Source organism: Sceloporus undulatus, chromosome 5 (assembly GCF_019175285.1).
Source record: "Sceloporus undulatus isolate JIND9_A2432 ecotype Alabama chromosome 5, SceUnd_v1.1, whole genome shotgun sequence".
NCBI lineage: Eukaryota > Metazoa > Chordata > Lepidosauria > Squamata > Phrynosomatidae > Sceloporus > Sceloporus undulatus.
Genome location: NC_056526.1, coordinates 50,421,580 through 50,565,758, shown reverse-complemented (window position 1 = coordinate 50,565,758; position 144,179 = coordinate 50,421,580). Strand labels below are relative to the sequence as shown.

The window sequence follows — 144,179 nt, the reverse complement described above, 5'->3', positions numbered from 1 at the left end:
AGCATCTTGTCTGTTGTTGACTTTAAATTCTTCTGTACCAGCTATCATGCAAACCATATACAGGCAATGAAAAGCAAACCTCAATGCAAGTATAGAAATATCTAATACAATATACTGTTAAAGGGTTAAAGTCAGCACACTGGGAAATGCTTAGATGTGTGTGACCATGAGCATCTAGCACTGAGAAGGACAAGGCTGATCAAGCACAGCTGATGCTCATAGGCTCAAGGACAGCCTGGTGCCTGTTTGCACCCATGCCTGGATGATGAAACATCTGTCTGGATTGCACAGGAGGACACTTTACAGTGTGACACAGGAAGTCACTGGGTCTGGGAGACTGCATGGTCTGAAGGGTATATAAACCTAGGAGCTTCCAGTAATTACTTGTGGGTTGTAGTAGGACAGTTGGTATTCGTTTGTGATCTGTATTATAGCACTGTAAATAAAACACTTCGGGACACTTGGCTTGTCTGGTTGTTTATCAGCTGAAGCCTGGCATCAGTTGCTGAGAGTCCCCGGAGGTTCCTGCATTTCTTAAGTTCCTGAAAGACATCCAGCTGCTGTTATCTCAACTGAGGACTGAGAACCACGTTTCTGAATTTGCCAGTTTACTCTGCCGTATGCCAGCATTGGCTACAGGGCTCAGACGAGTTGCTGACATATGCAATATAACTAAAACATAGAACAATGTTTAACATAATGTCAGGTAACCAGGAAAATGCAAAGTGAGATGATGTAATTTGAACTATGGAAAGGGAGAAAGAGAAAATAAGTGTCACTTGATTTTTTTTTTTTATCTTTCATTTCATATAAACATGTTCAAACAAATTCAGGTTTCCTCTTACCTTGCTTCCTTGTGTATTCCTGTGAGGCTCTGAACAATAATTCCATGAGGTTGCTCAAAAGCTTTCTACTTCATACTTCTACTTCATAACAGTCTTTCTTAATGGACTACAAAAACAGATTGGAACAATAAATTAATGATGAGAAGCATACTTCTGGGATTAGGACCTAAAATTTCCTTAACAGCTCTAGCCTGTGGAGATGTCAAGAAGTCAATTGAATCATATTTCCTTGTATAGTTTAGCAACTATGGAAGGATTAGAGAGGGATTCCCAAAGCCCAGTTAAGCCCCAAGGCACAGTTTACCCTGTGTTCCATTGATGTCTTCATCCTCCCCTCAGCCAATGGAGAGGGTATGCCAAATTTTAGATACTCCAAATGCTAATACCAGCAAGACTGCTTAGTAGCTGAGCTAGGTCAGAGGTAGATTCAGTGGGTGCATTTGAGACTTCTGAGTTTATGGTATAGCCTCTTGCCTCTTGAATCCCAGCAGTATGTAATCCCACCACTGAAGAAAGATAGTGTCATGGTGAGTCTCTATTAGTATTGTTGTTGTTGTGTGCCTTCAAGTCATATCTGACTTACGGTGACCCTAAAGCAAACCTATCACTATGCTTTCTTGGCAAGATTTGTGCAGAGGAGGTTTGCCATTGCCTTCCTCTGAGGCTGAGAGCATGTAACTTGCCCAAAGTCACCCAGTGGGTTTCATGGAAAAGCAGGGATTTGAACCTTGATTCTCCAGAATTATATTAAAGTACTCAAACCAGTACAACACACTGACTACTCTGTTAGTAAACAAGATGATCAATAACCCATAAATAAATCCCTTGGACTTAATTGTGTTCTCTTTCCAATCATAGCCTAACATACAGATCATGGCCTAGTCTACAGATTCTCATTACCTCATGTTTGATTTCATTTCTATATTTTTAATGCTATCACTAGACCTAATTAGTAACAACAATGAAGCCAATTGACACATAGTTTTATATTTTGGCTAGAAAATACTCTTCTTGTCAGATAATTAAAATGGGAGGATGTGTTTATCTGATTCTAATGTTCATGGGTATATGCTTTATTGCTTAATTAATGGTGTTAAGTGTCTGAACAGATGAAATTGTCCCCGTAGTACAAAGTAAACAGAATTTTAGTGTGTCATAAATTAGGAAATTAAAAACATTCAGGCAGAATGAGAGAAGAATTGTAGGGGCTGCTGTGAAACAAATCCATCCATGAAATACATTCATATTTACTGGAAATGGGGATGGGGGAAAGTGCTTTATTATTCTCTTGCCTGTTTCAGAATGCGCTCACTTTTTTACCATGCAACCAGAAAATAATAATAATCTTCTTTTGGTAGTGTTGCAGTTATCTGACAAGCTCCTCTATGAATAAGATTCATTTCTCCAGGACATTAACAAACACCTAAAGACAATTCAGACATTCACTCCGAGAATATTTGTTGTTGCCGAGATGCATCAATTAGAAAACAGCAGGTGTTCGTCCCATTGGATGTTAACAGATGCAAAGATATGAGCATTTCACTGTGGCCATAAAATAAAACAAGCTCCATGGAATGGAAAAGAACTCTCTCGAAAATCAGCCCATTAAGCCTGACTTCACTTATTAAGGATGATTTCTGAGGACAGCCTGGGAATATCTCCTTTAACCTAGATCAAATAGGCAATTTGCTCTTTTAACTTCCCCCCTCTCTCTTTAACACAAGCTCTTTCTGCCCAGTGAGCATACATGTAACACAGCAAACATGTATTTCTGTTGCTTTAGAATTGTAAAATGTGACAGGTAATAGCCTAGCCCTTAGGCAAAAAGAAAAAGAAAACCTTTCTGCTTCTTGAAATCCTTTTCTCTCTACAAGACTGTATGAAGAGTCTTGGTGAATTAGCCAAAAGAATTGGGGCAGCTGATGTCCCAGATGTCAGTGGGCCAGTGAATTCACTGCAGTAGGCCAGTGAGTTCATTTCACTTTAGGAGGAGGATTTCTTTTACTTCTGTGCTCAATGTATATTTCAGCCTAACCTTCCAATTTCTCTAAAGATAGCCTGGGAATATCTGAGTATGCTGAAACATTCTAATTTTGGGAAGGACAGCATGTAAAATGTTTTAAATGGAACCCCCCTAATGCACCCTCCTTTTCCTCCTCCATCATTTTATCACCATGAATGCTGTCCATTCTCTTGCAACTCATATCCATCTAATCCAACATCTTGTCCAAAAGGAATCTTCTGGATGGCCAAAAAGCATGTTCTGAAGACAATAGCCGTCTCCTGTTATTTCTCCCTGTAAGTGGTATTCAGTGGTATACTGCCAATAAAAATGGAGGATCATCCAGAGTCTGGAAAATGCCTTTTTGGACTAGAACTCCCAGATCCAAGATTTCTGGTAATATGAAAAAACAATTGCTGCAGATCCCTCAACCTGCTTGTCCATGGGTCATGCTGGACAGGATATTCTGGGAGCTGCAGTCAAAAACAGTAAGATGTTCAAGATCTGCAATGAACATAGAGACTCCATCATAAGTGACAGCCTGTTTTCCAAAATTTTGCCAAATGCCCTGTTTAAAAATCAGCCAAGGCTGGAGTTTTAGTCAAGGTACCTTGAGACATGGTTTTGGGGGAAAGGTGGGATAGAAATAAAAATAATTCATATGCCATCCCTGTGTTGCAGTTGAATCTATTATTGTCCTCTCTTCTTGTTCTGGTGCTTCTTTCATGTTGTGATCAAATTATATAATATTTTCCTAGTTTTCTATCCAGCTATTCATGGTCAGCCCTACTAAGTGGTATAATACACAAGCTCATCATCATACCTTCCTTAGTCTTGTTTCTGAGGAGAACCTAACAATGCATACAACAATATTGATCCATATGCACATATGTGAGCATACATGCATTATATTTGTTTTTCCCAAATTTTCAGTAAAGCTAATAAATTGAAATTCAGTGCCAAACCATCCTCAAAATACTTCTTCATTACAGCAGAAAGAGCTCAAAATTACATCTTATTGTTGGGGAAATCTATTCGGTTCCCTTACCTGCTACATTGAGAATATCAGATAACCTACAAAGTAAGGATGTTCCATTTTCACCACTTCAGAGATACCAGAGGTCCAAAATGTACTGCTGCCATTTTGGGTAACTGGAAGTGACATTTCATCATTAGAAATGGCTCTAGGGATGGCCCTTGGTGATGCCAAGGAGGAATGGCCTGGTGATATCATGAAGCACTAAGCAACAAATATAGTTGCTCTCAAGTCACCATTCAAACACACATGCACATAGAAAGACCAATATTTTCTGGGTTTGAAACTTTGGCCCGGTACACATGGGCAAAATGTGGCATGGTGGCGGCGGTACTAGGGTTAGGGAGCATGCACCATGCAGACTCTCCCTAACCCTGGTACGTACTGGCAGCGTCAAAATGGTGGCATCCTGTCTACACGGGCACCGCCATTTTGACATGATGAATGCTCAGCATCCGCACATCGCAGCACACTTGTAACATCACGAGTGCACCATTGGTGCACTCAGTATCACAAGTGTGCCAGAAAAAGAACCCGTTTTTTGCGGGTTCTTTTTTTGCCGGCAAGAAACTGCACGGTTAATCTGCTGTGGCTTCCCGCCAGCAGAAAAGGAGGAGCTGGCAGACCGCCCTTTTTGGGTGGTCTGTATCCTGCCTAAGTGTATTTGCAAATTTCAACATTTGATTTATATCTAATAACTTTTACAAAGCGCAGCAAACTGCACAATTAGAAAGCTCTCTAGTTGACTAGAATTCTGCATGTAGGCTTGATTCTTGCCTGAAGCTAACCCTATAAAAACAAGAGAATTTGAACTCCCTAAAGGTGATCTATGAAAATCGGGACTCAAGGCAATGCCCTGAAAAGGACACTCAAAGCAGTGGCCTGATACCTGACAAATGTAGTGCTGTGGGAGGTAGAAAATATTGACAAAGTGTTACAGAACTGTCTGGCTTTCCCTACATTTGCGTACTTCCTTCAAATTTGATGTGGGACACTATCTGTTCCATTGTCATCACAGTTTCCACTTCTCTGTCAGTTTACTATTGCTGTTCCAACCTCACCACTCCTTTTTCAAGCTCTGCTTTGCCCTACCAATTTTAATTCAGATGTGCTCCTTGAAATAAGAATGTTATCACATTTATACTCTAAATGTAACCATTATAACCTAAATGGAAATTAGCTTCAGTTGTTAAACTCCAGATGATTCACAACAAAGCCAGAATCTACCTGAGCACAAACACTAAACCAAATTCCACAAAACAGTGATATGTTTATGGGACCAACCAAAATGCATAAAATACTAAATGTTAAACACTATACAGCCATATATCTTGAAAATGCAGGAGCCCTCAGAATGTCTGGGTCTACATGCTGTACAAGTTGTAACACAAAGTGCATTGTGACAGAAATGTTCATGTAGGACTAATGCAGTCACGGCTATGAATGCCAACAGAAAAAACACATCAATCATTCCATTCAGGTTAAGCCAGGCCTGCAAGCCTGCATTTTGTGACAGTTATGTATTTATTGTAAAGCAATAATTTTCTCACCGAGAACACAGCATGATTTAGATCTGTAGCTCTCTGGGTGTTTTCTTGGTATTTCATAAAGCACCACCTAAATACACATGCAATTTTCTGCAGCTCCCTCTGTGGGATCAAGTCTATCACTTAGCAACGTTTGCTAAGGAATGCATTGCAAAGGTAGCTGTGGTTTACCCTTCTTCTCTTGCTGTGAATGACGTCATTCACTTGTGGGAAATATAGCCAGCTAGACTATCATCACACGGCTGCAAAACAGTGCAAGAAATCAGTGAGGAAATGGCTTGTTACCACCAAGCTGCTACTGAGAATAATGATTCTGACAGAAAACCTGCTGAATCACATAAAGCAGGTATATGCACTGCCCATGTGATTGGGTTCTGATCCCAAACTTGGAAAATAGTCCAATTCCAGTTATATCCATCTCAAGGTCACTTGATTCAACTATGATCTGAATCCAAATCTCTGTGCCCCACAGTGACTATTATTGACTATTATTTTGCTTACTATCTTTGATTTCTGGTGTTATTTTTTTAAGGAATCTGAGGCCTGTTACAGACTGCCAAAATAAAGCTACTTCGGGTCTCTTTGGAGGTATGCTATTTAAATGATGCATGCATCCTAAGAATCTGGAAGCTGCACCAAAGCTGCACTCCAGTGCTTAGGAATGGAGTGTGGCCTTGGCGCGACCTCCAGACTCTTAGCACCCGTGCATCATTTAAATAGCATGCCTCCAAAGAGACCCAAAGCAGTCTGTATTTTGGCAGTCTGTAACAAAAAAAATTTCTTGGCAGAATTGGATGAGGTGCATAGTTGCCCTGTTTGAGTGGACCAGGAAGAGGTTTGCAAAATCTGTGAAAAAACTGCATTTATAGTTGAGTGTTTTCTTTAAAAGGGACACAATAATGCTATCATCTCAGGGATTTTGTGGGTGGTTGTTAGGAAAATGACATTCACAATAAAGATGGCCCCAGTTAGGTAACCTGAAAATGTTAGAAGCATTAAAACACAGCTTTGAGTGGAAGGGGAATATACAAATTTGGGGATAGTGAAAGTGATTTGCTCTCCTTTATTCTGCACCTCTATTGGTCTGGATACAACCTGTATGAAAACATATAACACAAATGTTACCCTAGCAAAAAACATAAACATGTCAGTGGTATAGAAGGAAGTGCTGAGGAATGATGATAAATGAAAAACAGTTTCATATCATTTTGTCATCTGATTAACATCAGTCACAAAACACAGAAAGATGATGGATGTAAACCTTATGGAAGCTGAAAAAGTTGAACATGCAAGATTTCCCAGGTTCCTAATGTGACATCTACCTAGATCTCATAGATTCCACCAAAACAGTTTTAACATTTCTGAATTGGGGAGAGAAACCTAGCAACAATAACTGTAGATTGAGTCAGTCCTATGATATGTCACTACACCATACCACCCTCAAAGCACTGGAACTGGAAAGTGCTGGTGAAACTCCTCATTCCTTTTTGCACTCTGGAGTTCTCATATGGAACTCTTGTTAAGGATTTCTTTCTTTCTTTCTTTCTTTCGACACCCACTAAATCCAGATGATGCAATGGTTTGAGTGTTAGACTACAACTCATACAGCTACGAAAACCCACTGGGTGATTCTTGGCCAGTCACAGACTCTCAGCCTTCAGAAAATCCTGTGGTAGGGTCATCTTTGGGTCACCATAAGTCAGAAACAACTTAAAAGGACACTATCACCACCACAAAACAAACATTCAGAGAGGGCTAGCTTTGGGTTGCTTTAGGAGAGTTCAACTCATACATCTCCCAGAGCAAGGATGTAGCTGGAAGAGGGGAATGAAGGTATTGCCCCAATAGGAATTCTGCACCCAGTGAAATTTTCAGTCACCAAATTTCAGGTATTGCAGTAACTTAAAACTTAAGTTATACATTTAGAAATACAATGTTGGGATTCTTAGAAAAGGGCCATGCAAAGTTACCAAAGGGAAAGCAAAAGATATCTGGGTGTGAGTAATTTTCTCACTTTTTCTCTTCAAAAACTAGAAATTTGGAGACTGAAATAAATTCATTAGGGGGAGGTCAGAATTCTTATTTCGGAGGTCTATCCTTTCTCTTTAGTCTCATAGCTAAACCCTTGGCCAGAAGTCTGTTCTAATCAGCTCAGTTCAGTTCTGGCTTTGGATTCATGTCAGTGCTGAGTATATTCTTAATAAAAGTCTCCTGCTGCATAGTTCTGGCAGGAAAGAGATTGCAGCATGCAGAGCACTAAGAAAGTAAAGAGGCTTTGCATGGAAGAGCAGCTTCTGCATGTGCATATAATGCACCTTGTTGTTTGGACATGGAAGGGAGGCAGAACCTTCTTTTGTATTTCACCACCCTCATTTATTTAGTGGGATTATATGCATGCTGTTTGAGAGAAATGAAAGAAAGTCCTGGAGAACATGCATAGTTCAAAAACTTTGATTTTTTGAAAAGTTTATAATTCAATGGTTCTGGTACACTAATACACACATTTTAAATGCATTATGTGGAGGCAAAGTCTACTGAAATCAGTGCAATTTCATACCCTCCAGCAGACCTGATTTGACAAGTAATCCTTTGTCATCCAACTTTTTCAACTGCTTTCAAAATGTCCCAATTTCTCTCTCCTCTTCCCACTTTCCCTTTTTGACCTCAGTTTACTTCTGCAATGTGAGTTAAAAGTGCAAAAAGTAGTTTGCACTCATTTATCTCACCAGGAAGGAGAGGGAAGAATCTTCCCTGTAAGCTCAAGCTAAAGCAAACTCCTGGAGCCTCTATTGGTTTGTGTGCCCTTCCTTCATGGGTGTCACTAGTGGTTGTGTGTGTGTGTGTGTGTGTGTGTGTGTGTGTGGACAATGTCAGGTGACAACTCAGAGGGAGGGTGTCCATCTCAGCCCCCACCATCACTATCACCCCCTGCCTCCAGCCAGGTTTCCTCTGCAATGGTTTCCTCTACCATTGGAGAGTATTGCCCAACTCTACCTTCCCTCCAATTGCCTCATATTTCTGCAGCTGGCTAGGGGATCACTGCCTGTCCAGCCACCCAGATCTTTCCAGGTTTGGCAGGGCAGGTAGGTGATGCAGTGGGAGGGAAGGGAGGGTAGGGGCTGTCCACTGCCTTGGGACCATTGGATCTTCTTTATTTGGGACTGATGTATACATCAGCTCTCACCTTGTATCCATTCAGTGGCGACAACAGTGCACTATCCCCTGCCACCATTGCCCCACACCAGGTGATACCAACCCTAGTGACACCACTGCCTTCCTTATTAATAACATTTGCCATCTTGACCATACTCTGATGTTAGTTGACCACACGTATCGTAGTTTTCATCTGTGACATGTTGAAGGATAGGCACTATGTTTCCATGGGCTACCCAGAGTGCAAACATCCTGAATGGATACAAGGTGAAAACTACACATTACACATCAGTCACAAGTGGTCTCTTATTCCTAGCAAAGCAGCCTCGTGATGAGACATCTTACATTTGAAAAAGGACAGGCCAGACTCCTTCTGACAATCTCCTTTTCTCCCAAAACATTCCCTCTTGCACCATGTAAGCTATTCATTCACTTCTGTTCTGCCTTTATTTCAAAGTGTCACCTCCAATGGACATTTTGCACTGGAAAAGTAACTACTGAGTAGGACTGTGTGCAGAAAAATAATAGTTCAAAAATAATCTCTTCAGTCTGGTAGCAGGGCAGCTCAGGTCACAATATTGGGTCTCTGTATCTTTTCCCTTGGGGGAGAGGGAAGAAGCTGGAAGGGGAGGGAATGTTGAATGGAAAGATGCTAGCTTGAAAAGGCTTAAACAACCAATCCTCTATTTGTCCTCCACTCATTCTGAAGCCACTTGTAAATGCCAGTTGGTCATGTTGATTGGGAGTTGTAGGCCAACATTTTCCAGACTCTGGACTTCTAGCTGCTGTTTTGCACTGAACAAAACTAGTTTGGCCCCAGGCATTATTGTGAATAACACAGAGGGAGGAAATAATCTTGATTTTTCTCCTATTGGTGTTTGCACACAAATGAGTCGGGAAAAATGAAATGGAGAAAGGAGTTTTCAAAATGTTTAGTATCTGTCAAGTTTCTTAGCTCCATATTGCTCAGCTTACATGTTTTATTGATGTTGCTTTGAAGTTTCAGATGAGTATCATTTCCATTGCCTTGACTCCTCTCCGTGTTTCTATGAGCTGCTTACCTGCTACTACCATTTATGCTAGAATCCAGCAATCAGTGGTGCCACCTTGATGGGAGATACCTATGTTTTATGATACATCTCATCTTTATGATAAACAGCCAGTTGTATATTTTCCTTTCCACATAGGAGAGGAGTGACAGAAAACTACTCCCACTTTGGAACAGCCACTACACTGAATTAAAATCTGTATTTCCCCAGCTGCAGTTCCATTACATTAAAAGAGATTTTGTAAAGGCTCACTACTTGATATTGTAAAGTGATTTAAAAGAATTCTAGGGTCAAAGAGCCAAGCAGCTAGTCTCCTATACCTGTAGGCATGTTGGACTTCTGTTTTCTAAAATAATAATAATAATAATAATAATAATAATAATAATAATAATAATGAAATTACAATGATCTGTGTTTATAGCAGCTCTTCTCAAAGGGGTGGTCTGTGAACCAATGCCAGTCTGGATGCTATTGGCTGCCAGTCCATAGCAAGTTTCCAGGAAAGAAAGAAACAGTTGTGGTCGATGGGCACAAATATATTGCCAGTTCTTGGAACATTCATAGAAATACCCTGATGGTCTCCTGTATCTTAAGAACCACTGTTTTAAAGAATGGTTATTTGGAGGCTCCACCATGTCTTGTGGGACTCACTCCTGGATAAGTTTGATTGCAGCCCCAGCATTGTTACAAAAGCAAAAATGGTTGAATAACAGGATCAATAGAAGAGCAGTTGCACATTGGTACAAATGCCTAAGATCCTGCCAGATGCATAAATCATATTGACAGAGAAACAGACATATAGGAAGGAAGAAACCTTTTAGGAAGTGATACACATCTTTGTCATAGGCCCTTATCACATGGAGGGTTTTGCAGCTCTGTTCCGACACGACTGTGGGTCCAGTGATACGAATTCCCATGGAGGGAATGAAAAGGAGGGTAGTTTTAGATGTATATGACAGGGGTGAAGGGAATGAAACAGAGGGTAGATTTAGATCTCGATGACAGGGGTGGAGGGAGTGAAAAGGAGGGTAGATTTAGATCTAGATGACAGGGCTGGAGGGAGTGAAAAGGAGGGTAGGTTTAGATCTAGATGACAGGGGTGGAGGGAATGAAAAGGAGGGTAGGTTTAGAGCTAGATGACAGGGGTGGAGGGAGTGAAAAGGAGGGTAGGTTTAGATCTAGATGACAGGGGTGGAGAGAATGAAAAGGAGGGTAGGTTTAGAGCTAGATGACAGGGTGAAGGGAATGAAAAGGAGGGTAGGGTTAGATGTAGATGACAGGGGTGGAGGGAATGAAAAGTGATGGTGGGAATTAGAGCTGAATACACCTACATCTGGAGCGGCAAATTTGGACGAAGATTGGTCTAGTTACTTGTAACGCTCCCACTCATTTTAAGGATGAAAAAAGAAGGAAGGAAAAAGAAGGTGAATATTATTTCAGTGCCTCTCTGAATTAAAAAGAAACTTACTCAAGGGTGGGAATAAAAGCATGTCAGTACCTTACTTCCAGACAGACAAATCTATCCTACTGCAGGTGACTATTAGTACTAATTTCCTAGATTTAATGCACCCCAGAGCTCATATTTCTGTATTCATTTTACAAAAAGAATTTCAGAAAATATTTATTTTCTCTAGTGCAGCACGGAGATGGTTTTAGATATACCTATTCCATTAAAAGTTGTCTTATCCTGTGTTGAATCCATTAATCTTATGTAACCATAAACTGTTGGGGTACTAGGCTTATCAATCAATCAAGCGTGGCATGTAAAAGTTATGACAACAATCTGGGATTCAGAACAAAAATAGACATGCTGTAGATCACTGAATGAGATACGCTATGTGTTGAATGGATATTTCATATGGAAGATTACTGTTTTTGCAAGTAGAATGACATCTCTCCTGAAGGTACCATTTGCACTGCAGGCCAAAATATAAAAGTTACATTCTATGATACCTACAGAAGTGGAAATCACCCAGTGGCTGCACTTCTAATTCCTCCTAGATTTTCTTCCTTTCCACAATCATATCAGAAATGATCAGATTTCCATTTTTATTTTTATTGTATTTATGGTATAGGCCACTGGTTATGGAACAAAACACACCTGTAACTAGAAAAGTAATTAAAACAGTTAATGTTACATCACAAAGGAATAATCTGCTTTTATTTATACTGATGTACACTAAATTGACATAATTTTACATAATTTTAGCTATGTTACAAGAGGAATTTAGCTTAATTAAATTAGTTTAAATTACTTAAACCATCAGTTAAATTAATTAGTTAAACTTAGTTAAATAAGTGTCTTTAGTTATGTAAAAAAGCATTAATTACTCATAATTCTGTTTTTGCACCCAACTGTCATGCCAGCATCTATTCTAAAATCCAGTTTGTTTCAGGGAAGCTGCTGCTCTCTATGCAAGGATGAAAAGACTTTAGCATTTGTATTATATATATCCTGCCTTTCATTTATTACAATGTACATATCAAATCCCAAGGTTGGCTTATGTGTTTTTTTCTTTGCTTTTTCTAGTCTTTTTCTTACTGCAGCAGAGGCTGAGTGGTGGTATTGCTGCTGTTGTGGATGGAATGGTTTCAGCTCTGACCTTGAGATTCATGTTTGCATGGCTTTTATCTATTTATCCTGCAAAAGTATTCACTGTTGTTTTTGGGGAAAGAGGTCCTTCCTCATATCTTTGCTCATTTTTAATCTGTTTATTGTTTAAACAAGGAATTTAGTAGTTCTTAAGCTTTGCAGAATGCAAGAATGAATGAATAAATCATATTCCAAGATGATGTCAGCATAAGAGATGTTCATATTAATTTGTCCTTTGCTTCTTTCCTGATGTTGCCAGGCCTGATGTACTAGGAACATCCTTGGATCTTCCTGCTTTATTTTTTATGAGGACCGCTGAGAAATTTCATTGGTTCAGCTTTCAAAACAAAGGCAGCTCCATTGTTATGATGAGCAGCAGCCTACTGCTTCTATTGCGATGTCTAAAACCTGCAATATACAGTATACGTTTAATGTTCTTTCATTAATAAATGAAGGCTGATGAACATACTTAGAAACATGTAGGCATTTCTGCAATAAGAGCATCAAGCAGGGGAATAATTGCTTACTAATTGTCTCTCTTTGATATTTCCCCTATTATTTATATATTTACACATTCTCTTGGGCCTAATTATGAAGAGTTTATTTATACATGCTTGCATGCATACAGAGACAAGCTTGCACTATGCATTTTGCCTGCCTGGCATGTGCGCACACACATGTACACTCGTCCCTCCACATTTGAGGCTCTGACTTCTGCAGATTTGAGTATTCATGGATTTTATTAATATGTTCTCTCTAGGAATCTCTAGGTCCTTAGTGCAACTCTATGGTCACCTTTAACCAAAGGCCACATTGAAGGACCTAGAAATTCCTAGAGAGAACACTCCAATAGGCATTTGTAGCTCCTTCAGTGAAATTCTATGGTCACTGTCTGGCAGATGTTGACCACAGAGTTTCACTGGAGGATCTAGAGATTCCTAGAGAGGTGTTCTCTCGGGTAAAAACATAGTGTTTTTATTATTTGTAGTTTTCCCACATTCACGGGGGTCCTGTGCCCTTAACCCCTGCAAATGTGGAGAGACAAGTGTATACATATACACACATACGATACAAGCAATCTCCTTGTACTCCCAAGACTCAATCTATGCTGCATCAGAATTTACTTTGCAAACTCCATTTTCAAAAGCAAGTCACAGTCGAATACTGGGTATGGCTACCATTCAGGAAAGAAAAGTCATTTACTATGGGGATCCTTATACATTTGTCACAAATGTATAAAAGCTATTTCAAATTGCTCCAGCTCTTCTCTCTATTCAAAGCTTTGAAAAGTTATTATTTGGATCATTCACAGAATCCCCAGGACAGGAGCATGCCCATCTGCTTAGGCCCCTAGAATTCTACCTCTGACCACGTTTTACATGATGCTAAAGAGGAATAGAAGAGGCATCCATCCACATCTGATATTTCACTAAAAACTTTATTTAAATTAAAAAGTACCAAAGAGGGCAACAAGTTCCATGGTGATTAACTGAAATGTATGACCAGTAATCCATCAGACTACACATTGCACAAACAGTTTCATGTACACTCATAAAAATGTGGGGCATTGCAATTTAAAAGGCCACCTAAGCAGGCAGTGCCATAGTAGCTGATTTCATGCGTTGTTTGTGCAAAAGACACTCAGGGATATGAGTCTGGCCCCACCCCTGAGGTTGTGAAGCACCTCTTAGCCCTTTATGTGTTATGAGATAATCGCTGTCATGGGAAACCATTTCTGACTGGGAGCCTGTTTCTTCCTGCTTCATTGAGCCCCCCCCCCCCCGCAACCAAGACTCTTTGTGAGCAGAGAAGGCTCCTCGTTGCAGATGCTGTTCCTCCAAGTATCAGGCTCTGTGAAGGGTTCCATCACATCAGGCTAAAAGCACAGTCCCTTTCTGACAGTCTAGCTCAGGGATAGCAAGGATGTATCAGCAGCAGAAGGGAGGGGAAACAAGGGCATCACTCCCAAATAAGTATGTTGCCCCCTCAATAAAATTATCCTGCAGTCCTCAAATTTCTAGCATTGCAAAGAGTGGGATGTTGAAAACAGCTCACAGCTATAACTCTTAAATCTGATATGTTGTCATTCCCTTGGACACTTGCCTGTTCCTTTTGTGTGTGGGGTGTGTGTGCGGATGCCTAAATTACTGTTAAATGCTCAACAAAATTTTGAGTTACTTCAATGCTAGAAATTTGGGGATGATGGAAAATGTAATGGGGGAGGGGGCATACAGGGGATATTAGAGAGTCACTTCTTTGCACCAAAGATGTCCAAAGGCTGCATGGACTATAAAAAAAATGCCATACCAAAGCCAAGATTTGGAAATGGTGGACAGTTCATCTAGCTTTCAGGGTGAAAGTTGAACATTTTAATGCAAGAAAACTTCTTTAATAGGTAAACTGCCATTGCAGGGACTTCTACGAGAAAGAATACATTCTTCTTTTTGTTTTGAATGTGTGTGTGTGTGGGGGGGGGCAGTCCTGGGCACCATATTTTGCCTACTCTGGTATAGCCCCTTCACAAACACAATCAAATTAATGCACAAACGCAGATTATGAGACTCTAAATATCATCCTCTTTTAGAATCTATATAAATAAAAATATAAATGTTCGTTTGTTCAAAATCTTAAATCTCCAAAAGTTCTTCACCGATTGTTTTGAAATTCTGGCACAATGTTCCATTCCAATGCATGCATGTTTTTATATACATATACCTACTATTATATAGATTTCACACCTGTGACAGGTAAAATATGTTTTTGGGAAAAACAGCGCCATCTGTTGGACGTAACAGCAACACACTCTATACTAAATATTTAATTGGTGTTTGCAATCACCATCAATAAAGCCCAGGGCAAATCTTTAGAATTGTGCAGTTTAGATCTCGACATGGATTACTTTGCACATGGACAATTATAGATTGCATGTTCTAGAGTCGGCAAACCAGACAATCTCTATATCTACACTGACAATGGAACAACAAAAAATATTGTATACCCACAAGCATTGTGAAATTAAATATTTCAGAAACGTGCATTTCCTCTTTTCTTTCTTTTCCATTTCACCAGACTGAGCCACAGCAATGCATGGTCAGATACAGCTATTAAATATTTTCAGTAATGCTGGTACTGAAAACTTAATTCCCTTTTGTCTACCCCTTCATGCAGCCGTCCAAGACTATTTTAACAGACCTCCCCCAATATTTGCTTCCACAAATTTCCACCCAAAGCTCTTCCAAGTACCTCAAACCAAAACTAGGGCGGGGTACATACCTCTGCTTTGCGGCGCTCTGCCGCTGCCGCCAGTAGGTCCGCAGGGGAGCCGGAGCCTTCACATGGCGCAGCTCCCCTGCGGACCGAAAAAAGAAGCTCCAAAATGGAGCTTCTTTTTCCGTCGCGTTTGCGACGTAGCGAGGCACCAGGGGCGCACTCGCTACGTCACAAGCGACGCGACGTGTACGGACGTTCAGCGTCCGATACGCAAAGATGGCGCCGGCCATGTAGAAGGGCCGGCGCCATCTTGTACGGACGGAGTCCGTACTAGGCCCAGGGGCGTCTATAAGAGACGCCCCTTTTTTAAAATGGGACGTCCTCCGGACGTCCCAAATGGTGGTGCAGAAAACACCTAGATGTGGTCTTCCAGTCCCTTCCCACTGCCATTGTTTGAGGAGTAATTCCACATGCTTTGAGGAGAGGAGCAGCCCATGCAACTATGGAAGTTCCTCACATCTAAGATAAGGCCTTTTATCTGTCTTCATCCTGCCATGTTCACCCTAGTAACATTTGATCAAGTATATGGAAGACAGATACTTTAAAATTAGTTGTTTGTCAGTTGGAAGCTGTTTGCCTTTCATTCCCACTGAAGTTTCCATGGAGCAGGTTCTCCATTTTCCTGGCTTTGCAGTTCATTCCTTGACAGCTTGTAATATGCCCTCATGAGTCATTTTCCTTGGTTGGGGAATAGTTCAGAATAGTGGAGTAGAGTGGCTTTCATGCCATGCCATTCTTATTTTTAATCCATCCATACATGCTACAAATGCTTAACTGGAGAGGACAAATGCTGTTGCTCAGCAACAAAGCATTGGCAAGAGCTCAGAAAGTGTTTCACAATTGCTAACAGACAATGGCTCATATGGCTCAGCCATCAATAGCATTTGATTTAAAGGCACTACCCAGTTTATCACACTTCCTATCTTATAACACCAGATGTATTAGAAGCCAGCTTACATGCTGAAAGCACAGTGCTGTTGAATAATCTAGTGCAATTTTTGCCTTCAATTCAGTCTGAGCCAATCGTGTTATCATGTTGATATGCTATTTTGTATGTATTTATATAAAACACCATAGAGCACTGTGGCACCTTAGAGACTACTAGTGTAGTAGAAGATAGGATGGGACACAGCAAGCTACTCCATGAAGCACATGAAGCACTACTGTGTCATGAATCTCACCAGGTGACCTTAATTCAGAATATCCTGTCAATATCCCATGGATTTGTTGCAGGGATAACATAGGGAATAGTAGAAGTAGTTGTGTACTCATCCTTGAGCTCATTGGAAGAAAAATGAGTCAGAAGTGTAATTAATAAATAACTAAGAGCTAATGCTATGCACCACACGTTAGGCATCACAGATAATAAGCAAAGGAGTGACCTAGCCCATTGCTGGCAAATATCATGCACACACACACACACACACACACACACACACACATCTGAATGGATACTTTTGTAACCAATTACCCCAGGTTTTGTGAAAGCTAAGTTCCACATGGTTAAGTCTGACTATAAAACTGTCAGAGGATCGTGATTTTTCAATCTCTTGGAATAGTGGTATATGACTGTATCGTTCCCTGAATACTGTTGGCATTCTAAACTTAAATTTGGGCATGAGGAGGGGGAAAATGCTAGCCTTACTCCTCTTCTCTCCATACCTGTCTCTTACTCTTCACATGTCTATGGCAATTTTCTGAAGAGGGGATGCTTCTTGTTCAGTAAAAGTACTCTGTGCTATTTTATGCTCTTCTCTGATCATATATAAGGGGTTTTTCCCCCTCAGAGGGAAAATAACAAGTAGGGCAACAAGTAAGCTAACATGTTACTTTTTCCAGAATTGTGACAAATAACAGTGTGTGGATGCTTCTTGGCTTTGTAAACAGTGCAACAAATAACAGGAACAAATTCCTTAATAGCACACATGCACACATTTCCAGTTTCTGCAACTGAGTGAGTATTATGCATACCTGGGTCATATTTTTAAGTAACTTTCAGTTAATACTGCATAATCTATTAACTATGACCAATATATTTATGAGTTTATTTATTATCCAGCCTTTCTCCTGACACAGGACTCGTGTCTACCAAAACTTAGAATACAATAATTTTGCTTATTATAGGATAGACCCAGCAGAAAAGTAAGATAAGCATCACTAATCATCAACTATACCCACACCTAAAACCATTCCAGCGGGTCAGGAAGGATCCATGTTTCATTGTGGAAGATAAACATTACCCTACTCAGGGGCTCTCATCAAGTCCAGGAATTGTGGGGTTCCTTGCCTAACCTCTCACAGTAATGAAGGCCCCAACAATAACTTCCAGACTTGACCAGGCTTATTGGTGCATCTATCTGTTGTGGACATGTTTACCTGTCCCCTGAGATCAGACCATGAAAGCAGTCACAAGAATGAGAAAGAACAGGAGCAACCCACCTGGAGCCTTTCACACTACAGAATGATACCAGAGATATAGCATTATAATTGCGTAGATGGAATGGGCTGGTTTTGTGTGCTCCCTCTTCTTCTTCCCTTGGATGCTAGTGTAGACTGGATCCAGAAGGACAGAGCAACCAATGGCTAGTCATAGCAGTTTGCAGGGAGAAAGTGGACCTCTTTGTGCCCAAGGCTACCTACAATTTAGAATACAGTAGTACATGGTGTAGTGGTTTGAGAGTTGGACTACGACTGGAGACCAGGGTTCAAATTTCCACTTCAGCATAAAAACCCACTAGGTGACCCGGGGCAAGTCAAAGCAGTTCACAATTTAAAAGAACAATGTAATTAAAAACATGCAAAAAGTGAACATTACAATAAATTTAAACTATTTACAGTATTAAAACAGCTCACACCTCAAGTTAAAAGAATAAAATACAATTAAAAATATGCAAAGCTCTTAAAACAGTTCATTTAAAACAATACAGCACCATGTAGTTCTTTCTTTTAAAAAATCTGTTTTAAAAACTTGTCTGAATAAAAAGATTTTAGCCTGCAGATGAAAAACAAGAAGGGGGCCATTCTGGCTTCTCTGAGAAGGGAGTTCTAGAGTCTAGGGGAAACCAAAACTAGAGGATCTTTGATGTGTAGACAATCAGTGCAGGTTAAACATTCGGCAGATATGTGGGTGAGTGAATTCAAATCACACTGGATATAATTGACAACACCCTATGAAATCAATTGCACTAAACTGAACACTATTGTGAGCTGCACATGTTCATGGGATTTCCTGTCCACAGGCAATAGGGAAGCCCCATATGAATCCATTCTGTTGAGCCACAGGCCATTATTCTGACATGTTCCCTGTAATTTTCGTATAAAACTCCTTAAAAAACAAACAAACCTTATTCCAATATCACAGCTGACAGAACTTTAAGAGAAGGAGAGAAATTATCTTCCTCTTTAGCAATAGGGAAAACAATAGTGGAACCACAACACCTCATTCTCTTACCCCCCAAGTTAATCTGTCATTTTCTCTTGATTAGACTATTCTCTCAGAGCCAATTCAATATGCACTAGGTAGTTTGAATCACAAATTATGCACTTATGATTCTTCCTCCCAGATCCTTTGTACTAGTAATTCTTGTTAGGAAAGACATTAGCTGTTTTTTTGTTGTTGTTTTTTAAAAAAGAAGATTAAATAACATTCTACCAGTGTTGCTGACTGGAGTTCTGAACCGTCAATGATTTGGATTCTACCCAATATCTCACATGCCCCTAGTGACACCACTGGTGGCAATCCATGTCACTTTCCTTTTGGGAAAAGAAAACAACTGTTTCCAGCAGCGATAGGTGCTCTGAGAACAATTACAAATGAATTGGTAAATCATATCATCATCATTGTCATCATCATTATTGTAGTCTTCATTATTCCCATTACCACCCCCACCCCCACTCCCACCTCAAACACATAGGTTGAAGTCTTTGGTCATAATTACACCCCAATTTAGATTGTAGTGACCCAGGCCTCCAGAGCAGTTTTAAAAAATCCCTTTGTGAGGGTGTGTAAACTCACTGGAGGTCTTGCAGAATACTGCAGTGAAGGAGGTGCAGCAAATGCTTATAGGGCAAGAAAAGCCCTCCCTGGGACCAAAGCCAGATCCTTTCAGTCCTTAGCAGGGTTCCCAAATTATAAGATCTGGTCCATCTTCGATGGGCCACAAGGTGAGGGAAGGAATACCAGGGCAAGAGTATTATCCTGGAAAGGATCCCCTCCCCAAAATCTTTATTTCAGGACTATCATCTTTACAGCTCTGGATTGGTTCAGATTCTCCTTTCCTTTTGCAGGCATTTTTCATCCATTAATGGAAGGGAACCTTTGGACCTAACCAATTGCTTTCTGCTCTTAGAACTATGTGCTCTTACACAATGAAACAAGGCTCACAGTGCTGAAGCTTTGGGATATTTTGATTAGCTGGGACTATGACAACTTTTGCCATTTTTTGCATTTATTTATATTTATTTATTTCAATTATATGCCCCCTTTCTCCCAGAAAGGGACTCAAGGTGGGTCACAGATAAAATCAGTTTAAAATGTTATAATAAAAAATTGAAAACAGTTAAAATCATCTTGCTGCTAGGCAACTGATACTCTTTTTCATTTGGAATCACCATTCCAGGTTCCCTTGAAGTAGAATTGGTTTATGTCTCTACTCTCCATCTCCTTTCCAAACCAGAGGGAAGGTGATTGCTGAATGTTCTAATGCTTTTTGTCTAACACTAATTTATGACACTCTGAGTGGAACAGCATTGTGCCTGAAGTCAGTTGAAGATGGAAATACTGCATAGGAAAAATCACTTCAACCCCTTTAGGAAGAATCACTTCAACTCCTCTTTTGTTCTGTTAAGCAATTCTATTTTCTTCAGTCTAAGAATTTAGTCTTTGAGGTCTCACTTCACTGCTACCTTTATTTTATTCTGTTACATTTCCATGGCTCTTACAATTTAAATAACACAATCCCAGGAAATAGCTTAATGCACTGTTTGACCAGACATTAAAGAGAAGTAAGAAATAAATATAATTATGTTGGGCAGCACCAGAGCAAGAAAGAAACTAGTTTCTTGTAATTAATTCATTTTTCCAATAAGCAAGGCATAATTAGATTGTTTAAAATGCTTTTAAAGAATATTTTAATGTGTTTTAAAATGTTTTTTTAAAATCTTTGTACTGTTTTGTTTTTATTTGTTCATTGTCTCAGGAGCTCTTGTGGGCTCAAACATTAACAGATTTTCATTTTGAATAAACTGAAAATAATTAAGCAACTTTTCTACTGCTGATAGTTTCTGGTTGGAAAAGCAGATTACTTTTTTAAAGTTAAGGGGTCAGGGTGGGGTGGGGTTTAGTCATTTGCATTTGGGCTGTGGTTTCTTTTGTCCCTGTCCCTCCCATGCTACACAAAAGCTTGGTGCATTTTTGGATAAGATAGGACTATGGTATGGTCCCTGAAAACCTCCAAAATCAAATAGAACACTGGCGTGCTCCCCATTCATCTGAATAGGATGCGCTGCCCCGGGCGCTCCCACGTGGCTTGAGCACATACACTCAAAAGCCACATATAATGTGGGCACACTGTATGTGTCTCTTTAGAACAAAGGAAAAACAGACTCAAAGATAAAGTATAAATACACCATTTTCTGGGATACAGTGGCTTAGTGGTTAAAACGCCAGTTCTAACGATCGGAAGGTTGGCAGTTCAAGACCCAAGTGCTGCATGATGGGGTGAGCTCCCATCACTAGTCTCAGCTGCTGCCAATCTTGCAGTTCGAAAGCATGCAAATACAAGTAGATAAATAGATACCACTTCTCAGTGGGAAGGTAACAGCGTTCGGTGCAGTCATGCTGGCCACAATACCACCGGAGTAGTCCTTGGACAATGCTGGTTCTTCGGCTTAGAAACAGAGATGAGCACTGCTCCCTAGAGTAGGTTACGACTAGATATTCATGGCAAGGGATTACCTTTATCTTTACCTTTACACCATTTTATGCAGCTTTTCTATAAAACAAAACCCCAGATATTTAATATGTTATTTTCCCGCATATAGTGCAAATGTTTAATCGTAAAACATTTAAGAATCAAATGTGGAAAGAAAAGGTAGATTTAGGACAATTTTTATAACTAAATATTGGTGATATAGTGTAACATCTTTGATAGACTGATATCAGAAATAGCTGCTGTTATTTCTCAATATGCTGATAAGTAAAGTTCAACATGTATTACAATTTTTCATAAGCAATGCTTTGAGATGAACAGTTCATCTGGACATTCTGAATCCGTGTGTGTGACACTTTAGAAACAGAAAGGTGTTTTTTAAGATACAATGAAGAGTGAAATGCTTTCAAGATTGTTGCAGCAACCACAGAAATTTGGTAGGTTCCAAGCATTATTATTCGATTTACACTACCATTTCAGCCACAATAGTGGCTTTTCACTGCTTGCTTTAAAAAGAGAACAAAACCAAAAACCCTGCTCGTCACTTTCTAATGTCTGATATGGAAGACCTCAGTGCTTCCCCATTTCACCCATGGAAAGTATCTCGTATGGCAAAAAGATGCTATGCAGAGCTTTGAACTGAACAAAGTACCACTTCCAGTAAGACTGATCACATTGCTAGAGTGAATTGCTCACATAAATGGCATGATGGCCTCAGCAAGTTCCTATTGCACTGCACAAGCTATTTATTTTTAAAGAACATAAAGGGCCTAAAACTGAAATTATTAGCCAGGATCCAGTGGAGCTGTTCTATTGGAGGGAAGGAATAACTTCTCCTCCTCTTTAGTTACCTGCTCATCCTTAAACCTTCACTGGACAGATCAGAAACCTTCTATGTTAAGGCTTTTTGGAGCATGGAGGGCTGTAGAGGGAAGGGAGGAGCAAAAAGCTCTGTTACACTAAGATAATTCTTGATTTTGACCGGTGACTGAGCTTTTTCTAGGTAATTTTGTTAAATTACAAACCTTTAATCCCACATTGTGCCTTATAATAGCATTGGATCTTGTGAAGTCCGATGGTACCTATTCTTTGAACGATTGTGGGTATGTACATTATATTTTGCTGCTCAAATTCAGCTCCATGCCTCCACCCAGTGGGGTTTTGTCAACAAAGAATAAAAAACCAGAAGTCTCTTAAAGCAATTAGACCACATGCAACATTTAAAGCATGAATAAAGTGAAATCTGTGTCTTCCCTGCTTTTCTGCAACTGCAATTATATCTGGAGGTGTACTGCATACCATTTTTACAGGGAACTATAGGAGTGTGAATGGCTACTTCTCAAAATTAGTTAACGGTGGTTTTAATAGCTCTACAGTATTGGCAATGGTTGCTGCACACAAGCCAAGTACTTGAATGAAGAGCTTAGAGAAGGTATTTTTTCAGAGAGCAGTTAGCAGAATTCTATGCTGGGGGAATTTTAGGAGTTACTGTTCAAAAATTATAAAGTGAAGTTGAAGGCTTTTACAGCCAGTGTCCGTAGTTTTGTGGGTTTTACAGGCTATGTGGCTGCGCTCTGGAAGAATTTATGCCTGACCTTTCGCATCTGTGGCTGGCATCTTCAGAGGGTGGTGGCATGGAAGTGTGTAGGGTGTGTGTGTGTATACACACACACACTTGTGTGACCCTTGGGAGGAAGTGATTTACATGTTAATCTGTATATTGGTCTGTTGTTGAATGTAAAGGCCTCTAGATGGGAGGATACGAGAGGTGGATCTGTGTCTATTTAATTCACAATCCATTGTCCCTGGGAAATCCCCCTGACCCTGGGTGGTGTTCATTTGCATGAACTGAGTCTTGATTTCGATGTTCTTCAGGACTGGTAGCCAAACTTTACTTTCAGTGTTTCTTCTATCATATTGAAGTTGTCCAGATGTTTGTGGATTCCAATGGGCTGCCTGTGCATTCTGACCTGATAGTTGCTGGCATAGTGCAGAATTGGACACTCCGTTTAGTGGTCCCTACGTAGACCTGCTCACAGCTGCATGGTATGCAGTAAACTCCTGCAGCAGTGAGAGGGTCTACATAGGGTGCAGCATTTGATAGAAACACAAATCAAAGAACACGAGAGACACTGCAGACTGAACCAGTCAGAAAAATCGGCAGTTGCAAAAATCATTATAAACCAACTTGGGCATAGAATGCTATTTGAAAACACTGAAATTCTGGACCTTGCCAGCAACTACCAAGTCAGAATGCACAGGGAAGCTCAATACCAGGGAATTCTGGAACTGCAGTTTTGTCAGAGAGCTTCTGGTGCCACAATAAACTATGATTCCCAGGATTCCCTAGTACTGACCCAGGGCAGTTAAAGCAGTCTCAAACTGGATTATTTCTGCAGTGTGTTTTGGACCTCAATTGAATAAGACTTACCACTTAGAAAAGTGTGAGTGTGATTACATTACTAAGTAATAAGAACCTGGACATTTTAGCTGATTCTTAAAAGTAATATTCAAAGAAAGATGCTTTAATTTTAAAGCGTCAGATAGCAATATGAGATCCAAATGAACAAATTAAAATAGAAAATGAGTTTGGCAGTAAGTTTTATTCTTCACCTTTCAAGTCCTCTCATCATAATTTAACAAACTTTCAACAAAAACTCATATTCCAAAAATGAAGGGAAAAGGTCTTATGGGGGGGGGGGGGGGGGAAGAGATTAAAAGCATATTTGACTAAACCAGTAAAAAAGATAATAAAAGTTCATGGATTTTGCTGTATTTTCTGAAGGAGATACTCCATTTGTAAGTTTAGATTTGGCTGTCCTTTCTTGGTTCTTTTACTTAATATTTTATAAGCTTCCATTTTCTTCTGTTTGTATAGTTTCTGTGCTTTCTCTCTTTCTTCCCTCCTTTGTTTGGCTGCCTGAAACACAATTTGAAAGTATTAAGTGAGTCACTGTGAATGCTCATTTATGGGGTTGTAGAGAAGCAACTCATCAGCCAAATAGTAAATTTCTAAGCCTAAAATGAGTAATTTTAATTATACACACTCTGTTTGTAGTTTACAGTAGCACATGTCCCTTACCACCACATGTCTACTATTCAATGTAGTAGTTCATATTTTTTTAAAAAGGACGAAAAGTCCAGTGTTAATGAAATCACAACAACTGCTGGACCCCTAAAAAAATGTCTGCTTGCCCTTCAAAATATTCCATGGAATAAGCAAGCGATGTTAAGAAGTGGTTTCTCTGGAGACTGGAAGATCATGTGCTTCCTCTATACATACGTGTATAGGCCAGCCAAATCTGGATTTGAAGCATCTGGACTGGAAGCAAGGTCTTAGGTACAGACGTATTCAAGAATCAACATCAGGGTGCGGTGATTCTTTTCCAAGTTTCACATTGAATTTCAAAGAAATTATCCAAGATACTGCTCCTATTATGGGGGTATGGTTGTTCACCCTTGATCACTCCTTTGAAGTTTGGAGTGGATGGAATCGATTCATCATCCCTGAGAAGGAAGCCATCAGCTGCTGGTGACCTGGATATTTCTCTCCCCCTCCCCTGCCCCCAATCTTCCAGGCCTCTTGTGTAGCTTTACTTGGCTTTTGGGGACAATCCATTTCCTCCTAGTAGTGGTGGCTCTTCATTCTAGTTGCCAGCCTTGTACCCAATCTATCAGGTCTTACCCACCACATTCAAGTAAAAGTATATCTGATCACATCACCACTTGTTTCAATGTATCTCTGCTTTGAAATGGTAGACAACATATTAAGAGTTCTGTAATCCAGTAACAAAGTCAACTTTCAACTGGCCTTCTCACTCAAAAATAAAATAGGTATATCCGTTTTCATTCTTGCACCCATTTCCTGCATTTAAATAATAATAATAATAAAGTTTTTATTTATATCCCGCACCTTCCTTCAATCAGGGTGGCTTACAGTATAAAATTTAGAACAACAATACATACAATAAAATCCAAAATACATCACATATAAACAATAATAAAAAACACAGGCTAAAAGCCCCAAAGCCCTTCCTCTTGGCCACGAAAGAGGAGGGAGGCCCACAGGATTTTTAATCAGGGAATGCCTGTTGGAACAGGAAGGTCTTCAAATCCTTCCTGAATTGGGCCAGGGTGGTAGTCAAGCGGAGCTCAGTGGGCAGCGTATTCCAAAGGGCTGGGGCAGCAGTGGAAAATGTCCTCCTTGTGGTGGAGGACAATCTAGCCCCAGGCACCTTCAGTAGCTGCTGCCCAGATGTCCTGAGGGTGCGAGGCGGAATGTACGGGGAGAGGCGATCCTTTAGGTAACCTGGACCCAAGCCATTTAGGGCTTTATAGGTAATAACCAACGCCATTTCAGAATAGAGCATGGCTTTTTAAAGTAGGCAACATGCTGCTGAAAGCTTCTCCTCGATATGTGATTTTATCTTCTTCAGAACAGTACTCTGAGATACATGCACAGTAATTCTCGAGCTCATACCAGGACCAGAAAATAGAAAAGGATTGTAAATAGCATCCTCCATTCCCCAGGCCCATTTGAAAATGTTTGCTGGCAAGATCTGGTGGGGTGGGGTGAGGGGGCAGGCAATGGTGACCTTTGCTGTGTCCTCTCAGTACTCCAAAGTCCAATTTCTGTGCAATTTAAGACTGTATCAAAATATATAGCCCAAGATTCAGCATAAAGTTTACATACCTCTTTTTTCTGATCTCGCTCAGCCTTTATTCTTTCATAATCTTCCTTTGCTTTCTGGTTTGCTGTTTTTGTTTTAAACTGTCTCCGAACTGTATTGGATCTGGATTAGACAAACACACTGGAGATTAAAATGAGTGCATTAACACTGTCTGGTAGATAAGTGGCCAGTATTTATGAAATGTCAGTGAACTAAGGAAGAAATAGATCTCCTTTAACCAATTAGACAATAGTAGAGGCTGTAGGAGTGTGTGTTATTTATGGAAAAGGACAATTAATGTTTAATTATTTGGCCTCCCAATACAGCTTAACTGAAGACTGAATATCAAAGTGTATTCCAAACACTAAAAATAGCCCTCTAAAACAACAGAAAGGTTTTGCTTAGTTGGGACAAACATAAACATGAATCCTAAACAGACTGATTTGAGTTATTATTTTTGAAAAACCATTGTTTAGGGCCAGACTGTTAAGAAAAATGAGCAACTTTTATTTTATTCTCCTTCATTATGAGTTTCAATTTGAAATATACTACCTCAGACACATGGGATCACTTTGGAACCTGATGACTGGTCGACTTTGAAAATGTCTGAGGTAGCGTATTTCCTTTTCAAAATACAGTGGTTGTATTTGTACATCAAACAATCCATGGTGTGCTTTGTTAAAGTCTTGTGATGTGCAAGTTTCCTCTGCCAATAAGCCATGGTTTGTTAATCAGGAAAAAAAACAACACCACAAACTGACCCTATGGTTTGCTACTGGTTTTGAGGTCTAAACACACAACCATGGCCTTTTCCTCTAAAACTGCAAGTGATTAAAATGGATGTATGTGTGTGAAGGATACAAATAAGAAATAACAAAGACAACTTGTGGTTTCTTTGGTTATTTGTTGTGCAATCCATGGCATAAGCAACCAGTTATGGTTAATTCAAACCACAGCTTATTGTGAACATGCTCAATATATACAGTACATAGTAAGGAGAAGTCCACTTTATAATATACCCTCAAAACACCAGAGAGCAGAGCTAGGCTCACAAAATAAGTATTTTGACAGGAATATATATATATATATATATATATATATATAAAACGAAACAAAACTTGTTTTATTTCTACATTCAAGAAGTGTGACAAGTGTCTAAATGACAGTTGATACACATTTACAAAAGCTCATTTCTAAAAGGCTTAAACAAAATTGTACACAATAGCCATGGTAGCTAAAATATGACCAAAAATTACCAACTGAACTATTAGTTTGCTGGTGAATGTCATTCTATTTTTTGATCCACGCTTGGAAAATGATGGATTCCACTTAATGAATAAAATAATTTCACCTGCTATAAAAAATAAACTAGACTTACATGTAAAAGGAAATAATAGTAAAATAGAAGCTGTAAGACATTTCTTACTTTGGTGTTGGAGACTCCTTTACTTCCTTTACACCTTGATTGTTATTTCTAGGTCTCTGTTGTTTCTTAAGTATTTCTTCTTCAGCTAAATAAAGATGCTTCAAGTGCTCTGGATAATCTTCTGTGTATTCAATCTTTTTGGAATTTGCATTGCTTTCTTTTTTCAGTAATTTCTTATAATCACGTTGAATCTTTTTTTTCCGCCAAAAAGCAAAGCCTTTACCTAAAGACATCAGAATATTTGATTTAAAGAAATATGTTTCATAAAAAAGACACAACTTTTGATGAATATTGTCCCCCCCCCATACTGCTTGAAATAATACTACTTTGCAGCAGTCCATCTAAAAAAGGATAGCAACACTACTAGTAGTACTGCAGCCAGATAGAGAAATTAAAGAAGAACCCTTACTCTACAATTTTCTGTGAGGTAAATCCCATGTACTCACAGGCAAAAGAGTTTCAGGCACATTCAGTGTTATCCATAACATGTTTTTTTATTAATCTTGAGCAGTCATTGACAAGGATATTTGTCAATATCATGATGGGAACAAATCCTTTGTTACATCAAGGAAGCTGGGGTATAATAAGTAAATCAAACGTAGATTTGCAGACTATTCTGGAGTGATAATTCTCCATATACTACTTGCTCTAAAGGAGAAACAGTGCTGAACTAACCTTTATTTTCTGACTGAAATCTGTATGTAGTGTTCATGCCACCTCAAATACATAAGGTACCTTTTGCTTATTATTCTGTCAGTACAGAAGACAGCCTTGAGTGGGAAAGCAGTTCAGGCTACTAATAGTGAAAGGGCATCTGAGGGCCATGTGTTCATGCATTAAGAATTACTTCATTCCAGTTCAACCATGGCTCAGTGCATGGGAGATAACTGCCACTGCAAGTTCCAGCTAAATAAACCTTCCCTGTAATCAACAACATGTGACAGTTTATGCAGCCTTCTCTTTTTGCAGAGACATATGCCAACCACAAAACAATAGGAGATTCTGAACTGCTTTAGAAGATGAGAGCTATGCCCCCTCCGAAAATTAAAAAGTCCAACTGTAAAGACATGAATTTACAGTGCAATCCTATGTATCTCATGAGTAAACTCCAGCTGCATGAGCCGGACTTATTTCAATCATATGCAAGTGACTGGATGAGAGCAAACCGACTGAAACTTAATCCAGATTCCAGCCAAGACAGAGGTGTTCCTGGTCAGCCGGAAGGCAGATCAGGGAATAGGGACTCAGCCTGTGTTAGATGGAGTTATACTCCTCCTAAAGACTCCCTGCCCAGAGAGACCTAAATGGCCCTTCCTTGATGGCCTTCTGCTGACAGTTCAGGACCTTCCTCTTCTGACATTCTTTTAAAACAGAAAGCTTTCAAAGAACTTCCTTTTAAAGAAATTTTTTAAAGAATGTGCTTTTATCTTTTTAACTGTATTCTATTTTTTAAAAAAAATGATCTGTTTTAATTTTGCAACAGTTTAATTCTATTTTAATTGTCCCCTTTGGATATTTTTAATTGTAAGTTTTTAGACTGAGGGCCCAAACAGACAGGTCACAATAAGGCTGCTTTGGGTCACTGTGGAGGTATGCTGTTTAAATGACACACACATCTTAAGAGGCCAGAAACTACACCAAAGCTTTGGTGCGGCTTCCGGACTTTTAGGACGCATGCATCATTTAAACAGCATACCTCCAAAGCGACCCAAAGCAGCATTATTTTGGCCTGTCTGTTTGGGACCTAAGTTGCTTTGGATCCCAATTTTGGGATGAAAGCAGGATACAAATTAACATAATAAATAAATGAATGTGTATATGAGTGTAGCTTAACTATCAAGGAAGGAAGTAGGACTATTCTAACCTTTGGCGGAAATCAGGATTTCATTCTCTCTGGTCCCAAATGCAGAGCAGAAACAATCCACTTTGAGAGCACTTTGACTGCTCTGGGTCAGTGCTAGGGAATCCTGGGAATTGTAGTTTATTCTGGCACCAGAGCACTCTCTGACAGAGAAGGCTAACATGTCTCACAAAACTACAATTCCCAGGATCCGCCAGCACAGCTAAGGTTGGTCTCAAACTGGGATTGTTCCTGCAGTGTGTTTGGGACCTTGGTTCAACAGAAGGATTTGTATCTGACCGGCATTTTCTTGTACCATAAAACAATGCGTCTTAAAAAGTAGGAACTGGCAGTGGATACTGGCCTCAATAACTGGAAGACAATAATAACAGACAGTCATTTAATAATGATTAACAATAATAAGTATATTTAATTATATATAATATTATATATATTATATCAGCATTATTATTAAATTATATACTTATTAAATAATAATAATTAATATAATAATATAGTTATATGTATTATGTATATTATATATTACATATAATTATATTATTAGTATATTATATAAATATTAAATAATAATTATATATTATATATAAATATATATAATGATATTATTGTTAAACACGAATAATCATTTAGAAACCGGGGGCCCCCTTTTCCTCTCTCACCCTCCTGGACGCTTCCCCTCGTCAGTCGGGGGTCCCTCCTCCACTGACGTTTCTGGCCCAAGCCAGCCTTCGACTTTCTCGAGCCGCCATTCCCTTTCATTCCCGAAGGAACGCTCCTCTTCCCCACCGGCGCCATTAGCCAGCCAGCTTGCCCTCTTCTTTCCCCGGCTTCGTCGCGATCATTCTACGTCATCAAAGAAGGGCTTCCCCGGCTTCGTCGCGTTCAATGTGCGTCACGGAAAAAGCTCCTCCTCCTCCTTTTCGCCTCCTAGCGAACCGGCACGGATTAGTTTCGGCGCTCGATTCACCCTGCCTAGGCGCCTTGACAACGGGCAGCCTCAGCCGATTGCCGAGCCATCGTCCCCTCTAAGCGTGCGCTGCCATGGCGCGACCGAGAGCCGAGGCTCTTCCAGAGGAGCGGCGCCCGTTGCCTCCGGAGCCGCCTGCCGAAGTCGTGGCCGCCCGGTTGCGTGCCGTGGCGAGGTTCCTGCGCCGGGTGCTGCCGCTGTGCCGGGCCCACACGGTGGAGTTTTACACGCGGGGCCTGTGGGAGAAGATGGTGGCGCTGCCTCCGGAGACGGTGCTGGAGGCGCTGAGCGGAGAGAGGCTCCGGAGGCTCCTGGAAGCGCCGCCGGCAGAGAGGCCTTTGGAGGAGGACGCCGGTAAGACGGCGAAAGTGCTGCTGCTGCTGGTTGTCGCTGTACATCAGTGATGCCCAGACTTTGCTCCTCCAGCTCTATGGACTCCAACTCCCAGCAGCCCCCGCCGCCAAGGCCAATAGCTAGGAATTCTGGGAGATGAAGTCCTTATTATCTGGATGTTCAGGAGCTGGAAATTAAACTACTGTAATACATTAAGAGCAAGGGTCTCCTGCTGGGTGGCAGATATCAGGTCAGGCCAAATCCTCTGCTCTGGAATCTGAAAACCCTGAAGTGGCCTCTGGTTCAAGTTGTTAGCCCAAATAAAAAGGGAACAATGCAGAGGCAATTGGAGACAGTAACAGAAAACATCGGCCCCATACAGAAAGGCCAAAATAAAGCTGCTTCGGGTCACTTTGGAGGGGTGCTGTTTAAATGACACTAAGGAGAGGAGCATGGCTTTGGCGTGGCTTCCGGACTCTTAGGATGCATGCCTCATTTAAACAGCATCCCTCCAAAGTGCCCTCAGCCGTCTTTGTTCTCTGTTTCAGGGTCATACTGAAGATGGAGCAAGCATAATTTCTTCTCCAGAGACTAGAACATGGAGCAATGGATTCAAAGCACAGGAAAAGAGATTCCACCTAAACATTAGGAAGAGCTGTTCAACAAGGAGTCTCCTTCTTTAGAGGTTCTTAAACAGAGGCCAGATGGCCATCTGTGGGAGTGCTTTGATTGTGAGTTCCTGCATGGCAGGGGATTGGACTGGATGCCCTTGTGGCCTCTTCCAACTCTGGTTCTAAGGTTCAGGCAGCCTGACAGCCCTTTCTTGTCCCAAGGCCCTTTCCTCTCTGCTGCAGCTGCACCCATCAAGGACACCCCTGTTTCTGGAGTGCATCAAGAAAAGTGCTTATGTTTTCTGAGTGGGACTCGCAGCACCATCATCATCTTGGATTGGGAAAAGTTTGTGAAAAGCCCACACTTTTGCCACTGGGTCAGCAGATTCTAGCTACGTTTTTCAGCTTAATCAGCTCTTCAGCGCCAGATCTTAGATGACCTGGAAAGGTTACTGAAAATTGCTACTGCAGATTAAAGTAGTTTTCTTTTCTTTTAAAACAGAGCTGGCCAACTTTTGTATTCTTTTCTCCACTCTTTTCTTGCCAACTTTTTTCCATGCATGCTTTTCTGTCGGGAACATTGTGCCTCATCTCTCAGGATACACAGGGCAACCTCACACAGATCTATTCAGAACTAAGTTCCATTGAATTCAGTGGCATTTGTTTCTGAGTAAATATGCAGAGTCTATAAACATCACTGCTGGTAAAGACCTCTTTTTCAATTTTTCTGTTGTTTCTCTAGCAAGGAAATGGGCCCAAAGTAAATTTAGACACTGAACTTTTTATTTTCTAGCTTTATGGACAGTATTATAGATCTGAAGTCTTCAGTGCTCTCTTATGTTTATGCCATATTTTGGCTTCCTTTTGATAGAATGGTTTAACAGTAACCTTACTGTCGTGATTTCTAGTCCTCTAGATGCCAGCATCCTCTCTCCTTTCTTTTGGTGAAAAACAATAATCTCTGTATGTGTAATAATTTGTTTTTGCTCTTGTTCGTAGCTTAAATTTCCATTTCATTCCAGCAGGCATTGTATGTGCCTCTGTTGTAACTGTAAATTAAACTGTAATTTGACCCAAGCTGGACATAGTTGAATGCAAGTCTTTTATTAAAGCAAAACTAAATTTTCTGTTTAATCAGGGAAAAAAAGATATTAAATAATTCCTGTCATAAGTTTACCTTTGTATAATAGCTAGTTATTTTTTGGTTTAGTTCACTTATATCCTGCCTTTCTCCCAAAGTGGGATCCAAGGCAGCTTACAATAGTTTAAAAAACAAAAACAGTTAAAACATGTTGGGGCATAGAGAGATGTGCTGTGTCCACTATGACCATGTGCAGAGTTGATCCATGCAGGCAAGAGGCCAGGAGAAGAAGGCTCTTGGAGAGACGTCTGCAAAGGATTCAGGCTGAGAAGGAAAAATTCCTCCCACGCAGGATGACCAGCCTTGAGCTCCCAGCTTGAAGAAATAAACACTGCTGGACAGCAAGGCTCTCACTCGAACAACTTGTTGCAAGCTATTTACAAGATCACACAAAGTACCAGAGAGCTGTCTTGGATACTCACAGCTATATATACAAACAGACAAAGTGTTTTGCTATTCACCGACCACAACAACCCAACAACGGAGATAGTTACCTTCTCCCTTATATAGACGGTCTTCTGTCAAATCATGTGGTGTCTTTGTCACCAATGAAACCTTGCTGGTTTCATACCCAGTGCCTGTTGCATCATACTGTATCCCATGATGCACCCCTTCACTGACTTCACCTACTGTGTATGTTGCATCAGATGTTCCATGATGCACAGCTTCCAAATGCTGACTCATGCACACCTGCCACTTGAGCTGTAGTAATCTCTGCTCCAGTTCCACCTAGTGGCCACATCCATGTCATTTCCAGGCCAAGTGTGCCACATGGCCCTGACAAAATATTGATTATAAAAGTTAAAAAGAAAATGCTGATGGGAAGAGAGGAGGGAGGGGACCAAGTGGGCCTCCCATGGGAGGGAGTTCCACAGCATGGGAGCAGCCATGGAGAAGGCTCTCAGGAATCCACATCAACCCTCCCTGTGAGTGTGATGCGACTGTGAGAAAGCACTCAACCTGCAGATCTTAATGCACGCCCTGGTTTATATAAGAAGATACGGTCTTTCAGATAGTCTGGACCCAAGCTGTGCCACATATTTGCATTTCATAAGTAAATACATTCTAGCAGTCATGCTGTGACTCTTTCTCTTATTGTCAAAACTCACAGCATGATAAGTCAAATGTGATGAAATCTGTCTATGTGTATCCAGTTTCTGTTGGTTTACCATGGAGAGATCATTATATTTGATGGCAGTCACAGTAGACAAGAGTTTAAGTTTCATTATCTAAAGATGACTGGTTTCATTCTTGACATTCATATGCCAAGTTCATACAACAAGAACATATCAAGAAGTGTTCTATATATCTGCCTCTTAGTAAACACCAATATTGGTACTTTTTCTTGCATGAAGTAAGTTTCTGTAGAATTAATAATTTTGTAATTACGTTTCAAATAGTTCCATGGCAAGAGCAAGCTATATACCTTCTATTACACCCAGGCCAAGTGGAGAATGGGGGAAGGCAGATTTAATGCACTCACATCTCGTTTAGATAGGAGTAATCACATCATTCCGTTTGCACTCATCTTAGAATCATACAGTTGAAAGAGACCACAAGGGCCATCTAGTCCAACACCTGCCATGCAGGAACTCTCAATCAAACCATCCCCAACAAATGGCCTTCAAGCCTCTGTTTAAAATCTTCCAAAGAAGGAGACTCTATCACTCTCTGAGGGAATGTCAAACAGCCCTTACTGTCAGGAAGTTCCTCCTAATGTTGAGGTGGAATCTCTTTTCCTGCAGCTTGCATCCATTGCTCCGGGTCCTAGTCTCTGGAGCAGCAGAAAACAAGCTTGCTCAAGCCTCCTCAATATGACATCCCTTCAAATACTTAAACATGGCTATCATATCACCTCTTAACCTTCTGCCTTGGTGGTGCAATGGTTAAATGCCTGTACTGCAGCCACTCACTCAAAACCATAACGTTGCGAGTTCAATACCAGCGAAAGGGCTCAAGTTTGACTCAGCCTTGCATCCTTCTGAGGTTGTTAAAATAAGTACCCAGATTGTTGGGGGCAATTAGCTTACAGTTATAGACCGCTTAGACACGGTTAGTTCAGTATGAAGCAGTATATAAATGAAGCTGTTTGTTTGTTTTGTTTTTCTCATTTCCAGGCTAAACATCCCCAGCTCCCTAAGTCGTTCTTCATAGGGCATGGTTTCCAGACCTTCACCATTTTGGTGGCCCTCCTTTGTATCTTTAAAGTAGGGAGTGTGTTAAGATGTTCATGTTAGAGAGGTTGATTTAATAGTATCCTGAGTGATAGCATACATGGGAATGATTGGTTTAGTTATCTCTGTGGACTCTAAAATTAAAATTTGAAGCTCTCCGACATTAGTTAAGGCAAGCAAAGTCTTACACCTTTATATCTGTTTCAAATTTTTGATGCCTCATTTTGTGACAGAGGACACTCTTTTACTAATATAATTTGTTTTCGTTCTTTTTACTACACAGGTGAGTTTTACAATATTTTTTGTGAAAATTCTCAGAGGCTGGTCAATGTGCAAGCTTTTGCTTTAGCTGCGAAATATTACTCTGTGCCAAACCTTGGAGTGTGCATCCCATTGGAACAGATGCTTGAAATTCTGAACAGGAAACAGCAGTCAAAATCTAGTAAGTTATAACCTTGGAACATCTTTTTATTTCTCCTTAAAGCCTTCCCTTTACTAGGCAATCTTGCTTTGCATATGATATTTCTTAGTTCTATTTTCATTTTTTCCTCTTTATTGTTAATGTATTTACCCTTTTGTTCAAAAAATGAAAGTAGTGAAAGCTACACTTTGACAGCAGAATTTGTTGTATGGGTCCAAAACACACTTCAGAAATAATCCAGTTTGAGACTACTTTAACTGCCTTGGCTCAGTCCTAGGGAATCCTGGGAATTGTAGTTTATTTTGGCACCAGAGGTCTTTGACCGAGAAGGCTAAATATCTCACAAAACTACAGTTTCCAGAATTCCCTAGCATTGAGCCAGGACAGTCAAAATCCACTCAAACTGGATTATTTCTGCAGTGTGTTTTGGACCATGGTTCTAGATTTTGGCCACAATATAGTGGTATGTAATGTGGCATAATGTTTTGAGCATTGAACTACAATCTGTAGATCCTTTCTATTGTGGCAGGTGCTTGGGACTTTTGTTATCCTACCGCTGCCACCAAAATAGGCCCACCAAAGATTTTAAACTATAGGTAGCGTTGCTGTTTTTAACATCACCATGAGCCAAGTGATATTTGAAATAGAAATAAAGGTTTATTGAACTACAGAATGGAATAAATGTAACTTATTGTAAAAGCTTGCAATAATATAAATAAATAACTGGTGTTGTCAAATCCCCTTTTTGTATAAAAGCCCACAGGCTATTAACAACAAATAAGGTACGCAATACAGCCCTATTTTCTCTAAAGTCTGTTTGCAACTCAAGCCCTTTCCTTCAGACTCAAGAGAATCCCAATGTCAAGTCCCCTCAGGACTGCTTACAACCCAAGCCCTCACTCTGGCTTGGCTAGAACCTTTCCCCAAGAGTCTAAAGTCCCAACTGAACTGTACTCCAACTGTCAGCCACCAGTTGGTTTTTCCTCTTCTCAGCCAGCACCTGATTGGCTGAGCTCTAGCTGCCTTCTCATTGGTCAGCTGGAGGTTCTATTCATCACACCCTCTAGGTGACCTTGAGAAAGTCACACTCTCTCAGCCTCAGGAGAAGGCAGTGGCAAGCCTCCTCTGAACAAATCTTGCCAACAAAACCCCATGATAGGCTCACTTTAGGGTCTCCGTAGCACACAACACACATGCAAAGTTTTGTTTATTTGTGTCCTCCACTTGCAACTTACAGTCACTTTTTAACTGCCTTTTAGCCTAGCTTACCTTTCTACAGCTGCTTACTTTCCCCGTATCTTAGTAGGTCCAAGCATTCCTGGAAGATGTAGCTATCAAAATGAGACAAATAATTTCAATATAATTAGAAATTACACATAAAAAGAACAGAACTGTTTCAAAATACATTTCTTACCATTTAATATCAAAAAAAGACTCATTAGGTAGGTTGAAATTACTAACACTTTCTGGAGAGGCAAATAGCAAACTTCAGAGCTGTAATGTTTTTTTCATATGATCACCGGGACTTTTAAAATTTGAATGTTTTCCAGACTTTCCTATGTACTTTTCTCTACTCCAGAAAAGAGACACATCTGTTAACAGTTGAGGAATGCTCTCCAGCAAATTTGATTTTTTAACAGTAACTTGCATATGGAGAGGAATGTTACAACATCCAAATGTACTGTTCTGAAAAATTCTCTTTCATATGTTTTTCATGATTTTACTTATCATAAGGAGAAAAATATGCCTGAGAGATTACTTTGAAGAACTACACTGCCTGCTTTAGAAGTAACCCAAATAGCTTGGAAACATGTTACCCACTTCTAGTGTTCCATTAAAAGAAATGTATTTCTTGTCTTAAAAACCAAGTTACAGCTATTTCAATATACCCTAGGCTTTGTGAAGCATCAGTGGCAATATAGAATCCTTAACTGTTGGTGAAGTTTCTTCAGTTAAAGCATCTTTAGAACCGCCTCCTTCAAGAATAAATTCATATTGTTTAAAATAATTTTTGAGATAAAAAGTTGATCCAAATTAGCTGAACTTAGGTCCTTTTAAAATCAGCGTGAAATGTTAGTTGTTACTTAACTGAAGTTTCATTGAGTTGACTAGGAATAAAATACAGTTCTCTTAGTCTGGTCCGAACCTAAGATTTCTCTACAGAAACAGATGGCTATATCTGAACTGTATTGCTAATTGTTTACTTTATTATGGCCATAGTATCACAGGGACTGTTCAGATCAAGATTTCAGTGTGCATTCAGACTTCATGAAAACACATAGGTTAAAATAATAACATTTCATAAGTATCTTTATCCTAATAACACTGACCTTGAAGTAGCCTTACAGTGTGTAAATCCACGCAATAAACAGCAATAAACAACAAACTGCAACATCACCTTTCAAACAAGACAAGCATAAAGAAAACAACCAAAAAACCAAAAATATTGTGATGTTACTTGTCTATATCCAATATGCAGTTCACACCCCTCCATTATCGCGGAGATCCATTCCAGACGCACCCACCCACTCCCTGGTGAAAACAGAAATACTCCAATAAAAAAAAAAAATCAAGGTCTCTACCCAGATCCCCCCCGGGGGTGGTGGACCTGTTAGGATGGTCCACCCTCCAAGGCTGATGGAACCCAAAAGGTTCCAGGAAGCTTTAGAGGGGTACATGGTTGGAAGTGACGGCGACTCTGTTGATGCCCTGACTGGTATCTGGAATACCGGTCTCTCTAGGGCTATACACAGTATCGCTCCTAAGCGCCCTCTCAGGCCCACTTCCAAGCGTAAGCCCTGGTATACGGAAGATCTCCGGGCAAGGAAGCGGGAACTGCGACGGCTAGAGTGCCGTTGGCGGAAACACCTTCGCTTAGACGACAAGGCTCTCCTAGACCAACTGTTAGAGGACTACGGAGAGGCGATACGAGCAGCAAAGAACTCGTTCTATGGTGCTCGTGTCGCGTCCGCGGAGTCGCGTCCAGCAGAGTTGTTCAGGGTGGTCAGGGAGCTAACTCAGCTCCCTCCCGCCCCGAACCAGATCCTTAAACCTTCTAAGGTCTGCTGCGACCAATTTAATAACTTCTTCGCGGATAAAACCTCTCGCATAAGCGAAGGTCTTAACGCCGACATTCAAGCAGAACCTAGGGTAGAGGCATCCAGAGCCTCCGTGGACTCCATTAAACTGGATCGGTTTGAGTTGGTAAGTACCGATGATGTGGACAAGATCCTCGGAAGTGTTCGGAAGACAACTTGCTCTCTCGATCCCTGCCCCTCATGGCTAGCGGCCCAGGGGGGACCGGCGGTAACTTTATTGTTACGCCGGATTATTAATACATCCTTGAGGGAAGGGCAATTTCCATCTGAACTAAAATTGGCCATTGTAAAACCTCTACTAAAAAAGCCCTCCCTCGACCCCCTGGTATATAACAATTATCGGCCAGTCTCGCTGCTGCCATTTTTGGGGAAGGTGATTGAGAGGGCGGTTGCAATCCAGCTTCAGGCAGTCTTGGATGAAACAGATTATCTGGACCCATTTCAAACTGGCTTCCGGGCGGGTTACGGGGTTGAGACGGTCATGGTCGCCTTGGTCGATGATCTCCGTCTGGGCATCGACAGGGGAAGCGTGTCCCTGTTGGTGCTCTTGGACATCTCAGCGGCTTTCGATACCATAGACCATGGTATCCTTCTGGGGTACCTGGCAGAGGTGGGAATCGGGGGCACTGCACTCCAGTGGTTCCGGTCCTACCTCTCTGGGAGGTACCAGATGGTGCAGCTGGGAGACGTGTGCTCCGATGAGAGGGCCCTAAAAACTGGGGTCCCTCAAGGAGCCATTCTGTCTCCCATGCTATTTAACATTTACATGAAACCGCTGGGAGAGATCATCCGGAGATATGGGGCGTGGGGTTATCAGTACGCTGATGACACCCAAATAATTTTCTCTATGTCTCCGACTGATGCACTGACTGAGAATGGCGTCTCTCCTCTCGTGGCGTGCCTGGAGTCAGTAATGGGCTGGATGAGGGAAAACCGACTCAAATTGAATCCAGAGAAAACGGAGGTACTTGTGATAGGTTCCCCTGGTCCAGGAATGGCGGTAGTTCCACCTGTCCTGAACGGGGTCACGCTTCCTGTGAAGGACTCTGTGCGCAGTCTGGGGGTGCTTCTTGACTCATTGCTTCACCTGACTGCTCAGGTGAATGCGACGGTCAAGAACGCCTGTTATCAGCTTCGGCTTATTCGCCAGCTGCGCCCATACCTGGCCCAGAGGGACCTTGAAACGGTAGTACACGCTCTGGTAACCTCGAGATTGGATTTCTGCAACGCACTCTACATGGGGCAACCCTTATACCAAACCCGGAAGCTACAATTGGTACAGAATATGGCAGCCAGGCTGGTCACTGGTACTTCCAGGGCCAGCCATATTACACCGGTGCTTAAAGACCTGCATTGGCTGCCTATTCGCTTCCGGGCACAATATAAGGTGTTGGTGATGACCTATAAAGCCCTAAATGGCTTGGGCCCAGGATACCTGAAGGACCGTCTCTCCCCGTACATTCCGTCCCGCACCCTCAGAACATCTGAGCAGCAACTACTTAGAGTGCCAGGGGCTAGGCTGACCTCCACTACGAGGAAGACATTTTCCATCGCCGCCCCGGCCCTTTGGAACACGGTTCCCACAGAGCTCCGCTCGGCCACCTCCCTGGCCCAATTTAGAAAGGATCTAAAAACCTTTCTATTTCAGGTTGCATTCCCCGACTAAAGTCCAGTGGGCCTCCCTTCCTCTTTTGTGGCAAAGAGGATTGGCTAATGGGGTTTTTATTTTGTTTTGTGTATTGGTTTTAACCTCGATGTATATCCTGTGTTTTTACTATTTTATTATGTTGTTAACCGCCCTGATCTTTGGAAGGGCGGTATAAAAAAAAAATAAAAAAAAATATTCAAGCCCCATTGACTTGAATGGTGGTGCACCCTTGCAGTCACGCATCCCATTTTATGTCCCTCCGTTTGCACCTCACTTGTAATCGAGGGACACGGATTTGAAGTCCGCACAAACGGAGGGACAACTGTAGTTTACCAATTCTCTTCTTTTTTTCGTCTGTAGATTTCATTCTCTTTATAGATATATCTGCCTATTTCAAACAGTATCTTGCTAAAGATGAATAGGTTGACCTGGTATCCTCTTATTTCTGTCTTTGCATTTACATACTAAACAAATGACTATCGCATTTCCCCAAATTTGTCATCCATCCTGTTTTCTCCTAATGATTTAACAGTAAACTTTTCCACCATAAATTATTTTAATTTATTCAATTAAGCTAATTAAGTAAATTAATTAGGTATTAGCATTTTGCTTTGTCCCAACTGGATGAATGTGTTTAAATATGCATAGAGTCCTTAAATATGTATACATTTAAGAAAAAGAATAACTTTCGTTGTCATGATGTGTAAACATTTGCTGATTTTTCCTTTCCAACTTTGTGTTATACCAAATGATGCTCTGGAAGATTTCCTTAACAACTTTGCTGAAATACAAAAGGAGTGCAAAAAGAAGGGAGGGTAGGAAAGTTTTACTTCCCATACAGAACTTCATAGTGTAGCCTTTTGGGTCTTTGCCAGAGGGAAGGCAAATCTAAACATTAGTCTTTTCTCATATGGACCTCAAAAGATGGTAGCAATACATATAAAAATGGCATGGCATGCTTACTACTTCTTTGTATTTTGTTCATTAATATATTTAATGTCCTCATTTGTCACTTGATAAAATGTTTATATATGCTAACAGGTCTCAGATATACTACCAAATGTTCAAAATTACATACCTGTTGGACTTTTGCATGGAAAATGTCAAAATACTTATGATTGCAATCCGGTTCTAAGTAAAGAAGTAATATTTTCTGGGAATTATTCCCAGCATGTTGTTATTAAAGAATGAGTTAGGTTATTGCCTGATGATTGAGGGATGGCAGTAATGTATGAAGTACAAGGAGGAGATTCTTCCTACAGGAAAGACTTCTAAGACATTTCTAAATTATGAATAGCCATAGTTTGAGAAAGAGATGCTCATGTAAAGCCTATAAATTAGATAGTATATTTAGTAAAAGGCTACTAAATATGCTATTTACCTTTTAATGACATTTGATTCTGATTTTTTTGAGGCTTGTGATGTACAGTATTCCTGCCTGTTTTTGTTCAAGAATATAATAATGTGAACACTGTATCTTTATTGAGAACTAATACAAAGCAAATATGACATTTATGTAATAAGATCAATAGAAATCAGCTTTTGAGAGTTGCAATATTGTTGGTTATACAGTTAACCTGTAGATCCTAAAATTTAAACATTTTAAAGTTTATTTTTTCTTCATTTTGATGAGATGCACAGATGAAAACAGATGATTTTATGAATAATAAGAAGTCGCATGAAGTGCAGCTGATGTCAGAGTTAGTTGATGGCATAGCAAAATATTGTGGCTTAAGCCAGGTAAGAATTCTTATGATTTAATATTGTGTACTTTCTTTTCCCCAAAACTCCCATTATTTAAGTCCTGTTCATGGTCACGGTTTATGGAGAAGTTGGCTCCTATTCTATCTGTCAAGAGAACCTTATGTCTAAATTTAGTTTTCTGCAGAGAATGAGCAGGATGACCAAAGAGAGTGAACTGAAAACCAGTCTGAGGGACAGCAACCCGGCCCCCGGCTCAAAAAGGTTGCCTACCCCTGGACTAACTTATGCAATGCGGTATATATTCATGTATAATTCTAGAAATTTTAGCTTAAAAATTGACCCAAAAAGCTTGAGTCAGTGTAAGTACTGTACTTTAACTCTTATTAATTCTTATTTATCCCCCAGTCCCCGTCCCCTTGATTATTCTCTCATCCATCCATCCTTTAGGGTGAGCACAAACAGTTGGAATTTTGTAAGTTATTTAGCATTGTTTTCCTTTGCTTCACCCTTTAGATCCTTTGTTACATGTCCCTACGTTTTGCCCTCAGCTTATCCATGGCTCATATTAAAACCCATGATCGTGGCCCCAAAACGTGAAAATCTACCCTCAACTTATACATGTGGTCAGCATATAGTTGAATATATATGGGAGTTAGTAGTAAAGTAAACTTGAAGAAAGGTATCAGGATGGATTGATTTAAATCATAAGCTATCAATGGATTGAAAAGTCTGATTTGAGAAAAGTTCCTATTTTGAAATGGACATACTTCTTGAACAAGTACACACACTAAATAAAAGTTCAGTTTAATACTAATCAAACAATTATACAAAATAATAACATAATGGCTAGAATCCTATATATAGGAATAACCTCAAAGTTATACATTCATGATCCCTAAATATCCCCTTGTTTAGGGGATACATAGGGAATGTGAAGGTCACCCAGTCCCCACTTTCTTGATCAACAACTACTGTGATTGAAAAGAATCTGTTCCCTTTTTGCTCAGGAAGTAACTGGCTCATGTTCTTCTCCCCTCCCCCCCACCTTGTGCAAGAAATCTTCAGTGAGGGACTTTGTTTCTGCCTATTGCAACAGAAATGGCTTGTGCAAAGGGGTGGGAATGTCAGCCACTTCCCATGCATGGGGGAACAGGCCCCCATAGATCATAGTGGTTGTTGACCAGTAAGTGGGTATTGTGGGAGGTGCTTTACATGGTTACATAGTAATGTGGATAGAGGATTCCAGCCAAAATCTTTATGAAGTCATCATGGTTTTTCCACTGCATAATTAAGTTTTACTTAACTTTTTTTCTTTACACATGCAAAGATATTAAGAGAATGTCTGGAAGGCAAAGGCTGCAATACTGTGTATGCCTGTTTAGAAGAAAATGCTGTTGAGTAAAGTGTAAACATATGTAAGAGTAGGCAGTAAGTCGCCAAATCTTTCCAGAAGCAACATCTGGTAATGACTGGAAAAAGAGAGAAATGAGCGTTCATCCAAGTGATGGGGAGTAAATGTTCCTGAATGTTTGTTTTTGTGCAGAAATAAACATTGCTCAAATAGGAAGGGTGTAAGAAAATAGTACAAGACAATCTATATGGGCTTCCTGAATCTTTGTGCCTCTTTCCTTGGAACCAGGAGTCAGTCCATGCATGTCTGCATTAGGGAAAGACTGATGCAGTTCATTGGGGTTCCCTATGTTAAATGTGTTTAGAGCTGTTGCCTTATATTTAATTACTGATTGTAACCCAAAGTTTTTGTATAATGGATCACTAAACATGAAATATAGACTCCTTAATATTACATTTTTAAGTTAAAACATGAGTGGAACTGCATTATTTGTTCAAAATTACAAATCCTTAACAGCCTTCTGATTCCATTGGAAGTAATCTCTAGGGGTTTGTTAAATGAGAGAGGGGGGGAAAAGCAAATTTGTTAGCAGTTACTGTTTTCTCATTTTTACATAAAAGTGTGACTTTGGGCAAGTCACATGCTCTCAGCCTCAGGGGCAATACTCCTCTGAACAATTTTGCCAAGAAAACCCCATGATTAGGGTCACCATAAGTCAGAAAGGACTTGAAAGCACACAAGAACAACAAGAATAATGCCAAATATAATTTAGGTGTAGAATTATGATGTGTTTGTTACGCACTATATAGGTATTGCATTATATACACTTTAACTGTCATGACTGCATCCTGTCGAAACCTGGGGTTTGCAGTCCTGATGATGCCCCAGAATCATCTGGCACAAAAGTTTAAATATGTCAGAGAACTATAGATCCCAGGATTCCATAGGATTGAGCCATGGCAGTGAAAGTAGTATGAAAGGGCTGTAATAGTGCAATGTGAAACAGACCTGTGAAAAAGGAATGCATGTTTTACAGAAGTACGCAGATTCAGGGCACTGTTTATTTAAAGCATTTGTTTTTCACCTTGACCTATTAAGGCCCCTGAATCAATTTATAACAGTTAAAAACATTAATCCAACATATTAAATTTAAATGAATAAAGCCAATAAAAATGACTGGAAAACGGACTACCATTTCTTACAAAAAATGTTTTTAAAAAACCATAGTAATATAAACAGAGTTAAAACAGCCAGAGCAGCCACCCTTGTTCTTAAAAATTAAAGATCATATACAATAATACAGTCTTAGCTGCCTGCTGGAATTCAAGAGAGAATGGAGCCAGCCTAACTTTCCTTGAATGAGAATTTCAGAGCAAGGGTGCCGCAACAGAGAAAGCCCTGCCACATGTACTTAGCAGCATCACCTTCTGGGGTAATGAAGTACTCAGTAAAGCCTTTGCTGACTATCTCAATTTTCTAGCAGGTTGATATGGAAGGGTAGGCAGGCTTTTGGATCTAATGTCCCCAAGCCATTTTTAGGAGATTCTAGTTCACCAAAAAGCTGAAAATGTTGTTCCCTGTGCCTACAATTTATAATAGATTACGGAAGTGTTGTGCTGTTGTGGCAGTTATTGTGTTATATGACAAAATCAAAGGGCACAATAGAATACTTATTTTGAAAGCAATTGCTTGAAACATGAGCCTGCTGCTATAAACAATGGCTTGTTTGTTTGTTTGTTTACTGTATTTCAACCACAAAGGCTCTCAGAGCAGTTTACAGACAGTTAATTAGACATTTTCCTGCCCTCAGGTTTACAATCTAAAAAGACATGACACAAAAGGAGAAGGGAATGGCAGTGGGGAAGGGGAATAAGTCCAGCAGTTCTTCTCTCCCTCCGATGGACCAGAGAGAAGGCTCTTCTTCTTACTTTAGGCCAGGCCTGATGGCTTAGAGACTCTTCATTCCTCAGAATGCCAGAACAGCTTACCCAGACTTAAGGAGCATATTAAGTACTGTATTGAGAAAAACTCCTCAGAACAAGTTTGTTCTTTGGCTCTGTCCAGAGTCCTGGAAGATCTGGACTTTGATGGAATACCCACCTAGTACAAACCCATTGAAGGTACACATCTGCATTTTGGCAGGGTTAATTCTGTCTTTAGGGACTATCATGTCTCCAAATTCCAAGTATTGGGACTCCCCCCCCTCCCGCCACACACACACACAATGATCATTTTGGTTTTTTGGACCAGCAGTATGGATTTCTGAGTCTTGATTTGCAGGTCTGGATCATAATGTTGTTTGACTCAGTATAGGCTGAATCAGGGCTAGAGTGAATCAAAACACCCAATTATACTCTGAATTGAATCAAGCAATCCTTGTATAGTCATAGTTGTCAGTCACTTCAATCAAATGGTATTTTTTTCCGTCATAGTTCATGGGCCCAATTCTTCCTCCAGTAGCCTCTGTATGGTTGCTGGTCACTAGGTTCATGACAATGCCAGCATGGAGCAAACTCACAGCATATGTGCCCTGAGAAAGCCAAACCTATCTACTTGGGAGAAACTATTTATTTATTCATGCAAATTCATATTAAAAATTCATATGCATTTGTATTCTTATAAAATATATCTACTTCCTGTGCACTACTCAGGATGGCCTACAAACTTTTAAGATCACAGTATCACAAAATGTAATAAAACTGCATTAAAAATGCAACTGACTTTGAAACCATGGGGAGCAGTCCCATTAAGCAGCAAATACTTGGAAGGAAAAAGCATAAAAACCACCTGGAGCAAGCTGCGGGGAGGGGAGAAAACTGTTTCACAATATTCGTGTATTCACTGTGGTGTGACTGAAGAAATCAGATGACATGAAAAAACTGCATCCTCCTGCAACCACCACTTGGGGAACACAGCTGCATATACTAATGACTTGAAGTAAGTTTGTAGTGCCATGTAGAGGCTAACCTGAGAGTTAGATTGTCTGAAGTACCTTCTCAGTAACCCAGCTCCAAGAACTGGAAAACAGTACTAGGTATGATAACCTGATATGATACACTGAACATGGCAAATAACCAAGAGAGAAAGTGCTTGAAGAAAGCAATCTCCCAATCCCAAATTGTCAAACTGGTTAGGCATTACTCCCTGGTAACTGATGGAAGTGTATAGGAAGACAAATAGAAAGCATTATTAAGCATTCAGCCACTGAGAGAAAAGGCCTGACCATACAACTCAGAAACAGACCCAAGTCATTTAGGGCTTTAAAGGTGGTGACCAACATATTGTACTCTGCCCAGAACCTAATGGGCAACCAGTGGAACAATTTTAAGATAGGTATTTTATGATTGCTTCTGGTTTTACCAGTAACTAACCTGGCTGCCATGTTCTGAACTAACTGCAGTTTCAGAACTAAGCATAAGGGTAGCCCCATGTAGAGTGCATTGCAGAAATCGAGTCATGACCAGCACATGTACCACAGTTTCTAGGTCCCCTGGTTCCAGGAAAGGATGCAGCTGGCATATCAGTTATTTGTTATTACTAAAATATATACATTGTTGATTAAACTATGCAGATTCTTTTGTAGTGTATAAGATAAAATATTATAAATCAAAATTACAATAGCATTAAAACCATTAAAACAAAACATTTTTCTTTCAAAATTTGGCCTTAACAATATCAATTGAACAGCTGTTTTCAGAACTAAAGTCTTAATTCTGACTTCCTCTTAAAATTTCTTGCCTTGTTATTTACAAGAACTATAGCTGGATGTCATATAAAACTCAGTAAAGATTTCATTATGTCTTGGAACTTTCATTTTAATACTTTATATTTGCCCTTCCAAGTTGAGCCAGTGGTTTTTCAGCAGGGAGTAGTTTCTCCTCCCAGTATGTTTTATTTCAGTGTGCATAACATAACTTTCATTGCACTTCCAAAGGCAACACAATTAAATATCTGTACAATACCTATACCTTTTTTTACATTGATTAAAATGTTTATAGAAATGCCAAGGCATTGCTGGCACATTAGCAGACACTAGGGGTCAGTAGAATACAAGCAATTATCTTTTGGGGATTCAGCCTTTAGTTCCCAGCACAGAAGTGGTAAACAGCATTTTGAAGTAACAATGGAAGTGATGAAGGAGCAGAGATTTTAGATTGCATTCATGTGCAGTGCTTTCCTTTTTCAGTTGTTGGTAAACCATTTCATACATTCTTTTTCCTTTGTTTTAGATGGAGGATAGATGTTATGGATTTCATGTAGTTGAGAGAGGAGTTTTTAAAAAATAGTAAAATAAAATTACAAGAGTGTCTTTGTTGAAGGCACAGAACAACTAAGTATCTTCAGAAATCTTTGTATATAAACCAAATGTTTCTGGTATAATAAGTTCAACTTTTTATATATGAATCAATCAGTTTTCTGTTGTCTATTCTGCTTCTTTTGGAATATTCATATTTTGGAATAGTACTGATGACCAATACAGATTATAGTAGTGTGCTCCAAAATTATTCTTTCCCATAAGTTTCCCAGGCTAAGTATTATTTGTACTAGATTCAGAACTTTGTTGTGTTCAAAAGTACTTCCATTAAAATAATAAACTATTCTATTATATGTGTATGCATGTGTTGCTGGCTTATTACATCTCTGTGTAACTTTTTGTATAATCTAAACAAATGCTAGACCAAATGTTAGTTGTATTTACTCTCTTTTCAAAATATGTATGCAGTGTTCAATGCCATAATAACTAGAAAAAATGACTGTTCTGCTTATGTAGCGAGGTGTGGTTCACCTTAATTGACGATAACAATAATAAAGATTTGTTTATGACAAGGAAAGATTATTAATACATCTCAATAAAAGCAGGATATATATGATTGAAAATCTACTTTCTAAACAAGAGAATCATTTTCTATAGTCACATATGTTTGGCTGTTTAACCTCTTGAAAATCTGGGAGAAGCTACTACATGTAGATGAAAGCAAGGGACTTTTAAGTTGATATTCTGCCAAAAAGAGTACACTGAAGAAAGAGTTCTTTTTCTGTCTTCTCATTGTGGGAAGAGTGGATGATGTAGAAAGCAAGAATACAGACTTGGTGATTGTGTGGAGGTTAATTGCATGTGAGCAAGAAAATCTACATTCAAAACTTTACTTGCTCATAAGCTTACTAAAGAAGGCTGATGTTCTCTTAGGCTTAGCTTAGCCTAGCCTCAGCTTCTCATCTTCAGTGCTACCCTACTTTTTTCCAATGCTTACTGAATTAATGTGTGTATCATCTATAACAATTAAAATATGCTGTACAAATGTCTGTTTGAACCCGGATCTCCCTAGTTCATTTGCCCACTTCATTCAACAGTGAATGAACTTATGATGTCTCATGGGCTGGAGGGTGAATTATTCATGTCTGGCAGCTGTTGAATTTTATGATACTATTATTATCTTCCTACTATGTTATACTTTAGGGTGGCATAAGGAGAATGGCATACTAGATGCTAATTTTAAAATATTTGCTCCAAATCTAGAATTTTTAAAATTCTGATTATTCAAAATTGCCTGCATTTGAAGAAGCAAATCTTGGCTTAATAAGCCAAAGTATGTGGACTTAATGTGCCCCCACACAACTGCTTTATTCTGTCTTAAAACTGTCTTCATATTCTGGCTTATTTAGAAGCCATTAACTCTAGTTTTGTCATTCAAATGTAACTGTACTCTGTGGTTAAGTGAAATGCCATAATTTTTCCACTTAGGTAAAGGGAGGAGCCAAAAGGCTAGATGCATGAGATTTGTTCTTATCCCAAGTTGTTAAACTGAGGTTTGGTGATTCAAATATGGCTGCCAAATGTTGGAGACAGTTTGGAGTTGTGGAAACTCTTGTTGATTTCTTCATTTTATTATGGTTTGCCGCTTTTTGGTGCTTTGGATACTACCGTATGTACAATTTAAAAAAAATCTCCTTGTTGTCTCTAGGTTATTGACCTGGGCTCTGGTAAAGGCTACCTGAGCTCCTTCTTGTCACTACAGTATAATCTGAAGGTTTATGGAATTGATTCATCAAATACAAACACCCATGGAGCTAATGAAAGAAACAGGAAATTGAAGAAACACTGGAGAGCCTATCAAAGAAGGGCAAGAGCAAATGTCAGAGGCCAAGTATTGGAAGAGGCAAAGGAAAGGCCAGAGCAAGATAAAGAGGAATGTAAAGCAAATATCAGTGAAAATCTCTTAAGTACTAATAACAGTCTTCAAAGTCAGGCCCAGGTGGCTGCTCCAGATTCCACTCTTCTTCAAACAACTGATGTTTTCACAGACTCTGATATGTGTATTACCAACAAACAATATGAACTTCACTCTGGGGCTCAGCTGCAGTCTGATGAGAACAACATTCCAGAAAATGTATTTCTTAATATTTTGCCTTCTGATGCTGTAGAAACTGACTGTTCACCCAGAAGTAATTGCAGAGAGCTCTGTGAAGAGGAGAAAGAACGAAGAAAGATGGCTTCCCTTAAAGCGAAAGCAAGCAGGTCAAAAGAAGCCAACGTATATTCTACATTAACTTCATACATCACAGCAGAAACAGAACTACGAGATATTGTTGAAGATCTGGAGGTTATTTTGTTTGGTAGAGGCTACCTAAACTGATGTTTGAATTCCCCCTCTCCTCCTTTTTTTTTTTTTTTTTTTGCTAGAGTGTAAGCTGAAAATTCATGAATGAAGACTCTGTGGTATTTTTTTTAACACTATAAGGGAAATACACACACAATATTGCAAAAATATAGTTTTAGCTAAGTAGGATTTCAGTCATAATTGATATTTTTTGCCATCAGTATTCCTTGATGCACTATTCTGCTGTATAGAAAACAGGATGCAGATATATCCTGTATGAACTAACATTTCTTCAAATTCAGAAACCTTTTGACTAAAAAAGTTAATTTAGTGCCTTTTTTCTTTTATCCCTTGATGATCATTACATTTTTAAGAATGCCTATATATTGCATGACAATACAGATGTTTTAATATTAAAATTACTTAACATTTTCAGTGTACAGAGTATATAAAACTAATAAAAGCAAAAGCAGATTCTATACTGGAACTTAAAAGTTCCCTAAGTAAAGTCAAAGGCAAAAGGTATTAATGGAACCAAGCTTTGCCTTTGATATAATAAAACTGAACAAAGTGTAGTTTTAAATTTCTCTACTGAGTTGAAGTTCCAATACAGAAAAATTCAAAGTCTAGAGAAATGCTGAAAGGGATAATGAAAATAAACTTTCTATATATTGCAGAACACAGCACTCTTCAGAAGTGCTGTCTATGAATCTATCAAACATGTTACAGGGATAAAATGTTAGAAAGACTGCTATACAACTCAACTTCACATTTTTCTTATGTGCATCTTTTGCATCACATGGGGAAAAACTAGAAGAATGTATGGACAGTTACACATAAAATCTAGAAAGACATCGGCACTTCATTAATGAACCTTGAGTGGAATTTGTTTTCTAACAAAGGGGCAGTTCTCAGAGACTCCCCTCCTTGTAATCTCCCCATGTGTTTACCTCAAAATCTGCTTGGAGAATCCTCCATCTCTTACAAATCTTGAATTTTCTAATTAAAATAAACAGTTCAGAACTGTAAACATGAATGATAATAACTGTACATAGAAATGTATGCCAGTATTTTAGCTTCTTTTTAAATAATGTTGACTAGTTCGGATTGGAATTGCCCACAACTATGGTTGGAAATTTGTTTTGCTAGAGATAGCTTTCGCTGTTCAAAGTCCCAGCCTTGCATACTGTTCTGTGAGTTGACATCCTTCTATCCCAGTCACTGTGGCTGATATTCCATGTACTACTACTTCCTGTTCCACCAGGCTATCATCTAATAGTGTTGTTGTTAATATTTCTTACCCGCCTATCCCCATGGATCATGTTGGGAACAACAACCAATTAACATACAGCATATAACACATAACATCAGTTAAAAGCACACATCAATTTAAAAGAACAAATAAGACCAGTTCACATTAAAACAATCCATGGTTTAAAAATCACAATGTAAAAATCATCCAGATAGGCCTATCAGAAGGGATTGGTCTTTAATGTTGTTTTAAAATCAGACAGCATATCCAGCTGTCAAATCTCTTTTGGCAGGTCATTCCACAGACTAGGGGCGGCTAAAGAAAACATCCTCCAGCTGACAGTTGCCAACCTAGTCTTGGCTGACTGGAGTAAATGTCTCCCAGAGGATTGAGTGTATAGGGTGGATTATGTGGGAGGAGGTGATCCCATAAGTTACCCATACCCAAACCATGTAGGGCTTTAAAGGCAATAACCAATAATTTGTACCTTCCTTTGAAATAATTGATAGCCAGTGCAAAGATTGTAATATTGGTGTAATATGATTACTCCCAGATGTAGCCGTAACCAATCTGGCTGCTGCATTTTGAACTAACTGAAGTTTCTGAAATTGGTCCAGAGGTAGCCCAATGTACAGTGCATTTCAAAAGTCCAGCCTTGAAGTTGTCAGCATGTGCACAACCATCTTTAGGTCCTTCGCTTCTAGGTAGGTGTGCAGCTGGCGTAACAGTCAGAGGGAGTGTTTATTTATTTATTTATTTACAGTATTTATGCCCCGCTCTTCAGCCCTAAAGGCTCTCAGAGCAGCATACAATTATTATCATTTTTAATTGGACAGTTCCCTGCCCTCAGGCTTACAATATAAAAATATAATATAATATATTGTAATTGAGATCTAATTGCATCTCCTCCCTGGGCCAGCCAAAAAGGGCAGAGATTGAAAGGATAAGTTGTCTTCCTTACTTGGCCCAGCAGGTTGTCCACATCAATGGTACTCATCAATTGGTGGTTCAGCTCCCTGACAGATACCCTATTCAGGCTAAGGGCCCAAACAGACAGACCAAAATAAAGCTGCTTTAGGTCACTTTAGAGGTATGCTATTTAAATGATGCATGCTTCCTTAGAGGCTGGAAGCTGTGCCAAAGCTGCACTCTAGTCCCTAGCACTGGAGCATGGCTTTGGCGTGGCTTGTGGCCTCTTAGGATGCATGCATCATTTAAACAACATACTTCCAAAGTGATTTGAAGCAGCTTTATTTTGGCCTGTCTGTTCAGGTCCTAAAATGGTTTTTGTAGACTACAGCTACTCTCCATCTTCCTCTACTTTTGGTGCTAGGGTAGGAACATGGCAAATGACCTCTGGCTTAGAGTGCTTGGACTAGAATTTGTCCATAGACTATCATTTGCTGACCTCTAGCCCAAAGTTACAATATTTAGTGCATTTGATAGTGTTTTGCTTTTAGAGTTTCTGTAATCCTGCTTGCTCAGTTCTGAACTTTCTTTTTTTTATCTCTGTTCCAGGACTGTATGCTTGTGGGCCTTCATACTTGTGGTGATCTTGCTTCGAGCACCCTACGACTTTTTAATGCTAAGTCTGAAATCAAGGCAGTTTGCAGTGTAGGTTGCTGCTACCATCTGCTATCAGAAGAGCATGAAATTCAGAAAGGTACAACTTTTTTCTACCTGAGCCAAGGTTTTTTTTTTTCCTTTAAAAATGAGCTCTAATTAATAAATAGCTTTTGTTTCCCTCACTGACTCCTTTCCTACTGGTTTTAATTATAGTTTGCAGGAGACTGACTTCTTAATGCCCCATGGCTTTTCCTGTTTTGCCACTCTTTTTCAGTATTTATACTTATCATAGGCTTGTTAATATAAAATGCTTTAATGTGGCTACAAAGGCAGCTGTTTTTATTCCACCTCAGTAAAAAATATGTGTTTGTTCGTCATTATATTTCCATCCCCATAATGTTTATATCAGATTTTGCCCTCAGCAACATATACATAACATCTCTCTAATTCATAATACAGTAAGTTGTACATAATATGGTGCTGTTTACAATCATTTATGTATAAAGAAGTAACTAAAATTTAAAGGAAATGTTTGAAGTTCACATGGCTGCAAAAATGATTGCTCAGGCTGATTTACTCTATTCGGAACTGACCCTATATATGTATGTGTGTGTATGCGCACATGTGTATGTGCAGAAGTTTAAGTTTTTAAATGTCTAATAAGGGAGTGTACAGTTTTACAGGATTTCATTCTAGAAAATATATTTATTTTAGAATGGAAAGAAAAATTATTCATGCCTAAAAGGGATCTGAAGTAGAAAAAATACAGAATATTTCCAGAATTTTCTTGCAGTTTACTACATGATTTCTTTATTAATAAAACAGGTTTGCTTTCATCTCTGCAGCTTTGCTTTGATTCATGCTGCAGAGTATCTTATATGCACATTTTAGGTCTAGTTTTATTATACTACTGTAGAAAAAACAGATAAAAGACAAATGTTAGATTCACTAAATACATGGACATGTTATTTTGAAAAACTTCTTGGCCACAATCCAACATATTTGAGCACTTTCAAGCCCATTAATTTCAGTTAATGTAAATATTCTTAACTTTACTTTATATTTCTTTCCTTGTTTAGAAAGGGTCATATGGGTTCTGTGGACATTTAAAGAAGCTACATATCTTTTGATTGGTTTTTGTGTCTAACCCTCCTGGTGCAATGAAAGAATCTTTTTCTGTTTCCCCTAGTATCCATATTAAAAAAAATGCCTTTGATGCCATGGCAACTTACAAAATGCTCCAAACAAAAAGATCAAAGCACTTGATTTCATTTCCATACCTTCTCTAAATGCAGCTATATGGGGGAACATGTTTGTAGTGTTTGAATGAATTTGTGAGATATCTGGCACATGGTGGTAAAGTATATAACAGATGTTCTTAACCAACATGAATGTTGAAACATTTAAAAATCATTATCTTAACTGAATCTCACTGACAGTTTTGTGGCTCTCTGACAGTCTCCCCCACTAAGTGACCAATTGAACATATAGATGGTGTTTGTTGAAGAAAGTACACAGAAGAAATTCAAAATGTTGGTTTTAATCTGTGTTTTTCCTCCGTTGAAGCACATAGGAAAGCAGAAGTGTTTCTTTGTTGCTTAAATGAAAAACATTATTTCTGTTATGCTGTGAAAAGGTACATAAACTACTGTATCTTGATTCTTCTGTGTGCTGTAATGGGCAATGGGAACTGTATTTGTCTGTGGGCTCCCCTGTTTACTCTGATATCATGATTCTAGATCTTGTTAAGAAATTAAAAGTAAACAAATTACTAGGTCCAGATGAAACCCATTACAAGAAAATCTCATGTGAAATTGCTGCTTTTTTAACAAGCAGTGTCCCTAAGTTTGGCCTTTTTATAGAGGAATGGAAAGCATCCAATGCGGTACCATTTCTAGGGATGTGGTAGTCCAGGAACGTAATAGACCAGTTACGCTGTTATGCGTAAATTGGTGGAAAACATGATTAAAGATGAAATAGTCAACCTTGGGGAAGGACAAGTGATCCAGCAAGAAGGACTTCCAAGTACAGAATGGCCGATTGACATCTTTTTCATGGTGATCCACAAAGGAGAGGGTAGCAGTAGCTCTATTATTGATCTGGGGACAGGCTCCAACTGGTGATTTAGCCCTCTGGACAAGGACAGTGGGGGGAATGACGACAAAGAGATCATCCATAAAGTTACAAAACCCTGGTCAAACTTGTGGGGACTGTGGCATTCGACCACTACCAAAGTGGTGGGAGGGACTATGGGACCAATTTCATTAGCTCTTCCCACTACATGAGAGCCTTTATGGACACTAAGGCAGAAAACAGATGGGCAAAATGACGCAGTTTCTGGCCGTGACATTTAGATGATGCACACCCCAAACGTGGCCAGAAACCGTTCTGATGCCACGTCTTCCCAAAAGAACTTGTCCAAAAAGGAGTGGAAAAATCCAGTCCTTTTTGGCGGACCAATTCAAGACAGTGCTGTTGGCCCAAATCAGAGCCAGGTGCATACAGTTGTACTAGCAGCGCCGCAGTGGTCCTGCCGTGGTTCTTTTGGTCTGTCTGTTTCAGGTCTAAGCAACCATACTTTCTTCTTTTAAACTATATTTGTAGTAATAATGGTATTTAATGGATGAAAAGAAACCTTCAAACCTGTGGTTGTTATCAATTCCTGGGTAAGTGTTCTGCCTTTCGTATTACTGGGTGAAATTTGGAAAATTACTGCTAAAAAGTTTTTTTAAAATTAATCTTTATTACTTTCATTATCATAAAAAAGGAAAAAGAAACACAAAACAATTCAAGTACAAACAACTACCATAACATTAACAACAACAACACTAGCACAACATCTGACACTAAACTACCACATAAAAGTAACATATAACTAAAAGTGACTTCCTTGTCTTATGGGTTCTTCCTGTACGATGTTCCAAAAAGTAAATCTTAAATGCCTTCTGCATGATTATAATATCAAGTCACGTGTATTAACCACATCATCCTAATTTTATTACACAGACGAAAATCCCAAAGGCCAGTCTAGTCCAATTGTATAACTAGAATTTTTATGTTCCTTTAGATAAGTTATTAGAGGATTCCATATTGTTTGGAATAGGTCTATAGATTCTCCTTTCATTAGTTTAGTTAACTTATCCATTTCCATATATTAGTACAGCTTAAGATACCGTTCGGATATTTTTGGACATTGTTCCCTTTTCCATTTTGAAGCAAACAATATTCTTGCTGCTGACACCATGTATAATAATATGGTTTCTAAACTGCTAAAAAGTTTTAAGATTGTAGAAATGGGAGCTTAATCAATGGGCTCTGTCACTGTTACACTGTATCAGAGGAGTTGCTGTGGAGAGAACAGTTAACTGCTTCCATGTCAAAATCTGGTTTTATAAAAGATTCAACCTGGGCAAGAGGATCTTGATTCAGCAATATGACAAGAATTTTAGCTGGAATGTAAATTGTTGTTCAATGATGTTATGAATTATATAGTGAGATTTTAGAAAAGGAGATGGGGAAATGGAATCTTCAGGGGAAGAAATGGATGATGCAAGGAGCCGAGGAATGGAAGAACACAGAAAGTTAGCTTGAACTGTGACAAGAAAATCATAGTTGGAAGTTTGTGGTCAGAGCAGAGAGGTTTTGACAACCCAGAGGTGATCCTAGAACAGAATTCATCTGAAGAAGATTGGGGAACATTGGTTGGGGGGGGGTTGGGGGGACGGATCAAATTAAGAATGTTTTCTTTGGAGGAATTAGTTTTCCCTTAGGTACTGGTAATTGGATGAAAGATGCCACTTTGTTTGACTCAGGTGATTTGGTAAAATGTTGTGGGTGAAATTCCAATAGGATAGAAAGAAATAAAGGCTGGGTTTGTTTGGATTTAAGACGTTAATATGGTTCTCATTATATGATATTGTTTTAAGATTTCAGTAAGGGTTTTGCTATATGTGGTTGATTTAATGTAAAAAATAGGTCATAAAATAAAGTCTGTTGATTATTTACAAAGATTATCAAGACTGTTCTATATGGGTTTTGAGTTCTTAAATGCCTAGAAGGGATAGGAATTTGAGTGGGGATATATAAAAAATGAAATTAAAGAAAGTCATAGAAAATAGAAAACAACAAATTTAAAAGGAGGTGAGATTTATATTTAAAATAAAGGAATTAAAGTAATTTCTTTTTTTTTGTGGGGGATTGGTTGGGAGACACAGTTGATGATGCTATGTCAGAGAAGTGGTAAATGGGAAACTGAGTGGGTAATTTGACTAGCTTAATAGAAGTATTTGCATTTGAGATATAAAAGTACAGTATTTGATTTAGCTGAGAGAAAGACTAATAGTAATAGATTACAAAGATTATTAATATGTAATAATAAATACATACTTATATGTTTGACGTTCTGCTAGAGATTATATCTGATTGTAAAATACTTAATTTGGAAAGATGAATATTTGTAACATATAGAAAGAGATTGATTTTTTTAATATGAGAGATATTGATGAATCTTATAGTTTAATACAGTTTAATAACTGCTGAAAAAAAGTTTGGCAGTCACTTTCATCTTTCCTAGTTTCTAATTTTCTTTTCGTTACTTCTCTTATATTTATATTTGCTTTTCCCTTTTTAGATTTATTTTATTTTTCTTTGTATATTAGACACTGTTGTTATTCTGTTTTTCTCTATCTGGAAAACTTTAAGTATTTTTTTAAAAGAAAAGGAGTTACCCAGTAGACAAGGGATAAGCAAAGTGTGGCCCTGGTGCCACATGCAGCCCCCTGAGGCAGACCCTGTAGCTCCAAACTCCCTTGAACTGCCCTTTATAAAAATAGGCCTCAGGGATCCCCTTTTACTATTTAACATTAAAAGATGCTATTTGTACATTTGTAGATGTACATTTCTAACCGTTTCCAGCTTTCTTCTGTTATTCAGTTTGGGGCATTTTTGTCTTTTTGTGTAGTTACCAGATGGTCTCAGGAGTGACGTGCAACAGATGTGAAAGCTTCCTATGCCAAGGAGCTTTATTCTAAAAGAGAGAAGGAAAGAACGGATGTGGAGTAAGCAAGGGAAGAATAACACTAAATGGTTCAGCTAGGGTTGGACCTTGGCTCTGAAGTCCAGGGCCCTACATTTCATGGGACACACAAATGATCAATCAGAAGGTGGCAATGGTCAAAAGGTCTGGAGTTAGTATTAGCATGCCAGGGTTGCTGGGACTACCTCTGGTCATCAAATCTTACTTTTAAACTTGTTTTATAGTTGGGGGAATCCATTGAAGTTTGCACATGTTTTCAGATGCTCGTATTGTTAAGTTTTGTAACAAAATGGTGCTTGCTGCCAAATATGTTTGCTGAGCAACAGGATAGCAGAAGTAAACTCTATTTTTCATAATAACGAGTGTAATCTGGAAAATTATACATACATGCTCAAATTAATTCCTATTGCCAGGGTTGAATAGTTACAGTGTGTGTGTGTGTGTGTGTGTGTGTGTGTGTGTGTTTTCTAATACATTAGGAATGTAGAAGCAGCTGTGAAGCATGGATTGGCATTGAGGATGGGGAGGAGAAATGTTAATTGTACACAGCAAAACTACATGGTTGTCTAAACCCATTTCTTTCCACCCTGACCTTACTTCCAGGGTCTAAAATGATATAAGTGCACCACTTATGACACATATTAGTTACAGTTGGGTTTTGCAACTATGTGAGCAGATATTTCAGAGGCTTCCCAGGAAATAATAAGATTTGAGTGCAATTTGAAGTAAGTAAGGGAGGTGATCAGATGGGGCTTGGAGACAGTTCCAAACACAAGGGGCAACAGAGGAGAAAAGTTAGTATCATATTAAGGAATAGGAGACCTATTGTCCAATTGAGGATGGTGGATGCTTTAATAGACGAGAGCAAACAGATAGGGGAGTGGACATGGCACAGCTACGGAAATAAAGGACAAAAAACCTGCAGGATCCAGGAATATGAAATCTTTTTAGGGATTGCATGGGAGTGTTACATGGTCAGAGTAATGAGAGAGTTGCGTCATTCTGGAGTAGAATGTTAAGCGTACATGAGTGGAGGAAGGTGCTAAGCAGACAGCTATTTAATGGTGGTGGGATTGAGTTCATGGCACCATTTTAATTACAAATATACTGGCCAGTTAATGAAATGCTAAACAGTTGAATTTGTACAAATAAATAACAGCTGTCTTCTTTCAAAATTGATATTTTTTCTTAAAGTTTAAAACAAGTTTTTCTGAGTTTCGAATTGGAAATAAAGACAGTAGCATTTTTAAGACAAATTGTGTTGGTTATTATTATTTTGCAAAATAGGGAGTTCTGATTAGCTAATAAAAAAACCAGGAAACAATCTACTCATTTGAACTTGTGTTTTCTGGTCTTGACTGTGTTAGGGAATCAAATAATTTTAATTCTGCACCCACAACATCTCTTGTTGACATAGACCATTCTTGAACCCTGCAAGATTAGAAAATATGCTAGAAACCAATCAGTGCAAGTTTTTTTTTCATCTGCTTGAAGAAAGGTTAAAGCTTTGTCAATAATATGCCATGAATACTTGAAGCATGAACACAATTTTGGTTTGCTACCTCGCAGTTTAGTAATCTTTATAATTAAATAGCTGATAAACTGTTGGTGCCAGCCTTGTGAATTTAGCTGCTTCTGAGATATAGGTACCTTATCATTCACTGTTTATCTATGGCCTGCATCCCTGCTAATAAGTGTATGATTAATACAGAGAATATTTAATATTTTTGTTAGGCTTTGGGTAATTTACATGAACAGCTGTATCTGATCTTCAGTCAGTTGTTTATATTTTGACAAGTTTGGCACAAATTTTATTTTCTGCCTTGGGACATTCCATCACTTCCCAGAAATGTCTAGAAATGGAAGTGTGAATACACTTTCGATTCTTAGAAGTCTGAAGATTTTGAAAATGCCGATTTATATATTGTTGTTTTTAACCACCCTCAAGTCGAGCCCAACTCATGACAAACCTGTGGCTGAGACATCTTTAAAGAGTCCCTGTCCTCCACTGCTCTGCTTAATTCCTGAAAATTCACACCCATGACCTCCCTAATAGAGTCTATCCATCTAGCTTGCGGTCTTCCTTTTTTTCTACATCCTTCTATCTTTCCTAGTAAAATTGTCTTTTATAATCAGTCATGCCTTCTCATGATGTTTCCAAAGTACAGCAGTCTCGGTTTGATCATCTTGGCTTCCAAGGAGAGTTCAGGCTTGATCTTTTCAAGGACCCGTTTGTTTTTCTTTTTGGCTGTCCATGATATCCTCCACAGTCTTCTACATTAATATATACGTATTTTAAAATCATGAATATTTGACTTTATGTTGAACAACTAATATGTTAGAATTTCTTATTCCAAATTTATTCCACATTTGTGCTGCTTAATATTTACTGTTTACAAAGTAGCAAATTGATATTACTTTAATTTATATTATTCATTTTGGAGACATTATTTTTAGAAATACAGAGCTTTAATTTGTATGTGTTTATTTATTGGTCAGTAGCATTATGAGTAACAACAACACTAAGCAGTTTTTTAAATCATTTGTATGGCTATCTGTGGATTAGATACTGAAACAGTTGGCCATGGTCCTGTGTCACATTTAGGATTTTTCCTCCCTATTAATGCATCTAAACATGAGTATTTACTTTTTCCGTTCATATTGATAGCTTCAGTACAATTTACATTGTGGGAAGTTTGGGGTTGTGCTTGCTAGTATCACTTAATAAATGATGTTGATAGCCTTCCTTCAGTAACAATAAATAGTACTCTGGCACTTTAAAGACTCATTAATTTATCCTAGCAGAACCATTTGTGAACTATACACTAAAGGAGTTTGTATAATTTTCTGTTTTTCCATACAAATCCATTTTCAGAAGGTTTCTTGAATGTTAAATGTGTAAACATCAATATATATTGAACCAATTCTTACAAATTAGCCTCTCCCCACATGTATTGTGGCCAATTGATTTGCATTGTAATTAGCTTGTGGCAAAGGGGTTTTTTTTCAGGGGAGGGGGAGGGTTGGTTATTGCTTTTTACAATGCAGTGAGACTTTTAATTGTTTTAGAAAGGCATAAATTATTCTTAGGACCTGAATTTTTGAACTATGTAAGAAACATCTTTTTACTGTACAATAACATTCAACATCTACAAAACAGTGGCACCATCTTTCTACTGTAATATTCTAAACATGTTTTCCATGGGCACAGATTCCTCTTGACAGAAAGAAAGGAGAATATTGGGAGAGGGTACTATGTATCACTACTTTTTTCATATCTCAGATTTAAGATGTGTTCAACTTCCAACAAAAGTAAAACAAGCTGAATTTGGTTGTAACTGGCAAGTTTTACCTGTTAAGTCCTTAAACCTGTCTCCAGATGTGACAGTGCAGAGGCTTGATAGGCTCAATACAATCACCCTACAGAATAGCTTGACGTCTTGTACAGAACAGAGGTGGCTTAGATCTCAGTAATAGTTATTTGCCTGCTGTTAATGCATAAAGAAAGTTTTATTGCCTGGCTTCTACTGCCCTTTTCCTCAGTTCCCTCATAACTGAGAAAGGGATATGGCTTTTACTTGCATTGATCCTCCCTCAAGACCAACTCAAACACCAACTTAAGCAAACATTTCAAACAAGCTCATGACTTTAGCACTGCCATTTTTCTTCTCTTGTGTGATTTTTAGCATCTTTGCCTGATGAAGAAGCCAGTGAACATTGAATGCTACTATCATTATGTATTTTGCACTTTTTGGTGTGCCTAATAAAGGTATCATTGGGCTGCCTGTTTTGGATTTTGTTATATTTTCCTGTATGCTCAACATCGTTCGCTCTGAATACTGTAGGTTCCTTTCATCTAACAAATTTTCCTGAAAGATCTTTGCTGTGAATGGAGCAAGATAGAGGAGGCAATTGAACCTCTGACATTTGTTCCATGGGTCTGTTACATCAGTTTGTCATGAGCTGTCTCTTTTTTAATCCAGCCTTGCTCTACTTTCCAAAGAGCATCCCACTTTGTAGCTCCAGAGAGTGCTTCTGGAACTACTACTTTAATCAATTAGGTGCTGTAATTTATCAAGACAGTGTTTTAATTGGAGAGTGAAATGTGCCTCGATTAATGGGTGAGGTTGGCAAGAAAAACAAAGTTTGAGGAAATTAAGAAGAGCTTGGCACCATGTAGTATACAGATGGACTGGCTGTGCCCCCCCCCCAACCACTACAATCACAAATACAGTAAAAAGAAAATTTTAAAAAGGATGCTTCATCCAATTTATATTCATCATGAATATGTAGTTTGCTTTTTAGGAAAACAACACAAACCAAAACTGAATGAAGGTGATGCTCTTCAATTGAAATCAGGGTCACTGTCTTTAAAATGCATCTTTCACAGTATTGGTGGCCTTTTAAAAAGTCATTCGATTTTGTTTAAAAAATCACATGGCATGCTAGTATAACAGGGAGTTTTCTGTACTCCCATGCTCACCGAGGAAGGGAATATTAATGATAGTGTTTCTTTCAGCAATGTTTATTATCTTGCAAGTAATCTTATACTGAAGATGTACTGCCCCTTTCACTGCTGTCTAACCTACAGTTATACCTGTGAATAAAGAAGCAGGGGAGGAAAGAGGAGAGGAAAGGAAAGAATCTAGCCACTAAATTGCAGAAATCATTTTCTTAGACAGTGCTCGAGGTACAGTCTGGCATTGTGGACAAGAGGTATGGGGCTTAAGAGGCTAGGACAGTAGGTTTTATGGAAAAGGGTAATGAAGCAGAAATAGACTTTTGCTGTTGATATGAAGTTTACTGACTAGTCTCTTCAATATGGTTCTCTCTAAATCTCTGCCAGGAATGTTTGGGCTTAGTCCATAAGCGTGTTAAGAAACAGAAAACACCTATTGTATTAAACCACAGCTGTTACTGCCAGCAAATGTGTTGAAAGAGTATTGTAAATTGTGTACTGAACAATGTTGATAATGTATCCACTACAGCGCAGGCCCTTAGACAAATGTTTTTTGAAAATTCCTTGAAAATTCTTTTTTCTTTTCCATACTGTTCTTTTGTAGTATTAAGATAAATGACATTTTAAAAAACCTTAGTGTTTTAGTGTGCTGTCAAAAATTTATTTAGGTTTTTTGTTTTGTTTTATAACACCTTGTTCCTCTTTCCTCTGCAGATGATACTCAGGGAACGTGGGGTTTCCCCATGAGCCAATATTTAAAAGAAGAGGGATGGTTCTGTGGTCGCAATGCCAGAATGGCAGCCTGCTTGGTACAGTTTCTTCTATTCCTTTCTGATTCACTTGCAAATCTAGAGCTGTGTGTTATACTCCACACTGTACAGAATAGGAATAGGAATCATCTGACCCTCTAGATGATGTTGGGCTGTAGTAACCAACAGTCCCAGGCCCATAGCCAATTGTGAGGAATATTGGGAGGTGCAGTCTAGCATCACATCTGAAAGGGATCAATGATTTCCACTGCTGGTACAAGATAATGTTATTAATGGTGTATTCATGATCACCTACAAGGAATTTTCAAAATCATCCAGTTTCTCACAGTTTGTCACTGTTACTGGTAGGAGATACTGGGCATAAGTGAAAATTTAACCACAGTTTAGTTAGATTAACTAACAGTCCTAAATGGACTGTTGACACACACAAAAAAATATGAATGCAACTTTTCACCACAAAAAAGAGAAAGAAGACATAGAAAATAAATTTGCTAAAGCTTTGAGTATAACCATAAGAAAACAAGGTATTTACAGTGTGCATTCCAGTAAGAAAATTAAATGTAAAGCTTCATGTATGGGAGAAACTTTTTTATGTTTTATTGAGGTTATGTGTTAACAGGTTATTTTACTGAGGTTATTTGTTAGGAAGGAGTGTATATGTAAAAATCAATTACTATCCTGTTTCCAACTCTGTAACATTTCTGTTTTCATTTTCTCTTTCGTGGTTTGTAGACATGAATAACAATCCACTATCATTACAAGGTCTGCATCTCCTCCCTCCATACAATTTTATTTATACATACACTGCACAGGTTAAGCTTTGTGTGCAGACCTACACTTTCAGCTTAATGTACATTATTCTGTGTGAACTGTAAATTCAATGGAGGCCAAAATTGTTCATTAGATTAAGAAAAAATACTTCAGAATATAATGTCTAGTGTCATTTTAGCTATTTGCAGTTGTAGATGGTATACATTTCATTATAATTGTAAAATCTAGATCACCGTCTTAAATAACATGTGGTGATGATAACACATTTCAGCCCAGAGTCTCATTTTTATACCACATAATCTGTCAATAGGTTATTTTTCCTTTATGAAGTCTGTATATAAATTTTTTAGGTTTTTTTTTTAAACAAAACCCACAGTACCATTTTTTTCTGTTTAAAGGCTTTGGAGCGAGTTGCAGTTGGACAAGTGGTGAGTAATGTTGTGTATTTAACCTTCTAATGACAAAGCCACTTTCTCTCCTTGAATACTTTGAATACATGACCTTGTGCTGAACTTGTAGTTTGCTGGAATCGAAGAGCTGGGTAATAGCAGAGCTTGCATCAGAGGCAGATTGATATTCTGCATCAAGACCGTGAAATTGCACTTCTATTTTCTGCTCTTCATAAAGTGAAGATAAAATATAATTTTCCACAGCTAATTAACAGTGATTGAAATAGAAACAGCATATATTAAAGTACTCTGAATATCTTGCACTTCACTCTTAACTTTATTCATTGTAGTAGCTTCCTTTAAAGTGAAGAGGAATTATTTGAGACTACTGAATAACCGCATTGGGACTTACTGTAAACTGTTTTTGTTCTTCCTTATGTAAATGTAAAATAAAAACACATCTTCTGAGTCAAAAGATGTATCAATAATATGGTAATTTTTTTCATTTAAGAATCTAATGGAAATTTAACTGAAGTATGTGACCTAGTTGCAGCCCATTTTCTATTCATTTCTCTTTTTCCAAGAGTTCATTTCGATTTCATGAATGCCCTTTTTGAGCTTCCCACTTCTGTAATAGTCTTGCTTCCACTAGCTCACTGTTGTAGGCCATAGAACTTTTTCTAAAGAGACCTTTGTGTTGACCAGTGACTTTCACCAACCTCCACTTCATATCCTAAAACATAGTGCATAACTTTGTAAAGAACACAAGATGTGCAAATAATTGCTAGAAACATTTCCTGAAAATGGAGTGTAAACATTCATATTTTTGTGAAATACATTTAATGAGACACATTGTATTATTGAGCTGCAAAGTTTAATGATATACGACTGAGCAATAAAGTTAGAATCATCCAACCTGTTGTATTACCCATCACCATGTATGGATATTAGGGTTGGACAGTGAAAAAAAGGAGGTAGGAAGAATATCAATTCATTTGAGATCTGGTGCTGGAGGAGTGTTGAGGATACTGTGGACTGCTAAAAAGACAAACAAATGAGATCAAGCCTGAGTTCTCTCTGGAACACACGACAACAAAAATGAGGCTGTCATACTTTGGCCACATCACAAGAAGGCATGACTCTTTCAAAAATACAATAATGCTAGGGAAGGTAGAAGGCAGCAGAAAAAGAGGAAGGCCAAATGGATACACTCAATCAGGGAAGCCACAGGCCTGAATTTGCAGGACCTATGCAGAGCAGCAGGGGACAGAAGGTCTTGGAGATGCCTTATCCACACAGTCACCATGAATTGTGATTGACTTGACAACAAGTTAACAACAAACAACAACAACAAAAGAGTACAGATTAAGGCTCCATGCAGACCCACTTCCAGATTTTTCCAATGGCCTGTTTTAGTTGATACATTACCACATGGAAAAAGCAAGCAGACACCCCTTTGTAGGCACTCAGCTTCAGTCGCTGCAATTTGAGCTACTTAAAGTTGCACACTCCAATCAATACGGTCTTTTTTCCACATTGCTGTGCATGCATATGTTTGGTGTCTGTTGATGGGGGGGAAATTTGGCCTTTTGTGTTCACAGGGTGGTGGAAATCTGTTGCTTCCTAGGGTAGAGATTTTATTCTCTTTAGTTGGGCATAATTTTGCATACTTTCTATGTAAAGTAATCAGAATTCATAAAACCACATTAAAAAAAAAAGCAAACATACCCTTCTGTTTTCATTTTTTTATAGTTGGGTAGCTGTGTTGTCTCATTGCTGAATGTTCAGTTCTTTCCATAAGAGTTACTTGTTGCTGAAATGTTATTTCTCAGTTTATAGCCTAATACTGAAATAACTTAAAAGCCATATTGTACATCATAAAATTAATTTTCTGCTATTTGTCAAGGAACATAGTGGTCAGATTCAAATGTCTTACCACCCTGGACCAATGAACAATCTCTGGATATGTTTCTTAACATTAGTCATACAGATCTGAAGATATAAAAAGGGGAGAATACTGAAAGGATTTGCTTTAATTTATTGCAAATATTTGGTTTTGGCAGTACTCCCAATATTCTTTGTTTTCAAATCCCCATCTAATTTTTTTTCTGTGGATACTTCAAATAATTACAGTGCTATTTATCAGCTCTTTGGGTATACATACACAAACTGCACAGCTACTCAGCACACCAAATTTACAAGTCACTGTATCTCTGCTGTTAACCTCGTGACTTTGGCGAAGATTACTTGAGGGAGATCAATTTTCCCCTACATTAAAAAGACATGCAAAAAAATATTTCTTTATGTAAACACATGGTTCATTCTTAAATGCATGAAGTCCTTTTAACACACTACAGTCTTTTTAAAGTCAGAATGTGTATATCAGGAAAGGAAAGTGAACTGTGTGGAGGGGAGCATATGCAATTCTTTAAAAAAATGTTTTGCCTCTAACTTTAGAAAAATATTACACTAAATGGGTACATTCCTACTGTAAATCAACATAAAAAAGATTTGGTCTGTAGGGCTTTTTTCTTTTAGCCTTTATTCCAGTTCCCCTCAGTGTTTGCTGTTTCCTGTATTTTCCCCCCCAGTAATTATGGTTACTTCATTATATTTCTAAAGAACAACACTTTAAGATGGAAATGAGAAACTTGCTAGTAACTTATTGGGCGGAACAAACCAGTAATTAGTTGAAACCAGCCAACTATTTTCACTGTTCTAGTTGTGGTGTCTGATTCCAAGTAAACTTCCTGCTGTTTGATTCCTTGCAGCTACCTACAGAATCATTGTTTTATCGAGCTGTACTACAGGTTATTGTAGAAGAAGAGTATGGAGTCAAAAGAAGGTAGTGTGCTGTAATTACACATATCGTTAATGAAAGACCTTTCCCTCCTTTTATTCATGTTGTTGGTAGATCCCAAAAGTCATGCACATATTGAAAGAACAGCAAACTTTTAATATCCTGGTTAGATGAAAGTGTCTTTTTGACTCTTCAGGTATATAAATCCAATTTAAACTCTGCATTTTCTGTTGAAGCTAGCTCATATTTTAAATTACCAGTAGCTTTTCATTAAACCAATTAGTGGGAAGGAACTGGCGAATTAGAATCATAGGCGGGTTACAGACCGCCTGTTTGGGGCGGGCTGCACCCACCTCTTTCCCCGGGGTATCAGGGTCTCAGCGGCTAGACCGGCAGCCGCTGAGGCCCCGATCTGCCGCTTTCCAGGCTGCGGGGAAGCGGCAAAAGGCTGCTTCCCCGCAGCTTGGAAAGGGGTGTCCTTGGGGCTTCAAGCCCCAAGGACACCCCGCGGCGGCAGGGAGGAGGAGAAAGGGGCCGCTTGGCCCCTTTCTCCTTTGGTCTGCTGGGCGCAGCCGTGTGAAGGCTGCGCCCAGCGGACCAAACCAGGAAGGAGCTCCGAAATGGAGTTCCTACCTGCTCCGCGCTAAGGGCGCACTAAGCACCCTGGCGCAGAGCGAGGACATCACGTCTGCGCCGCCCCGTATAGAGGCAGTGTGGTCGTGACGTCCTCATGGCGGCGGCCGTGTGGAACGGCTGCTGCCATTTTGTGCGCGCAGAGTGCGCACTAGGATTAGGGAGGTGCAGAAGCACTGCCCCTTTCTAACTCTAGTACGTGCTCCGCTCGTACTTTCCTGCCCGTTTGTAACGGGCCTTAGACTCTTAGAAGAGTCGGAAGAAACCACAAGGGCCATCCAGTCCAGATCCCTGCCATGCAGGAACTCACAATCCAAGCACCCCTGACAGATGGCCATTCAGCCTTTGTTTAAATTACATAGTCTTTTCTGTACTAAACTTGGCCAAGCCAGCTCTTCAGAATGAAGATGGTATATGCAGTGCTTGCTTGAAAAGCAGGTAAATTTATATGAAAGAATAAATAATGATACTACTATGATACAGCCAGCGTGGTTAAGCAATTTGAGCATTTGGCTACCACTCAGGAGATCAGGGTTCGAATCCCCGCTCAGACGTAGAAACCCACTGGCTGACCTTGGGCAAATCACATGCTCTCAGCCTCAATGGAAGGCAAAAGCAACTTTCTTCTGAACAAATCTTACCAAGAAAACCCTGTGATGGGGTTTTCTTACACTTGCCATTATTTGGAAATGACTTGAAGGCATACAACAAGAATTCATTGTAAATCATCATTCAGATAGCACTTGAATCTATCAAATCTATCAAATGCTTAGTTGTTCATCATCTTAATTAGAAGATAGTACATTATTTTCTAGAGCCATCCCAGTCTTCATTTAGATATGTTTTTGGTACCAAATAGATCTTTATTATTATTATTATTATTATTATTATTATTATTATTATTATTACCTTGATTTCCACGAATGATTACCTTTATTGGGAGAGGGGGAATGTAACCAATTTACTGTTGATCAATCTTTCAGTGACTTTTGATGTCATTGATACTTATTGGTCCATTTCATAGGCCTGTCAAAGTGTTTTATGATGGTACTTCCACCGTTATCATCTTCATACTAACAGGGCTGGTTGTATGGAGTAGAAGGGATGATTAATTGTTGTAACTCTGACAGTTTTCCAAGGAGTGCCACAAGGGACTGTCTTGTTCTCGGTGCTATTCAACATCTATACGAAGCCATCAGGAATAGTCAATAGAGCACTGTGCAGTAAGTATGCTGGTGCTACTTAACTGTTTTGCTGTCACAACAGAATCAAAAGAGACTGTGCAGGTCCTATACCAGGGGAAGGAATATTACTGCAGGGTTCAGTGTGACTTTGGGGACCAGCCCATAGCAAATGGTTGCAGAAGGTTGTTTTGAAATGGCAAGGGCTACACTCTGGATTCTCAAAAGGAGATGGAAGTTCTGAGACATCACTTGTAGTTTTCCAGATTGACAACCATTATGTGTTGTGGCTCTGCAGAGTTCTGGAGGAGCCAAAGGTCACTTGGTAGCACTCCAGAGCACTTCTATCCAATATCAACATTTAGGTGCAGTGGTAGACTAGATGGCCCCAATAATTTGAGAGTGAATTTTCTTAAGGTGGATGTCTGATGGGTGTGGATTTTCCAAATCCATGAATAGTTTGGCTGTTCTGGCTAGGTATTCACTCTTGAAAGAACTGGCATATAGGTTGGGGCTTCTTATAGAACCATCTTCTAGAACTATTACTGCAGGCCTAAGCAACTGAATTGAGAAGGATTGCCTTTAAGAAGTGTTGGCTGATACGTTAGCTGTTGGACTTCCAGGTCAAGAGTATGGTAGCTGTGTTCACTCATGTATTGATAACCTCACATTTCAACTATTGTAGTGTGTTTATGTGGGATTATCCTAATGAATGTCATGCATGTCACTGTGTGACATATACAGCTACTACATTTTATCTTATTTTATTTTTTCGCATCTGCAGAGACACTCAGTTTGCTTCTGGGCTAAGTTTAAGATTTAGCTATTATTTCTAAAGTTCTAAGCAAGCTGGCACTGGAATAGCTAATATAATGCCTTTTTTCATACAGACCTATGTGGATGCTCTTTTATCCATCATGTGTGCCATGATAATAACAAGCAGAAATGCTTTTTTTGTTTGTTTTTTGTTTTTTTTTTGTTTTTGGTTTTTTTTTTTTTGTGGTAGTATCCTCTATCTGGAATACTCTATCCCCATAAATTAAACATCTACCAACAGTAAAATACTGCAGGCAAATGTTTACTTTTAAAAAATATATACTTCAATATTTGATTTGTGATTCCTTTCATTTTGATTTGATTTAATTTATTGCCTGCTGAATATGTTCAGTCTTTTTAGTTAACTTGTCTGTCTCATTTATTTATATACTTATATTGTAAGTATTGTACACTGCCTGGATGTGCTACATATGACAAAAGATATGAAGATGTTTTTAAATAAATGGAATAAACAAATAGTCCTTATGGACTTAAAAGTGAAGTTCAGAGCATGTGACTTTCCCATGATCAATCATAACTGAAATAGGCTTTTAAGTTCTTCCTGTCTCAAATGTTTCCTTCTGGCATTTAAAACTAAACTGCTTATGAACAATTCATTTGTGGACTTTTTCATTTGCACAATTGTAACTGTTCCAGTTACAATAGAATGCATTTTGTTTTATTTGAATTCCTGATGTATTCAAAAAGATTTGCACAGTTCCTTAATCATTCAAATATGTTTCAGTCATAGAATCATAGAATTGTAGAGTTGGAAGAGACCACAAGGGCCATCCGGTCCAACCTCCTGCTATGCAGAAACTCTCAATCAAAGCATCCCTGACAGATGGCCATCCAGCCTCTGCTTAAAGACCTCCAAAGAAGGAGACTGCACCACACTCCAAGGGAGTGTGTTCCACTGTCGAACAGCCCTTACTGTCAGGAAGTTCTTCCTAATGTTGAGGTGGAATCTCTTTTCCTATAGCTTGCATCCATTTTTCTGGGTCCTGTTCTCTGGAGCAGCAGAAAACAAGCTTGCTCCCTCCTCAATATGACATCCCTTCAAATATTTAAACAGGGCTTCATATCACCTCTTAACCTTCTTTTCTCCAGGCTAAACACCCCCAGCTCCCTAAGTCGTTCCTCATAGGACATGGTTTCCAGACCCTTCACCATTTTAGTCGTCCTCCTTTGGACACGCTCCAGTTTCTCAATGTCCTTTTTGAATTGTGGTGCCCAGAAATGGACACAATATTCCAGGTGGGACCTGACCAAAGCAGAATATAGTGGTACTGTAACTTCTCTTGATCTAGAGACTATACTTTTATTGATGCAGCCTAAAATTGCATTGGCCTTTTTAGCTGCCGCATCACACTGTTGACTCATGTTCAACTTGTAGTCTATTTGGACTCCTAGATCCCCTTCACACATAGTCTCGTTCAGCCAGGTCTCCCCCATCCTATATCTGGAGGGTTTTGCAGTCCTTCAGATGAGGATTTTGGGGTGCAACGGGGCCCATAAAAGCAACCCCACTATATCGATACAGGGTAGAAGTGCAGCACTGGCTATATTCCATTATAACCATAATATTATTAAAAGAAAAGATTATTAAAAGAAAAGAAAGAAGACTATCTCCTGAAACACATAGGCAAATTGATGCAGCATCAGGCCATGTTGGGAGTGTGCCATTTACATGACGTATGCCCTGAACGCGGTCTGAAACTGCACCAACACCACACCAAACCAGAAGAGCCAGGCCAAAAAGGAGTGGATAGAATCTTCTTCTTCCGGCAGCCTGGTTCAGGACCATGGCAAGGGCCCGGATCAGGAGTGTGACTGTGCAGTTGCCACAGTCCTGGTGCAAAGAGCGCCGGTGCAGTCCTGGCACAATCCTTTTGGCCCATTTGCTTTGGCCCTATGACTAGGTCAGGCCTGCACAACATATGGCCTGTGGGCTACTTGTGGCCTGCCAATGGATTTTGGGCAGCCTGCTAGGACCTCAGGGCTTCACCTGTCAGATTGTCAAGGGTTAAAGTCAGCACACTGGGAAATGCTTAGATGTGTGTGTGTGGCTGACAAAGAGCATCAAGCCTGGGAAGGACGAGGCTGATCAAGCACAGCTGATGCTCATAGCCTCAAGGACACTTTGGTGCCTGTGTGCACTTGTGCCTGGCTGATGAAATACCTGGCTGGATTGCAAAGGGGAACACTTTTGGATGTAACACAGGAACTCACTGAGTTTGGGAGACCACATGGTCTGAAGGCTATATAAACTCAGGGGCTTCCAGTAATTGCTTGTGTGTTGTTAGTAGGAGTTGGTATTTGTTTGTGATTTGTATTATAGCACTGTAAATAAAGCACTTCGGGAGACTTGGCTTGTCTGGTCGTTTATCAGCTGAAGCCTGGCATCGGTTGCTGAAAGTCCCCGGAGGTTCCTGTATTTCTTCAGTTCCTGGAAGACATCCAGTTGCTGTTATCTCTACTGGGAGCTGGAACCACGTTTCTGAATTTGCCAGCTTACTCTGCCATAAGCCAACATTGGCTACAAGGCTCAAATGAGTTGCTGACATCACCACCACCCAGCTTTCTCCCAGGAAAGAGCCAGGCTATGGAGGATGGGCGAATGCACACTCCTCAAGCTAGGCTTTCTCCCATGGAGACGGCCAGACAGAGGAGGAGGAAGATGGAATTAATATTAGTAATATTAATTATAATTAAAATCTGTCCATGGCCCGGAGAAGTTTAGCCTTTTTCAAGTTTGGCCCCTAGCTATGGCCAAGTTGTGCTGGCCTGGTCTAGGTGAAACAAAGTAAGTGGAAGGAATATTTTGAGAATTTATTGAGTATAATAGTTATAGTCAGTCCTCCATATCCATGGATCCCGTATCCACAAGTTCAACCATTCATGGCTTGAAAATATTTTTAAAATATATAAATTCAATAAAGCAAATCTTAATTTTACCATTTTATATAAGGGATGCCATTTTACTATTGCACTGTATTTAACGGGACTTGACCAACCATGGATTTTGGTATCTACAGGGAGTCCTGGAACCAAACCTCAGCAGATACCAAAGGGCCACTATATATATTTAAAAAGACCACTGAGGTAAACAATTATCACAAAAACTTTTTTTCTGGTAATAATTAATTAGTATCATGAAGTAATATAAAATTTTATGATTTAAATGTTATACTAATGCCTTTAGTTGATGTATAACAGTTGTACTCAAGCTTTTTAGCCTTAAGACCCCCCCTTTACATCTACATGCAGACACCGTGCCCCCTGCCACTAAGTGTAGTGTCTGAATAAAAATATTTTGTTTATTTAGTGTGCATATTTTCACTTGTACATTCATGTATATTCAAAATTTAACATTTTGTAAGTAAAAACATTGTTCAAATTACAACGGTTTTATTTAAGTAAATTCAGTATCTAACTCAACATATGTGTAAATTTTACACAAAGAAAAGTTTGAGAAGAGGAGGAGGAGGGATCAGAGCCTCCAAGTCCTGTGCCCCCCTTGAACAACTTTCATATCTCTCTGGAGGTCCCGCCCCACTGTTTGCAAGCCATGTATAAAAATGCACATCGGGGAGTTACTATATACAGCCTATTAGTGTAATAAGAAAAATAAATAAATAATTTTATTATTTCAGTGATCGCAATATTGGGAAAGTGTATTCCAAAACATCTTCCTTCTTGGATTATGTTAGGAAATCTTTAAAAAAGCTTGAACTTGACGAGTCAAAGGTAAGTAGCTGATTATTCAGTGTATATGACTCTAATAAAGTGCAGATTGCTTCCATGTATTGTTTGCTAGCAAATTTAAGCTTTTGAAATGAGACAGGTGATTCTGTTTTATGGGTAGTAATAATGAGATCTATTGGAGATCTAAGTTACAGATCAATGCCAAATTATAGCAAGTTGAATATTTATTTGAGAGATAGTCCTACATTCCTACAATGGTTTCATTATCTATTATAACTATATTTTTAAAAAAAGTTATCCACTCTTAAATTTTTTTAATGTTTTTGAAGTGTGAAGGCAGGGAGGACAGATTGAAAAGGGACCTAGGCTATCAAGAGCTTTTTGCCACCTCATCTTAAAGCCTAGAGAGCAAGTAAGTTAGGAGCTACAACAAGAACATTTCTGCTTTTCATTTCTCTTCTGTTTTTAGCCCACAAGTAGCTGCTAAGAAGCTTAGATAGTATTTGGCTTCATGTTTCTTTTGACATGCTCCTTTGAGAATGTAATTTTAGCAGGTTTTTGACTTGCACCCACAGATGAATGTATATAAAATCTACAGTAATATTATTTGAGATTATATATTGGCAATGTAAGAATAAATAGTAAATATGAACAGTGTAATCAAGGTGTGGGCAGAGTGGAGCCTCTCAGTGCAGCCTTGAGCTATACTACTCCAATAGCCCACATGCCTCCACTATTTTTTTTCAGCATAGCTAACCAGTCAGTCCCCCCACCTCCAAAAGGCTAGTTTTAACCTTTAAAATGCAGGGAGCACACAATGCCCTCTGAATTGCCGGTGGTTCCAGTGGCTGCTGGAGGCATAGTTAGCCATCTCAAAGGCTGCATCTTCCCATATAAACCTCCCAGAGTTTTAAGATGTACAGGAGAAGACTTTGGCCTGTTACAGACAGCCAAAATAAAGCTGCTTTGAGTCACAGTGGAAGTATGGTGTTTCAATGATGCATGCGTCCTAAGAGTCCAGAAGTCGCACCAAAGCCATGCTCAAGCCTGGAGCGTGGCTTTGGTGTCTTCTGTACTCTTAGGACACATGCATCATTGAAACACCATACCTCCACTGTGACTCGAAGCAGCTTTATTTTGGCTGTCTGTAACAGGCCTTTGTCTCAGTCCCATCATTCTCCCACAGAAGCGAACTTCTCAGTGTCTGCTCCCACCCTCTGGAACTACCTTACACGAGAGTCTAGGCTGGCTCCCTCCTGGTTTTCCTTTTACCATCAGGCAAAGATCTTTTAAAAGTAGGCTTTTAATGTGTAAGTGGGGATGCTTTTTGAATGTATATATTTTTAAAATAGTTTCAAACTGTGGGTGCTTGAATCTGTGGATGATAATGATGATATTAATGTTTATTTATATAGCACCATAAATTTACATGGCACTTTACAGAGATTAATTGGTTAATTAGACATTTCCCTGCCCTCAGGCTTACAATCTAAAAAGACATGACACAAGGAGAGAAGGGAATGGCAGTTTGGCAATCTGAGGAAGGGTAATAAGTCCAATGGTTCTTCTCTCCCTCTGAGGCCTGGACCATGGCGCATGGACTGGAAGGAAGGCTCTCCTTCTTACTCTGGGCTAGGCCCATGGATTTGGGCCTGCTTCTCTCTGGGATGGTATCAGATGGACTGGATGGTATCAGATGGATAAAAAATAATTAGTGGAAATGGAAGGCTGACTGTATTTATTTTTAAAACTTTTGTCTGTCTTTTAAATGATTTTGTACTGTTTAATGTGGGCTTTTTAAAATTTGTTTTTAAATTTTATTATTAAGGGTTTTTTAATTGATTCTCTTTTGGACCCACCTTGGGTCCTACTCTGGGAGGAACGCAGCATGCAAATGAAACAAATAAATAAAATTTAAAATAAAATTTAAATAAATTAATGCCTCCCCATTGCTTTGACATTGGGCATCAGGGGTCCAGGTGTGGCTTGCAGAGGTCTGTGGGAGGGCCAAAATGGCTCGTAGGCCCAAAAGACTTGCCCATCCCAGAATAAATAATAGCAACAAGGACTTTCAAAGACTCTTGTTCTTTGCAGTAACAGAAAATCTGCCACATTAATGGCATGACTTGGGTCCAGACTATTTGAGAGACTGTATCTCCCCATATGAACCTTCAAGAGCCCTAAGATCTGCAGGAGAAGGCTTTCTCTCGGTCCCATCAAAATCACAGGCTTGCCTAGTGAGAACATGAGAGAGGGCCTTCTCAGTGGCTGCCCCCACCCTCTGGAATGCCTTTCCTCAGGAGGCTAGGCTGGCCCCCTCCCTGCTGGCTTTTTGCCGCAAAGTAAAAAAAAATCTATGCCGGCAGGCTTTTTGCACATAATGCATAGCAGGGTGGTTTTATGGAGCAAGTGGGTTTTTAGTCTGTTTTTAAGTTAACTATATTTTATGTGATTTTATATTATTATTTTTTTTTGGTTATATTTTATGTGATTTTATATATAGATGTTTTAATTGTTTGAATTTTATAATAATTTTAAAGGTTTTATCTTGGGTCTCTTCAGGGAGAAAGGAGAGATATAAATGAACTACATAAATAACTATAGAAGCTCTTGATCTATTAAATCATAAGTTTAAAAAGGAGCATTCAAGGAATTTAGGGAGTCCAAAGGGTATTTGTTCATTTGTAACCACCTACTTGCAAGTTGCTCTCACTGGACGTGTACCAAACTTCATCATTAACAAGGATAGAGCATTGCATGCAGCTAATTTAATCTAGTTGTTTTGCACAAGAGATTACCACATACAGTTAGAAAACACAATCACCCATGTTCATTTCCAGAGCAGATGAACCAGCATGGTCATTTCCAGAGCTGATGAAGCAGATGATGAACTGTCTGTAAATAGCTTTACAGATTTGAAAGATTCCATTTTTATCAATAAAATCATTCATATATGAGTAGCACAGTCTTTCACATATCTATTCAGAAGTAAGTCTTGCCAAGATCAGTGACAGCTATTCTGAACTTTCACAGCTTGAGTGTGAACCTTTTGGCCCACATTTAGGGTTGAGTGCCCCTTTTCTTATTAGCTTGAGTTATAATGTATATAGGTCATCTGTAATAAGAACTTCAGTAGAAATAATCACCAGCCAATTGTTGCAAGACAGATATAGTTCAACGTGTGTAGTTGAAGGGGATTATGAAAGGCTGATAGTATAACTGTGTAAAACATGTATATTTATGCTATGCTTCAAAGCTAGCTGTACTTTAAATATAAACTAACATGCAATCTGCATGATGCCAGTGCTAAATTCCATCTTAATCTGACAAAGAGTTTTAACAGCAGTAATATCTACAAAAATCACCTGACAAACCACAGGCTTCAGTTTAATATAAGCAAACAGGAAAGCCCCCACATTAATAAGGTGTTGGAAGAAATAGAAGGAGTCTGTTGCAGATAAGAGTTCAGAGTAAATTAAGTATGGGATTTCATTAGAGGCATTTCATCACTGTCACACAGAGTTGATGACCCCTTTTATGTGAGCATTTGCAGTGGAGCCTTGATGAAGATGGCGTGCAGTATTTGCATTTTAAAGATGTAGTAACTTAGGGATATAAGAGTCTCTTACAGAAACCATCAAGCAGGGATTGCTAGAGAACTTTCTTTTATTGGATTTTCCTTTTCCTGGTTCAGACGTAATAGACAATCCATAGTTTGGCTATTATTAATTGGCCTCCTCTTCTTTGTATGGTCTGATTCACTACATCGATTCTTGGTTTGAGCATATGATAATTTGCCAAATTATCATTACAATGGTGCCTCGGGTTACGAAAGTAATTCGTTCCGCGGCCGCTTTCGTAACCCGAAAAGCCTTCGTAAGCCGAATTGCCATAGGCGCTAATGGGGAAAAGCCGCGATTCCGTGCGAAAAAGCCGAAAAAAGCACCAAAAGTTTTTTCGTAACCCGAAAAAACATTCGTAACCCGGAACAATAATTCCCTATGGGATTTTTTCGTATCCCGAAAATTTCGTAACCTGGGTATTTCGTATCCCGAGGTACCACTGTATATGATAAAGTCATAACTTGTAACTACTATGGCGTATACAAAAAACAGTTCACTATGAAACCAGAGTTAGGCGGGATACAAACCGCCATATAGTACGTATTGTATACGTACTAGGGTTAGGAAGGGGCGGTGCTTCCGCACCCCCCTAACCCTAGTACGTATACAATACGTACAAGATGGTGGCGCCCCTTCCACATGGGCGCCGCCATCTTTACGTACTGGACGCATAGCGTCCAGACGTGTCGCGGCGCCTATGACATTGCGAATGCGCCAGCGGCGCCTCGCGACGTCATAGAGGCGCCGCAAAAAGAAGCTCCGAAATGGAGCTTCTTTTTTGCTCCGCGCGGTTTGGCTGCTGCGGCTCCCGCGCAGAGCAAATGGCGCCGGCGGGAGACCGCCTCAAAGCGGCGGTCTGTATCCCGCCTAAGAAACCAAATTTGTTTCCTGGTAGATTGGCTTGTTCATAGTATGAACAGAGGTGGAGGATGAAACATGGAAACTTTAAACTTATTCAAGATTTCCAAACCATGCTTCAACTTTTATGTTTTAACTAGTCCAAAATATGTTTGTCTTTTCTCAGTTCTTCTTTTTAAAATTTGTCTTGTGGTTCACAATTATGCACTGAAAAAGAGATCTAAAATCCGTATCACATATGCAGACATTTTGGATACCCTCCTTCCTCTTTTCCAGATCCTTCATTCCCAGTTTGGTACACCCTAAAAATCTGTTTACAGGAATGGTAGACCCTCTAGAGCAGTGTGGGAAGTGGCATAGGGGAGTTGCAGGGAAGATAGACCACTCTTCATCTGTGAAAAGATTTGTTGCATCCTTGTCCCTTTCTGTTGTAGAAGAGCACATATGGATCCAACTCAATGTTTCCAAGTTTGTTCTTTCATCTGATCTTTACACAAGCTTACAGAATCTTACCAAATTTGTTAGCTCCAAATTTATACTCCACTGAATTCAGCAGGATCTATTCCACAATATAAACATGCCCAGGATGGCTGACTTAGAGCTGTTTTCATCTTTTAACACTCTAAGTATACAGTCACCCCTCCGTTTTCACGAACTTGAAGTCCACAGTCTCGTAACCAACTCTGATCTTTATTATTCATGGAGGGGTAAGCCCCACTGGCTAAATTGGAGCATGCATGCAGGAGTGTGCAGCCATTCAAGCCAATGGGACTTGAATATATATGAATTTCTGTTTTCATGGGGGGGAGTCCCCCGCAAAAATGGAGGGGATGGCTGTAGTTACAATTCTATAATATTGTCTAAGATATACTGAGGTAACTTGGGCATAAACAACCTTACAAGTAGAAAAGTACATAGTAGAGGAAAGTCATTATAGCAAGTTAGAAAAATATTGATTGTAAAATGAAATTTTTGTTGGTTCTAAACTATGTTTAATTAGAGAAAATAATTTTAGCATCTGCCTCAGGTAGGCTTTAATTGCTATCATCAATTTTCTTGCAGATTTCAGACAGCCGTATAATGGAGTACTTTGAAAAATACAAGCACAGAATGAATGAGATGGAAGCTTTTAATATGGTAAAAATCACAGCATTGGAGAAGATGTTTTTAGGTTTATGCTAAGCTACAGTTGGGTTGTGTTAAACTTTTATAATGGGGTGGATCCATTTATGTTTCTATACCCTCTCCATAGGAATCAAAAATGGCTCTTAACAGACAGCACACTCTTTTGCAAAATTATGAGGTGTGAGTAAAATAATAACAAGAGCATATGGAGATTCTTTTTTCAAGTATAATAAATGTGAAAAATGTCAGTTTCCTTTTGAACCCATATTAGTCTCTGTGCATTCTTTTTAATACATTTCATGGTTGGTTTCCCTTTTAACAAGATTCTTACCACTTGGAGTGTTTTTTGTATACTGATTTATACCTTTGCACTACTAAATCAATTGTTACCAGGCCTAATGCATTCTACCAACTTTGATCTTTATTGCACTGATATTCCAAAGATGTACAGGAGAATAGAATTGGCAAGGTTGCATTGGATTTTCTCAAGAAAACTGCTTAATTGTTTTGGTAAGGAAAGGGTTTTAAAAAATCTGTCTGATAGCCAGTGCTCAGTGCCAAGGCCCGTTTTGGAAACTTACCATGAAGCAAGGCATTTTATAATTTATAAAGATAAGAGTATATTACTAACAAAATTTATATGCTTTTGAATGTTAAACATCCAGTAACTGATCATGGCCAAATCCTCTTTTGGAAAATATATATTTTTATAAGCTGGGTTTAAAAGCTGCTGACCCATTGACTTCAGAATCACAAGAATCCTTTGAAATAATGAAATATAAAATTTATAATAAAAGTTTCTATTAACTAACTTGGTCTCTAAATCTTTTAGCTAAAAGTTGTCCTGGGACCTTGCATAGAAGTACTGATCCTTCTAGATCGTCTCTGCTATCTTCAAGAACAGGTAATTATTAGGTGTATGGCCTGTAGAAGTGGTTATAGCAACCATATGAGGTTTATTTAAATTAGTGAAACAGTAGCAGAGGAAATCTTTTTCATATTAAAGGGAACAAACCATGTGGTTTTTACATATTTGCCAAAGTTTTAAGTATTCAATCCATCACTCCCATCATTGCCTAACAGCTGTTTTTACTTTAGAATAATCTGTTGCAGTTAAATTTTTATTTTCTATTAATTGCTTGGTAAATTACTGGTAATAAAGAAACAACATTGCTTAATACAGATATTTTAATTGTTAATAGTTGAACTGCTAAATAGTTTTTACTTGGTGTATAGTACTGTTCTGTCAGGTCTATTTTTGTCACATTGAGATTTGAACTATGATAGTGATTTACCTGGGATAATTTTTATTATTTGGGAGTTCAGTGCAAAAGGATTTTGCTGCAGAAATGGTGAGTGAGTTTAGGACCAAATAGTTTTGGGGTTTTGGGATGGTACATTGAACCAGTTTCTGCTATTCCACACATACTTATGTGAAAAATGTTTTGCCCAGGATGCAAGTTACTTCTAGCAACATAGTTATATTACCACCATTCTAGACATCATGTATATCCTCCACTTGTGCAGCTAAGGTATCCTGTTGCAATCCATTATATTCATTTACAGGGTGGCTTGGCACCATTATTTCATAACCTCAGAGTCTGCATTGGTCACATGAGTGGAAAACATACTAATGTAGTCTGCAGAAATAACATGTCAATAGTTCCCTGATTCAGATTATCATTGATATGAACAACAGCACTGTGATTGTGGCATGGTTCCATGATTCATGAGATTTTTTCCATGACCAGAACTGCTTCATGCATTACATTTGAGTAGCACCAAAATAAGAGCGACATCTTTTTCATTCTGCTGTCTGGCAGGTGATTGCCAGCTGTAATCTTTAAAAGGAAGATGGTTGAAGATATTACTCATATGTTATTTCATAAATTCATCAATTCCCATGCAGTTGCCTGCAGGACCATAAACAGCCCATGAGTAGGAGCTGTATGGAGCTAAGAAGTCATGTAGTCACCAAGCTATATAATTAACAGGCTTCAGAAAATCCACTGATCAATGAGCTGGGGAAACAAAATATTGGATTTAGGCAAGCAATTTAAAAAACAAACAAACAGAGAACATGTGTTATGTTAATCACTTGTGGTATCAAAAAATCTGGTGTGGATTTTTGGTAGTGTTTCTATTTCTAAGGTCCAAAACACACTGCAAAAATAATCCAGTTTGAGACTGCTTTAACTACCCTGGTCTAAAACACATTGCAGAAATAATCCAGTTTGAGACCACTTCAACTGTCCAGGTTCAATGCTAGGGAATGCTGAGAATTGTAGATTATTGTGGCTGTCATTGCACAAGCTCATTCTTGTCTTTGGTTCTTAATGCAATGTGTTGATAGTTTTAATATAGCTAGTGGTTACCTTGGCAGTAAATGCATTTTTTCAGTCCCTCAACCTGGGACAAGCCTGTGAATAGTGCTTGCATTTTACAACTGCAGTGGTTTATGTAGGATGGCTGAACCTTTGGAAATAATGAAAGAAAGGATGAAGACAGTTTCATATTAGAAAGAGATCTTATTTTTGTGTCTCTGTGCACACATGCATGTGAGCATACATATATACATGCACACAATGCTTTTACAGCCCTTACTTTGGACTGTGGTTGAAATTTTACAATCTTTTTCATATTAGGAAAGCATCCATGTGAACTGCTCTGGGCTTTTTTCCCCCATGAATAAGAGCTTTGAAGATTTTTATCCTAAGATTTTATATTTTTTTAAAACTAAGTCTGCAGTACACCACTCGGAATGACTGATTTCTAGTAAACGTTTGCCTTTGTTCTTACTGGCTATTTTTAGAGAAACTACTGAAATATTTAAATAATTATGTAACTTTCCCCCCTAAAAGCCAACATGTTTTGATTTATAAAAGCTGTAATTCCAGGGACCACTTTCATAAGATGCAAGTTTCATGAGCATACCCACAGTGTATCCATTTTGACTCTTCTTCCCCCATTTCTTTTTCTAATTTGATTATCAAATTAAGCACAAGTACAGTTGGGAGTCAGAAATCCCACACAATAGAAAACATTTACTATGGGTGTTATTCCACAGCAGTATTCAGGATTTTCAAGAAGAAAAGGAGACCTATTGCGTTGAGCTCTGAACTGCCTTTTAGCATGTAGTGACATTTCCATCACAGCATATCTGGCTGTGATAGCAGCAAAATAATTCTGTGCCATTATGCTGGTATGTGTATTGGCACAATATTCAAATTGGTCATTCCAACTGGAAATTATTTCAGTGGATGTCCTCTTATTGGGAATAGCAATTACAACTAGTCTGATATTTTTATTATGTCAGAGGCAGCACAAAATACTTTGTGCTTGAAGCAGAAAAGCAAAATGACAGCATCCAGGTGTTAACTATCAGTTAATGAAATAATCAACAATTGTATGCTATTTCTTGAAACACCAAAAAGTTTGTGGTCACTACTGTACAGTACTATATCTGTTATAGCTGCCGTTTCAGAAAAGAAATGACGTAATCAAAGCACTTTGAATGCAGTGGTCCAACTTATACCTGCTAACCTTGTTTACAGAAGTTGCTGTTGGCAACTCCAAATATGTAAAACACAAACACACACACACACACTCACACCAGCTCCTGAGAGTAAACCAAGGAAAATATATTAAAAAGGCAATGAGAAAAAACTTCTGTACACATCTGGTGGCCTCTTGGATGGATGGATGGATTAACATGGATGAAATAAAAGTTCTTCATGTGGATTGAGAAAATAAAATAGTCAAGAACAATAAGACAAAGGTCTTTTAAAATCATAGAATTTAACAATGTAATCATTAGCACTGAAACTGCCAGGAAAAGATACTGGAGGATTAACTGTTGTTTATAGTTGGCATATAAATTACAGAATTTGTTTAATGTCTTTAAATATGAATGTGTTATATCTGAGCTTTCAAGTCAAATGCCTTCTTCATATAGTCTGATCAAATATCATTTTACAGGACAACATTGCGTGGTCTGGACTGGTAAAGTTATTTGATCCCATAAAATCCCCCAGATGCTATGCAGTTGTGGCTCTGAAGAAACAGGCATTTCACATGCAAGGAAATTGCTAAATTGATCCAGACCTGGAAGCTAGTCTTGCTGTTGGACTTTAAGATCAGTTTGTTTTCTACAGTTGTTCTAAAATTATTTAAAATTCTGTTGATTGATATTTTTAAATGGTTTGATGTGTTTATAATTCATGGCAAATTTGGCAAATGAATCAGAAAAATAAAATTTACTCTATGTTTTGTATGCTAGATTATCCTAAATTATTAACAAAACATGAAACATGAAATGTTATCCTTGTCTTACATAACTAATGGGTTGGTGTTGTACAATTTTTTTCACGAAAAAAAAAGTAAACCGAAGGCCAGAAAACACATAGCACAAGGTGTCTGTGAACAGATTTCCCAATTAAAAATTAAAAACTAGCTATGTGTGGTTCTATGTAGCCTTTGTGCTCACATTTTGTTCTGATTGAGCTCCCCACAACTCTGTCCCCAGAAAAGAATGTTCTCCTTTGTCCCAATGAAAAGAAGTCCAGCTTTTGGTGGGACACACAAAAATTCTGGCTACTCCAAAGGAATTCAGGTCTCCGGGGCCAAATAAACTTGATCTAGTATTAAAAGATTAAAAGGGTATTTTAAAAACTGGTAAAAGTAATCTCAGAACCACTGGGAATAATCTTTGAAAATTCCAGGAGATGTCCCATCAACTTGGAGGAGAACAAATGCTGTCCCCATCTTAAAAAACAATAGGGGGGACCCAAATAATTATTATTCAATCAACCTGTTCTAAATACTAGGAAAGATTCTAGAACAGATCATTAAATAGACAGTCTATAAGCACTTAGAAAGGAATGCCATGATCACTAAAAGTCAACATGTGTTTCTCAATAACAGGTCATGCCAGACTAATCTTATCCTATTTTTTGATAGAGTTACAAACCTACTAGATGAAGGGAATGTTGTTGATGTAACATATCTTAATTTCAGTAAGCCCCCCCCCCCCAGCTAGGAAAATGTGAGCTAGACAATGTGACTGGATTTGTAACTGGCTGAATGACCAAACCTAAAGGGTGTTCACCAATGGACCTTATCACACAGAGGAAATTTGGCAAAATTGAGGGTTGACACAGCAATTATCCCACGCAAAATGTGATATCACAATTAAGATTTTCACGCAACATCACTATTAAACAGGCAATAAACAGCAGCAAACCATTCACAGGGAAATCCCAAAAATGATTTGTTGCTATTTATTGCCTGTTCAATAGTGATGTGTGTGAAAATCTTAATTGTGATACCGCATTTTGCATGGGATAATCACTGTTTAAACCCCCGATTTTCCCCGTGTGATAAGGTCCTATGGCTCATCCTGGAGAGATGTAACTAGCAGGGTGCCAAAGAGTTTTATCCTGGGCCCAGTACTATTCAGCATCTTTATAAATTATTTGGATGATGGAATTGAAGGCATGTTTATCAATGGCAGAGATAGTCAATACCTCAAAGGACAGGATCATAAATTAAAATGAGTTTAACAGATTAGAAAGCTGTGCCAATACTATCAAAATGAATATCAACAGGGTGAAAAGTAGAGTGCTGCACTTAGGCTGTTCCAGAGACAGACATGGAGCAATGGATTCAAACTACAGTGGGCCTGGGAATAGATCAGAGGATCCCTGTGAAAGTGGAAGCACCTCAAATAAAAAACCCACTATTTTTTTTACCTGAGATAACATCGGTCTAGGCAAGTCTAGATCCACCAGTGCAGTGCAACTCTGTGATCAATAGGCACTAGAAATTGACCTGCAAATGCCTAGAGAAGTGTTTTCTTTAGGAAGCTCTAGATCCTCCAGCATGATTTATGGTCAACCTCTGGTAGAGTTATGCTGAAGGACCTAGAGATTCCTGGGGAGACCATATTACTCAACTCTGAATAATCAAATCCACAAAAGTAAAAGCTGAAAATGTGGAGGTCTAACTGTACAGGAAAAGAGATTCCACTGTACATTTAGGAAGAACTTCCTGACAATGAGAGCTATTCAACAGTGGTATATGCTTCCTCCAACTGTGGTGGAGTCCCCTTCATTGGGGATTTTTAAACAGAGGCGGGTTACAAACTGCCACTTACGACGCACTCCGTGCATGCTAGGGTTAGGAAGGGGCGTGATAGGGTTAGGAAGAGTTGCCCCATCCACATGGGCGCTGCCATTTTGACGTCTTGGACGCATAGCGTCCAGACGTGTTGTGGCAGAAGTGATGCCGCGAGGGCGTGCTTCGCCCCTCGCGGCGGCACGTCCACGTTTTGAAAAGGAGCACCATTTCGGCACTCCTTTTTCGCTGCGCCAGGAAGCCTTGCGGTCTGGCCGCTGGGGCTTCCCTCTGCAGCGAATGGCAGCGGCGGGAGAACGGCCGCTTGAGGGCGGTCTGTAACGTGCCAGAGATTGGATGGCCATCTGTCAGGAGTGCTTTGATTGTATCTTACTGCATGGCAGGGAGTTGGACTGGATGGCCTTTGTAGTCTCTTCCAACTCTGATTCTTTGCAGTCAAAAAGAAGGAGAACTCTCAAAGGATGACAGAGGAAACTCTTCAAGAAGCTAAGAACAGGTGAGGAGCAAAAGTGAAAGGTGACAGAAAGAGTCAGAACCCTGAGTACAACTACTTGTGTGCCCAGACAAAGAGAACTGATATAATAATCAGTGCAGAGAAATAGAAAGTGATGACAAAAAAAGGAAGAAGAAGAGACTTCTTGTATAATATCTGAAAAAATCAAAGGAAAATTCAAATCAAGACTAGGGATATTGCACAATCAGCAGGAGAAGCTCTCCCCGGCACTGGTTAACACCCGATTCCAGAACACCTTTGAGTTTGGGCACTTGCTCCCTAAAAGGTTTGCCATCACTGCCGTATAGAGTCACTCAGGAATAATTTTCAATTAGAACATGAGATGTAAATAAGCATGCATAGATTATGCTGTGAAACTATTACAGAAGTATTTAGTAGCAACAAGTGAATGGGAGGGATCTAGTCAGTAGAATAATACTGGTGGAGCAATTTCTATTTCTTAAGCAAACTGAGACAGACTATCATATGTTCATCTTAAGTCAATGTAATATAAATATGGCATCTAATTGATTGCGATGAATCTTTAACATTGTCAAGCATCTACTGTCCTAATAGTAGGTAGGGAATGTAGATACTAAGCATTAGGTGAAATTTTCCGTATGTGAATAGGCGACGGATAGCTTCCATTTTGCTTGACATCAGTTTGTGTAACACAAACACATAAAAGTCTCCCCTGAAAATAAAACATTGAGATAAAGTACATGGATGTGAAAATTATGTTTTTGGTCTTGTGCTCAAACAGTTGATGAACTGGTAACTATCTGAGCTGTACCATTTCAGAATGCAGATGGGAATCAACATGATGAATTACCTTTCAGAAACTAATTCTCTGCGGATACAGAAAAATTAGCATGCCAGAGAGAAATCTCGGCTTCTCCTTGAAATGTAGGTTATATATATTGAAGATGATGATGGTGGTGATGATGATGATAATAACACATATTTTTTGTGTAAAGAAAGATAGGGAACAAGTGGCCATCTCAATATTGTTGGACTGCGACTATCAGTCTTAACCAGGATAGTGCATGTTTATGGATTATGGGAGTTGCAATCCAATAGCATCTGGAAGGTCACATCTTCCCTGCCCTTGGTATAAAGGCCCATCCAATCACATTAGGAACTCCCACCTGCAGTCAGTTCAGGCCAGGCACAATGCTGATGTCTCAGCTGTTTTTTCAGAGAACAATGCTATAGACTATTTCCTGAATAGAGAAGGCAGACACAGTGGGAGAATAAATTAATGCAACACTACACAGCTTGGAAAGCTCAGGAGTTTCCATTTTCTCATATAGACAGGAAGTATTGAACAGAGAAAGCAAATAACCCTTTTCTTAAAGGAGGATCTTTGAATCTAAGCCAGTGCAGTTTGCATTTGTGTTGATAAAGATGTTGTTAGGAACAGCTGTTTTTGAGTTCTGTGCCCCCCCTCCAAAAAAGACCTGATAAATCTAGTTAGCTACAACCCAGATAGTTAGTATGATCTTCAAAGTGCCTTAATTCACAAGCTGCCAACTGCTACCGAAGCCAAAGATGAAAGAGAAAAGTCACCTGTTCAGAGAATAATTTGGAAGTGACAGACACCCTGAGAGGAAATTCTAAATCAGTAGATGCAATGCTGATGCCTTTCAGTTTATTAAATCATAGAGAACAATAATCAAAATGTGAATGTTAAATCCACATTTGCCAGGGCCTTGCATATTCTTGGAATGATGAATGAAAGTTGACAAGCCCACAATTCACAAGAGTCTTTCAATCATAAATCATAAAACACTCATTGATTTGAAAGACTAAAGTCATCAGAGGATACACAGATGTTTGAAATGCTTAATACAGGTTGCTCTTGCACTACTGGTTTCTACATGGATGTAGACTTAATGAGTAAACGATAATATATGCTACTCAGATGAAAATTATCTCCTTGTGTTGGTCCTGCTCATATCACTGAATTTGTATTAAGGCAACAGCAAGACCACAGCTGAACTATTGAACTCAGTAAAGCTGTTCTTGGACTAATGGGTTACAACAAAAACGCTTTAAACATTCTGTCTCTTTTTTTGTTAAGTTTTGAAAGACAACTTCTGTTAATCAACATAATAAATCTTTCCCTTTTGTTAGACTTCTTTTCATGCTGTTTATATTGTGTGTTGCAGACATATTGTCAAACATAAAACAGGATTTAGCTCCAGTTTAAATCAATGTTGTGCTTTCTACCATTAATAATTACTGTTGTCAGCAGTTAGAACATGTAATCCTGCATTTTATTTATGTAATATTACTATTATTATAAAGGAAAATGCATTAAACAATATGTACTTTATGTACTTTTCAGAAACTCAATCCAGAACTCATAAATGTAGAATATGAGCCATAAATTTTGATTGATTTTTTAAAAAATTCCATTTTAGATGGTATTGCTCAGAAGAGATTGCCATGGAAAATACTTCTGAAAGATTGTTTCATTGAAAATTGTTTCCACTGAGACTTGAAAGTCATGAACTAGAGGAAAGTTTTAAAAAATATCACAAAACAACATTTCAAAGTGTCACAATTAGGAAAAGGTTTTTTTTTTAATTACATTGATACATTTTTGTTTTCAATAAGCAATAAATTACTTGCAAGATGTGCAAAACAATATCATCATGCAATATTTGTTTTTTAAAGGCTGACTGTTGGTTGCAGCCATTTAGTATTTTGGGCAAAACTCAGCCTATGTGAACACTGAGGCTTTGTTTCCTCATCAGTCTGGCTGAAGCATCATTTCAGAGAGTCATTCCCTGTTAAATAGCTTAGAGAGTTGCATATGAAATCAAACTAATCTGCCTTCACATGTATATGACTTGCAAGTGCACATCAGATGTTCAGTTTCTATGCCAGCCTAGTTTTTCAACATAGGTACAAGCAGAATAATAGAATAATTTCACCAGCAGTGGCATTTGAACCAACGTAGGCAGATCTGGTTTAATTTGAAGGACAGAGTGGGTCTTGAAAGAGTTTTAATACAGGCTTCCTTTTGAGCTTTGCTCAGGTTATTTTCACTTAAATGTTGATGACTGCTCATTAGACTCAAAACTCAGCCCATAGAAAGCTGTCTCACCTGTCAAAACACTGGTGCATCTAAGTCAGTACAGTGGTGCCTCGGGTTACGAAATTAATTCGTTCCGCCGCCGCTTTCGTAACCCGAAAAGCATTCGCAAGCCGAAATGCCATAGGCGCTAATGGGGAAAAGCCGCGATTTCGTGCGAAAAAGCCGAAAAAAGCACCAAAAAAATTTTCGTAACCCGAAAAAACATTCGTAACCCGGAACAATTATTTCCTATGGGATTTTTTCGTATCCCGGAAATTTCGTAACCTGGGTATTTCGTATCCCGGGGTACCACTGTATAGTCAATGCCAACTACTAGCAGCAGCTCTTCTGACTGTGAGAGAGGAATTGTTTTTTGCTCTACCTAGAAATGTCAGAGACTGAACCTAGGACTTGTTTCCCTATGTTGAGCATGTATTGATGGTGGGCACAGGCAACATTCCTTCCTTGTTGTTTTGTTGGGATTTAAAGATTACATGTGGTCTATAAGTCAGTGATTTCTTTACAACAGCTCTTATGCTATTTTTAAGGGTTATCTTTCATGCTTTCTGCATAATTTGTGTGGCCTTTCCTGCCTTTAATAAATCATGCTGTTGTCTTCAGCAGAACAGATTGGAAGGAAGATGCAGTTTACAATAGTAGTATGTAATTTTATATAAGGATCTGCTGTCCTATAAAGAGCTTTACAGTATAAAGGAACTGAAATGTTAACACCACCGCACTGTTACGTACATTTCACTTTTGTATTAGTTGTAATAAATCCAAGATAGTGTTTTAATGGTATCTTCAGTGGTTAACCACGAGCCCAGAATTTTAAGGTAAATGGTTCCTACACCTACTGAAACAAAAAATAGTTACTGATGATGAAAATGGTCTACTTAAAAATTTTGTTTTCCCATCTCTGTGTCCCACTAGGTAGCTTGACAGGAACTCTTATTTTCCTACAAATATCTCCTCCATATCATTTGTTTCATTTGTTCAGTATGTTTCTGTCCCTCCATCACTGTATTATAACCCACCTGTTGGTACTGATCTGATTTGATTTTTGTGGAGTGTCATGTTCATTGTAATGAACAAAATCAAGAACCTGAAAACAATCCCCGAAACAAATGTATTTTTTTAAAAAAGACTTTTAAACTAGGTGTCTTGACACAGCATTTTATGTATATTTGGGTGTGCACATGTATCTATTGGCCAAATTGGGTCCCCATTCATTTCAGAGTAAGGAATAGGTCTATATGCCTGGGAATGCACCCATGAATTGTTGAGTTCATTAGAGGAAAGGGAATAAGCAATAATAAATAATAAATAAATTATCTTTCTTCACTGAAAATTAATTCTCCCCTTCATTTAGCAGACTTCTTTCCATCACAGTCAGAGCCCAGGGTAGTAAAGTGTTAAACCTCCTAATTACAGGTATACTGCAGTCCTGCTTAGTATTCCTTAAACCATACAGAGATGCTTCCAATGGAAACCTGAGTGAAAGAGTATGCATATCTATATATTGTTACCTTGATAATTGTTGCTGAATGTCATATAATACAAACAGTGGTGATGGTGGAGAAAAGTCAACAAGGTCTATTTTCACTTACTTTAAAAATAGCCATACCCAGGATGTCTATGTACTGGAAGATGTTTTGGAAAAACAACAACACTCAGTCTAATGAGTAGTAAACAATGGCAAGGCCAACATAATTAATGGAATCCAGGTGACAGCCATTGGGGGAAAATGTCAGCACTGACCACACCAACTGCCAATTGTGGGGAGAGAGCATAAAAATTATAATCAGTACCAGTTAATAAACATTGGTTTAAAAACTTCACACATGTACTCTATTTTGTATGCTACTCACTAATGAAGGGAAAAAAAACTTCATTTTTTCCTTAGGTATTGGGGGATAAATTGCACATTCACTATAACTATTCCTTATATAGAATTTTCTTGCATGTTCCATATAGTATGCTTTTTAATAGCTGTGTCAATTTAGCAACAGATGGTGGATTTATTTCTTCTCTAAGCAGAAGTATTTTCAAATGGGTACAGTACTGTGTACACTTTACACAATAGACATTTTAAAAGTAGAGTTCATTTCTAAGGTATAGTGGGCATACAAGAAATTGTTAAGCCATAGCAGTAGTAGGATGTGAATTCATTTACTCTCCATTTTACCTGATGGAGAGTATAAATTGCCTTGTTTAAATGAAACACTAGTGGTCTACTCAGCCAATGAAAGCTGCTAGCCCTTGTAGTGAGTAGAAATTACTACTAAATAGTGTACAACAGAATGACTACTAAAAGTCACCTTTTGCCTCCATGCAAAAGTTACATATCGACAGGCTAATGTAACTAAATAAAAGCATCAGAATTCAGGGTGTCTTTCATGTGATTTCTGATCGGCCAATAAAAGACTAGCTAATAAATGTTTACACCTTCCAAAGTTATCTTCAACATGGATAAACTAGTTAAATCTATCAAGAAATGTTACAGTATGTAAGAAAAAAGAAGTAAGAAGAAATGTTATTAATATTAGGTAGCTTTTCTTTCTCTTCTCATGATAGAACCTGGGATTACCCAATGAATGTAAATCATGGTAGATTTAGGACAGATAAAAGGTGGTAATTCATACAGTGTGTAAATTATGGGATTAACTGCTATTAATGCAGTTATGGAAACCAACTTGGTCAGCTTTAAATGGCAATGATACCTGATATCTTTGGAAGTAGCAGGTAGCACTCAGCAAATGACTCTGGAGGAAAAATCCAGAAACTCCTACATAACAGAAAGGCACTATTACACAATGAAATTGAAAAAGGGTTAGAAAATGTACAATGGTGAGCTGGGGAAAGGAAAAAAAGGGGGAGATGGTGGCAGATCATATCACTAACAAAATATTGGAGAATGGAATACTCCTGGCACAGTTTGTGATGATCACTCGTTCTTCCAAGACACCCTACTACATCCTCAGTCTTCAGGAATCAGTTACCATGTGGTATACACACTGAGTCTACATTGGTCTGTTCCACCTTCCCATTACTACAGTTAGAGATTTCCCCCTTTTAAAAATGGTTGGAAATCTTCAAACCTTAGGATTTTCTAAGCAGACTAATACTCCCCTTTGTGCATGAATGGTGACCCTTTGGCTGCCTATAGAATAGATCCACACCCAGAGTTTGCTAAACACACACCAGAAATAGGCAGGTTTAGACTTTGCAGGTTTACAAACCGACGAAGAAAATCCAGCAAATGCTTCGCTCAGCCAAGGACCAGAGAGACCCTCTCACAGCTGCAGGAGTTTACTGCATACCATGCAGCTGCGGACAAGTCTACATAGGAACCACCAAACACAGTGTGCAAACAAGAATCAAGGAACATGAGAGACACTGCAGGCTGGGTCAGCCAGAAAAATCAGCAGTAGCAGAACATGCCACAAACCATCCTGGGCATAAAATACTGTCTGAAAACACTGAAATTCTGGCCCATGCCAACCACTACCATGTCAGGATGCACAGGGAAGCCAGTGAAATCCACAAACACCTGAACAATTTCAACAGGAAAGAGGGATCCCTTAAAGTAAACAAAGTTTGGCTACCAGTCCTGAAAGATAGCAAGATAAAAACAAATGCAAATGAGAAATCTCCCAGGGTCAGGGGTTTCCCAGCAGACAATGAGCACTAATCAAGCAGACATTAGTCCTCTTGTGCAGACCCTCACACCCTGAGGACTGCCATTAACAACCAACAATACACAGGCAAATCACTCCTGCCTTTCCAAGTCACACAATATATATAGCCAAGTCCTTTCCAAGCAAACATTCTCTGAAGATGCCGGTCACAAATGCTGGCGAAACGTCAGGAAGAAACTCTGCTAGAACATGGCCACATAGCCCAAAAAACCCCACAAAATACTGGATGCCGGCCATGAAAGCCTTTGACTTCACAACATAAATTATTTGGAACTGAAAGCGATCAGGCTGGCACTGCACAGATTTGCAACAATAGTGCAACACCAACATGTACTAATAAGGACAGACAATATCTTTGTAAAAGCATATATAAACAACCAAGAAGGACTGCATTCATTTCCAGTGATGAAGGAAGTAACAAAAATATTCCATTGCAGCAGTATATTATTGATTGCAGCAGTACATATGAAAGGCAAAATGAATGTAAGAGCAGATTATCTCAGTTGGAATTGGATACATCCAGAAGAGTGGTCACTAAAAAAGGAAGTGATCAACAATATAAATAGGACTCTGGGTCCTTTACAGGTAGATCTTTTTGCATCAACTCAGCATTACAAATTTAAAAGATATTTCTCAATTGATGGAAGGGAAAGTTCCGAAAACTCCGATACCCTATCAGTGAAATGGCCTCCAGGATGTCTATATGCCTTTGCACCCATAACAATACTGCAAAAGGTATTAATGAAAATGCAACAAGAAAAAGCTCATGTGATTTTAATTGTACCATTTTGGCCAAGGAGACCATGGTTTCTGTTGATGGTTCAGATGTCAATAACACCACCAGTAGAACTGCCCACAGGGCAGACTTATTACATCAAGGGCCAATTCAACATCCACACCCAGGGTGGCTGCAACTGAATGCATGAAATTTGAAAGGTTGAAACTGGAAAAACTTAGTTACTTGAATGAGATTATAAACACCATTATGACATCAAGGAGGGAAACAACTCAAGAAATTCATAACAGAATGTGAAGAACATTTAATGATTGGTGCAACACTAACAACATGAAGGCTGAGACAGCAGAAGTATATCATGTGTTTTACAGGATGGATTAGGAAAAGGTTTGAGGTCCCAATACACTGAAACGTTAAGTTTCAGCATTAGCCATGTTACTACATGATAAAACAAGAAGTCTTTCTACACGTGAACAGATAAAGAGATTCATAAGAGGAGCAACATTATCTGCTCAACCTACAATACATAGATTTCCTACTTGGGATTTAAATTTGGTTCGAAATAGACTTACAAAAAATTGTTTTGAACCACTACAAACTGCAAGTTTGAGCCATTTCTCTTACAATGTTTCTTTTCTTGTGGCAATAACATCTATAATGCAAGTTTTGGAATTAGCAGCTTTATCAGTACAACCAAATTTGTGCAAATTTGAGGAAAATTGATTAGTACTGATTCTAGATCCCATATTTCTACCTAAATGTATATTGAACAAAAGGTATATGGATACAATATACTTACCAACATTTTGTCCAAATCCACATCTAGAAGAAAAGAGGTGGCATTCTCTGGATGTTAAGAGAGCTGTTCAGATATATATTAAACAAACAAGTAGATTCAGGAAGTCAGAAGCATTGCTTCTTTCTTTTCATCAAAGGAATATGAAACAGAAGGCATCTAAAAATATAATATCAAGATGGATCAGAGTATGCATATTTCAGTGCTACGATTAGACAAAGTACCAAGACCAAAAAATCTTTACGCACATTCAGCAAAATCTATGGCAACAACAACAGCATATGAAGTTTCTACATCATTGAAAGATGTTTGTGACCACAGCAGAGTGAAAAGACCCACCCACTTTAAATTAGAAAATTCAGATCAGCAGCATCATCCTTTGGCAGGATAGTATTGCAAACAGTAGTTAACACATAAGTACCTCCCATCCCAGATTGAGGGATGAGTAAATCCCAAGCATGGTGGAATACTGCACCTGCCATCCCGAGAATGAGAAGTTATACTTACCGAGAAGGTTCATTCTGGGATGGCAAGAGCAGTGATCCACACCCTCCCATGGTTAAAATTAAAAACAAAAGAAATGTGGGAGATAAGTAAATGAAGATAATTGTAGGTAATAAATAGGAAATACAATCAGAGGAAGCTAGATAATTAAACTGCTGGAGAAGGAGGGAGTCTCAATGGCTGTAACTGAGCAATAACTGAAAAGAACACGGACTCCTGCTAGCATGGATTGGCGTGTGGGGATAAACCAAGTGGTGAATCACTGCTCCTGCCATCCCAGAATGAACCTTCTCAGTAAGTATAACTTCTCAATCTTGTTCCTTCCAGTTGGCTATAACTCTCATAATCCTTGACCAATGTCTGAATTTGCTAAAGATAAGTTTTGTATTCTGAAACGTCTGGAGGAAGCATGAGGTTATCTCCTTGCATTATACAGAATGCTCTTAACAGGGCAAAGGGACTGACCTACCAATAGCTGCTACTCTGAACCTTTACATCCGCTTCTTTAAGTTCCATTTCGATTACCATTATAAGTCACCTTGGGACGCAGCAGAATTAAATGTAGGGGATAAAAAATTAGTAGGCAAGTTTGGTTTTCTAAGAAAGTAAGTAAGGAAATAAAACAAATTGATGCTTCCCAGAGTTATCTCAAAATGCTATTAGTATGTTAGCAAAAATGCACTAGCAATAAAATTTCTATAGTTTTCTTTTAAATTGAACTGTCCAAGACTTCAATAAATTTTTTCATACATCGTAATTATTGTATTTTGTCAGAAATTAGTCAAGATTTAATAAGAAGTTAGTGACCAATAATAGCTCCCCTTGGAAACCACAGCAACAAAATCATTTTTTTCTCTTGAAGGGTTCTGTGTTGTCTCTGTACACACTAGTACCTGATTTGCGAGCACAACCCCATGGTTCATTAGTCCTTTTCACAGGCTAAGTACCTATTGCTCCAAATGCAAATCACTTTTTAATGGCAAAGCTGAGGAGATAGGGAATGCTTTGTTAAAGCCATGACTTGCACTTAATTAAGCCAATTAGCATTTGATGTAGACATCTTTTCCAGGCTAAGACCAGGGACTAGTTCTCAGGAGACAGTACTGCATTTTTACACAGAGAAATGTTACCTTTAAAAAAAAGAGAGCGAAAGAGAAAATAGGTCAGAGGTTTCAAATATATTTCCCCCCTTATGACTCAAACATTGGACTGGCCTTATCTTCTGTAAAAAAGACACAAATGTTGCACTCCTTTGGCAGGAAAAAAAGAAAACAGTCACACATACCTGAGTATGAAAATAGTGTTTGTAGCCAATGGAGAAGACAAAGGCTGGTTTCACACATAATGTTAATCCATAGTTCAGCATTCCTAGAATAAGGCTGCTCACGATTTGGCTTGATGTTTGCTGTTTTCCTCCCTTCCTCAGTCCAGGCAGTAGGAAAAGGCTAAAAGCACCCACTTCCTATTTTATGAAACCATCAGGGTTCTATTTTCTATTTTAACCCTTATGCACTCGAATAAAAAGTAAGTTGCATTTGAATAAGTTATTGTTATTCATCTTCAGGTCAATTCTGACTTACCAATAGCAATAGCAAGTACATTTCTATACTCATTTTAGCCGCCACCTCAGAAGGTTGCAAGCCTGAGTAGAACTTGAGCCCTTTTGCTGGTATTGAACTCACAATCTTATGGTTTGTGAGTGAGTGGCTGCAGTACAGGCATTTAACTACTGCGCCACCAGGGCTCATATTTTTGTGAACCTACTGTAGGGTTTTCTTGGCAAGATTTATTCAGTGGGAGTTTGCTATTGCTTTCCTCTTAGCTTGAGAGAGTATGACTTGCCCAAGGTCATCTGGGGATTTCCATGCCTGATCGGGGATTTGAAGTCTGGCCCATCACAGATTTACATTGGATAATGGGATGCATCAAAAACAAAAGAAGAAAATCAATTTGTGCTTCATAGATTATAGTAAAGCTATAATTAGGGTTTGTTCCAAAAGAAATGGGAGTGCTATTCCATCTGACTTTCCTTATATGTAACCCATACTCTGGAGGAGATACCACAATTGGGACAAAATATGGAAAACCAGAATAGTTTCCCATTAGTAAAAGGGTCAGATAAGGCTGCATTTTATCACCCTGTATTATTTATATGCATAACATGATACAGAAGGCAGATTAGATTTAGAGGAAGCAGACAGGAAAGCTGGGGAAAGGCACATCAAGAATTTAAGACATGCAGATGACAACATATTGCTTGCAGAAACTAGCAAAGGTTAGGAACATTTATTAAGGGAAGTTAAGGAATAAAGTTCAAAAGGAGGGTTATAGCTGAATATAAAGAAGGCAAACATAATGACCACATAACTTACATACAGGAGCCCTGGTGGCGCAGTGGTTAAATGCCTGTACTGCAGCCATTCACTTGAAACCACAAGGTTGCAAGTTCAAAACCAGCAAAAGGGCCCAAGCTCGACTCAGGCTTGCATCCTTCCGAGGTCGCTAAAATGAGTACCCAGATTGTTGGGGGCAAATTAGCTTACTTGCTATTCACCGCTATGATCTTTGGAATAGCGGTATATAAATAAAAACAAAAAAATAACTTTAAAGTAGATAATAGAGACAGTTATGAATATCATGGACTGCTAATCAGATAAATGTTTGGTTCTTAGAGCAAATCAGTCCTGAATTAGCTTATTTCTATCCAGGAATGGATATAGATTGTCACAGCAACCATTTTAATGGATGCTCTAGCCTAAGGAGGCATATGATGGCAGGATGACAAGGATGTATCCAAAAACTCTGCAAAGATATGCACCTGTCCTTCCTAAGTGAGTACAATCTCATCTAATAGAGGTAAGCAACCCAGTCCTCAGACCTGGAATCTACTCAATAAGAAGATATCCATTTCACAGGATTCACCTTCCATTTATTTGTCCTCATCCAGTCTGTAATAGCACTCAGGTGCTAAATAAGAATGCACACATCCTCTCCAGATCCAGTCACTGAAGAAAAATAGAGCAGGATATTACAGCATCTTGCCTTAAATCCTTGATGGTTTCAGAAAGGTAATAAATAGCACTGGGGACAATAGTAATAACAAGTACATTTCTATACTGCTAATCAGTGCACTTAAGCACTCCCTAAGTGGTTTACAATGTATAAGTTAATTGCCCCCAACAATACAGTGCCTGCTGTACATTATTCACATGGCAGGGAAATATGTCATGTTCGCCCCGTTTCATTTTCTTGACTTGTTCCTGTAGGTAAGAGCCAAACTATGTAAAAATGTTGGCTCGGCATCCAATTCATTTTTGTCTGCCATTAATGATATTTGTTGTAATTGAAATGCCATTGAGAAATCAAGCAGGTAACACTCTCATGTCCCTCACCTGAAGAAAATTTTCCATCATCGTGACCAATATTGAATACATTGCAAAATAAGACATGGCCCCAAATTTTTGCAAGCTGCAAGAGTTGTTTTCATTAAAGAATGCCTGTAGCTTAATTGCCATCTTGTCTTGCTCCTAGAAGGGAAATTTGCGACCAAGTGATGCTTCACACAAATCTATGGGTAGAATTCAAAGGTATAGCCGTGTTAGTCTGTAGAATCAGTATGCAGAAAGATCTTGTAGCACCTTTGAGATTAATTGAAAGAAAGAAGTTGGCAGCATGAGCTTTCATTGGCCAAAATCTACTTCCACAGTTTCATCTGAAGAAGTAGACATGAATCTACAAAAACTCAAGGTACCAACTTCTTTCTTTCATTTAGTCTCAAAGGTGCTACAAGATCTCACTACATACAAATCTATGGGTTTAGAAAAAATATCCTCCCACTCAAACACAGTGGTTAAACCATTGCTTGCTTGAAAGCAGTGGGAGCATGATTCCCAGGTCTACCTAATCAATCCCCCTCAGCTGGCTTGAAGAAGCTTTTATGAGCAAGGTCAAGAGTTGCACAGATGGTAAAGTATGGTTTAGTGTTATGCACAAACTGGGTCTATGAATAACATATCAATCACAAGACATAATCTATCTTCCTAATGTTGGACTATATTTCCCATCATCCCTATCCAGGATTATCAGTGTCTGGAAATGATACTGGGTATTCCACAGGTTGCCATTCCTAATTAATTTTATTTATCAATTTTTCCTTCAGAAAGCCAAGAACAACATTGTTCTCCTTGCTTCCCCTACTCCTCCATTTTATCATCACAGCAATGCTCTTTCTTATATTACATCAAGTTGAAAAACAAACAGGCCCAGGTTTATTCAGTGAGTTTAACAGTTGAGTGGAAGTTGAATTGAGGCCTTCCTCATTCCACATTTATATCATTGTACCACATTGTCTCTCACATTGTAAAATCATGTATATTCTCAACCAAAATATGGTCGGCTTTCCAAAAAAGATTTTATTTTTTTTTGGCTACAAATTACATTGTTAAGAAATCATTTGAGACCCTGTGAGCTGTTTCTTACACACTCTTTTGTGGACTTTCCATTTTAGGGCTGTGCTTTCTCAGAAGAGCAAAACAATGAAAAAATAAAAACACAGACAACCTAATTCTAAAATACAGCTTTTGAGATAAAATTGAGGAGTATTTTTCCTGTATGAGACCCCCATATACAATGCCTATACTGTGCCAAGCCATAATTTGTTCCAGTTTTCCACACTTTCAACAAAATTTAATTCATTCAGTATATGAACTATATAATGATGCATGATGTATCTGTTAGAATACTTAAATTTTCTTTAGTACTCAGGATATGTGGCTTCTTTTTGTAGGGAGTTTTCAGGATGTTTTATACAGGTGAAACAAATCCTCCTTTCAGTCAGTCTTAATGTGTTTGAACTTTAGCACTCATTTGCAATATATACTATTCTGACATATTATAAAAAATCATGACGTGGAAAATTGTCCTATCTGACCCAAATAAAGCAGGATTAAATTAGAATTTTGAAGACTGTCTCTCTCAGTAATGAATCATTCCTCTCCCCCTGTTTCGTTTCATGGGAAAATACTCTTATGAGATAAAAGTAGAAATGGAATAGGACATTTTTCCATAGTTATTCATTTCATATTCTTGTATTCATAGTGAAAATTAATGAACTGCACAGAGGGGGGCATGGAGCCTTGGAAATAACAGCATTTCCGTGTGTCTTGTCCCTCTCCCCACAATTTCCAGTTCTTAAAAATAATACATACCATTTTTTAAAGAAAATGTTTACAGCACATCAGTGATGATTGGACAAGTCACCTTTTTTGGACTACAGGTCTCAGAATATCCCAACTAGCATGACATTTTGTCATATTGTCAGTGGGGTCTTGTGTGCTGTAATTTAAAAAAGTGATTTTTTCCAAGCACCACCACAGCAATCATTACAATAACATTATAAACCTTTAAAGATCTACCTAAAACACTCAAGGAAGTCATCTGGAAAGTTGAGCTGAGATGGCATCAGTATGTTGATAACATTCAGGGCTACATTTAACTTCCATCTACGTCTGCCAGAGAAACTGTAGAACTCTTGAAGCAGTGTCTGGAGACAGTTTTGGGATAGTTAAAAAGAAGAATCATAGGCGGGTTACACACCACCATTTAGTACGTAATGAATATGTACTAGGGTTAGGAAGGGGCGGTGCTTCCGCACCCCCCTAACCCTAGTACATATTCTGTACGTACAATATGGCGGCGGCCGTTCCACACGGCGGCCGCCATATTTACGTATCGGACGCTGTGCGTTCGCACGTGTCGCGGCGTCTATGACGTCGCGAGTCCGCCCCTGGCGCCTCGCGACGTCATAGAGGCGTCGCTTAAAGAAGCTCCATTTTGGAGCTTCTTTTTCGGTCCGTGCGGGAGCCGCGTGGTGTGGCTGCTGCGGCTCCCGCACGGAGCAAGTGGCGGCGGCGGCAGACTGCCGCAAAGCGGCGGTCTGTAACCCGCCATAGTATGCAAAGAGATACTTGAGACTGACTGTGCAAAGGAAGCTTCAGTAGAAGCTTTTGTAGTTGTGGTCTCAGATGCACATGAATCTGAAAAGTAGACATCCACAAAAGCTTGTGCTACAATTTTTTTTCACACAATTCTTCTCAAAGGTCCCTTTGCATACTGTTATTCCAGACGAACACAGCTATGTCTCTGAAGAAGAATCATAATTTAGGTAAAACAGAAGTACTGTGGGTAGACAAGCAAGATATGAATGGAAGCTTGCAACTAATTCTCAAGTGAGGGATTAAGCATGTAGTATTGAACTTCTCCTTTTCAGTAGCTCTAGCTAGCCAATGATGAAGAATGCTGGAAATGCTTGAAAAGCCACATGATTCTTACATCTAATCACTAGAGACTTTTGCAACCACTGATTACAGCTATAGCACCATCTTCTTCCATGCTCGTCACACCAGTTCACCTAAACTGCAAACCCTTTAATCCCTCTTTTCTTTCAAATGGAAGCCATGCATCCAGTCTCCCTCACTAGCACAGACCTCACCCCATCCACTAATCTTATGTACACACATATTTTTAAAGAAATACATTTTCCCCTTATTTTCCAGTAGCAGGGGTAGCCTTTCCCTCTTCTGTTCCATAGACGCTTGTTTATTGCTTGATTTGGCTCATGTCAGAAAAATTGAATAGAAAGGTGCTCCCATGGCAAAGAACTTTTGTTTGAAAGACTCTAGCACTAAGAGATACTCATTAGGAAAGCTGTTTACTAATTATGGCTTACTAATAAGCATTCTGGACAGTAGCTTATTCTTGTTAGTGTACTTAAAGAAGCAAGACTCTGCATGTTCAAAATATTGTCTAAGCACTGCTCACATTTAAAAAAACAAGAACTACTTTCAGCAACAGTTGACAGGTAGGTAGACAGAGAGTTTTAAAAGCATATGTTTAGTAGCTTTTGTACAGAAGATGCATAAATAAGGTTTAGGAATATGTGAAATCTTTTAGGAATTACATTGTCATCATTATAGAGGCCAGACAGATATTTCTGTATATAGTTGTAACCCTGCTGTTTTGGTGATATCAAAGCATTTAATCTTGACAACATAAATTTCCAAACAGGTAATAATGAGTTTTGTCAACATCACTTGTTAGAACACTGACCTGGCGTGACTCTTGCAGATATGTATGTCAATATTGGTTTTCTGATGTTAGAGATTACCATGTGGAATAATGCATTAGAGTGTCAGTAATTTGGTGCTATGTTCCACTTTTTAAAAGAGGACTATTGTTGTGTAGGAACTGGCTAAATAAAAAAGATGTTCCTTACAAGTATTAGTTGGCATTTTTTCTGCACATATTAGTTAGTACAGTTATGATTTAATGCACAAAAGGCCTAAGGTAATATTGCTGAAGAAAGACAACCAGTAGAGGTCACCATTTACCATGCTCAATAATCTGAGAGTTAAAAATTTGGAATCGTAATATGGATGGAGGTGGTAAATGAAAATATCTACATTAAAAAATCTACACTGTTGTTTCAGTTGGAAAGCAGGAATGAAAAGATAAACTGATTGACACCAGGACTTTCTTTCCCAAAGAATTGCTTCTTCTTTCCCTATCCTCTTGAGTCTTTCTATCCTCTCTGAAGACTACAGTAAAGGTAAAATCCAACCATGCAAATAAACATCTTGAGCAACAAAGTTTTCCTTTCTCTTGGACCCGCATAGCTTTCTCTCCACCATCTTATATTTTCTCTGAGAGGTTCTGTTCCAATCCTTCAAACCAGATTTAAGATTTTTTTTTAAAAAAAATCCTTTATTCTATGATCTTTGGGATGATACTCCATTTATCCTCTCATTAAATGAGTGAGGCTGATACTGAATGTCTGACCCAAGGTGAGTCACTGATATTCATGGCTGATTTGGGATTTAAATCTGGACCTCCCTGACCTTGGCCCATCTTCAATATTGGTTCAGAGTCTAGCCTTCAAGGGTGGGGAAAAGGAGCCTTAATTAATCTCACCCGTGAATTTAATGGCTGGCTGACATTTTCACCATCTGGAACTATGGGGAAGAAGATCTGACCATGTTTTTGAGCCATCCAAACTACATCTACCCAAACATTTATTTCATGATGGAAAAAGAAGGAAGGAACATTGCCATTCTTGGATGCCTTGGTCATCCGCAAACTGAACCAAAGGTTGCACCACACAGCATACAGGAAACCCACACACAGAGACAGATACCTACACAAGAACTCCAACCATCATCCAGGACAAAAAAGAAGCACAATAAAAACACTGATAAATCAGGCAAAAAGAATCTGTGAACCCCACTTCCTGGAAAATGAATTGAAGCCCCTAGATTCGGCTCTACAGGCTAAAGGTTACTACAGCTCAGACATCAGAAGGGCTTCCAGACCCAGAAAAACCCAGAGGAGTGAAGACAAGAAACCACCCAAAGGGAAGGTATATTCACCATAAATCAAAGGAGTCACAGACATAATAGAGAAACTGGTGAGGAAACACAGCCTCCAAATCGTCTACAAACTTACCAAGAAAATCCAGCAAATACTGCACTCAGCAAAGGACAGGAGAGACCCTCTCACGGCTGCAGGAGTTTATCACATACCATGCAGCTGCGGACAAGTCTACATAGGGGCCACCAAACACAGTGTTCAAACGTGAATCAAGGAACATGAGAGACACTGCAGACTGGGTCAGCCAGAAACATCAGCAGTAGCAGAACACGTTATTAACCATCCTGGGCATAAAATGCTGTTTGAAAACACTGAAAATCTGGACCATGCCAACAACTATCAGGTCCGAATGTACAGGGAAGCCACTGACATCCATCAACACCTGGACAACTTCAACAGGAAAGAAGAAACCCTTGAAGTAAACAAAGGTGAGAAACAGACCGCCGCTTTGCAGCGGTCTCCCACTTGCGCCATTTGCTCCGCGCGGGAGCCGCAGCAGCCAAACCGTGCGGCTCCCACACAGAGCAAAAAAGAAGCTCCATTTCAGAGCTTCTTTTTGCGGCGCCTTTATGACGTCGCGAGGCACCGCTGGCGCATTCGCGATGTCATAGGCGCTGCGACACGTCTGGGTGCTATGCGTCCAGTACGTAAACATGGCGGCCCCCATGTGGAAGGGGCGCCGCCATGTTGTACGTATTCTATACGTACTAGGGTTAGGGTGGTGCGGAAGCACCGCCCCTTCCTAACCCTAGTACGTATAGAAGACGTACTATATGGCAGCTTGTATCCTGCCAGAGTTTGGCTACCAGTCCTGAAAAACACCAAAATAAAGACCCACCAAATGCAAATGAAAAGCACTCAGGATGAGGAGGGTTTCCCAGGAGACAATGGATCATTAATTAAATAGACACCCTGAGGCCTTGCCATTCAACAACAGAACAATACAGAGATTAACATGTAAATTGCTTCCTTTCAACCAACAGTATATATACCTCATTCTCTTCCATGCCAGCATTCTCTGAAGATGCCAGCCACAGCTGCTGGTGAAAAGTCAGGAATAAACTCTTCTAGAACACAGTCTCATAGCCTGAAAAACCCACAAAAAACTACAGTTCAAACCTGGCTTGGAAATAAGTCTATACTCCAGTGGTAGAGAACATGCTTGTCAACATAAATGCTCAAAGTTTAATTCCTATCATTATCAGTTATAAGAACAAAGAAGCAGTTAAAATAATCTGTGAGATCCTTGAGGTTTGCTGTCAATCAAACTGGACAATGCTGGCTCAGATGGACCAACATACCCTTCAACATTTCGCACTTGAAAACTGGGACACAATGAATGCTTATTCATGCTCCCCATTTCCCATTACTGCTTCCAAAGTACTGCATCACTAATAAGCTGGGCGCTTCCCTCATTGCACAATTTTTCCACATTGTCCTTCATCAGCAGGAGTGCTGATGGGGGCAGTAATCTCATCCAGCACAGGCTTGATCACTATTCCCTGAGTTTCCCATTGATTGACCAGCAACATCTGTCTTGTCTGGATTAATTTTCAGTTTGTGTGCCCTGGTTATTACTCCTGACAGGCACCAGTTTAAAACAGCTTCCTTGGATTACGGTGGCAATGAAAAGTAGATTTGGGAGTCATTAGCATACTGATAGTACTGAACCCCAGAAGTTCTGATGACCTCTCCCAGCAGTTTCATGTATATGTTAAATATGATAGGGAACAGAATAGAACAGAACAGAACCCTGTAGTTCCTCACATGACAATGGCCAAGAGCTTGAATAGATATCCCCCAGCACCACCTTCTGAGCTCACCATTCCAAAAGCAGAAGGGTGCTTTCCTCTAAGCAAGGCAGCCCATAAGGATACCATGGTCAATAGTATTGCAAGTTGCTGAGGAATCTATCTGAACTAATAGAAACACAATCTCCTTCTCCAGTTCCCTGCATTGTTCACCCATCGAGGTGACCAAACTATTTTCCAGCCGACACTCAGGCCTGAAACCAAATGGAAATATTCATAACCACCAGCGTCATCATCATTATTTATACAATAGATAATCTGCCACTATAAATCAGAAACAACATGAAGGCACACAACAATAACAAAATCTTTCTCTATGTATATATTTGCATAATCTGCCTCATTCAAGAACCCTTGGAGCTGGCGTCTAATAAAATCTAAGGTCACTGTTATTGGGTGAGATGGTAACTTGCTGTGCTCCTTGAATTCAAATAAGATCATACAGCTTGAAAGTCTGACAGAAGATGGAGGAAAATAAATGTCTATTTCAATGGATTAAATTTTCACACAATTAAACACTGATGATTGGAAAATTGATGTGTGTATGTGACAGTAACATAAATTATACACCAATGGAGACACTATCTGCACTAATGCAATTGCACATATTCAACTTATTTAAACTATTTATACATTTCAGGTTTGAGTAGAGAATTCAGCATATAGCCTATGACAAGAGAATTTATGCTAGGTGCCTTCAGTGGTATTTTGGGTCACTCTCCAAAATCTGGTCCCATCTCTCCTTATTGAGGATGTGTGCCTTCAAGTTGTTTCTAACCAGTGGCAAACCCAAGGTGAACCTATTATGGGGTTTTCTTGGCAAGATTTGTTCAAAGGCGATTTGCCTTTGTCTTTGTCTGAGGCTGTGAAAGTGTGACTTGCCCAGGGTGACCCAGTGATTTCCATGACCAAGACGAGAATTGAACCCTGATCTCCAGTCATAGTCCAACATTCAAACCATTACATCACACTGGCTCTCCCCCATCTCTTCTTACAGTATCCATGTCCTGCAGTGTTTCTGAGATTTCAGCAGGCATTGCCTAAAGTACACTTCAAGGATTATCTTTTTGAAACACTTTTTTAAAAGTAAGCAAAGGGGAGAAAGGAGATGCTAAATTCTGTGGGCAATAATGCTTTCTGTTGCTGCCATCCTGTAAGTGGCATGCACAAATGTAAATAAACCTTTGTATGCCCGTGTATGTCTTGGGATATGTGGGGGTGTTGATGCAGAGGTTGATATTCTCTTCTTCCCTCCACACCAAACAAAGCACCCCAGACTTATTGTAGAGCCACTGTAACTCTTCCCCATTCTTAGCTTTGTGGAGGTTGACAAAAAAATGTTTCTGGCTATGTGCTCATAGCCAGGCACAAGATCATTACATCATCTGCTGGGACCTCTGGAGGACATAGCCAGACATTTCTCTGCACCCCTGCTTTTCACCAGGAATGGAATGGCAGGGTGGTGGTGGCAGCTGCAGTAGTTCTACTGTAAGTCTGGGAGTCAGTGAATGACTCATTCTGCTAGGCTCAGGGTGACCAGATGTCCTCTCTGCAAAGGAGGACAAGGCACTGCAAAATGTAAAACGTTCAAGAAAAATCTAGGACATTGGAAATAAAAGCTAACAAAACTAATATAAAAATCATGCTTCTTAATCATGCTCATAATGGAGGACATTTTGGAATTCCTCATGGACAGAAGACTGAAATTTGGACACGTCCTGGAAAAGGAGGTCATCTGGCCACTCTGGCTAGACTACACTGAGCCATACAGGATGTTGGTCTTTATGTGCATATATTCCCCCTCTTGAATAACGAATGCCAAATTCTTCATTTACTCCCAAACAATTTTCAGTGTCTGCTGTGAATGATGGAGAGAAGCCATTCTAAGGACTGAAATTTAACTTTTTAAAAATGTCACCTGTAATCATTCTGGTTAGCATACTGCTAAACACTGTTGATCAGACAGTGTAGTACACATGCCAACAGTGGTTATATTTTGATGAGTTAGTCTATTTTATGGTGATCATCAGCCTATGTTGAATTTCTGCCATATCCCAGACAATATGAATATCAAAGAAATATGTGCTCTAGAGATGTACATGACTCATTTGTATAAAATTATTGTTAGTGATATATAATTTTTCTGCCCTAAACCATTACTTTACATTCAGCATTAAATGCATGAGATGTACATTTTCCTTCTCATTTTCTGTGCAGGATGTATCTTTGATTTTATCCTTCTTGCTCAAACCTAGCAAGTTTCCAATGGTAATTTTAACTATGGTGCTAATGCTGATAATCACAGTAAGAATAAAATGAATAATATTAAGTGTGTATGGAGATACTGGGCCAGATAATGTAAAAGACTGAGTCATAAGTGGTAGTTAATTTTTTATCATCATTTATCTTCATTAGTTGGAAAATATGATCACATTTTAATGATGCTTTTTATTAAATTATGCTTTTAATGACTTCAAATGGATTTTTACATATATTTAGATATCATATGAAGGTAAAAATGATTTTACTTATGACTTTTCACCTACACTGCATTTTGAAAGATATGATTTAGGCCCCGTGTGACAAGATGAAAAAAACACTCTTGAAATTTTAATGCAAGCCTGAAGTTTATAGTGATCAAATTGATATTTAAAGAGTGTTCTAGTATTCCTTTGTAGTTCATTCATATAAATGTGTGCGTGCCTTCAAGTCGCCTGCCAACTTAAGGTGACCCCATAAATTTCATAGTTTTCTTAGGCAATGAATACTGCTTTTGCCAATTCCTTCCTCTGCAACATAGCTTACAACACCTGGTATTCATTCCATGGCAGTCTCCCATCCAAGTACTAACCTGGGGTGACCCTGCTTAGTTTCCAAGAATAGATAAGACCTGGTGCCTTTAGGGAATATGTACTCATAGTGGAGTCCCAGTGAAGTTCAGTCTTAAATAAGTCTGAACAGGAGTCCAACTTAAGAGACCTTTCTATGGCAACTGGCATAATGTTGCTCTTCATAGGAAGAGCAACAATTAACCAGAAAGGAGATGGCTTCTCACAGCCACCTAACCCAACACCAGAATTGTAATCTGCCTATGTCAGGGGAAATCTGGTAAGATTTACCAATAATTTGCCATATTGTGCCCTGCATGTTAAAAATCAAAGATCTCAGTGACATGTCTGTGTAAAAGTCAGGACACAAAGCTGCTTTTCTAAGGAGTGCCTGGAAAACAAACCAGTATCATTAATGTGAGTATATCAGCCTTAGAGTTGCCGAACAAGATGAGGAGAAAATAAAGAAGAGACAGTTTCTCTAAGAGGAGCCATCTGTGAAGCCCCACATCTGAACAACCAAACAAAAGTCAATATGGCTTTTTTGAATTTAGCTTCTCTAAGAGATAGGAAATACTGTATATGGGAGCTGGAAAATGGAGTTCGAAGCATGAATAGCTGTTTTGCACTTTTCAAGCCTGGTTCATTTGGAAAGCATGTTTCTCAAAATATTGTTTGTTGAGATCTAGAAGAACAAATAAAAGATGTCAGACTACAATAGTAACATGCTGCTTAGCTTTCGACCAAATGCAACAAAAGAATCTGTCTTCTGAACTGTTTTTTGGTCCTATAGAATACAAGGTAAGATTTGCAATATTCTGTAATGCTGGCTCACACAGATATACAGTTACACTCTGAAACAATGGGAATATCTATGCTGAAATAATGCAACAAGGAAATGCTGAAATGCTTCCAAATTCTGAAATGTATGAAAATGCTCAGTATGATGTGCTGATTTCTTCAGCAGATGAAATGTGAAATGTAGGATGCTCATGTACTACAAATATTGTATAAGTTGGTGTTCTTTACACTGAAATACATTACAAGAACCATGTACCTTAGAAATATGAGAAATGTCCCATATAAGAAGAAATAGATGGTAGTTTCCATAGAAGCAATATCCTTATTCTGACTATGAAAGTGAATGTACCTAGACTGGAAAATGTCTATGTGATATGATGAGCCTCCACAGTAGTCCAAAGCTTAAGATATTTTCTTAGGAGAATGCTGATGTTATCAGTCTATTAGACATACTATTGTTTGCATTCTTGGGAACTCAGGTGACTTCTAAGGAATTAGAATATAGATTGACAAGGAACAAGATACAGACTGACAAGGATTAGGCAAAGTATCTTAATAAAGAGATAGAACTGGGGGAACTATGCCTGCTTTATCTATTGACTATAGGTATTCATAAAAAAGAGTTCTCTTTTTTTTAGAAATGTGCTACACTCAAAGAGACGCCCAGTCAATGTATTTCCCCAAGTGTAAGAGCTCTCTCTTCACACATATATTTATGTACTGTATATGAATCATGAATTCCCCTCCTACAAACCTTTATACAGTTGATCTCTAACTCTCACAGGAAATTCAGACACAAACAATACCAGACAAAGGATTGATCTGGCAAGTGCAAACTGGTTGAGCAAATTATGATTCACCTCAGACCAGGAGGAGAGAAGAGACCACTATGTACAAGGGAGGAGAATGGCAGCACTCAAGCCCAAGAACACAGCCAGGTTTGTTCAAGTAATATAAAACCATGACACTTTATCCAGACTCACCCTTCTGTTCCTCAATTCCCAGGCTTTCTCCCTGGAAAAGAAGCCCAGAGATGGAGCAACCAGCAAGAGCATGTGTCACCCCCTCCTGCTCCTCCATTCCCAAGCTTTTCCCCCCGAGAAGAAGCTCTGGGATGGAGCAGTTGACAAGAGTGACCATGTGCCCCTCCTGCACTGAAGGAGGAGGAGGGTCCAAGTGGATGTCAACACTTTTCTGGGTGTCATTTGGCATAGTGTGTACCCCAGGCATTTTGCTCCAGTGATGCCACTGGGTATACTACTTCAAAGTATCCTTGTTAATTTGATCTAATGTGTTTTTATAGTTATAATTAGTGTTTTTCTCATATTTGTTATGCAGAGGAATAGGTGGGATATTTTAATAGTGTTAGTGACTCAATTACCAGCTATGGAAATCCTTTCCCTTTTCAAAAGCACTTTTGTGATCCTACTAAAATTGTCTTCTGCTCATGATTCTAGCAGTGCTTTTAATAAAAGTAAAACCATCTCAGATAAAGAAAACTAACAGAAGCCAATTCCTTTAATTAATAGATCAAGTCTGATAGAGGTAGGTAGAGAGGAGGTTGATTTTTCAGAGGCCTCAATAAACTTGGCCCAAGTCATTTTCCTGTCCATAGCAAAGAACAAAATGGTCCCTTATCGCCAGCCCACATGCCAAAATTTATTGGATTAGCAATTGAATCTTAAACTGAACAATGAAGATGGATTAGTGTCTTCTTTCACAACTAAGAAACAATACTACTTTAGGGAAACCAAGTAATATGGTATGTTTAGCTATGTTTGTTGAAAGACAAAATAATCTGGACCAGCCTGGATGCTGCTATCACTGCCCTCCAGAATCTTCTCCCAGAGACAGTTGTCTCACTCAGCCTGACAGGAAAGCCAGTTCTAGGCCTCAACATCACGGGCTGCAGTTTCTGGGATCCTTGTGGGCATCATTGTCATAGGTCTTTTAGTGGACAGTTTTTGCTCCAGCATCATGTCCTTCCAAGGATATTTCTACCAATCATTCTGATATGATTGGCTCCACATTATGTAGGATAGAGTCTGAGCTGCTGCCCACGATGTTCAACAACAAGACAAATAAATCCCATTCACCAAATGTATGTTTGAACTTCTTTTTATACAGAGAGACCACACATTTTGCTCCCTATAATCTATCATTTTATTATGTCCCTTGTTCAGAATGTAGCCACCAGTACAGAATCATTCCATTCAAAGGAACCATTAAACTATTGCTGGAAGACACTGCACTTTATATGAAAATTCTTTCCCCCACTTCTTTGGCTGAGACTTGATCCATCTTTTCTTGACCTCCAAGAGAGATTCTACAACCTCCCTCCAAAGCATGTTCCTAATTTTCTGGAATTTGTGTTTATTGTGTTTATCTGGAATGTGGAATGTGGAGTTTATTGCACAATTTCACCATAATAATAATCTTACAATCTTACACACGTGTTTTCAATTCATATTACATATATATATTTATGCATATGTATGCCATGGTGGCCAAAATGCCTTCAGCATGATGTACAGGCAAATTATCCCAGTCCTGTTTCTATTCTCACCCACTATTTCTAAGCTATGCTTTCAAAGTATGTGCATTGTAAGCCATTCTATTGTATTATCCATTCTTTGTAGGCTTTGTCTAGCTCAGTGTTCTTTATCTATTGCTACTTGGAATGTTGGTCACTTGGGAGGGAGTTGAAAACTAGTTTTCTCTGTTTTTGCAGTGTGTGTGTGAAAACAGGATCTCAACAGAAAAAATTAGAAATTGGTTGGTAGGCCTCCTTGAGACCTGAACTACATACAGTGTTAAACATATAGCATGCAGCTCAGTTTCTCTTTCTTTTTGACTTGAAAAGAGTTTGCAGGATCTGGATGGAAAACATGGTATGGTACCCCCATATTTTTTTTTAAAAAAATTGTCTGCTCAAACACACACTAGGGCTGAAAGTGGTGGGGAGAAGATCTACACAATCTACACATTTCTATTCAACCAGTCCAGCAAGCCCGCAGTCTTGGTTTTATCTTTGATTCTTCTCTGTCATGTATCTCTCAGATCCAGACCACAGCCATGGCTTGCCGATTCTTACTATACAATATTGCCAAAATCCGACCTTATCTCTCTGCCTTTTCTGCCAAGATCCTGGTCCATGCCCTAGTGGTCTCACGACTTGATTACTGTAATGTTCTCCTGGCTGAACTTCCTCTTTCTCACCTCTGTCCTTTAATCTCTGTCCAGCATTCAGCTTCATGCATTATCACATCTGCCCACCACTCTGACCACATCTCTCCTGTGCTGGCATCCCTTCACTGGCTCCCCCTCCCTTTCCGCATTCAGTATAAGCTCCTACTGTTGACGTTTAAAGCCCTCCATGGGCTGGCCCCTCCTTACTTATCAGACCTTATTTCTCCTCACCTTCCCACTAGGGCCCTCCATTCTGGTAGTCAAGGTCTGCTGTCCCAGCCCATGATTTCCTCTGCCCCATCTCGAATTCACCCCTTTTCACTCACTGCCCCTCACTCCTGGAACCTTCTTTCCCCGCGAGCAAGAGCCATCACTTCTTTAACCAGCTTCAAGACGAAGTTGAAGACCATCCTGTTTCGAGAAGCGTACCCATGCATTGCATAATTGTCACTTGCTATTTGATGTTCCTTTGTTGCCTATTTTATCAAATCATTTCCTGTATTGCTATGTCCTCCTTCCAGTCCATCTCCCCTGACCAAGGACTCAGAGGTAGAGAAGAACTGTTGGCCCTCATTCCCTCCCCCTTCTCCTTTTGTGTCGTGTCTTTTTAGATTGTAAGCCTTAGGGCAGGGAACCGTCCAATTAAAAAGATTGTATGTACAGCACTGTGTAAATTTACAGCGCTTTATAAATAAAGGATAATAATAATAATAATAATAATAATAATAATAATAATAATAATAATCTGGTCCCAACACATGCCAGGGAATCACATATTTACTTGTAATTAAAAAGAAATGGATTCTCAAGGTACACCATAGTCTGGTTCCTATTGGTAGTCTCAACTAAATTATATATTGTGGGATACAGACCGCCCCTTTGAGGCGGCCTGCACTCGCCCCTTTCCCTTCCGGATCGGGGCCTGGGCATCCGCAGCGGCAACCCTAGAGGCTCCAATCTACCTCTTCTCCAGGCCTCAGGGAAGTGGCAAAACACCCCGACAGCTGTGGGGAAAGAGAGAAAGGAGCTGCTTGGCCCCTTTCTCTTCCGTATTGCTGGCATGGCCATGTAAAGGCTGCGGAAACTCAGGACTTGTATTTACATTTGGGACATCCAAGTCTTTGGCATCATACCAGGACCAAGAGGACCAACAATTTGCTTACTGAGACTGGATGTTCCTACAGATTTTATGATATACCTTACAAGGCTGCTATATTAGTTTTCCATGACCACTGACGAAGACGCATAGTCAAAACGCGTTTCGTCTCTGCTCACTTTCCACTTGTAATGGGTGTACTGTGTTATCCCTTTTAATGTTTTACTGAGAGGTGCAAAGAAATTTATCTACCATCGCATTGGTATTTTGTATGTCTGACACCTCTTTATGTTTTGCTTTACTATTCGGGATGTGCAGTTTACTAGCCTAGTACTGATTGGTATCACTAGTCTTGTTTGTTAGGGCGTGACTTACAGGCCAGCATAAGCCTGTTTGTTTTCAGGATTGCATATACTTTATTCTTTTTAAAAAAAATTTATCCTTTTAGCACCCATTGCAACATAATGTTCTAATAAAATTACAGTGGCGGGTTCTAGACCGCCGCTTTGAGGCGGTCTGCCGCCGCCGCCTGCTCCGCGCGGGAGCCTCAGCAGCCAAACTGCGCGGCTCCCGTGCGGAGCAAAAAAGAAGCTCCAAAATGGAGCTTCTTTCAGCGGCGCACTGATGACGTCGCGAAGCGCCAAGGGTGCATTCGTGATGTCATTAGGGCCGCGCGACGTTCGGACGCTCAGCGTCCGATACGTCAATATGGCGCCGGCCATGTAGAAGGGCCGGCGCCATATTGTACGGACACAGTCCATACTAGACTCAGGGGCGTCTAGAAGAGACACCCCTTTTTTAAAATGGGACGTCCTCCGGACGTCCCAACTGCCGGTTTGTAACCAGCCAGTGTTTCCTATTTTCATTTCCCCTAGACTTTTTGTCTGCACACATGTAAAGGCTGCGACAGCGAAATGGAGCTCTGTTTCGGAGCTCCTTCTGGAACTGCTGAAAGGGCACCACCTGCAGCAGCGCAAGCACGCCACGCCATGCTGCACTGTTTGGCTGCAGTGCGGCTGTGACATCATAATGGTGGCACCTATGTATACAGGGTGCCACCATTATCACACCGCAGGTACGTGTTAGGGTTGCGGGGCGTCTGTAAAGGATGCCCCTAGGCAACCCTAGCACGTATCCAGGCCGGCTCAAAGCACCGGTCTGGAAAGTGCCTATATTACATACTCTCTAACCCAATTTGAAAACGGTTAATTTGGCTGATTTGGCCAATTAATCTCTATTATCCAACTTATTCAGAAGCTTTTTAATTATTCCAGTTTCTCCAATGCTCTTCATTCCCTGTTTTGTACTCAGTTTACTGAACTGCTGCAAACTGAGTTCAGAGTGCAAAAATAGTTTGCACTCAATTTGCTCTCAGCAGTCAAGAGAGGAGAGGAGGTAGTGGAATCTTGCCCTTCCCAATAAGCTCAGGCAAAAGCAAGCTGTTTCATCCTTAGATTTTCTGTTGTTCAACATTAAAAGGAAGAGCCTTCCCCTCCCTCCTTCCAACTGTCATCTTCTGGCCTGGGAGGGATTGAAAGGACAGGTCCAACGCCATCGGGCCTGGCCTCGATTAAGAAAAAGAGCCCTCCCTCCAGTCCATCTGCCTTGGTCCAGGCATCAGAGGGAGAGAAGAATGCTGGACCCGACCCCCTCCCCCCACCATTCCCTTCTCCTTTTGTGTTGTGTCTTTTTAGATTGTAAGCCTGAGGACAGGGAACCGTCTATTATCCCCTCTGTTGTAAGCCGCCTGGATTCCCAGTGATTGGGCGGCATATAAATAAATCCTATTATTATTATTATTATTATTATTATTATTATTATTATTATTATTATTATTATTATCTTGTGGCATACGCTCTGCTGTTGCTTAGCCACACAGGTCCTGGTTTTCCATAGTGAAATGTCAGAGGACATGCTACTAAAACAATGGGATTTATGTAGGTAGCAGCTCCACATTCACTAACTGATTTAATGAGTCTACTCTAGTTGGGATTATCAATGGGATTCTGTTCTGTGTATTTAGCATAGCATGTAGTTTGTATGTGTGTGTGTGTGTGTGTGTGTGTGTGTGTGTGTGTATGTGTTAGGAGATTATCACACAGAGGAAGAGGAAGCAAGCATCCTTCCCCCCTTCATTAAATCATAATAAGTGCATGATTGGGGGGGAAGATTGTCACACCCCGTGCACTTATCCCGTTCTTTTCAAGTCTGTAAACAGTAATGGACCTGTCATTTGGTAATAATGGGAGTTTCCATTAATACCACATGACAGGTCCATTACTCTCTAGGGAGAGGAGAAGAACAGGATTAGTGCGCGGGGCTGTGATAATCTTCCCTCTGATTGCATTATTAACTCAATTTAACAATGGAAGAAGGATGCTTTTCTCCCGTATGATAAAGTCCTTAGGCGGTGGGGGGGGGGGAGAGAAAGAATTAATTTTATGAAGCAGAGAGTCAAGACTGATGTTGCAAATCTTGTCTCTTGACCTGGGTGATAGCTTTTGTATCATGGCAATATTTTCTCAGCCAATGTATTTGTCAATGAACATATTCTTTTAAAGAGACGGTTTAAGTTTCAAAAGCTTGCTTGTCAAAGGAAATCTGATTTTTCAAAGACTACTTTGGACTTCTCACTGCACAAGAAGAAGGAAACTTGAAATTCTTTCTTATTTGCAGGATCTTGCTAGGGCAGTGATACCAAGCCAATTTAACATAATGTTGCAAGAAATATCATTGACTGGAGGCAGTGGCTACTGGATCTCAGCTCTGACTGCACATTGTTTTTGGCACAATGATCCAAAGACCTTTGCATGCAGTCATATTCTGTAATGCTGCTGATAACTTTTCACACAACTTTACATCAATACTTTGAAAACAAACTTTCTATGGGCATTCAGTTGTTGAGCCATATTGTTTCTATAAAAGATACAAGCAGTCAGATACCCGTGTCTACCTTACCCTTTGTAAAAGCTCTGGGGATTTTCTTTCTCAAATAAGCAAGATTAAAAGAGAAAGAGAGATTACTACAAAATCCTCCTACAGTAAACTGTAAAACCTTACACCTTACAGCTGCCAGTTGTAATCCATGAAAAGTCACACTCCTGAATCATTCACTACAGAATAAAGGTTGGAAAAAATGCTTTTATGACTATAATAACCAGAATCCTCCCAGCCACCATGGTCAATGGGAGTTGAACTCTTTATTTTCTAGAAACTTTCTTTTAAAAATGGCACAACTGGGAAAAATAACTTGCTTGGGTGTCAATGATTTAATTTCAGTAGTGCAAGTAATATAGTAGTAGCAGACACCCAATTCTGGACTATAATTGTGTTGAGGGAGGACTCAGGAACTTTTTGATTGTACAACCAAAGCAAAAAGGGAATCATCAGAGATAGAAACTTGTTAAAAGCAATTAAACTAGATCTTTTCTAATAAAAGGGAAATTTGTTAAATCTATTTTAGATTTAGATGTTAGATTTGTTAAATCTATTTTGACAAAAATGAGTGAGATAAAAAGGAATTATTGCATGAATATAATTCTAGAATAAAATTATTAATGTATTGCTACATTAAATGAGAGAGAGAGAGAATAAGAGAAAGAGAATGCTGAAGAGCTAAGAGATTGTGTATTATTCAACTGGTTCTTTGTTCAAAAGCCTAGTACTCCTGCATTATTGCAAAACTCCTTCTCATAAAGGGGAGGACAGGAAGATGAAATTAAAAGGAGGAGAAAAATGGTGGGGGGGCATGAAAATGATTGGGGGGTGCAATGGATAAAAAAATGGGGTTTTGAAATATTCATGACATTTTTCGTCTTTGTAGAGAAACCTTTTAGCACCTTTGAGTAACTGAAAGAAAGAAGTTGGCAGCATGAGCTTTCATAGTCTTAAGTCTACTTCCTCAGATGCATTTTTTCAGATGCCTTTTCCAGCTTTGTTTTGCTAACGCTTTTAGTACTGGCATTTAACTTCAATTTAAATGGCAAAGTAACATAAACTTAATAGTTAATACCTCTTCCAACATAAATGTAATTGAATTAGATTTTAAAGCTTTTTAATGATTAACTAAATACAACCATCCTTTTTATTAAAAAAGAAAGAAAAGAAAACTAATGGAACCAATATGTGGAATTTGTTGATGAATTCGCCTACATTTTTAATTATGTCCATCAATTATAATACCTTTTTAGTTTTTGTAGTAAATAGATTTATTTAAACTAACTTTCCTATCTCTAGGTAGTGCAGCAAGTAGCATATTTAGGGTTAGCAAGAAAGGGAGTGTCCTATCTTGTTGCATTTTATTATCATATTAATTTTTTTTTATAAAAGTTAAGGCCATGTCTCTAGCACATGGCTAGACACATGTAAACATACACTTACAAGTGGGGAAAATGAAGTTTACACATACACATGATTAGCACTCTCTTGTCCATTAGTGCTTCATGTGGTACTACATCTGCTATAGGAAAATTAAATAGCACCTTATTTTCTGCTCCTAAAGATACATCAGATTTAGGCCTTCATGGATTTCATGGCAGAATGGATTTTTTTTTGTCATATCAGAAACATCTGTTTGCTGTTACATTTGTTTGCTGTTCTGATTTAAATATCAGTTCTGAAATGTAACCCTGACACTAAGCCACACTATACGTGACTGGATTAATATTCTCTGGAGTTTACATAACTTGTTTTAAAAAAGGTAATTTATTAATGATGACAAAAAATGTTATGATGTAGCCAGCACTTTCAAAATAAAATCTGTTCTTTTCATATGATAGCTTTTCCAAAAATGAATACTCACCAATGTACTTCATGACTGATGAATTCATAAGGTCAGTTTAAACAAATGTAATCCAATTAATCTTTCAGTGATCACATTAGACGTGTTACAGCTAAGCATTTGCAGAACCAGTAAGAGGCAATGCCCTTGTGTCTGCTCCATTTAGAATGGTATCATCTACTATAAGGACTTTTGTGAGGATGTTCATTAAAAGAAATATCTAGGAAGAGTGAACTAGTTTCCCAGTTTTGATATTTCCTTGATTTTCTTCTGTCTTATAATATACAAAAGTCAATATCTGGGCATCTTCAAAGAAGGTATACATTTAAATAGGTTTTCCCACCATCTAATGGTTAGGAAGTGTCTGGGTGCATCTTTTATTTGTATGCATGGAAATTATTTAAATATGCTTGAGGATTAACCAATGACATGAACCGGACCTTTGTTGCTTTTAAACTAGTGGTGCATTTTTGTGAGTGTTGGGAGGGGGGCTGTGAAAGGTAAGGGAGGGTTCCCAAAAAGAAGAGTAGCTGATATCTCCCCAAAATGGAGATGCTGTAAGGTTCACATACAATGCACATCCATTTCTATAACATCTTTTCTGGGCTCCACCTATCTACATTTCCTCCTATTAACTTGCTGCAGCAGGAACTCTCTTTTCAGACAAAATACAGTCAGCCCTCCATAGCCATGGATTATTTATCCACAGATTCAAGCATCAACTGCTTGAAAATATTTTTTAAAAAGTATAAATTCCCAACAACAAACCTTGATTTTGCCATTTTATATAAGGGGCACCATTTTACTATGTAACTGTATTTAATGAGACTCGAGCATCCATGGATTTTGGTATCCATGTGGTGTCCTGGAACAAAACCCCAATAGATAACAAGGGCCCACGGTACCTAAATGGAATAGCCCATAGATTGATGATAGCTGGTAGTTTCCATATCAGTTAAACAGTAAATCTGCTTGCCTTTTCGGCTGTACTGTAAAGTTTGGACACAAATTCAGAGCAGATTCACCACCCACTGTCCTGAAAGCCATCAACTGGCAGGGACACAGATGGATGATCAGGAAATATATGAATGCTGATGAACAAAAGTCTGTGAAGGCCATTGGCTTCATGTTCTTCACTGCCAGGGACAAAATGCTTGGATGGTCAGACAGACAGAACTGACTTGCCCACTTCTGTATGCAGAGTGCAATCACACCTGCACTAAGACCTATGTGCCTACAGGATGAAATAATAGTAGAAACACAATCACCAGATATGTTCTCCTCTTTGTCTGTGTCTAATCTGCCTGTTCCTCACCCAGACTGATATTCTCAGAATGACTTCATTTCCTCCTGCTGTCAGCCTGAACTCTCTCTCCTAGGCATACAGAATCCCAATCTTATCTCTCCACTTCCAGATGTGGTTCCTATAAGAAACAGTTTTCTTCTTCACTTAAAACAGTTTTTGGCACTTATTCCAAGCTCCAGCTTCCACACACATCTAGCAGCAAAGCCACAAAGAAAGGTAGAATTTGAGCTACAAGCATCAAGTCACTCCTTTGACTCTCTGTATACCAGTCCAATATTTATTTTGCAAAAGTGCAGATGAGCGAGATTGGTAGAAAAACTGACTCGCCCAACCCATGTTCAAATACGAAGCACAAGGCAGAAAACAGTCTGCTCTCAAATGTCAACCATTCCACCACCATTTTCACAATTTCTCTTTTACCTAATTTCCTTTCCATTTCCCATGACAAGCAAGGAAAATACGAAGTCACGTTGTCCAAGAAAGGCAAAAGTGAATAAGCCAACACTGCCTACCTATCCCTGCTGTGTTCCTGGCCAACTTGTCTATCCATCTATTTTGGGGTTGTCTAAATCCAATCAACATTTTTGTTGCTCTGAAGTTAAAACCCTCAATCATTCTAAAATTCCATTGTCATTTCCCTGGGAAGACGATTAGGTCTTTGTTACCTTGCAAGATAGCACATAGCACCCACTGAGTCTAGGATCTCAGGTATAAATATCAGTCCCAAACCTAGCCTCCTCACACACAGTTTGCCCCTAGTATATGCACACAGTTGACCTCCATGTGTACAGAAAACTTCTTCCACTCACTGTGTTGCTCTCAGACACCATCTGAACCATACACTTTCCATGGTCAGGTAAATATTACCTGGGCAGGTGAATATTAATTCATCTATAACCCTAAGATTCCGCTATCCAATTTCCATACCTCTATCTCAGTTAAGTCTGATTTATATACCTGTTTGAATTACTATTGTGAATTTGATTTCACTCATACATATTTCTAAATAATAATCTCCTTTATTCACCAAACATGGAATGAATCTTCCACAGTTAGTACTGGAATAAAAGGTGAAAATGATCCTCAACATTATTCAGTGTCTTGCAAGCTTCCTTGAGATAAACAATTCCCCCAGCATTTAAAGAGAAGATGACACAGTTGTGAGTCCCCTCCAGTCCCCCCACTTTTTTAGTTAACAAAACCTCCACCCAGCAGGCTCACTGAGGAATTCTTGGAACTGTAGTTAAAAACCAAAGACTTCTCTCCATTACCATATTTTCCTAATAATTACCTGCTGGCATAATTATGAGACTGGGACAGCCCCTGTACTGCAGAATGAATGCAGTTTGACACTGCTGTAACCACCATGGGCCAGTGCTATGAAATTCAAGGATTTATAGTTTTGTGAGCTAGCTAGCCTGTCAGAGAGCTCTAGTGTGATAGCCAACTACAAATCCCAGAATTTCTTAGGATGGAGCCATGACAGTTAAAGCAATGCTAAACTGTATTGATTCTGCACTATGGCAGTAGGCTTGGAGAGAAAGAGCTGGTGGTTAGCTGTTTTGATGCATGCCCCCATTATTTTCTCTGGCGCTGAAAGAGCTAAAAATATTTTATTTTTTAAAGTAGATTTGAGCCTGAAAATTTGAGTCTTGAGAATTTTTGAAAATCTAATGTGAGAATCCCAGACAAATTTTATCACAGTGTATAAATTATCTCCATACTATGCTGTGTATATGTAAGATGAGCAGACTAGATAGCCTTATACAATATTCTTACACTGGATGTGCTATGTACTTTAATATGTGTGTTATCTAAATGAATTGGATGAATATATAGATGATGCAAAATATCTATTTAATCTCTGTGAAAATTACTCCCTAAATAAGGAAGACAGATGAAGGGTGGGAGTGAAATGAGAACAACATACAAATGGTGTGGTGGGTGGCTAACATCAATTTTGTCCTATACTGTGAGAAAATCACAGTCCTTTGAAGTACATCTGGACAGGAAGCTTTTCCTTTGTTTTCTTCCTTTCAAACACAGTGTTCTCTTAAATGTTATACATTTGGCAACAACAGCTTTTAAAAATCATTCTGACTCTTAAATCTCCAGATAGTGTTAAACATAGTACCTTTGACTTTTGTTAGATCTAGCCATCTAATCAAAGGCATGCCTTTGGTGAATCCCTTTTAAACAATCCAGTTTGGTTGTTGTCCCTACATCTTGCTTTAGCGAATTCTATAGTTTAGAAACATGCTATGTGAAGAGGTACTTCTTTTTTTCTGTCTTAGGGTTGTCATCAGTCTGTTTCATTGAATGATCCTTGATTCAAGTATTATGAAACTGAGCTTGGACAAGTTGTTTCTGATTTATGGCAACCCTAAGGTGAGACTATCATGGGGTTTTCTTGGAAAGTTTCTTCAGAGAGGATTTGCCATTGCCATCCTCTGAGTCTGAGAAAGTGTGAGTTGCCCAAGGTCACCCAGGCCCCCCTCCTTTCCCCATGGTTTTATTTGGACTGGGAAATATGGGCAAAATTCTATATTGTGTTTGTGTAGTGTTAATCTACACTCACATAGATACACCATGGTCTTCTACACTACTGCTACTCAAAGTGCTGGTCATTGGATTGATGCTAGTCCATGAGCCACTGCCTGCTGATCCTTAGAGAGTTAGTAGGAAAGAAGGAAACAGTTGTAGTCAATGGGCATAAATAGAATGCCAGTCTCTAGTATATGTGAGGGCAGAAACCTTGCTGGTCCCTCATGTCAGGTAGCTTAAGGAACACTTATGCTGAATACTGACACTGAGGAACTGTTTATTTGCAAAAATGAAAGCTTATTGTACCATTGTGCAATGGGAAATGTTCAGTGATTCTTTCTGCAATCCCAGTGAATAACATTGTGATTTAAAGGACAAATAGTTAGAAATTACCCAAGAGCATGAAACTTCATGGCTGGAATCCTGGAATAGATCTATTGAATTAATTGCTGAATGGTGAAACAACACATGAGTAAATTGAATTGATCAAGTGGCTGCACTCCAGATGGCACTATCAATATGATTTAAGCCCATGTGAAATCATTCCACATGTGGGACTCTTTTTCTGTGACTAAGAACTGAATGCACCCATTGCACAATGGTAAAAAAGTGTAATTGCAGTTGAGAAAGGGTGGATTGGGTGGAGGGATTATGATCATTGTATGGTTTCTCCTGTGACCAACAAAAAGTAGGTTTGTTCATTTATTTCATTTCTCCCAAAAAGGGACCCAGGATGGTTCAGGTTACTCCTGCCATCACAACCCAGCAATGGCAGCCATTATTGTAACAAAAAGGATTGGTGTTCCCATTATGTCTTGGGTTACCAAATCTCTCTGAGGTATTTTAATCATCTTGCTATTCACATGTGAATGGTTTGGGTTAAAATGGAGTCACCTTTTTGAATGCATTTGATCCTTCTTGGTTGTTGTTTTTTTTTTTTTTAAATGTCAATCAAATGATGTGCATCTCCATCAGAAGGGGGTCACTCTTGGCTGAGGGAAGTGGAAGAAGCTTCTAGGAGGGAGCCAAGAGGCAAAGGACCATTCCTGATGATGAAGACCTTTCCTTCCTTTTTGGGAAGGATCGTTTCAGAGCTCTCCAAATTGATTTGGCAGCATATTCATATTGGTGGTAGTGCAGATTTTTCAGGAAAATGCAGAAGAAAAACGGTATTGAATATCCTGGGTTAAGTAGGGTTTTGGGTAGCTCCCCCCCCACACACAAAATGCACCAAGTGCATTCAGGGCTAGTGTGGACACCAAGGAAATAACCCAGTTTCACACAGGTTTATTTTCATAGTGTGAATGGGCCCTTTATATTCTGACATATTTGAGCAGGGGTAGGCAACCTTTTTGAGCCGGGGTCCGGCTTGTTGTCCCTCAGACAAGTGGGGGGCCGAAGCCAAAAAATAAATAATTAAATTTTTAATTTTTTTTTAAATAACTAAATAAATCGGGACAGATGTAAGACAACATTTTCAAATGGTGGACACTTTTTTAAAAAAAGTGGAGGACACGCAAAAAAAATTGCTGATTTTTTAAAAAATGTTAATATAAGTGCATGTTTCTGAGGCGTCTATAGACAATTGCTTCCCTTGCGCCTGCGCGTGAGAGGCCAAAGGCCCCTGCGGCAATCGGCGGCAGGACCGGGCTGGGGCCGGTCCCAAGGCCTTGCAGGGCCGCATCCGGCCCGCGGGCCGCAGGTTGCCTACCCCTGTATTTGAGAATTGATAGCCAAGTTGTCAGCCACCACTTCAACTTCTATTAGCACAAATTCTACCAATGAACTATGCAGTGTTAAAACCTGTTTTTACCTCTATGAGTGTTCCACCAATTAATTTCATTTATCTGTTTTTTTTCACACCATGGCAGAAGTAATTTTAGACACCTCTGTGGTATCCTTCCTTACTTGCTCATTTTCTATACTTTCCCTCTCCTCTGTTAATTAACTAAATTTTCTTCAACATGTTTTCTGTATAACAGAAATTGAAACTTAAAATGTAATTGAATAGATGCCATGCTTAATTTCTAAAAGCAACATCTTTTAGGAAGGAAGCATTTAGATTTAGATAATTAAAAAAACCACAAAACCAAACAGTGATGTTGACTTGAAAGGGAAAAAGGAAAATCTTCCAAAAGTGTCATGGGTTTTTTAGTTTATCTAGAAAGCTTTGTCAGGCATGATGGTACAAAAATTAGGTGGTTGGGAAGACATATAATTCAAGTTGTTTCTCTCTGTGTAGCAGTAGAATGCCAGCTAATTTAACTGAAGATGTATTTTACATCTAGCTAGGATGCACCATTACTTATTTATCTCCATTATCCACTGACCAGAGGAATAGTGTGTCTTAGGCAAATGAAGAGTTCTACAGAAACAAAGATGTGGGTTACTTGGTTTCTAAGAGATGAACGAAAACTATCAGTGCATGCTCCCATTCTCCTCTCTAGCATGTAGAAGATAAAATGAGTTTCCTAATGACTGGGAATAAAGCCAGTGTGCTACAGTGGTTTGAATATTGGATTACAACTCTGGAGAATGGGGTTCAGATCCTTGCTCAGCCATGGAAACCTAATAGGTGGCCTTGGACAAGTTATACTCTCTCAGCTTCAGAGGAAGGCAAAGGCAAACTCCAAATTTTGCCAAGAAACCCCAATTATAAGATTGCCTTAGGTTTGACATAAGTCAGAAATAGCTTAAAGGCACTCAACAGTAACAACACAGATTTCCACAGATTCTTTGCCCCAGTCAATTTCTGTTCAGTTAATTCAAACTATTTCTGTTTCCAGCCAACCTTTCCTCACTTATCCTTTCCCCCCATCTCTTTCTGTCTGCATGTTAGCTTATGTATTTCCACCTCACTGCCAGCCTACAGATTCAAGGCTAGCTGAAGACACCTCTTTCTTTTCCAGGACCAACACTCATGCATACCATTTAAACATCTTCTTTCCTCATCAAGAGCACCGCTTGCTAGCATGCCTGCCTGCCTACCACTTTCCTCACTCTGTCTCTCCTTAGATCACAATGAAAATTTCTTTTTCAGGCCTACAGTAACACTCACACCCTCTCTCCATTATCTCTCATACTAGCACATAATCCACATTTTGTTCCCTTCTTTCCCTCCCTCCAGTATGGTTGCCACACTGTCCTTTCTGTTAAACAAGCTTAACAGCTGCTGCTGGGAGTTAGTTAGGGGCTGCATAGATGGGCGGCAAAACGCAGACCCTCTTGTACTGGATTGGGGCTATGGCAACTACAGCCTCTGCAGGGAGCAAAAAGAAGCCACAAAAAGTTGGTTCTTTCTGCTCCTGGAAGGGGCGTCATAGGTGTAGCGGCATGCCATGATGACGCCCCTTCCGCACTGTGCCGTTTGGGTGCTGTGTCACAGTGGTGTCATCATGGCATGCACTGTGTAAACAGGTGTGCACCAAAATGGTGCCATGGGGTTGAGTATGAGGATACTACGCTGTGACTCCACCCACAGGCTGGCGCTTTTTGCCGGTCTGTCCAGGGCCTTAGTTAGTTCCTTCCTTCCTTGATTCCAACCTCCCACCATCTTCTTTTGCCAACATTATTAAGTTTAAATGATTAGGGACAAGGTTTTATAGTCACCAGCACTTTACAGTTGAAAACCAGAGCAAATATGACTGAGCAACATCAGAGCATGGTCAAGATAGCAGGTTATTAATGAGGAATAACACGTAAGCTAGAAGAAATACATTTGTCTGAGCCAACTGGGAATTCTTCCCCTTCCCCTCCTTTCATCCCTGCTGAATTAATTGGGTGCAAACTACTTTTGCATGTTGAACTCACTTGCAGCATGAAGTAAGCTGGGGACAAAGGAAGAAAGTGGGAGGAAGAGAGAGTAACTGGGGCATTTTAAAAGTAGCTGAAGAAATCGGACAACAAAGGGATTAATTTGGACTGTCCCTACCAAACCAGAACTATTGGAGTGTACAGGATTCCTCATGGGTGCCAAGGGAGTAATGTATGGGTGCTGTGTTACGGTGGAAAGCATCAATATGACTTGTCCTTCTTTGGAAGGAAATATAATAAAGAAGAAACAGGTTCAGCTCAAGATCTTTTACTTCCCCCCTTTTTTTTTTTAATTCAAAATGAAGACTGTCATGTACCACCACTGGTCATCAGGACTATTTAATTTTCTGTTTAAGGGTAGTGGAGAAGTTTCTCAGGTGGGAAACTTTTGTCTGTGTCTCAGCTGAGGGTTTGGTATGGGAAGAATGCTGGGTTAGCTGCATTTGTCCATCTGTTACACTTGGCCTCTTCATAGAATGGAGGTCAGAGCATCAGTCAAGTGCCATGGTTGCAGAGTCTGTTAGCCTCTCAAGGGAAAACTTCTTCCACTTCTTCTTTTATCTGAGATAGTCAGGTTAGCAAGAAACATGTGATATCCCTTTAGAAGTTCCAGGGCTTGACTGAGACCAATCCTGCTTCAAAGTCAGCACTAGCAGAATGGGATTCTAAATGAGAGCTTCAGTATTTAGGTTCTTTCAAGTAATCTCTGGTATTTCATGCATGTTGACACAGTGAGTGTGTTCAAAAGAGATGGCATATAGGGAAACTGTGTGCTCAATGACCTTATCTGTATCTTGATTGCCTCATCTGTTCTTCATCTCTTTAGAAATGCAGGCAAACATTCCAATCCTTTGAGCCAACAAAAGCAAATTGCCAATAGGAAAAAAGAAAAAAGGTCACTAGGCAAACAATCTGTCTTCCAAAAGTAATTTTGCTACCTTAATTTGGCTAATTAGCACTCTTGGTACAGTATATCCCCTGCTATAAGGGGAAAAATGCTTCTTGGCCATTTGATTGATTCACCACCATCATCATCACTGATTAAATCATTCTCACAGAATGATTTTGAATATTTCTGAGTCTGAGCGAAAACTGAAAAGGTTTTCAATGACACTGTTCAGCGTAAGTATTTTTTTTTTGTGTGTGGTAGAATTCAGAGACATAGCTGTGTTGTCTGGATCAGTATGTAAAGGGATATGAGACTAACTGAGAGAAAGAAGTTTATATCATAAGCTTTTGTAGACTGTGCACAGACACACATGCCCAGAAATGAGCAGGTGTGTGTGTAAATAGTAACAGAAATGCAAAACTCGTGGTTGTTGGTGATGAGGATTTAAGACACACTGCAGAAATAATCCAGTTTGTGACTGTTTTAACTGCCCTGGCTCAGTGCTAGAGAATCCTGGGAACTGTAATTTATTGTGGCACCAGAGCTCTCTGACAGAGGAGGCTAAATGTCTCACGAAACTAGAGTTCCCAGAGTTCCCTAGCATTGAGCTAGGGCAATTAATGTGGTCTCAAACTGGATTATTTCTGCAGTGTCTTTTGGACCCTCATCACCAACACCCACAAGTTTTGCATTTCTGTTACCATTTACACACACACCTGCTCAGTGTGTTTTGGACCAATATGACAAGTTCAGTTTTAACTATGGTCATTAAGGGGAAAAGTTGGGAGGAAAGATATTGCCTGGAATAAAGTATGATTCTGGCTGCAAACAAGAAAGTTTTCATGGAAGGAAGCACAATGGGTGTTTCACAGGACAAATGGTTACTGTTTGGTAGTGTGAAAGGGAATCACTAACAGATTATTTCCAGCATTAAAAAAAATGTACATTTGAGATGGTGCTCTTGGAGTAGTGGCATCAATGCTTGTTTTGTAGATCTATGTTTCTTTCCTTGAGAAGGGGGATGTCTTCTACCCAGGAACACTGATGTATATTTCTATGGTCATTTGGTCAGTGTCCTTGTGAAGAGGTCATTTCCTATACCCCTCCCTTTATTGGGGGGAGGGTCAATAAAAGTTTATTTCCCTTTGTTCTCTGTCTCTTCCTCTTTCTGCTTTTACCAAGCATGGACTCAGAAACCAGGCTGTGCTACTAAAGATGTTTTTCTTCATACTCACACACATGAGAGTCAGTTTTTGGAACTCTTCTACTAAGTATAGTTTTCTCTACTGATCAGTTATTTTTGTAGAACCTAGATATAAGAATAAAGTAATTTTCTTTTTACCTCCCAATGTATTCTGTTTATTTGCCAGAAGCTCAGATCTAGGTTTTTTTTTTAACCAAATACCTGTGGAGTACACACTTATTGCTGTGTTGTTGCTGCTGCTGAACATCTTAACCACAAATAACCAAACCATAATATTTTTTCTAACAGGTGCTATAATGGGATAGTGCCAGGACATCATGTGGTTAGGCATATTTGCTTGCATTACTGAAGCATTGCTCTGACACTATAGTGACATGGTGAATAAGGCCCTAAAATATTAACTAGGTCCACTGTGGATTTTGAGCCTTCAGCTGATGTTGTTCCTCACACAATTTGCAGGCATTTCCATGGAAATCTAGGGGCTAGATAGCCATCAATCTTTATGTAAAACAAATATCATCTGAAATCATTTGAAACAAAAAGATGACATCAGCAGCTATGCTAAAACATGTTTAACAAAAAATGTGAATACTGTCACACAGATTTGGAGAGCCACAAGTATATATTTCATGTCAAAACATGAATATAACAGTACTTGCCTGTTCAGCATGAATAAAAATGGTACAGTAACCGAAAGTATCAAGACATAAAAGGTCAAGCACTGGATTTGAATTCAGTCCTGCAGGATGCCAGCTTCTTTGGTGCATATCCGCAATTTGAAGGTTCCTTGGCCTTTTACTGACAAGTACCAATGCAAGAGCCTATGATGGCAGACTGCAAGGAGGATTGGTTATGTGAAAAGTCTCAAATTAATTACTGTAGTTGCTTTGCTCTATTGTTTTGCTATCAAGGATCAGTACTGGAAATATAAAATCGTGTGCAAAGGGCTGTTAGATTATTCTGCTGTTGACTTACTTCATTTGGTTCTGTGACTCAAGGTGTAATTTTTTACATGGATCTTTAACCATTGAAAACATTGAATTGTTTTTTAGCTAAGATATATAAGATTCTGCTGTTGAATGCAAGTCCACTTTGATCAAGAGTGCTATAACAATATGTTTCCAATTAATGTGTGTTCATAAAATTGAAGGCAAATGGTTTTTCAAACTTTTCAATGGGGTGCCACTTATTTTAGTTTTTGAAAGCCTCATACAGTTATGGTCAAAATCTGTTTAAATAGAATTGGCTTAAGTACAAGTCACATGGAGCATACCTATTGGGGTGGGGTATGAAAGCAATGCCCCTCAATAAGAAATCTGCCAGTTAAATTATTTTTTTTTCTTAATCCCCATATTTCTAGCACCACGGAGAGTGAAACATTAAAAATCATTCAGCTGAGAAGTGCTATATTTGCTGTATTCACTTTCCTTCGTAACTTTACCTACCCCCTTTCTATAGATGCTCAATGCTAAGTTACTGCAATGCTAGAAATTTAGAATAGTAAAGGAAATATTGGGGGGGGGGCAGCATTTTTATTTGGGGGAGGATTTTGCTTCCCTGTATCTCCACCCCTGAAGTAATTAGTTCCTATTTAACCACCTAAAATGACTCTTTGAGCTAACAAATATCCATTGTAAAAATGAAACAGATTTATATGAACATATTTATACATGTGACAATATAAGCTTCTTTCATTTTTTATTATTTATTGTTGAGATAGAAAGTGGACATTTCCAAACAATGTCTCCATTCCAGAAAAAAAGAAATGCATAACGTATGTGAAACCAAGCTTAAAAATATTCTATCTTAAGATCAAGTTGCATTGGAAAATTCTCAGTAGTACAACCAGTTCCAAGTTTCACTAAAGCCAGATGTGAAATCTTCCTTATGTTTTCAAGAAAAAAATTGGAGAGGCATCTGTCAGTTATGTATAAGATATGGAATAGATGTTTTAAGGTCAGGAAGGTCAGGGAGTAGGAGAAGATGACTGATTTAGTGCTTTCTAAATCATCTATAATATGATGAAGCAGAATCTTTCAGGAGTGCAGATTCTATTTTTAAAAATAAACATATTCATCTATTTTAATTATAATAAATATAGCAATCAAAACATAGTTAACAGAAAAGTATACAGGTGGTCCAAATGTTCACTGAGAAACAACCAGGATGTTCAAAGAAAAATATATAGTTTAGCATTTTTATTTTGTTCACTTGACATTCTCTGATGGATATTAAAGAAACTACATTGTCCTTCAATCCAGCTAAATGCCTGGAATGAAATATTTTAGGGGTATTTTAAAGCAAAGGATAGCAAAGATATGAGATGAAGAATAGTGTAGGGAATTCACACTGCAACCTTATTTACATTTACTTAGAAGTAAGACACAATCAATGGGACATTCAATGAGGCTTAATCCCAGGTGAGTGGATATAAGATTCTCCCTGAGCTCACCAATCTCCCTGCCTAAATCTTGTCACATCCTAATGGGGCTTACAAGGGTGGGTGAAAGGAATTTGCAGCCATTGCTACCTTGCAACTGAAAAATCAGAAAAGCAAAAAGGGATCTGGGATCAACACCAGGGATGAAGGTGGGATTAAAAGGAAACTGCACATGTGTAGGGTTGCCAACTATTAGCTTCAGCAGAACTCTTTCAGTTTGTATTGTGGTTCTACATCAGAACAATAGCAGGTGAAACAATCCTTATGGCACCTGGACCATGTTAGAAATGCTTTCACGTGTTTGTAACACTGTCTGTCACAAAGCTTATCTGGAATAAATAGGTTAATAACTCTTCTTGTAACCTACTAATAAAGACCAGACACCCCCTGATTGCAGGGAAAACAGGTCAAGAGACACACTTCAACAGAGTGTAGGATGTGCCCATTCCTTTGGGAGAGAGATCTGTTGCTAGGGATGGCATGGGTTCTTTGCCATTTTTGACCCCATTGAAGTACTCAGTTTCCCACCCCAGAGTTTGATTATCCAAGGCTGTATAGAACTAGCCCTCCTCCCCCTTCACATGAAACTTATACAGTTGAGCAAATGAAAATGAAAACCACCCAGGGTCAGGGGGCTTGCCTAGCAGACAATGGATCTCTAATTAAACAAACACAAATCCTCTTTGCGTATCCTCACACCCTGAGGCCTGGCCATTTAACAACAACAGAACAACACAGAGATTAACATGGAAACCACTCCTCCCAACCCAGGGTCACACAGTATGTGTGTGTGTGTGTGTGTGTGTGTGTGTGTGTGTATATATATATATATATATATATATATATATGCTGGTGAAATGTTATGAACAAACTCTTCTACAACATGGGCATATAGCCCGAAAAACCCACAAAAACTATAGTTGAGATACTGTTTGGTACCTATGCTGGCATAACTATGCCAGTGTAAATGGTGGTATGGTGGTAGCAGGACGAAAAAGGTCATGGGTTCAGTGGTGGTTAAAAAAAGGAGGTGGGAAATAAAGATATCCTTGTGTATGGGAAAATCTTATTTTTCCACACACAAGGATATCTTTATCTCAACAAGTCTCAGCATCCTATTTTCAGATGCCTGGATGCCAAAGGTATGTTTGGAACCAGAACAGGTGAATGTCCAAGCCAGCCCTGTCAAGAGGGCCTGGCTTTGAGGATGCCTTCACCCACCACTAGGAATCCAGGCATAAGATAAATAGGCCGATGACATCTTCCTTCATCTCCTGCTCATGCCTCCTTCCTCCTTATTTTATTCCTCAGCAACCCTTTCCTACTCAGGGCTATAGTGGCACTCTAAAGTGCACTTTAAAGTGTAGTGACAGTTTTTCTCTGCATCTAGGCTGTAATACTAGAAAGAAATGGTGCCCATAAAGGTGTGACCAGTAAGTGTAATGATTCTTACATGGTCTTTATCAACAGAGGTCTGCCTGTGGGGATATTGAATATGGGAGATGCTCTTACCTGCTGTTGGATGCTACGTGAGAGACGAATGCTGGAGCGATAATGTTCAGACTATATGCAATATTCATATGTAGCAGATGTGCAAAAACATTGGCCCTCTAGAGGTTTGGGGCCTAAAACTCACATCAGCCACACTCAGCATGGACAATGAAAGTGGGCTGTTGGAGTTCTAATCCAAATAAATGCAGGAAGGACATTTCTCCACCTCTGATACATAGCAGAAACTTTGATTTATATGTTGAGAAACAGTTGCAGCATAATAGATTACAAGTAAGGATAACAACACATGGTCCTCCCAGATGCTGGACTGTAACTTTCAATATCCCTCACCACTGATTATTCTGACTAAAACACGCAATGTAACTACATCTGGAGGGCCTCAGTTGCCCACTCAAGCATGATAATATATATTTTCCCCTTACCTTTGTGGCATTTTGTATTCTGAAATGCCTATTGTTGAAGTAGAGCAATAGGGTTTAGGATGGGATTTGAATGGGTATGCTACTTATGCTACTTAGATACTGTGGAAATTCTTTATTAAGTATTGCTATACATCAGTCATCCTTATGATTCAAATAATATGTAAATTGCAGACTTCATTTTAGTCTCAGCAATTTCCTGATTTATGTAATAGCTACTTGGAGTTCATAAATATCTTCTGTAAGACAAAGACATCTGTCACTTTGCCCAGAAGCTAGCCTGGCACAAAACAAGTTCATAGTTGGTCAGGAAGGGTATAATAAAATTTGCTTTAATGTCTGTTCCTCCTTACTCATTATTTTGAAACTTGACATAACAGCTTTTATCTATATAACAATAAACTGAAAATCCAGGAAAGTTTTCAGATGATATAGTTTGTAATTTATAGCAATTATGCCTTTCATAATTTTGTTGATGTGACCAGTTCCATTGAAGGCAGTTAGCTCATTACTGATATAGGTATGAGGGTATAATTCAGGAATCATTCTTACACTTGATATCTAAGGCCCAATGATAAGATTCTGTTCCACTCCATATTTTACATTAGAATATTGGAACAGGACTTCATCCAACAAAAGGGCTGTTGTCCCTGATTTCATGGAAATTGTTCCTAGGCTTTGCAATAGATAGGTTCTTTTAGAATAGAGATGGAAAACGTGGTCTTCCAGATATTGCTGGACTGCAACTTCTATCAGCATTAGCCAGTGCAGTCCAACAACATCTGGATGGCTAGATGATTACTTGCCTTAGAAGAATACAGTGGGAGATACTTTATTCTTTCAAAGCAGGTGAATGCTGCATTATACACCATCCTTATACTTTTCTTCTGTCTAGTGTTGTATATGCAAAAGACAGAACAGTAGAAACTGGATTTTACTTTTTATGTGTAAATTCATGTGAAATATGACTCAAACTCATAAGTACTATTTTATGCCTGGTCAATTAGTTTACCAAGCTCTGCCCTAGGCACGTGTGGGAGGCTTTTTGTTCTCCCATAAATAGGTACTCCCACATTTGAACATGAAATTGGCTATTTTTCCCAAAGGAATGACATAAAATGCTTTGCAGTTAAATTATTTACCAAATCTATTGTTGTTTTGATGTGGTTGCTCTAGTGTCCCTGAGAAGTATGATGAAAAATAAAAGCTAGCACTTATATTTTGAACATATTTGTCCCAATTTAATGATTATCATTTTAAAATATTACACAATAAAGGTAATCAAAGAAGATTGTTGAAAAATTATAATGAGAGTCTAATTACTAAAAGATGAAACAACCACCTAAAAGTGGGCTATGAATTTATTTTCAGTAACTTTAACACCCTGATTTAAAACAGAATAAAATGGCATACATTCAATTACCAAGTTCTGACATGAAAAGCTATATGGATTATCTCATGTACTGCCTTCTTCTATATGATAACCTTCCCTTGAGTTTAATGGTTTGCTGGAGAAAGCAGCCCAGACCTCGATCTTTTCCAGTGTAGTATTGACATCTTCTGTCTAGAAAATAGAGAAAAATGTATTTGTTTTGTCTTGCCCTTCCCCTGTCTGAGAAATGGCTGCTTGATTGATTTTGATTCAGATTTAGTTTATTATTTTAGGCTCCGGTCCTATAATATGTATCTGAGAGTAAACCAAGTGGGGTTTGTGACATTTATTCTTGAGCAGACATACACAAGATTACAGTGGTATTGATTTTAGGTGCTGTGTTGTGTTTATACCTTTTCAGTATAAATTTTCTTCAAAAAGCACTATATTATTCATGTATTTATGCTTCCTTTTATTAATGGCTTCAAAATTGTTTACAAAGTATTACAACAAGTTAATCAGCATTAAATAGAAGCAAAACACAGTGGATAGAACTGTAGTATGAAGTCAGAAGCCAGACTCCCAATGATGTAACTGCACTGATGTAACTACATTGGAGTAACTACGCCTCAGTGGAAGCTGGAGTAGGAAAAGGCCTGTGAGTGCTGTGGCCATGAGGGAAGAAAGGCCTTGAAAAAATATTGCTGTAGAGCTGCTGCATCCCCCCCCCCCCCCCCCCCCCCACACATGACCATTTTGTTCCTGGTGACAGCATATCTCCTTAGCCAGATGTGAAATGATTGCATTATTCACTGAGACTGGGGAGGGATGGTTTTGGTTGCTGTGGAGGAGGAAGAAAGGGAATACCACTCTTTGCAAAAGAAGACATATGTAAGCATAAAGTTGGCTTCTACCTGCATATGCCGCTAGCAGGATGGTCTGCCTTCCTTTGCCACTGCTGCACAATACAAATGGAAGAAGTGCCTCCTTTAGCAGGGGCATCAAAAAGATTCTGTCCAGAGTGCATAAAATATAAATAGAATCTCAGGGGTTCAGAACATGCTTCTCAACCTTGCCATGGTAACCTTGATTTGTAATTGATTGACTGGCCGAACCCAAAGGGTGCTCAGTAATGGCTCTTTCTCTTGGAGAAAAGTGACTAGTGGGGTGCCACAGGGCTCTGTCCTGGGCCCAGTGCTATTCAACATTATTATTAATAACTTGGATGCAGGCATAGAAGGCATGCTTATGAAATTTGCAGATGACACCAAATTAGGAGGAGTAGCTAATACCTTGGAGGACAGAAAATGTAAGATACTGCACTTAGGCAGAAAATAAAAAGGAAATGCATAGATATGGGATAGAGGACCTAACAAGACTACATGTGAAAGGAATCTAGGACTCCTAAAAGAACATACGTTGAACATGAGTCAACAGTGTGATGCAGCAGTTAAAATGGCCTATGTGATTCTAGGCTGCATCAATAGAAGTATAGTGTCTAGACAAAGGGAAGTAATTGCTTTACTTTATTATGCTTTGATCAGGCCTCATCTGGAATACTGTGACCAGTGTTTGGCCCCAGAGTTCAAAAAGGATGTTGATAAACTGAAGCGTTCCAGAGGAGGACAACCAAAATGGTGAAGGGTCTGGAAACCTTGCCCTATGATGATAGACTTACGGAGCTGGATATATTTAGCCTGGAGAAGAAAAGATTAAGACATGATATGATAGCCCTGTTTAAATATTTGAAGGGGTGTCATACTGAGGCTGGAGCAAGCTTATTTTCTGCAGCTCCAGGGAATAGGACCTGGAGCAATGGATTCAAACTAGAGGAAAAGAGATTCCGCCTCAACATTAGGAAGAAGTTCCTAATGGTAAGAGCTGTTAGATAGTGGAACACACTCCCTCAGAGTGTGGTGGAGTCTCCTCCTTTGGAGGTTTTTAAATAGCGGCTGGATGGCCATCTGCTGGGAGTGTTTTGACTGTGTATTCCTTCATGACAGGGAGTTGGACTGGATGGCTCTTGAGGCCTCTTCCAGCGCTACAGTTCTATGACTCTATGACTGCCCAGCACAGCAGATGTCTGCCTTTCAACTTATCAATTTTGATTTTTGCCACAATGGCATAATTTCAGGGAAATGATAATATATTGTTATTTTCTTATTTATCTGTAACTTTGCAAACACGTAAACAAAACAAAACAAAAAATATAGAAAGGCATGGAGTAAAAACAGCATTGTCCTGCTTGGGAATAATATGGAGGTGGTGAAGGAAAGGAGAGATCACATCCCTTCGTGTATGCCACATCATGACACCTGTCATACCTTTACTGCAACAGAAGGAATGTATCACACCAGGGGGACTAATGGAATATCAGCAATATTGGAGGCCATTGACAGGGTTTCACCGTCAATTATTTAAATGCAAAGCAACAACAGGAGAGACATGACATGTGGTAAGTATCATCCAAAGATCCTTTTATCCTGTTGAAATTCTGCTTTGCTAGCCTTGTGTGATAGTCTTAAAAGTAACTAAGGTGTCAAGTGTAGTCACTCTTGGAAAAAAGGAAAGCAAGGATTATCTTTCTCTTCTAATTGGAATAGGAACTAATGGGGGAGAGGGTAACCTGAAAGAGTAATCAATTACTTCTAAATGATGACATTCCAAACTCTGTTCAGCCCTCTGAACTCAACCATATCTGCTGACATCTGCATTGCCTATGATATGTTCTCTCTATCTCATTATCTTTCTCTTCCCACCGGCCTGCTTTGTTCCTCACCATACATTTTACCTCCATTCTTGAATCTTTTTTCTCCTTTTGAAGAGTGGTTCTACCAAGAGACACTTTCACATGTATAATGCCCACTCTTCTACCTTTGGATCTTGTGGTCTTAACTCAAAAATGCCTAGAACATTTGTTCTTCTGGCCATTGAGTTCATGCTTTCTAACACTGTTTGAGGACTAATAGGTAAAATCTCTGTCTCTCTCTTTCATTTCTTTATCACCTTCTTCTTCTGCTTCTTCCCCTCCACCTACCTCTGCCATATCCTGAAGCATCACAATGTAGCTGTTTTCAGGTAGCTGTTCTCTCCTCCCTCCTGACACAAACATACATGCAAACCCAGCCACATCTCTCCTCAAGCTAGTAAAAAATCCTCCTCCTTGAAATGGCTCTGGCTTCATGTGTGCTTTTCCTTTCTACAAGATTTCTTCTAAATTCATGTTCCAACATGACAATGTGCTCCTATTGATCTGATAACAGTACACATTTCTGAGCCAGCTCTAATGGATTAACAGCAGTGGGGATAGAAAGAATATTTGTAATTATTCACTCTCAGGTCAAAATACAAATTTCCTGATAGTTGGGAAATGCCATTGGGAAAAATAATTGAACAGAGAGAATTTTGTGCCTTGGTTGTTGTTGTTGAGGAAATATTGCAAAGGGGTTATTCTATAAAGGAAATAAAGTAGTTTTTGTACAACCCACCCAAAAAATCCAGTTTTACATGCAGAAAATGGGTTTCCAGCATAGAAACACACACACTCAAAACAGGAGGGTCTAGAAAAGAAAACTATGGCTCCTTACAGACGGGCCTAAGCGGCGCCGTCGTTGCACCAGGAATACGTGCGAGGGGCGGCGCTTCTGGACATGCCTTGCCCCTCACGCGTATTCCGTATGGCAAGATGGCGGCGCCCTATACAGACGGGCGTGGCCATCTTGACGTAACGGATGCGCAGCGAGTGCGCGCTTTGGCACTTGCGGCGGCTCTTCCGGGTTGCCGGAAGGAGTGCGATTTCTGCACTCCTTTTTTGCAGCGCGGAGGAGTCGTGTGGTTTGGCTGCTGTGGCTCCTCCGCACTGCAACCGGCAGCGGCCCAAGACCGCCCCTTTTGGGCGGTCTGTAACGGGCCATTGTCAAACAAACTTGGGGAAAACCATACAAGGTAGCAAATATAATATTAAAAAATTAACAAAGAAGTAACTAAAGAATATACAGAGAATAACTACTACTGATCTGTCTTAGTTCGGTAATGGACTGGATGAGGAAAAACAAACGCAAGTTGAATCCAGAGAAAACGGAGGTACTTGCGATAAGGACCCCATGTCCAGGGAAAGAGCTTTGTCAGCCAGTCCTGGACATTTCCCCTAAAACACTGTGTCCGCAGCTTGGGAGTGCTCTTGGGCTCATCCCTTCAGTTGTCATCTCAAATAGATGCGACAGCTAGGAGCACTTGTGACCAACTTTGGTTAATATGCCAGCTGCGCCCCTACCTGGACTGGGGGGACCTTGAAGCATTGGTACATGCACTGGTAACCTCTCTTCTTGATTTCTACAAAGCACTCTACATGGGGCTACCTTTGTGCCAAGTTCGGAAGCTTCAATTGGTTCAAAATATGGTCACTGGTACATCTAGGTTTGACCACATAACACCTGTTTTAAAATCTCTTCACTGGCTGCCGATCAGCTTCCGGGCACAGTACAAGGTGTTGGTTATTATCTTTAAAACCCTACATGACTTGGGCCCAGGTTACTTGTGGGAACGCCTCTCCCTACATAATACACTCTCAGAACCTCTGGAAAGAATTTACTATAATCACAAAGGACCAGATTAGCAATAACTTACCAGAGGACTTTTATCTCTGCGCTCCAAAATTGTGGAATGACCTGCTGGAAGAGATCTGCCTTATTACTACCTTAGACACCTTTAAGAAAACAGTCAAGACAGATTTGTCTGTTAAGATAGTCACATCCACCTCAATGCCCCAATCCACTGATCATGATCAGATGAGAATTTTAACTGTTCATTTCATTATTGCATTATGGGAGGGTTGAGGTGGAATTATTATTGTTGATTATAATTGTATTGTTTATTGGTATTGATGACTGTATTTTATCTGGTTGTAATCCCACCTCAATCCTCAGGGAGAGGTGGGGAATATAAATAAATTATCTATTATTATTATTTATAATAAAATGAACTAAAATTACACAAACCAAAAATATCAAGAAAGTAATTAAGAATTATACAATGCGCCCACATCATACGTGGCTTTCAGCATACACTGAAAGCCATGCTGGGAGAAGGGGCAGTGCATCCCATAGGGAATAATGGGGCATGTGCGTGTGGCGTGCGTGCACCGCCGTGCTGCCGCACCGCCACATGCACGAGCCCCATTCATTTAAATGAGGCTTGAGCATAGGCGGAATTCACTTTACGTGGGGGAGTCCGTAATGGATCTCCTGCATAAAGAAAGGGCAGACTGTATAGAATTCAAAGATATAGCTGTGTTAATCTATAAAATCAGTATGTAGAGATCTTGTAGCACCTTTGAGACTAGCTGAAGCATCTGAAGAAATAGACTGAAGTCTATGAAGGCTCATGCTGCCAACTTCTTTCTTTCAGTTAGTCTCAAAGGTGCTACAAGATCTGTCTACATAACCATTATATGTTTATATACAGAAAGTAACAAACAGTGTACTTGCATAGAAAACACTGTTACCTGCACTGAGGAGGGATATTCATTTTCTCCTGCAGTAAAGAGAAAACTACTATAATTATTAACACTCACATGTAAGGATAAAATAGCCATGGATTTGCATCCAAAATTAGCAGAACCTCTTCTGCAGTGAATATAGCCAGGGCCACAGAGAGAAGTTACCTGAACAGCCAAATGAAAAATCTGCCTCCCACAATCAAGTCATTTGTGTTCTAAAACGATCTACTTTCTGGACATGGGCAATAAATCTGAAATGTGTGTAGAGATGTGTGGAACAGCAAGCTATGTTTGAGCTGATGGTACAGTAGACAATGTGTGTCTATGGATGGGAGTATCAATATGGGAATGGCCGGAAATGATGCATATCTTGGCTTGTTCCAGCAGTTTCTTACACTTGTTGTTTGCATTTCCCTTTCCTGGATTGTTTTCTCACTTATCAATTGCATATTTTCTGTGTTATTCCTAATGCAAGAGCGGAAGCTGTAATCTGTATTACAAAACACTATTGATTATGAAATGGATTATTCAATCTATGATTTCTTCAAAACAAGGTGGATTATGTTTTAAATAAACAATCTGGTCTATCCTTCCTTCCCAGTTTAATAAACACAGTTAACTGTTGGACAATTGTTGGATTTTTTTTTTTTTTTTGGAGGGTGGAGTGAGAAAGGGGTCTCATATATATACATTTATCTGTGCAGGAACAACATAGCATTGGGGGTATTTATTAATTGCAGACATGTACTTCTAAGTGGTCTGGTAATAGTTATTAAATTGATTCACTCTGTAAATACGTCACCTTTATTCATCCATTAGAGACAGATGGCACTTCCTGCAGGAAACATGTGAAAGGTAGACGTCATTCCTGTGTCTTTAAAAACACTTGTATTTATCAATCCTGATTAGACTTGGGCTCCTCAACATTTGTTGACCTGTCTCTGTCATCTGCTCTTGATATGTCCGCTGCAGATATACAAATGTGCCCCATACAATCACATCTGCTGTGTAGGTATAAAATAGACTGAAGAAGCTGTTTGGAATTTAGTTGTTGTGCCCTTAGTTAGAAAAAGACACAAATTGTTGAGCCTAAAACTGCACCTGTAAGATATCTATAAAAACTAGCCTGCAAACCCTAATAATAATAATAATAATAATAATAATAATAATAAATTTTATTTATATACCGCTTTTCCACAGACCAGATTATGTGTCCATAATCCAGCAAAAATTGTTCAAATTTTTGAAAGGGAAATATTTGGCTCTCCAGCTGTTTTGGCCCACTGTTCTAATCAATCCCAACCAATAGGACAAACGGTAAGGGGTTGTGGGAGTTGTAGTCTTAAAATTCCTCCACCTTCAACAGATTATCCCTTCTGCTTGTCTCAAAAATTATTCTGCCAAGGGATATTGAATGCATGAGTTTTTCTGCTGCTCTGACTACCTTCAAACTGGAGTGAAGTATCATTTCCTTTCTAGACTCCTGCTTGTGATGTGTGTGACAGATTAAAACTCTAGGCCTTGAATTGTCTCTGTGTACACAACAGGAACCACAGCACTAAAACTGTCTTCCTCTTGCCCTGAGAATGTGTCCTGACAATGACTTAGAGGGGTTACTTCTAGCACTGAGTGAGAGCATGGAGGTCATTTAGTCTATGAGAGATTTGTACGGTCCCTTGACTAGCACTATGGAACATGAGTGATTGAGAGTGCCATCGATCAATATTTTATACTGGAATGTGATGAAGTGTAAAAAGTGTGATTAATGGGGCAATCACATTCTTTTGCTTCTCATGGGGCTGTGAAGCCGCTGTTTTGCTATATTAACCTTTTATGCAGTGAAAAGTTATGTTAACTTTCTGCACTGCTTTTGCCATGATTTACACCACAATCATAGCCATTCATTAACCTTGTGATGATCTTCCTTTCCCCACCCAGAATTCTGAGTTGGATTTCATGGGTCCAGCGGGAGGCCTAGCTTGCTATTGTTTTCAAGAGTAATCCCATAAAACAGACTTCAGGGTAACAAACATTTTTGGACAACAGTTTCTGGGACCCCCAGCCATTTGGCAGATTCTGGGAGTTATAGTTTTAAAATGTTGTTTTCCCCTCTTCTGCCTTAACTTCTTATTTTGGAAAAGACATTAAGAATAGGCTAGAGAAACAACTACAAACTTAAGCATGCTTGCCTGGAAGGAAGCCACACAGAACACAATTGGACTTACTTCTCTCAATAAAAATGCTTTGTGCCTGCTCTAAAGTTCTTCACCAGTATGGCCAGTGTGACAATAAAGCAGGAAGAAAATCCTTGAAATACCTTTTCTTTCTGAGTCTACAACTACCATACATCTAGCAATGTTGTTACTTTTCTTTTTGGATTTCTGTACAGGAGAGGACTCTCTCATATGAAACAGATCTCTATTATTTATTTAAGGTGGTTTAAAAACACTACATACAGACAGTAAGTTGTTCTTGGTCAAAATTAACTTTCTCTTGAAGAAGTAAATCCATGGTATTGAACATTTAGTTCAGTCATTCTGATCCATTTCTGTACACTGAATATTGTTCTTCTGAATCATGCCAGCAAGACAGGTAAGGATTACAAACTTTGTGGTGATAGCAGGGAAATAATGATGTTGAACATATAGTCTTCCTTGTACAGCAAAGTTGTATAGTCATAGGAGCTTATCACTCATCATTTTAAACCAGCTCCAGCCTCCCGGGCTAGAGCCGGGACATGGGATAGAGGCAGGTATTATCACTCACTAAATCATCGCCAAACCACCGGCCACTGTCAGCCCAGGTCCCAGCCGTGTTCTGCCAGCACTTTTTAGAAGTTGGAAAGCTGGGACCTAGGCTGATGGCAGTCGGCGGTTTGGTGGCAATTTAGTGAATGATAATCCCCACCTCCATCCCGTATCCCAGCTCTAGTCTGGGAGGCTGGAGCCAGTTTAAAATGCTGAGCGATAAGCTCCATGGAAATAATCGAGGTAGCTTTAACTTTGCCTGTATCCACACTGCAGAAATAATCCAGTTTTACACTAGTCTAACTACCATGGCTCCATGCTATGGAATTCTAGGAAGCGTAGTTTGTTGGGGCACCAGAGCAGAGCTCTGATGCACCAACAAATATGCAGTCACCCCAACTTTTTAGCAGGGGATCCGTTCAGGACCCCTTTGCAAAAATGGAGTTTCGCTTATATTCAAGTCCCACTGGCTTGACTATAGGTGCGGGCACATGAGGGCATGCAGGCACACACCCCATTCTTTCCCCCTCCATTTTGTCCCTTGTGCAGAAGCGAGAGATGCAATTCTGAAGACTGTGAGAACAGAGGGAGGACTGTACTTCCCAGAATTCCATAGCATGAAGCTATGGCGGTTAAAGTGATGTCAAACTGGATTATTTCTGCAGTGCAGATTCAGCCTGAGACTCTTTTTGAAGAAAAACTGATATAGCTTTAATTGCATATGTTTGCTGTAAGGACCAAATGCAAATCTTTTGTGAGCTTTTCGGGCTACATGGCCATTTTCTGGAAAAGTTTGTTCCTGATGTTTCACCAGCATCTGTGGCTGGCATCTTCAGAGAATCTGGAGATGCCAGCCACAGATGCTGGTGAAATATCAGGAAGAAACTCTTCCAGAACATGGTCACATAGCCCGAAAAACTCACAAAAATCTATGTGTGTCTGTGGGCCAACATGCACATGCACGTACACATTCCCATGTATACACACACGCTGTACCCACCATCTCAAATTCTAAATAATAATTTACTGTTTTACTTGCAATACCAAGTACTCTTCAACTGCAATCCTCTCCGATTAACAAGTATAATGGGAAATTGATTTTTTCCTGTTTAAAGAATGAAATCAATGGTAATTTAGACCAGGATAAAACTGTGCAAAATTGAAGAAATTGGAGTACCATATACAAATTTCAGGAGACCCAAAAAAGGAAGAGCAATATACAGAATAGTGGCTAAAATCAGTAGATAGCTTTCTAAATCCTCCTAAATCTTTGCATTAGCAGAGACTAATCCCATCTTTACACCCTAAAAGAGATTTTAAAAGCTACAAGATCTCTATAGAGATTTGGAGTAGAATGATTTTGCATCTGCCAAAGGGTGTCATCTCCTTCTCAACTGGTTTTCTTGATCCAAATACCTTCACTACACAATTTAATATCAGAATGACATTGTGGTATCAACACCATCACTACAGCTACCACTTCTGTAATTATTGTTAAACACATATTTAGTTGAACAGTGTACAGATTCTAGACACAGAAATGATGTGAGCCTTGGTACTGTTCAAAGTATTTTAAAGAAATATCACATCAAAGTGTGACATATTGGCCTTTTCCTCTCTTTATCAGTTGCTCCAGTATTTTCCCAAAATGTGTCCAATGGACCTTGGTTAAATTATCCACAATGGATGAATGAGTAAATTTCTGTAGTACTAAACTGTACTGTACTGAACTGTAACCTAATCCTTAAGGCAATACACACTGGTAATAACAATTACTTACTTACTTACTTTTATACTGGTGTAATTCTTTAAAGGTTTCCTTCCTTTGGAATTTCCAAGTTCTCTAGTTCTTAACTTAAATGGGTTTTGTGAGATACCTTGTGCAGTTTTCCTCCGATGTCTCAATATGCGCATTGATCGCAAAATTACCAGGTCAAATGCCACTCCAGATAATTCTTTAAGCGTCTGTGACAATTTGTGATTAAAGTAGGGTGGGGGTGGAGGGCTTTAGTAGAAGCAATTGCTGTGAAATGAATAAGCCAGACAGGCATGTCTCTTTGATAAGTAGGACAGTTTATTTTTTGTCTGAGTAGCATTTATTTTTGCATCTTCTTTGTTCCAAATGTTTGCACTGAAGCTGCACTTCATTAAAAACATGAGAATGTTTCCCAAGGTTCTGAGATAATCTGCCAGCAAAATGCATTAAAAATGTGCATTCCTTTCTTGAAATAATAATTAGAAAGCAATGCTGCCTACAAAAGCTGGGCAAATACTGGCAGCTCATGATGTGAGAAGAAGAGTATTTGCAGATTTGATGGGCCAGTTTGTGTGCTGGCAGAAACTGTCAGCATTGTTCCATTTAAATCAAGGCAGCAATTGCAGCTTATGTCAATTGTAGTGCTGGCACCTTCATCCTTACTCCTATATATCAAATATTTGTATCTCTGTGTCTTGTTTGCATGAGTGTTTGAGAAGCTCTTGTTATTCATTGGAAACCAAGCAGTTGTGCACATTGAGAACATTCATGTCAGAAATGTTCACCTGGACAGCTCATATGAAATGGCTTTTGTATTCTGGACCTGCACTCTGTTGGCTTTGTCACACAAAATGATTCTTAACAGCCCTATACTGGGAGGAAAGCAGTAAAACACACACACCAATGCTCGATACAGTGTGCTCAGATCACTTAGGAGTTTATCACATGGGAGGAATTTCTCTTAATTTCGAATGAGAAGAAAGTGGGGCCAGAACGCATTCACGTGAATTCGCTAGTTCAGCGAATTTATGTGAATTCGAATTGCGTTCAAACTGACTTCCCATTGCCTGAAAATAGCTTGCCATTGCCTGAAATTGCGTGTGATCACCTCTCACGCAATAAAGTGAAACCCCATGATTGCATTCGGACTGACTTCTCATTGCCCGAAATTGCGTGTGGTAGTCTATCACGCAATAATGTTAAATCCCATGATTGCGTTTGGATTGCCATTGGATTATACTTCCAATTTGCCTTGTCTGAAAATGTCCAGACCGAGAAAGCAAAACCAAGCCAGTGTGTTTTCCCTTCATGAGCCTATGTTGCATTTATCTGTGCCAGGGCATGCAACATATTGCTCTCCAGATCTTGTGGACCACACCTTCCATCAGCCCCATTATCTTCTTCTGCAATCTTGCCCACATGGCATAGTGATATGTGCCCACTTTGGAAGAAAGAACGATGATGTGTAATGAAGGATTATGTTGTCAGGGCCACCTGATGCACACTCTGCCTCTTTCTTTCTCAGCTAATCCACTTCAGAGCTTGGAAGATGTGGTCCAAAAAAGCTCTAATTCACTTCCAGTACCTACAGTTTTCCCCTGTCTTGACCACAGTCATCAAAGGTCCTGGCGAAATAGTGGCAAATATTAGTGCCTCTCTTCATGGAGAGATATAAGATGAAAATAAGGCGTGATCATGGATAAAGCTATAAGAAGAGTGGGCAAAATGAAGGCATTGTACATCCTTCCCCATAATAATTCAGTCCAACGAAGTGATATTTTCATCCAATCTCTAAATTTCTACCACTGCAGCAACTTGAAACTTCAGTTGTGCATTTAGAAACAGAGTTAAGGTACCCAGAGAGTAGGAGAAAGTGATGTTACCAT

At 39.2% G+C, this 144,179-nt stretch overlaps 2 protein-coding genes across 3 annotated transcripts; one reads left to right on the top strand and one right to left on the bottom strand.

The window, feature by feature from the left end:
- Window positions 1–24,009: 24,009 nt before the first annotated feature.
- On the bottom strand, window positions 24,010–30,314 carry CCDC59 (coiled-coil domain containing 59). The gene is made up of 4 exons (XM_042468406.1): window positions 30,042–30,314; window positions 27,522–27,744; window positions 26,119–26,218; window positions 24,010–24,345 (listed from the first exon to the last, which is right to left on the bottom strand). The coding sequence occupies exons 1-4, from the start codon at window positions 30,175–30,177 to the stop codon at window positions 24,184–24,186; spliced, it is 621 nt and encodes a 206-aa protein (XP_042324340.1). The 5' UTR covers window positions 30,178–30,314; the 3' UTR covers window positions 24,010–24,183.
- Window positions 30,315–30,327: 13 nt separating this feature from the next.
- METTL25 (methyltransferase like 25) lies at window positions 30,328–82,688 on the top strand. Of its 2 annotated transcripts, XM_042468405.1 has the most exons (12): window positions 30,328–30,703; window positions 34,892–35,050; window positions 41,409–41,515; window positions 48,794–49,432; window positions 52,200–52,344; window positions 62,456–62,550; window positions 63,681–63,710; window positions 66,443–66,516; window positions 72,758–72,851; window positions 78,353–78,427; window positions 79,248–79,319; window positions 82,394–82,688. In XM_042468405.1, the coding sequence occupies exons 1-12, from the start codon at window positions 30,424–30,426 to the stop codon at window positions 82,505–82,507; spliced, it is 1,884 nt and encodes a 627-aa protein (XP_042324339.1). In that variant the 5' UTR covers window positions 30,328–30,423; the 3' UTR covers window positions 82,508–82,688. The 2 variants fall into 2 exon arrangements, 1 of the variants encoding a protein (XP_042324339.1); XR_006104067.1 differs by lacking the exons at window positions 79,248–79,319; window positions 82,394–82,688 and adding an exon at window positions 72,140–72,206 and having other exon boundaries at window positions 78,353–78,400.
- The last annotated feature ends 61,491 nt before the right edge of the window (window positions 82,689–144,179 follow it).

Excerpts from the sequence above, each read along its gene's own strand:
- METTL25 (XM_042468405.1), top strand. The coding sequence starts at position 30,424 with ATGGCGCGACCGAGAGCCGAGGCTCTTCCAGAGGAGCGGCGCCCGTTG. Across the intron at positions 62,551-63,680 it reads CCAGAATGGCAGCCTGCTTG|GCTTTGGAGCGAGTTGCAGT; the intron begins GTACAGTTTCTT and ends TTCTGTTTAAAG. Across the intron at positions 78,428-79,247 it reads AGATGGAAGCTTTTAATATG|CTAAAAGTTGTCCTGGGACC; the intron begins GTAAAAATCACA and ends TAAATCTTTTAG.
- CCDC59 (XM_042468406.1), bottom strand. The coding sequence starts at position 30,177 with ATGGCGCCGGTGGGGAAGAGGAGCGTTCCTTCGGGAATGAAAGGGAAT. Across the intron at positions 26,219-27,521 it reads AAGGAGTCTCCAACACCAAA|ATCCAATACAGTTCGGAGAC; the intron begins GTAAGAAATGTC and ends TGTCTAATCCAG. Across the intron at positions 24,346-26,118 it reads AGCGAGATCAGAAAAAAGAG|GCAGCCAAACAAAGGAGGGA; the intron begins GTATGTAAACTT and ends ATTGTGTTTCAG.